Raw genomic sequence first — 121,896 nt, 5'->3', positions numbered from 1 at the left:
ATAGCCAAGATATTCCCCTTCTCACTGTTCAGTGTCCAGCCAGTCTGCTAAGTCACAGGGAGCATCCTCAGGATTTTGCCTAACAGCTGTGGAAGGGATTCAAATGCACGGTCTCTGATGAGACTACACAGATATTCGGGGAAAGGAATGAAGTTCTGGCATCACCGCAGAAGACTCACTTTCCCTGGGGCCCTGACAAACAAAACAAAGCCCAAACACAAGAATTCTTGAATTCTATGCTACTGTACTCTCATGAGTATCCTCTCATCCAGCCTCCTCCCTGGGCCCTCCCACTCTTCTCCAGCTCCCTAATCCAAATTCTGTTCCTGTTCCCCACCCCCCTCACATTTTCTTTGTTTGCATGGGTTGTCATCTTTGGTCTCTTTCTAGAATTGATTGACCCATTTCAGGTGGGCAACTCCCCTTCTCTTTTTCATCTCATTTTTCCACCTCTGTCCTGTGACAACCTCATCCATCTGTGCTCATGACTCCCATCTACATCCTGGTCTCTTTACAGCTGCCTCCCAGACTTTTCCACTGTACAGCCTGCAATATCTCAAACTCGGTAGCCCCCAACCACCAAACTCATCACCTGGTCTCCCCATAGTTTTCTTTACTTCTCAGAGGAGCACTGCCACCCTCTCATTCACTGGGTTCAGAGTCGTCTTTGACTCTCCCTTCTCTTCTGCACATTCGATCAGTAGTCTGGGCCTTCATTACTTCTTGCCTAGGCCATTATTAAATGCTTATCTGTAACATTCTATATCCATCAGGGTCCAGCCAGAAAAACAGAAACCACACTAGGTTTTTTGGGTTTGTTTTTGTTTTTTAACAGAGAGAAAATAATAGAGGGAATTGACTAAGCGGGTGCTAATATTTTTCAAAAAGTAAAGAGGAGCATACTGACTTGGCACAGAGGTGGTAAACGCAGGAAACGCCTGGGGCTGGAAAAACGAAGAGAAGAGATGGGAGCACCCTCATTTAGATGCCTCCAGGGCAAGGAGTCAGGCCTCAGAGCCGAGAGCCCTGCCTGCTTCCTGCTGGGGCTTCTAAGGGAGGGCAATGGAGGTGGTCTGGGGAATGTGGGAGGAAAGCTATGGACAGTGATTCCAGCTCCCAGCAACAGGGTGAAGGGCCACTGTGGGAACAACACGGAGAGGAAAGCTGGCAAGAGGAGTGTAGTTAAGTCTCTTCGCCCCTCCTCCTTGTCTACTGGCAGAATTTGATGGAAAATCAGCCAACAAGGAAAACTGTAGTTTTGAGAATCCTAGCCCCCAAACACAGAGTATGGAAGGGTGAATATGGCACACTGCCTTACCTCTAGTCAATTTTCCAAAGAGCTCTGAATTTACAGCATTTATTGAGCATTTATTATGTGCCTAGTATAATTCTAAGCACTTTATATATGATTAATACATTTAATCCTCATCACAACATTTAGAGGTATTACTAGTATTATCCACATGATACAAATGAGAAAACTGGGGCATTATAAAGGTTAAGTCACTTGTTCAGAGGTAAAAGGCACTTATGATAATCGGCAAATCCAGGATTCAGACCCAGGGTGCCTAGCTATAAAACACTTGCTCTCAGTATTTTTTTTTTTTTTTGAAACTTTCACACCAATGTGTACCTGAGGAAAAAGCCTCAGTAAAATGGTGGAAGTAAGAGTCTTTATGTAAATGATCCTTAAACTGTATCACGTAAATGTAAGAATCATTTGGGGAGATTCTGAGACTCACTCCGCAGAGAATGATCTGGAAGTTCTGAGAAGAGGAATTTGAATTTTAAACAAGTGGTCCCCAGACATCAGCCCCATCACCACCCCACGTCAGTTATTCTGATGTAAATGGTCAACGGACCCCAGTTTGAGAATAATTACTTGGCAGGGGTTGATGAGAGCAGAGGATAGAACTTGAAAAAGTCTTTCTGTTGCTCAGTTGAGAATCAGTCCTCAAACACAATTCTGATCACATCATGCCCTGCCTCAAATCCCTTCAGTTCATTCAACAAGCTCATGCAACAGATTAATTTAGATATTTACTGAACACATAGTATGTGCTAGGCAATATTCTGGGTTCTTGGGATACATCAGTGAACAAATCAGCGATGCCTCAGGGACCTTATATCCTATGGGTTGGGGAGGGAGACGGTATGCAGCAGACGAGCTAAATTATATAGTATGTTAAAAAGCAGCTAAGTGCTAGGGGAAAATGCAGGGTAGCAAAGAGGAGGAATAGTGCAAGGGAAGGATAACTTTCCAGAAGTTGGTGAGCACAGGCTGCATTTGAGAAGTTAGCATTTGGGGAAAAAAAAAAACTCAGGGGAAAGGCACTTCACCCTGTGGGTATCTGGTGGAAGAGCATTCCAGGCAGAGAGGAGCAGGGAGAGGCTTGAGACAGAAGCACGCCTAGCGTGGAGGCATTCCTGAGAGGTAAAGCAGAAGTGGTCAGATCCTGTAGGGCCTTGCAGGCCACTATCGGGGCTTTGGTTCTTCCTCTGGTGAACTGAAGAGCCACTCGAGGGTTCTAAGCAGAACAACAACATGATCCAATTTGTCTAAGGATCACTCTGGGTGTTTGTAGCAGGGTGATGGTGGAAGCAGGGAGACCAAACAAGAAGGCTTTAGTAATCCAGGCAAGAGGCAGTAACTCAGAACTACAGGGGCCATGGTGGCCAGAAGCATTCAATTCTGGATGTATCTTCAAGATAGAGCCATGGGATTTCTCAAAGAAATCTGAATCTGGTGTGTGAGGAGAGAAAGTCATCATGAAAAGATTCTAAATGAGTATGAGGAAGACTGATGGTAGGGAATAGGGTTGTTTACTTTTTATTTATCTTTAAATTTATTACATGTTTTACTTAATTCATAATTGAGGGTAAGGTGGAAATCTGAAGTTAAGTTTCAATCTTGGACATGTTAAGTTTAAGATGTCTGTTAGACAGTTAAGTGGATAGGTCAGGAACACAGTCTGCAGAGTCTGAGATGGAAGTCTGAACTGGAGTTAAAAATCTGGGGTGTTTTGGCATATAGACCTTATATCCAATCACACAATTGGAGGAGATTATCAAGGAAGAGAAAGGAAGTTTAGATAAAGAACAAGAAGGCTAAGCACTAGACACTGGGACATCCCCACATTAAATGGTAGGAGAGGAAAAAGAGCAAAGGAGACTTCTCATGAGCAACCTGTGGGATTAAAAGGAAACTCAGGGGTGCTGTCTCTTGGAGGCAGAGTGAGGACAGTGTATTTGGGAAGAGGGAGTGGCCACTGTCAAATGCTGCTGAGCAGTTTCCCTGGAGTGCAGGGCTGAAAACCTGACTGTGGTGGACGTAAAGATGGGAGGAGAGGAATTGGAGATAGTGACTATACATAATGTCTTCAAGGACTTTTTACTGACAAGTGAGTAAAGAAATCGCGCCTCACTGCTCACTTAAATACAGCTCAAATACTTAGCTTAACATTCAAGGCCCCTGGAGATCTAGTCCCAATCAACAAGTCTAATTTACGAACCAAGCTCCCCACTTTAAACGCCCTATAGACTCATGGTTCCAACTATACTTCAGACTTCCCCATTGTCTTCCTTGTAGAGTCATTGACTTCCAATTCTGTATTTCCAAACTCAATATTGAGAGACCCTTTTAATGCCTTATTGTCCATAAATACTTACTTGATCACATCTACTGAGGCCCTCTCCATCCTCTAACAATATTTTATTTGTACTGCTTTTATGGCTTTTAATATTCTCTACATTATGCTGTACGTTCATTTATCTTAGCTTTCCCTCTAGACTGCAAGCTCGGTGATTAGTATGCCCAATTAAATGTTTTATGGCCTAAAAGACCTATCATGGTGCTCAATAAATACCTGTGGAATAATTTAAATTAATGAAACGTGCTTTTTCTTGTCACATATCAGTTAGAAGTACTGGAATGTAATAGTTTGGAAGGTGTGAAGTGAGGTATTTGAATTTTAAACAAGTGAGCCCCTGCCACATCCCTGTAATTCTGATTAAATGGTGTACGGACCACAATTTGAGAATATATACTTCGCAGGGTTTGAAGAGAGAGAAAGGGAAAGGATATAGCTTGAGAAAGTCCTTCTGTCATCCAATTGAGAAATCAGTCTTTAAACGATTATGATCGCATCACATCCTGCTTAAAAACCATTCATTCATTCATTCAACAAATTTAAGTGTTTATTGAACACACAATGTATCAGGCTGTATCCAAGGTAACTTGGCATTCTAGAATGGCTACCCCATTTAGTATCTAAGTGACTTTGGAAAAGAAGATATGAACTTCTTTAGGCTTTAGTCTCCTTATTTGCAAAGGCTCTGTAAAGGAAAGGACAGATCCTTGAAAAACTGAAAGGTCAGTGTGGTTAGAGTACAAAGCGTGGTCCAGAATGAGACTGGTAAACAAAATAAGGATATAGTATTCAAGGCCTTGGAGGTCATGATGAGGATTGTAGCCTTTACCTAAGAGCAATGGAACCTTAAGGAAGGGTTTTCAGCAGGAAGGTACCATGCCCAGGGGTATTTAAATACAATATCACGAGTTAAAGCTGAATTAGTTTTTCCTCCAGAATAAGGGAAATTAGTAATTACCATCGCATCAGCCCAATATTTTGAGAGTACTAAGTAAAAACAGTAATCTTTAAGACTTCCTCTGTTTAATTTCCTGAGTAAGATGGAAAACTAAATTAAATCTTGCTTACTGGTGTTAACAGTGAGCTCAACTCATTCCTGGAATCGTGAGTCAGTTTCTTTACGACCTATATACACCTTTTCTCAATTTAAGATTCTAAAAGTGTTAGTGTCAGAAATGAAATCTCAACTACAAAAAAAAATTTATTAAGTGTGAAAGCAAAACAGGTACATCTATTTAAATATTTTTTTACATATTTATAGATAAAACAAACACAAATAACTTATCAAAAATTACAAGTTTAAAGAATAGTACTATTTTGAAACAACCAATAAAAGTATTTGAAAATACCACATTTTATCCATAATTAGTTAATATTATCTCCAAAAAAATGTAACTTGTATTTTCTTGTGAAAAATATATGTTTTTTTTAGATGTCTGGCAAGATTGTTCAGGAACAGTCCATCTTGCTAAATCTAAAAGTGTAATGCCTTTATTGAGAACTTCTGCTTTTACCAAATGGCTTTAAAAACCACTTGCGTTTTCCTTTGGGCTTAGGTGAACTCTGAATCTTCACTTCACTTGCAGACCACAGGGCATCAACATAAACACAGTCAAGTCAGAGTGAGAGTTTGGGGTTGCTTTTCTTCATACTGATCGAAGGACCTTCTCCTTTGCCGGGTGGAAGACCATGGTGTATTGTGATGTCCAATCTACTGCACAGGGCTTCACCAAGCCAAAGCAGCCACACTGAAAGAAATCTGCGAGGTTCTGTGTGAACCCAAGGCTGCCAAGGAAGGAAGAGAACACATCTTACTACATTTCCTGTTTACCTTTTGACAAACATTCATTCAAACCAGAAACATTCACTGAGAGTTTAGAATATACAACGTCCTTTGAAGATCCTGTAGCCAGGAATCCATAGATGAATCAGAGAGTTCCCCAGCTTACAGGCCATTAAAACTGAAGCCCAGTTTCATTTCTGGACCTGAATCCCTATTTTGAGATTCCCTGGCTTCTGCCCAGCAACTTAATTTCCTTCTGAGTCCCCCACTCACTGCAACAGTGGCTGGCATCAATAAGTGTCCTTCTTTCCATTCCCACTGCCCTGATTCAGATTTTGATAATCTCAAAGGCCAGATAGGCCAGAAACATTATAGTCAACAAAATGGGTTTTTTCCTAAACTTTTTTTTAAAGATTTTATTTATTTATTCATGAGGCAGAGAGAGAGAAAGAGAGAGATAGAGGCAGAAACAGAAGCAGGCTCCATGCAGGGAGCCTGATGTGGGACTCGATCCCGGGTCTCCAGGATCATGCCCTGAAGGCGGTGCTAAACTGCTGAGCCACCCGGGCTGCCCTTTCCTAAACTTCCTAAGTAAAACATGGCTGTGTCTTAATTCCTTCCAATTATTATTATTTTTTAATAATACAGGTCTTTTGTCTTTTTTTCAGACCCATCATACCATGAATTCAGAGGGAATGGGTTCCAGCAGCTCAGGGTCCTTTCTATTGGCTCTCACAAAGTGCAGCACTTCTCTGGGTGGAGCAGGCTGGCGCTTCAGTTGAAGCCGAGTACCTTTCCCCTTGGCTTCCTTCTTTTTCTGATCATTTTCCTTCACATGCTTCAGGAAGCTATCTCAGCTCCTAGAGTGCTTGATATGCTCACTAAGTACGTTAGTTTTCTTGGCAGGAATCTTGTCCTTGTGTGTTTACAACAATGCCAACAGCATGCTGGGTGACACCGTAGACTCTCATGGTTCTGCCCTGGTAACATTCATGGGGCGCTGCATTCTGAACAGCGCCCCTTCCCTTGATGTCTATGTTATCACCTTTCTTGTAGATTCACATGTATGTGGCCAAAGAAACAACTCCATGTTTTCTGAAAGGCCTAGAGAACATATGGTGGGTGCCTCTCTTCTTTTCTGCGGTGCTGGCGAATTACTGGAAGATGGTGATTCCAGCCAAAAGGAAGGAGCTCCTTCCAATTAATCTTACCTATAGGACACTGTCTGGTCCTCTAAAACCCAAACCCAACCCCTTATCAAAACCCACCCCCGCTGTACACATTAAAACATAACTGTGCACGAGGATGATTATGCCATGGCTGCTGCTGTGAGAGTCATCAGGAAAGTATCATCACCACTCCTAGAAGAGCGGCTCCAGAGCTACTGTATGAGTAAGAGTAACTTAGGGTAAGAGAGACAAGACAAATCTTCAACTTGGGTAGGTTTTTGGAAGCTAGATGCGAAGAAGCTCTAAAGCTTTCCCATTTGCTCCCCGAGCTTGCGCTGCCATTACTCAGTAATCCCCAGCTCTCTCATCTCAGGCTCTTAGTTCCAACATGCCCAGCTCTCTCATCTCAGGCTCTTAGTTCCCTCTTTAGGGCCTGAAATACCCTCCAGTCCCTCTCCATCAAGCCCGACCCCACATCTTTCAGGGCTCAGCTGAAAATTCCAACTCAGTAACAAAGGCTTTCATCCTTTAATGGAGTAAATATTTATCCCTCTGGTTAAACTAGGGAAAAAGGGACTTTATTATCATTGCCAATCTGAAACAATCGTCACAAGCTTAGCACCACTGGTCACCCTCCATCACCTTAGTCATCTCTTCCCATTTAAGTCAATTCCTCTCCTCTCTAAACACAGATCACAGTCATATCCCAGGCTCTGATTTCCTCGTCTAACAGCCTAACAGTTTCATCTTGTACCACCGGTGTGCTTTAAAATAGACTGCTCGTGAGATATGCAAGTGAGCGTTAAATCCCCGGAGGGCTCAGGGTCACCTCTGCAGCACTCCCAGCCTCCAAGACCCCGATATACATGACAGGGAGATAAGCTTCAAAGCCCGATCATTCATATCGTAAGATGACAGCCTTCCTACAAACATTCTCATTTTCAACGGAGGACAGGTTTTATACAACCAGTACTCTGGAGAAAACACACCCCAAACCTGAAACACTAGCTTCTCCCTGACACAGGTGGGCACATTAAGCACAGGGCTGAAAGAATTATGGCGATAGAAAGGCAGGTTGAAAATCTTGGCAGAGCTCACAATCTAATGCTTTCTGCAGAGGGCCCTGTGGCTGGAATTCTCAGCCACGTGCTTGATTATCTCACACTGACTTTGTGCCAGCAACATGCAATCTTGTGACCATGTGGCTGGACTTGAGAGATTCCCCATCTTGGCAAAACTTCAAAGTCATTTAACTATTTGTGCTGAGCCCAGGAGACTAAGTCTTAAATTCCCACCACCTCGGGGCTCATGACCTTGCCTCTCACCTCCTGTCACCGAGGCTTCCAAGACTCCACCAGACAGCAGGTCAGAGAGCAACACTGCCTGGGTGCTGGCAGGAGGCTGGGAAACCAATGGCTAGGCTAGCATCCTCCATAGGACACAGTGGCCAAAATACCTCTGACTTACTTGTATGGGGTCCTCCTGAGGGACAATGTCTGTTTCATATGTCGGCTCTGCTTCAGCAGGCTGGTTCTCTCGTGGGAGGTCAGGCCCAGAAAAGCAATCTGCAAAACAAGGTTGGAAGGTACATGAAAAATCCCATTCTGCTGAGGGTCTGTCACAATTAGTGCATCACAGGACAGCAGTAAAATACAGTATGACCTAGCCTTCTAGCCCAGGACCACAGTGAGGACAATGACTCAGCAACTCCAAATGAGACTAAGTAAATCTAGTAGTTGAGCATTTTTTTTAAAAAGTTCATTTATTTTTCAGTAATCTCTACACCCAACATGGGGCTGGAACTCACAACCCCAAGATTAAGAGTCCCACGCTCTTCCAACTGAGCCAGCCAGGTGCCCCGAGCACTTATTTTTTTGATTGTCTGTTTTTAATTATCCTTCAACAAAGCAGTCCTGAAATAATTGCTTTGGCAATTCAAGCCATGGCTGACAAGCCTATTTAGATTCTCAACACATTCAGCATGTAAGTTTTAGATGAATACAACTATATAAGGTCAGTATTACTGCAATTATCTCAACTTGTACATGCTGCTTCTCATCTCTTTGGAAAGGGCCAAATGAAAAGGTTAATCTGAAGTGAAGGACGTTTAAATCCTCTGGGGAAGGGTAAAAGTTAAGGTAACTTAAAAACTCCCAAATCATTAAAACCTTACTATTCACTGCGTTACTCCATTTAATCCTCAAAACAACTCAAACATCAAGTTCCTTATTCATAAAACAGAGATTACGACACCATCCTCCTTCATCAGATTGTTGAGGGATCTGACATAATATATTTAAAATACCCAGTGGAGAGGCTTCTAGAGGTGAAGTAACTGGTCCAAGGTCACATAGCTTTGAAAGTAGCAGAACTGAGATGGACACCTCAGTCAGTGTGAGAATCAAGTTCATGGTCCTTACCACAGTCTTTGCTCAGTTTGACTTGCTGTACATAGTCAAACCCATGACTCACTAGAACAGTCAGCAAATGAAAGGCTTCAAACTGAACTGTTTTACTAAGAAAGCAACTTTACTCTGAATTCCTGTATCTGAAAACTATCCAAAACTCTGAGTTCATTTTCCTACCTTAGAAAGTATAAAAAACACTAAGCTTTCTTTAAAAAATTGAGCTATAGTCTCACATACATCTGTACTTGTTCTAAGAGTCCAGAAGAGTAGAAAGAGAATTAGACCTGATGTCTCAAATCTTCAGCTCTACTTCTAATTTCACCTCTCACCCACCCTATGGCCAAAACAAGGCACTCAACCTCTCACAGATTTAGTTTTCTCATCTACAAAATGGAGATGCTGCTTTGGCACAGTCTGTACCTCAAATGTTTGTCAGCAAAGTGCTTTGGAGTAGGTAACGCATATGTAACTATTAGGCATTATAAGATATTAATAACCATCAGTGGTGCTAATACTTATTCTTCCTGCCTGAATTCATAGATACCAGAGGGGCAATAGTTGAAGATGAACATTCGGAAGCCTCAATGCGTTAGTATTACCAGCTTCATTCCTTTCTTTAGAATTTTTTTCCTTTGTCCATCTTTATTTACTATTATTATTATTATTGTAGAATTGGTTACTTCCCTATAAAAGTGGAATGCATTTTGCTTTCAATGAGTAACATTCTAATTATCTGAGGTCATGGTGATTGGCTCAGACTGATCACACCTCTCTAGACCATGAGGGCAGGCTATGGCAACACCTAGAATTGGGTTATGCTCACAGGGAAAGGAAGGCAACAGGGAAAGGACAGCAGCTTCATGGGAAGCTGAACGTGGTTACTGCCCTGGAGCATGAACCTTCTAATGGCCATGACCCTCTCTGGAAATATAATTACCATGTCCACTAATTGGTGATGGATTTTGCGTTCTCCCTCCCCTTCTACCCACTTAAGCACTCATAATAAACAGGATAACACACAGGGTTGGAAAAAAAGAGGGAAGATAATCACCTCACAAACGTTTTTAAAAGCATCTCACAATGCTTTTTATATTTTATATCACGTTTTCACACACCATATAAGTATATGATGAAAAAAGCCTTGGAAAAAAGCCTTCCAGTTCTGATTTCACTACTCACTGAGTGACCATGAGCAATCCAATTCACCTCTCTGCAACTCTATCCGTAAAATAAAAAGGTGAGATTAGATCGTTCCTAGGGACATGCTAACAACTTATGCTAACCTTTAAACTATTCTGTGAGTAGCATTATCAACTCCATTTTACAGACAAGGAAACTGAAATTCAAGGGTCAAATGACATGCCTACACCCAAAAGAGTAAGTGACAGAGGTGGAACTAAGACCCAAAAGCCTTCCGACTTAAAATTCAAGTCTATTACAGGCTACTGAAAATTTTACTCAAAGGCATTATAGGAAGACAAATAAATACCTGAAAGAGTTGATTTAATAATAAAAATGTTGACCATGAGAAGTGGAAAGCTGCTAGCATGAAGATATATAAAACCCAAGGGGAACAGGCCACAATCTGATTGAGGTAGGTCCATAGTCCATCTTCTCTGAATGTTGTGGTACAATGATTTGACCAATCTGTGAATTCAAAAAAAAAAAAAAAAAAAAAGGAACTCATTATTTAAAAAGGCAGCAAACTCATGATCATTCTTCAAGAAGATAAAATCACTGCATTTCTATTCAGGGAGAAAATAAGACATGACAACACATACTAGAACCCAAATTTTAAGAATTTATCTTCCAAATGCCAGCTTAACCAACAAAGTAAACAAACAGTACCTCACTGCTCATAAGGGCTATGACAGCACTGCACTGGTGGGGTGGGCAATAAAGGAATAAAAGCAAAAATGGTCCATAAGACCACCACTAAAACCATCATAATCAGCATAAAATAAACTCTCCAAAGTTAACTCTTCAAGGACTTGATAACAGAGAATAGCTATATTTAATAAATATCTTAGAAAATTCATCATCTTATCCAGGATACACAGCAAGACAGGAGTCTGTTATAGCACTGAATAAACTCTTAAGGGTTCCTATTAACAGGCCATTGCTGTAGGCACAAGAAATCCTCTAAGCACCCAGATATCATCAGAACACAACCTGACGGCATAAGGTTACTGAGTACATTTCTGCGTTGGCACCATGATTTACACTGTAGAGAGAAAAAGTCCAGGTAAGGGAATCATGAGACATCCTAGGAAAAGAATAAAGACCAAGATGCATATGGTCAGTTTCTCCCTAGAAAACCCATATGTCAATTCAAACAGAGGACTTCCCTATGGCCTTCATGACCCCTAAGTCAATCTTCAAGGTTTTGTAAAGCCAATGACTTTTGTGGGCACCATGACCATTTACAAAGGGTGAATTATTTTTGAAATAAGAATTCTGTAAATTTGCACCTTGAGGTTTCATATATGCCTCTGACAATTTGATAAGTAATTTCAGACATTTTCCCAAAGCAGCACTTTAAGAGCTCCTAGGACAGAAAGAAAATGAGTCCCTGACTTTTACTATCACCTGTCTGTCCATTTTAGTCTTAAAAATCTATGCTTTCCCCTTGAGTCTCATTTGGTTCCTAACCATCTTTCATGACTGTATGTCAGAAACATACTAAGGGCAATCATCACGAGTAACAATCAAGGCAACAAGTTAAGGCAAATTATGCTTTCTTTAGAGCTTCTCATTAGGAGAGCAGACAAAGATGCATCCCATGCACCTGATGTGACAAAAAAAAAAAGAATATAATTCCCAACAGCAGGCAGAGGAAACAGCTGCTGCATGGTAAAGAATACCTATTTGCTCCCAGCTTATATTTCTACTGCTCTCTTCTGGGAATCTTTGTGATAATACAGCATGACCTCAAAGTGAAATTTTCATAGGAGTGATTTCAGATTTAATGTCAAGATTTGGCTACAAATGGCCACGTATGTTAATCTTATGCAATGTAAAACTGTAATATGTAAAAATAACACGTTCTGGTCTGGTGGTCATTGGCTAATGATAGGGGACTCGTACTATTCCAAGCTGACCGTTCTCATCTTCAGATAGATCTGACAGTTACGATGTGATCTTTCTAAACACTGATCTAAAATCTTTCTCCCTGTACCTTGTAGGATGCTGACACTTTCTGGGTGTCCACACCCTGAAAGTAGACCTCACAAATGATGAAATGGATGGAGGCTGCCCAGAGCTGGAAGTAGCTGCAGCTGGCTCACATGAGGGAAGAGTGTGCACATCAAGGCTTTGGCAACAGCAATGTGAGTGGTAAACAAAGAGGGTGGGATGGCAGTGAGACCTCCTTAGAAAAATGAAGCACAAGTTCATTTTTTTTCCAACTGTGAAATAATGATAAATGACACAATGTACTCATTGAGTGTAAAGAAATATTGTCAGGAGACAAATGGGATAAAGGTAACAAAACATGTTCAGCCAGTCTACATGGTTGCACGCGAATATAAAGTGGGGCCATTTCCTAAGAAACAAAATATAAAATTGGATCAGAGCCAGAGAATAGAGAGAAAGAAGAGGGAAGAACCGATGCATGTAATAAGAAAGCAACTTGGAAAGAATGAAAGTGATGGAAAATTCCTTTTATCCTTTTCAATAATACAGTCTTACACTGGACACAGCCATCAAACAAAGGTGACTATTTTTAGTGAAGAGAGAAGCGGGAGAGACAAGAGTGTAAAATCTGGCTCCTCTCCTTGAGGATCAAGTCCAAGGGACAAGCTGGTCCATGGGCCAGCTTAAAAAGGTTTTCCAGGAATACCTTTTATTGTGAGGCCTTAAAAGGGCAGCTCTTTCATCAGAAAGATGCACCATCAAGAAATCTTTTATTCCTTACCCCACAGGATGTAATTTAAGAGGTTTCTGAATTCCAGAGCTCAGGATTACAGATGGCCTTTGACGAGAAAAGAGATCAGGATCAGTTAGATCTCTGACAACCAGATCCATTTGAGATGGTGATGGTAACACTGAGCTACAAAAGCATTCCCTACTGATCACAGACGCCCAAAGTGCCAGACAGGGAAAGGAGCTAGCAAGGTAACTGAAGCCCTCTCCATGCCTGTGGCAGGGCAAAAAGAAACCATTTCACATAGATATTAAGAATCTCTAAATATGAAACCCCGAACAAAACAAAACTTGTTAATACTGGAGGTTTCTGGGGAAGGGAACTGGGAGGCTTACGGGCAGAGTAGGAGGATTTATTTTTCAAACACTAAACAGAAGTTCAAACAAAGAAATGGGGAAGGTAAGAAGCGGTGGTACTTAGGATGCTAAGGGAAAGAGAAAATAAAGTAGAGAGAACATTTCTAACATCTTCCTGAATCATCCCAGGTTTAGTTCAGGAACTAAAACAGTATTCTACTGGCAAAACCTAAGACCAGAACATCAATGTAACATGGATTATAAGAAGTGGTCAGCAGATTCATAGTGAGGCCAAATTCTCCCAAAGCCTTCAAAATAAATAAATAAATAAATGATCAACAGCTAAGGCCAAAATAAACTACCAGCACCATAGGTTTTCCCAGATAGGTAACCCACTTCAAGATTTGCAAAGCATAGCCATGTAATTGCTCAGAGCTAAGCTAAAACCCTTCTTGCTTCAATTTAAACCTTGCTCTTCTGGGTTAATCACCTTGGGATAGTCGGATGTCACTCCCTACATGAGCCCCCTACATGCCTGTTCACGCTGCTACTGAGAAGTTATTTTCCCTTCTTAGGGATGCAGAATAAATAAATGGTCTACGGTTTTCTTCCAAGTCATTATTTCCAAACTTCCAGTGACTATTAGTTGGCCCATAAGCTCTAAGCTGTGATTGGACATTTACCAAATGGCACAGACATTTAGGGTTTTGTTCCTTCTCTCCATGACCACTTCCTCCCAACTTCAACCTCTCCACTGCCAATCTGTTCTTTTTCCTATTTTATTTACTTATCACTTCCCTTGCTCTGTTCCTGAACAGCTAATTTTTCCTCACTTCACTAGGTGATAAATCTATACTTTGCCTCAAATGAATTTGTATTGCTGACCACTTCTCAATTTATCACTTTAGGTGAGGTACAATCTTTTCCCAAGGGCTGACAACTAACCTCTTTCAAGCATTTCTTGCAGCTTCCCATTGCTGAGTCTCAGAGGCAGCCATCTTACTTTTATCAGGAGTATGTTTTATAGTCACCCAGTCAGAATGTGAATATACAAAAATTTACCAAGAAAAATTCGTGTGGGTACGTGTTTATGAGTTTGCTATATGAAAATATTATACTTACAGATGAAAGACTCGTACATAATCCAATCACAAACGATGGAAAGAAAAAATAAGAAGAATATGTAATAGCGATGATTGCCAAAACCTATATCAAAAAGAAAAAACACATTTAATACTTTCTTACAATGATTTTCCAGATCAAGCCTTTTTAATCACTTTCCTGTCAAAAGCCTTCACCAAATTAAAAGTAAATAAGCTTATGCTTTGCTTTTAAATAATATTAAACCAAAACCAAATAGCTCTGTTACATCATGGTCAACTGTCCATGATAACTGAACTAATATTTATTTGTTGTTTACCGAAAAGACATCTTTCTTGAACAGAACAAGATTTACTAAACACGTGTAGTTCTAGGATGGTCTATACTGCATTGGAGGAAGGGGAGAAGGAAGGACTTTGGGCAAATCATACCCTATCTCTTCCTTCCTTCCATGTAACAAGTTTAAGAAGTATAATTTCTGTAAATCAAGGATCCACTTGATAAGGGTAATAGAAAAAATGAATGTAAGAGCAGCAAAAAGATATGCTGCAGAAGACTAAACACAGGAAAAACGGGTCAACCTGCAGGCTAAGGTGTACAGAAGTGAAGTACGGGCGAGGGTGCCAAGCAACCAAGTCTCACTGTTGTGTATGTGGCTCTCTAGACGCTGGAGTTGAGAGCACTTCGATGCTAATGACACAGAAGTACCACCATGTCCCCACTTTCTATGGCAGCAATGCCTAGCAGAAGGAACAATGCCCACTGCAATGGGAAGACCTAGGTTCAAAGAGGAGTAGTTGTGTTAAGTATTTAAGTTAATGCCTTAACTTCTCTGATCCAGTGTTCTTGTTTTTAATCTGGGGATAAGATCTCTTCTGCCTGCTTCATAGGCCTATGGCAACCAAATAAGAGGATGCATGTGAGACCACTAAGTTAAACGTAGCGTAATAAAAATACATGGGCTCAACACTGTTGCTTTTTCCATGTCCATTCCAAGCTGCTATAATGCTAACCATCCCATCTTTACGGTGGGATGAGGTCCACGAAGCTTGGAGCTCTAGAATAGAGCATCAAATGCACCAAAGAAACCTGAGTAAAGCCACCTTTTGTTCAAGATTATAAAAGAATATCCTCTGTTGAAGACAATGACCACAGTTCCTCTGAAGTTCCTCATAATAAACCCCTGGTTTTTACAGTGACCACTCAGAGGAAACTTGGGGCTACAGACCACGACAAGGAATACTCCCTATTATCTCTGGTTCTGGCTCCTACCTGAGCTTTGAAGGAGACAAGTGGAGAAGTAAATGAGAGAGACAAGTCACAAGACATGGTAAGAACCTGGTAATTTGGTATAGAAGACTGACATTACTAAAATAACCTCAAGCAAATAATTTACCTTTTCTATTTTTTCACCTCTAAAATGCAGATAGTAATACCAACCACACAGGTTGTGCCCTGATGATCAAATAGGATACTATATTCAAAAGTGCTTTATAAATTCTAAAATACTATACAAATGACATTATTATTATCAACATTGACAGCTTTCTAAAAGTGTTATACCATGAAGATTCTCTGACAAGGAAGAGCTACAAAATGCACCCCCCTTAGATGCCCTTCCATTTTTTTCTATGAATCATAGACATAGCTAAATATACACTTAACTTCATAGTGTTAACTGAAAAAATTCAATCTCTCACCTATGCACCGTCCAGTCCACAGACAATGCTGATCATATCGAGCGACACAGGAGTTACACACGTGGCAATGAAGTGACCTTAATGGCTTCCTTATCTAAGTGGGCAATTAAGACAGGTCCAAGCAAAAATCAGTGTCTTAAAGTGGTGACAAATCACAAGCAAAATCTTACTCCTAAGTCATAAAGACATGGGCACAAATAATCCTAAATAGATCATCAGTTCACGCAGAGGCTCTGGCATGCCTTATTAATATTTACACTTCCATGTATCTGATTTTGATTAGGCCATCATTAGAAGGGATTGGACTTCCAGAACCTATTCACACTGATGAAGGGGAAGTGAGGCAGTACCAGGCAGCAGAATGAGCACTGGATTAAGAAAAAGGAAAAAGGACACCCAGTTACAATTCCAGCTCTGCCAATAATCTGGGGGAAGTTAATTCCTCCCTCTAGGCCTTGATTCATCAATTGCAAAATGACAGGTTTCAGTATGTGGTTTCTAGGGTCATTGTGAGCCTCTGACTTGAAGTTAGTTTTAATATATGCTTTATGGCAGGAAAAAGCAATCAAAACACACTACGGATCATTCACAGATTTAACCATAGGCAACTTTAAAAAACTATGAACATCATTCCCTCAATATGCTTAAGGCAGAAAACTATCCTGATAGTAATACAAAATTAGAAGCTGGTAGAAACAAAGGTGTACAAATATACCATGAAGATTTAACAAAGGCTTACATGACAAATGCTACCAAGAATTTGCTTTCTTACTATAGGAAAAAATTATTTAAAAAAAGACTCACAAGACATGATGTACAAAATGTTCTGAAGTCCAGACAGCCAGTCTCTGCAAGGGTGATGATATTCTGAAAGGCATGAAATTTGACCTTATGATTTCGTTTGCTAAGAAATACATAATGCATGGTTATATACCATTCTCACAGCTCTCTCTCCAAACTGAAGCAGCCAGAAAAGCAATTTGGAATACTTGCCACCAAATCATTCTGTACCTGAAAATAATGTGACTTTTCAAGGCTGCATTTTCAACCATAGCCAATAAATTAGAATGCACAAAAATTATACCTCCCCTTCTCTCCATGAATGGCAAGCACTTTCCAGTTATAATCTGCTAGGGAAAAATAAACACACACATATATACCCATAAAAAAGAAACAAAACCCATCAGTATACATCAGAACTGATGGTTATAAGCACCATGGACTCCTTTCAGGAACACTGGCTAGAGGAACACAGACAACAATGCTCTCCCCAATTTCTAAACCTTTGCAAGCAAAGGATAATAGTCAACTGATACCTTCACATCTGAGGAAGAGGAAGGTCAATGAGGTGCCCTCTTGCCCCTGCTTGGTTACTCTCCATGTATTTTGCTGAGGAACTGAAATGATCATTATCTAAGTGTGTTACTAAAAAGAAATTTAGATCAGGTTCACTAACAAATTACATTTGAAGAAGTCTTGGTGGGTATGACTTTAAGAGAAAATAAAAATGTCTTAAAACTTTCACATAAATAAATGAAAGCGTAACTAACAGTGGACACATCTCAACTTTGTTGATATATGTTGCATCTATTACATGCTGGGCACTAGAGAGGCAGCCATGGCAAACATGAACGTTACTAATTAAAAAAAAAAGTAACATTACAAAGAAAGCTCACCGTTTTCCTTTCTTCTTCTGAAGCTTTGGTGAAGCCTGGATCAGTTGCCCAAGTCTTGTAGAAAAAGTAGAGGAAGCCTATTATGCTGAGAAGGAAAGCAAAATAGAAAGGAGTGCCTGCTAGATGTGAAAGCCTCGTTAAGGAATATATCAGCTTCCATTAAGAACAGTATAATTATGACATAAGCAAATTTCATCACTGGTGCCTAAGAATCTCTCTGCATTCTATCCTCACTTTCCATTATCTATACACATCCCTGCCCCCAAACCTGGCCCCATCCTATGTTCTAAACCTCCAGGAATTTGCTCATAGTTGCTAATAATTAATCCCTCCTGATTAGCTGAAACTCATGAAATATTGATAGGGATAGTTGCAATCTATGAGGTACATCCTGAGGGCTTAAAACCATTCTAGATCCAAATAAAGTAATCTCTGACGGTGTAACTATGACTCTCCTGTAAGCATCTAAAAGAATATTTTATCATTTTAACAAAATAATTCGAAGAAACAAACCACTTGATTCAGATTCCAACTAAAAATATTTCTTTACACATTAGATTAATGCTTGCAAAAATTTCCTAATAGAAAGTTTAATAATGAATCCCTGTCATCTTTTAGGCTGCATTAATTTAGAAATACACACAAAAAATTGCTTTTTGCAAAGTAATTACAAATCAAATTCTGTTTGGGGAAAAGAATACATTACGGGCACATTAAGATAAAAAGTATTTCAAGGATAAATATTACCCATTTTGAAATGGTACAAATTCGTTGTATAAAATGTAAAATTTTGCTCCAGGGAAAGAATGAAGGTGCACTGAGCAATAAGCCAATGCACCAGTAGTAAACCAATTCTCCTTGCCCAATTTAAATCATTATCAACACAGTAACTATCTGCCTTCCAAGGACTTATCAAGCTGTCTTTAAAAAAAAAAAAAAAAAGAGGGGATCTCTGGGTGGCTCAGCGGTTTCGCGCCTGCCTTTGGCCCAGGGCACGATCCTGGAGACCCGGGATCGAGTCCCACGTCGGGCTCCCTGCATGGAGCCTGCTTCTCCCTCTGCCTGTATCTCTGCCTCTCTCTCTGTGTCTATCATAAATAAATAAAAATAAATCTTTAAAAAAAATATTTTATTTATTTATTTGGAGGAAGAAAGAGAGAGCTCGAGCATGAGCACAAGCAGGGAGGGGGTGGAGGGCAGAGGGAGAGGGAGAAGCAGGCTTCCCGGTGAGCAGGTGAGCAGGAAGCCTGATGAGGGACTTGATCCCAGGACCCTGAGATCATGACCTGAACTGAAGGTAGGCACTCAACCAACTGAGCCACCCAGGTGCCTGTAGAATGGTCTTAAGCCAAACTCTGGACTGGAACAGGTGGCCATGAAATAGACTCTAAACCCCTGCTATTCAAAGTATGGTCCATGGAACCACAGCAATGGCTTTACCTGGTAGCTTATGAGAAAGGCAGAACTTCAGACCTCACTCCAGATCTGTAGAACCAAACTCTAGATCCTTAGGGGATCCGTGCACATAATACAGTTCGAGAAGCACTGATCTGACCCCAGAAAAACCAGCCAACAACCACATCTGGCTCAGGTAGGTTAAATGCTGGTTAAATGTATCAGTTGGCCTGCAGAAAGGTCTGGCTTTAAGATAGGATCTAGAAGAGTTGTGTGGCATTCAATTCCAACAAATAAAGCTTACTTAGAATGGATTAAGAATACTGTTACAGAGTACATAAGTCAAGACCTTTAAAGAAACACATCCTTTCTTCCGTAGAAATCTTGAAGATTTCCAGAATCTTGATCAACACACATGACACATCCTCAAAAATATATTCAGTTGAATCATGATTCCACATACTGAACTGAACAGAACTGTGAGCTTCTGTTCTGAATAACTTTCCAAAGAAATCCCAGGAGGTTCCCTGGAGCTTCTCTGAGTAAAATGAATGCATTCTATGCCCTCACATAAAAGTCAAACATTCCTTGCTTCCATGCCCTTGCTTAGTGTCGGTAACTCAAATGCTCCCCACTGCCCCCATCTACACTTTGAGGATGTCCAAGCCCTAACTACCTTTTAAGACCTAACTTGGGAAGCCTGGGTGGCTTAGCGGTTTAGCACCTGCCTTCAGCCCAGGGCCTGATCCCGGAGACCTGGGATCGAGTCCCACGTCAGGCTCCCTACATGGAGCCTGCTTCTCCCTCTGCCTGTGCCTCTCTGTGTGTGTGTCATGAATGAATATTTTTTTTAAATTTACTTATTCATGAGACACAGAAGAGAAAGAGAGAGGCAGAGACACAGGCAGAGGGAGAAGCAGGCTCCATGTAGGTTGCCCGACGTAGGACACCATCCAGGGACTCCAGGATCACGCCCTGGGCTGAAGACGGTGCTAAACCGCTGAGCCACCCGGGCTGTCCAAGACCTAACTTATATTCTCCTTCCCCTTGAAGTCTCTTTTCTTTCCTCTTTTTCTTTCTTTCTTTCTTTTCTCATCTGAGAGAGAGAGAGAGAGAGAGCGCGCAAGCATGAGTTGAAGGTGGAGGACAAAGGGGCAGAGGGAGAAGCAGACTCCCCACTGAGCAGGGAGGCTGATGTGGGGCTTGATCCCAGGACCTCATGACCTGAGCCAAAGGCAGATGGTTAACTGAGCTACCCAGGTGCCCCAAAGATCTTTCCTGACTCCCTATAGAGAATTCTTTCCCTTCCCTGAATCTAAAAATGCCTGTTCTGTGGTACTTGGACCTTATACACACCTCAGCCTCCCCAGTTAACTGTGACTCTCTGCAGTTCAAGTCTCTCAATATGGAGCTGAAGTTTGCCTTTCTGTAACCTGGACTGTTTTTCATCCTCTAGGTGGTTTTGGCTCTACACTGAAAATCTACACTACAGCTGTCCTTAGATCTACCTTACAGAATCCTATTTCTCATCTGTTCAATAGTTTTATTGAAGGTCCATTCCGTACAGTACACTGACTTCCAAATGATAGACTTCCAAACCCTTGACATTGGAAGGCAGTGCTCACACCTCCAGGATAAGCAGCAACTTTGTTCCTTATACAGCACAGTTCCTTTATGCTCCTGTTTGGTCAATGCCTCTCTCAAAAGAACAGAATTCAAAACACAGCAAGCATACCACAGGGTGGTCCTGACCAGTGCCAGAGACAGTGTGACTGCTGCTGTCCCTCACATGGACATTCAAATCCTTGTATCCCTTGTGGGGAGTACAGTGGCTTCCTTGGCAGCTGTGTCACTCCCTCCCTGAGGCTATTGGCCAAAGAGCTTACTCTTGAACTTGATCTGAAACTGTGTTACTCCCTCTGCAGCAGGCCAGAACCACAGACATAATTTCTGTGCTTCACCATTTCTGAGTTTTAATCTTCCCTCCAGACACATCAGGAAGGTCATACCTTTTCTATTTGATCCTGCTTCATAAAAGCCAAATATATTAATTGCCTAACATATAAAAGACACCAAAAAGAAGTGATCTTCTGAGGAACCAATCTAGAGCTTCCCTTAAAATTAATTTCAACATGCAGCCTTTCACACAGATTTTATCCATAAGAGTAACTAACAATGAAATAGCTATTATTTATAAAATGCCAATTAGGCAATGGGGTCAGCATTTTACAGACATCATAACATAATAATCCTTGCAGCCATCCTGTGAACTTGTATGGTTATCCCTCAGGTTTGGGGGTTTTTTTAATAGCAAAACTGAGACTCAGTGAAATTAAATAACGTACCCAATGGTACCTGACGAGTAAGAAAAAGAGCCAAACTCAAACTCATTTTGTCTGATTTCGAAGATGGTAGTCTTTCCACAGTGCCCCAGACACTCATCTCTTAACAGACTGTGAGAGGGGAAGCTCCCACACGATCCAGGATTGGCAACCTGAGACAAGATTAGTCTAAATAGGGATCCCTGGGTGGCGCAGCGGTTTGGTGCCTGCCTTTGGCCCAGGGCACGATCCTGAAGACCCGGGATCGAATCCCACATCGGGCTCCCAGTGCATGGAGCCTGCTTCTCCCTCTGCCTGTGTCTCTGCCTCTCTCTCTCTGTGTGACTATCATAAATAAATAAAAATTTATAAAAAAAAAATTTTAAGATTAGTCTAAATACTCAGGATGGGTCTTTACAGGGTAGCACATCCCAGGGCCATTCTAACAGCATTTAACATTCAGGCTCCAAAAACACTGATCTGAAGGCAAAGTGTGCCACCTACTGACTGACATGCGCTTGCCAGTAGCAGGTTCATATGGGTGCCCAGATCAAAGGGTTTTCTGCTGTACCTGCAAGTAAAATACCCCATCCTGTCCACTCTGACATCGTAAGAATCTGTCTAGCTTTGGAAATCAATTCTTCTGATGTAATGGCATCTTCACAAATGGGTGACCTGCCTGCGATGAAACTCACTTGAACGCTAAGTTCTGTAGCTGAGGCTCTCAGACTACAGTGGAGCTACATTCCTGTTGATACTGCTTCTGCAATGTTGAAATAATGCAATATAAAAAGTATCTCACTTTTTGTGCAAAAAGCGAAATAATGTGAATTTCTCAAAATTTAAAAGTTCATCAAGGAACAATTTTAAAACTGTGTTTACTCCACTACCACATGGGTTGGTAAACAAAAATATGAGCCATCCCTTAGAATCATGTCAGTTATCCTAGAATTTACCAGCCTTGAGATTTCTGCGAGTGGTTTGTGTTGTATATTGTGCTGTTGTTTTATACAGTCGTGGTTACTTATAAAGTATTTTTATATCACATATCATCCAAACCTTCATTAAGTAGTGGTTGTAAGACTAGTGCTTAAAAAGCTGCTCCCAAATCAGTAATCATAAGACAAAGGCTATACATAATAACATCTGTGAAAGAAGTCAAATGAACTCCATGATATGCTGCACCATTCATTTACACTACAGGAAACTGAAAAATATTAGAAATAATGCTCAGAAACAAAAAGCATCATTGAAGTATAAACATGCTATAACGAAATGTATGCACTCTGAGAATTCATATGCCCCTCTCACTTTACACTGATTCCCACGAAAAAAATATTTCTGCATTAAGTGTATGCATCTCTCCTACAAACACTACTTTCTTTTCAAAATTGCCATTACCAAAAAGGGACACAACACAGAAGTTAAAGGAATTGTTGCAGGTCCATTTCTCTCCATCACATTCCTTCTACCCTGTAAAGAAAATAAGGTTATAATGGCTTTCTAGAATCTCCAGAAAGGAACCTGAAAAGAGGTAGGAAGATAAAAAGGCCTCCCTCCTAATGGGAGCTATAAATAGCTATAAAACCAAGAAGTATCCCCTATCCCCACTTCTGGTGATGAGGTTTGGTCAACCCTAAGAGCACAACACACCCTTACACTGGCCTTGGCCTAAGCCCGGCTCCTCAAGTGATAAACCTATTTCTTAGAGGAGTTTTTTTTTGTTTAAAACTATGGGCTGCCATCCATTAGTAAGCCATATAAGAATTAAGTGGGCTGTGACTAGCATTTTTTAAAAAGGAAAAGAGAATAGGATAGAGTAACACAATTTCAGAATAAAGCATACAGCAGGAGTACTGTCTTGTTTCACGTGTTTTGGGTGGCAGTGTAAATGTTTTTTTACTGTGGATTGAGACTCACTGCTGTGGACGGCAGCACTGCGCTGACCACTGCTGAGGAGGACATATTTCCCCCAATATCCCTCCCATACAGGCCATCTTGGTACCCAGAAGATTTATTAATCAACTGTAACTGCCAACCAAGTTAAAAGAACCATCTGACCTTGAAGAGAGTATCTCAAGGCAATACAACAAATTTTTATGGATCCAAGTAAACAATAATTCATTCTACTGTTTCTTTCCTGTGAGTAATACTAGACACTACCACTTCCATGGTGTGCTCTGAGATTATTTTCAGAATTGAAAAGATTTCCAACACTAAACATCGGCAACCAGAATAATTAAAATGAATACAAATATGAGTTGTATTCCTTGGATCTCTCCTAATATCTAAATTTCTAATACTGGCACTACTACTGTTTAAAGGCAAAATGAGATACGTGTTTAAATTTCAGCTTGAAGGATATGAGGAAAGAATAAGATGAACCAAGTCACAAATATCCAAAAAATGGAACTCAGCAGGAAGACTGTTGGTAAGTATATAAGGCTCTTATACCCGACCAAGAACCTAGAAGGAAAAAGGATAAACATATGGTTTTAGCGAAAACAAGTATGGTCCATATTAACTTTAGTTCTAAACACCCTTAAATAATAACATTAATAATAACACTCCCACCCACCCCCAAGTAACAACAATGGTTTTCGGTACTGAGTGCTTCCTATGTGCCTCTTTCCAAGTGGTATAATCAAGAGTTCGCCACCGCCTTGCCCCATTTGACATATGAGAAAAGTAAAGCACTCAGAGATGCATGTTCTAGTTCTTGTAACTAACTTCTACATTATTTCATTCTCCATAACTTTCTATTTGCAATGAATCTTTATTTCTATTGAGATGTATCACATTTGTATTTCTCTTTTTGGCATATCATGTTTCAAATATTCTAAAATGCAAAAATTTTAAATACATGGGAGATTGACCTCCACGTCTAACAAACTTCCTTCCAGGGACTAGCAGCGTATTTCTAAAACAAAACAGATGTACACAACCTTAAGTAGTTTCATCCCACAATCAGCCTGAGAAGCTGACACGTGATATAAAAAGATATATAAGGCCTAAAAGTGGTAAAGTCGTCAGAACTCTAACCCTCTTGCTTGGGTAACAAGCAATATGGAAGTCCATATACAATTTACTCAAATGTTAATACTGTAGTTTCAAAAAGGAAAAAAAAAATTTCTTTCATGTTAAATAATCAATATAGAAAATCTGTGCATGAATAGAGTTTACCTGGATCTATTTTAAAATGTATGCCAGGAAAAAAACAATGGTTGATGAGAGGTAGGAAAAGGATTTTTTAAAAAGCTATCAACTCACTGATAAGCTTTTATAATTATGCATATGATAAAATATTTCAGAAAAACTAAAGATCCCAAACTTCAGGCATATAAAATGCTGCCAGAGCAGGCCAAATGGAGCCCATGTAACCTCCACAGCATGACTTGTTTTGAGATTTTGCAGCACCAATGTGTTTGGCCTAATTAAGTAGTTTGCAGTGAACTACCTAATTTGTAAGTGCCTGCTACCATGACCTGTCTACTTCTAACAGGCATCAGACAACAGCCTGGATCAATAAGCAACTGCCTCTGGAGCCTAAATAACAGTGGAAGTTTGCAGCTGCCTCGCTCCATGAAACCGAGTTTCTACAGAAAGTTATGAGAGAAATAAAAGCAGTATGGATAAAGCTGCCATATGCATTTGTCTCCCATTTGAATTGTGTCCATATGCCAAGCCTAGCAAACAAAGCCCGCAACTCACTGTCAGCAAAAACAAAAGTTTCATGTAACTTTTTTATAATGTGGGTTCCTACTAAAATAAACAAAATCTCAAATGCTCCTATCCTAGGTGGGTAGATATTGCCAGCCCTTGCTTTCCTTCTGAAAACACAAAAGCAAAAGCCAAAACCCCAAAGTGATGATTGAGATTCCTGGTGATTTGGCTTAAAATTTCTTTGGCAACAGAGTCAATCAAATTAATGGAAAATGAGTAAAAATCTCTAAGTTACAAGTTTTCTGAATAGCAGACAATTTTAGGCATTTTGCTATTTTTCAAAAATATAAGTTTTTACTTTACATTTATATTCTAATTCATTTCCAACCGTCCTGCTCTTGAATGACCAAGAGATAAGACTCCTCTAATACTTTGTTTTTTCTTATGACTCAAGCAGCTTAAGCAGTCATGTTTACTTATTCCAGAAAATGCTGGCAAGCAAAAAAAAAGGGGGGGGGGTGTGCATAGGAATACTCAACATCACACCCTGAAGAGAGCGATACTATATTTCCTTATAGATCTTTTCCTATGGATCATCATCATTACATTTTTCTTTCATTCAGTAAATGAAAATAATGAACAGGAGAAACAAGTTTCCTGCTTGTATGGGCCCTAACACTCCAGGAAATGGTAATTAAATGCTATGAAGAAAAACGAATAGGTGACACAGAGAGTGGGTCAGGGACGGTCTAAGGAGGTGACACTGGACCCGAGGACTGATTGGTTATGTCTCCTGCTATACAACGATATGGTATTGGAACACTTCTGACAAAGACAGAAGCAAGAGCCAAGGCCCTGGGGGGTGTGGGGAATGAGCTCGATGTGTTCTAGAAACAGAAGGTAGGAGAGCAGAGAAGGGAAGAGAGGAAAGAGATGAAATCAAAGAGGAGATCGAATCACATAATACCTCACAGGCAAGGAGTTTGGATTTTATTTTGAAGACACAGAAAAGGCACTGGAGGGCTTTAAGTAGGGAGAAAAGACAGAAACTGATTTATTTGCCTCTTTAAAAGACCATACTAATTGCTAAGCAGGGCTGAACTATGAAGAGAGAAAAGCTGAAGAGCTGAAGTCAGGAGAGCAGTTAGGAACCCTGGTCTAGGGCACTGGCCATGGAGATGGAGAGAGCGGATTAGACAAAAAGCAGGAAGGATTTGATGATGAGCTGGATGTAGGAAGGAAAGAATCGAGGATGATAGTAACCCAACGATGATACTCATAACTCACACAGGGAACTGGATGCCATTTTACTGAAAAAGGGAAGCGAGAAGAGATTGTGGTGTAACATGCTTATTGAGTACTGTGTGTTGTCCATGATTCTGACCATTGTATATGTATTAACCATGAAGCAGACACTGTCACAATTATTATCATCATTTTACAGATAAACAAAGTGAGGCCCAGAGAGCTAAAGCAATCTGTTCAAGGTCAGACTGCCATGTGGTAAAGCCTGACTAGAACCCACCAACCTGACTCTCAACCATGACTATATATAATCATGTGTAATATTTTCCTAAACATAAAACTGTACCTCAGCCACTATTTTATAATTTCCTATAATTTAATTAGATTGTTTCAACTAAAAAGCATTAGGAGCAAATATAATGAGCCTAAAATGAGATTAAGGAAAAAATAAAATTTCTGAAAAATGGGCAAAAATGCCTTAAGAAACAAAACAGTTACAAAAATCTTCTCATTATTTACAAAATCAACAACTCAGACAGTGAGCTAGAAACTTTATTTTCCACCAATTATCAATTCAAATTACTGGGTTGACCAATTTGCTTTTAGCTAAATCATATGCTACCAAAGCTGTTCCCTCCCACTACCCCTGAAGAGGTTTTTATGTGGTAAGTAACATTCATAGCTCAATAAAAAAATCTATGATTCCAGCTAATCAACAATAGAAATAGGCAATCAAATGGAAATGCGGTAACTAGCCTTGCAAAGACTAATATACACACCTTGGAAGCAAAGATGTCAGAAAAAACAATGTTAATAGAAGACATCCTTTTAAAAGCCAAGAATCTGAATTGAAGTCCAGTATGTATCCAACAGCCCACATGGTAATCACAGAAAGCATCAGCAGCAGGAAGAGCTATTAAGAGATTGAGAATTTTAGAACCTTATGGATTTTACATCCTATGTTTCTAACAATGATTAGTACAACAAAAGAACTATTTCCTAAATTTGTAACAATTAACACAACAGCAGAATACAGTTTTTCTTAGAAATTAACGATCAATAAATTTGAAGTTTGAGAAATCACAATCTTGGAAACAATATTTTTAAAGCTTTAGATTTTAAAAAATATTGCTTACACATGTTTCGGGGTCTTTTTGTTGTTGTTGTTTTTGGTTTTGCTTTCTTCCCCTCCAAGAAATGGTGGTCTTTTAGAAAAGTGCTAATGAGAGCTGATGTTTTTAAAAATACTTTCTTTCAAACAGTAACTATAGGTCAGAAAGTATAAAGCAAAACAAAAGAACCACAGAAAAATCAATGCACTCAAGACTCAATGAGGAGAGTACAGGAGTTCCAGTCTGGACACCAGATGGTGCCATCCCCTAATAAAGAAGGTCAGAGAGAACAAGTTTACAGAAAAGATGACAGTTTAGGGCATGTGAAATTTCAGATACCTATGGGTATCTAGGAGATACCCAAGAGGCAATCAGAAAAGCAGGTCTACCACTCAGAAAACTTTGTATTCATCAGTATATAGGCTGGAAAGCCATGAATGAACAATATCTCAAGGACTATGTATGTAGAAAGGGGAAGAATCTTGGCCAACACAAACATTTAAGGGGAAAAAAGCTAAGTTATCAAGGGTAACTAAGAAAGAATGATCAGTGTAAGCAGAAAGGCAGGATGAGAACCAAGAGAAAGAAAGGTCCCAGTGGAGCCAGAAAAGTGTTTCAAAAAAGGAGTAGTTCTCAGTTGTCAAATATCACCCAGAGGCCAATGACTGAAATAAATCCTCAGGATGCTAATAATTCAGGTTTATTCTGGCAAAGTAAGAATGAAGTGTCTAGGGGTGCCTGAGTGACTTGGTCAGTTAAACGTCTGCCTTCAGCTCAGGTCATGATCCTGGGGTCCTGGGATTGAGCCCCACATTGGGCCGCCTGCTCAGCGGGGAGTCTGCTTCTCCCTTACTCTCTGCCCCTCCCCCTGCTTTTGCGCGCGCTCTCTCAAACAAAATCTTAAAAAAAACAAAAACAAAACCAAAAAAAAAAACATAGAAGTACATAAAATCACCAAGGGTTAAAAAAGAGGTCAAGAGGGACGCCCGGGTGGCTCAGCAGTTGAGCATCTGCCTTTGGCTCAGGGTATGATCCTGGGTCTGGGGAATCGAGTCCCACATCGGGCTCCCTATAAGGAGCCTGCTTCTCCCTCTGTATGAGTCTCTGCCTTTCTGTCTCTCATGAATAAATAAAATCTTAAAAAAAAAAAAAAAAAAGGAGGAGATCAAGAACAAAATCCTGGGGCGCCCTACCAATAAGGGGTAGAGGAGAAGCAGAGGAGCTGGCAAAGAATATTGAGGAGTAACAGCCCATTCGTGCAAAATAGGTGCAATATTTGTGATGACCCTCTGCATAGAAATCTGGTGTCTGTGAATCTAGAGTCATGCTGAGGATATAATTACTAAGTTTGATTAGACAAGATGATGCCATCTGTCATATGTGAAAACATTAAAAATAGTAGAATCAACTCAATACCTCATTTTAACAACCTGAAATCATATTCACTAGTACGACTTTGATTTTTTTGGCCTTCAGCTGAACTTCCTACCTTTATCTACTAATTCACTTTTAAGTTCAGAGAACATCACTCAGAAGAACTGTCAGGTTAAAGAATAAACTTGGGGTACATCTCTTGAAATTCTAGTTTTCATTTTGTGGAGAGCCATCACATGCTGAAAGTCTGCAACATTGTTATTTTTAAAGTCTAACTCCTCCATGTTGAATGTTACCATTTTCCTCTTGAAAAAAATTTCAATAAAAATAAGTTCTTAAAGAAAACCAAATTTCCTTGCAACAATGTGTTTTCCCTTTTGCTTCTTTATGAATCTAAACCAACCGTTTTCAATTCATTCATTCATTAAGTGTGGAGGTATGCTAGGAGATTCACAAGATAACATGTAGCTTTAGAGCCATCTAGCTGAGGACCAATTGTAAATTGCTAATGAACGCGCCAAATTTCCAACTCTGGGCTATGGGTTGTGCGAGGAAAGATGTGATTAGCAGATGTAATGCAGCACTACGCCAACTTCCTGGTTTTGCCCTGGCTTCCTCCCCGATTTGCCTTAAAAAACAAACACAAACGAATAAAACAATTCTTAGAGCCTGCAGAACAGGACCCATATGAAAATACCTCGCATTTCTGCAGCCACCTCCAAAGTCTGAACTTTTCGTTGGCTCTCATTTTGGCTTCTGTTTTTAGCATGTGAATAATGAGCCGATTTTTATTTTGTAGAGCCATATCAAGAGGTGTTTCACCCTTAAAAAAAGGAGAGAGAAAGAGAAAGTTCAATTATATTTCCCATAGAGTATGGGAAAATGCTAAACATTTTATAAGAAATCAGCAGGGGGATCCCTGGGTGGCTCAGTGGTTTGGCGCCTGCCTTCAGCCCAAGAGTCCTGGGATCGAGTCCCACATCGGGCTCCCTGCATGGAGCCTGCTTCTCCCTCTGCCTGTATCTCTGCCCCTCTCTCTGCATCTCTCATGAATAAATAATACAAAATCTTAAAAAAAAAAAAGAAAGAAATCAGCAGAATCATAGACTCAATGTATTCATCCTGAGAGCAGCCAGCTATTGTGGATGGTTATTTCTCATCGTAATTGAAAATGTATATATAGCTTATGTTTATATTGATGTTCTAGTTTTCTAACTGAAGACATAATAAACTAAGGGAGATAAATACCTGGTCATACCTTAACATTTCGGATATCCAGTCTAGAACCAGCTTCCAGAAGTTTATCGACTGCATTAACATTTCCGGCTGCAACTGCCCAGTGGAGTGGAGTGTTTTGGTGTGTTTTATCAACCACATTGAGAGATGGATTAAACTTTAAAAGAAATCCAGTTGGTTCTGGCCTGTCTCAAAACAATAAAGTACCATGGAGTATTAGAGAGATGAATGATTTCAAGGGTAAATGCAAAATAATGAATCTCTTAAGCAAATGTATAAATTGACCAATCAGTTAAGCAAACTGAAAACCGAGAAATCTTTGTGCAGAGTTCTAGTCCAGGGGTAACAGGAGAGATGCACCCCCAAAAAAGACATCTATTAATTGACAGGCTGTTACACAGATAATATAATTTCAACGTCAATAGAGTGGAAAAACTGCCTTTTGTTTTTCAAACTTTTACTTCCACGTTGTTGTTCTATCGGTTAATATATATTTTTTAAATTATGAATTTAACTTTGGTCAATGCTATGTTATTTACCTAATTAAACACTAAATGAACATTATATTTGAGGAGATAAACCAAAGCTGACTTTCCATGTTCCCTTTAACCAATTATTAAATAAAGCAGGTATAAATAATGTCCTAAAGTATTTATTTATCTTAGAAACCTATGGACTAGAAGGCAGAATTCAATTATTTTTACTTTACCGTCAATACCTTCCCTTCCTTCGTGACTTTCAAAGACTCTTTTAATAAAGCAGTATTCTACTTTACTTATTCTATCAACATCTTTAAACGCTATTATCTGACTTCAGAGTTGTCAACAAAAAAGATGAAATGCTTTTTAACAAATTCAGCCCCCAGCCCCAGCACTCCATAAACAAAAAGGAAATGGCATCACAACTAACTTAGTTCCTAGCAGAGAGGTCCTAAGTAAAAGCAGAGTCAGAAATTAAGTACAACATTGGAAACAAATCCATAAAGGTATCTGAGAAGAAAGAATACCAGAAATTGGGACTATATGCTGGTCATTAATCACGTTTGTTTATACAATACACAGGAAAACTTAAAGAAAAACTTGATATAAACATATAAAGAGACTATATTCATAAATATAATTAATATTTTCAGGGCAGTCAACATTGTCAGAGAACATCAAAATGTACTGTTTTCTGAAAAGATTCTATCATCTAGATTTCAAATTATGAAAACAGTTACACTTGGAGCCATTTTTTTTAAAATGCAAACTGAGAAATATAAGTCACATTAACAAGTATATGCTACGGAGTCTCTACTTGTTCTGTAAGGAAAATTCTTTCTTATTAGTAGCTTTCAAACTTTTTTCCCCAAAGTTATCAGGAAAGAGAAAATTTATTTCAGTGGTGCCTTTCTAACCACAACTACATTAAAAGTCCCTATCAATCACAGGGTGGAAAATCTTCCTTTCTTCTTCAGAACATAGTATCATTTCAACATAGACTAAGATACTTAAAATAATGCACACAAAAATTAGAACTAAGAATCAAAATGAGGCAATTCAGTTAAACAGACTTACCCAAGTACTTTGTGAGCTGATAACATAAGAGGCGTCTGTCCATTTAAATCTGTCATATTGACACTCTGTTCAAAAAGAAGAGTCAACTAGACTTACTGTAAACATAATCAAAATTCTCTCTTCTCTCCATAGAAGTAACTCTCTAATACATTCAACATTACCATTGTGTTTACGAGAAGGGTTCAAATATCATTTGAACAAAAGAATGTTCTACTTCACGTCCACAGGGTAAAAATCTATTGATTTCCACAAAATATTCTTTTTTCTACAAAATATTCTTGAAGGGAAAATCTGAATATATGGTTTAAAATGTATGATGTGAATGGAAGAGCGCTAAGGGAAAGGGAAAAACACTGATAATGTCCATCAAATATAAGAGACTCCAGAGACCCTAGGAATCATCCAGTTTACACCTTAAATGACACAGTAATTCAAACTATCTTGTCTTACACAAAGGCACCCAATCTTTACATAAACACTTCAAGTGACAGTGAAATGTCTATCTTTTCTGAGGCAACTCACTGGATTTTTGGATTTATACCTCAAAGAGTGAAAAATGAAAAATTCTTTTCTATTTTCTAGAATATAGGGAGAAAAAAGGAAACTGTATCTCCACAAGGATACACTCCTTTTTTAAAATGGGCCCAGGTTAGAGGCACACAATAATGGTTCCATCCAAGTCAAAGAAAGAGTTTCAGTTACTGAGGAAGTCTTTTGGACTTGGAGGAATATAACTTGGGAAAAGACCCCAAAGAGAGGCAGACAAGGCTCCTCCTCAAATGTCTTCCCAAAATGAGACCCAAGAGGTTATAATTATTCTACTTCAGTTGGCTAAGTGAGAGAAAGTGCTTATTTAAAAAGAACACAATCATTCTGAGAGCATTTGTGCAAACATGTTTCCACGCCTGGAGAGTCTGCTGATATATAAACTACTTTGTTACCAGAAAGCAAATCCCAGACAAGTACAGCTGACAGTGAAACTCCCACCCCCAACACCCTATAATTTAACCTGTGCCATAAATGGATGTCTCTTAAGGCAAGTCATTTTTCATGGAATTACTTTAGAGAATAAGAAGCACACATTCAAATTGGTCTCCCATTTGGACTCAAATAATGAAACCAAATGATGGGTTAATTTAGTGATCTGACTACCATTTCTACATTCAACCAGAAGAAAAATACAGGCTTTTGAAGTCATGTTTTTGAAAAACTCTGCAAATTACTAGGATCATAAGGAAAACTATTACAGGCTTACAAATTTCAAAAATATTATATGTTACTGTACTAAATGACCTGTCCTTTTTGCTCCAATGAAGCTAGAAAAGCAGCATTCAATAGCTAGACTTACTGAGGCTAATATTTGAATATTTTGGCATCTGTAACTTCTATGTTAAAAATGAGGACATACTATTACTCATCATCCTCCCATCTCTGATTCATAATAGCTGAGTCTAAAATAGGTTTCAAAACATACCTGTCCTTTTGAGATGAGATATGCTATGATGGGCATGTGTTGAAATAATACTGCCAGGTGGATGCTGCTGAAGCCTTCCCCATCAATGAGAGTGGGGTCTGCTCCATACTGTAGTAATAATATGACCATAGGCAAATGCCCTTGTCTGTAAATAGAGGATAAAAAATTATACTGTTTTTTGTAGCATGCAGAAAAAGAAAACCTTCAGGGAGAAACTGATATCCTTAAGACATGAGAGATTTTGGTTCAATATAAAGAGTATTTCCTAATAGACTTTCAAAACACTGGAGATTCTCTCAACATATTTCACTTTGATGCTCCAAACTTAGAGCTATCTGGAAAGTCCTTCTTGAGTGCTGGTAATACACTTAATAACCTCTCAATCTACTATAAACCCGATGTTGCTACCATGTATAAATAATAATTTTACATAACTAATGCCCAAAATGAAAACTTTAAAACCACTTAGACTTCACTCTTGCTCTTTTAAAAACAAGAAATAATCATGAGCCAGATACACTAAAGTACAACATTCACAGACTACAGGTATGCCGTGGTATTATTATTCTTAGGAACTGCACACTTTTACACTTGAATATGGCTCATTTTCCATGTAAAGCATTTACCTTGCTAGCTTAAAAGGGATGAGTTAACCTTAGATTCTTCAAAATTCTTGGCTATGGAAAAGTTTCCACTCCTTTTTTTTAAATGAACCATTATTCATTTTAGTTTTGGGTTCATGCCAACCCCACCAACCAGAGACTGGGGTTAAAATGACATATGAAGAAACAGTTAAGTATCAGGACAGACAGGTTATTAACTTCAGCTTCAAATGGCCAATATATACCAGAGAAAAGAACTCACTGAGATGGGTATTAAGGAAGGCACTTGTTATAATGTGCACTGGGTGTTATATATAAGTAAAGAATTACTGAATTATACTCCTGAAACCAATATTGTACTGTATGTTAGCTAACTAGAATTTAAACAAAAATGTGAAAAAAAAAGAACTGAGTTTACAGTTCATTGAACTATTGCTTCATCCATGTGATCAGATATAAAAAATACTTATTGTGATTATAAGAAGGCGTAATACACATATTTGAATTTTAACATCATAATGGAACCCTAACTTAAAAAAAAAAAAAAAAAAACACTGTCTCTGGAAACTCCAACTCCTTACTACATATGTAGACAGTATATGTATGTATGTATGTATAGTTTATACCAGATGTATAAATATATATATTTTTTAAATGAAGGGGAAAAAAGGAAAAAGAAGTCTTTCAAATGGTCTAAAACAGCAATTTCCAATATGGTAGTTACTAGCCACATGTGGCTATTTAAATTCAAATTAGTTAAAATTAAATAAAATTAAAATTTCATTTCCTTAGTTGCATTAGCCACATTTCACATGTGGCTACTGGCCACCACATTGGAGAACAGAAAACAGAACATATGCATCATTACAAAAAAATTCTTTAAGAAAATGCTAGTCTACGAGATTCAGAAAATGAACCTAAGTCACTCTGATTCTGAATAGCAATTTCAATGTTCAAAGATATCTTTACCTGATGGCCCAGTGAAGAGGAGTCGAATTTAAATCTCCACCCAACTGATCTACTACAGCACCTTTTGAAATATAATACCTATTAAAAGCAGACATAAATGAAAATAAGATTTAAAACTTAAAATTTATATTGAGAAAGAAAACATTAATTTTTCTTAGTAATAAATACATGAAAACAGAAATTATAATAATTAACTCTCCCTAAAAGCACTCAGACTTACAGAAGTCTGAGATTCACACCATAGCATCAAGCAGATCCCCGATGAAATATTCTCAGCATATCAGTAATTACTCTTGCTGTCAGGAGCATTCCATTACAACCAACATACGAAATGCACGATAACTATTCTTCACATATTCTAATCACCCAGCACTCTTAAAATGGTTTATATTCAAAACATTTAGGATCACACAGATAATCTACTTAACTTGCAAGAAGAAAGGCAGATTTATGTCAATTTTAACAGTTCAGAATTAGAGTTACTGAGTGGGATTGAATTCTAAAGTAAGTAGTAAAAAATTAAATCAAAATCCTTTCCCTTTCAGAAAGTTAAACATTTTGCATATTTGGCTTTCTATTTCAGGGTCACAGGTGTGATATACTGCATCAAATAAAATTATTTTCTTCTGTGGTTTATATGAAATTAGTCTCGTTATTTTAAAGTCGTGCTTCATATATCATTATCTAAATAATATTCTAGTTTATTTCCACAGAAAAGGAGTTTGCCTGTGAGGATGAGTGTTTTTATTAGTATTATTTTAAATGCTAGTACATACTTTCTTAAACTCCAAGGTTTTTAAATATTATATGATACAAAATATATACACATACACACACACACATTTATTTTACATGCCAAGGGATAAAATAAGCAAAAAAACCCTGGGTAGGACAGGAGTGCTTTATGAAGGAGAAATACTTTATACAATCTAACTCATGTGTACTTAAAAATATATTCCATATGTAGTTAAAAATATGGTTAAATCATTCCCCTATTTGTCCATTACTACTGGGATTATTACAAAGTAAAATATTTCAATGTTTCTTCCTGTTCTATCCTGAGACAGTTTATGCTATGCTTTTCCTTTTCAAAAAATGTTCAGCATGGGTGCCTGGGTGGCATAGTTGGCTGAGCGTCTGACTATTGGTTTCGCTCAGGTTGTGACCTCAGGGTTATGAGATTAAGCCCCGAGTTGGGCTCTGAGCTCAGTGTGGAGTCTGCTTGAGACTCTCTCTCTCCCTCTGCTCCTCCTCCTCCCTCTAAAATAAATAAACCTTAAAAAAAAAAAAAAAAAGGTTCAGGATGCCTGATTGCCTCAGTCAATAGAGCATGCAACTCCTGATCTTTAGCTTATGAGTTCAAGCCCCACATCAGGCCTAGAGCTTACTTAGAAAAGAAAAACAAACAAACAAAAATGTTCCATTTCACTGCCTGAACTCTATCTTTACAATGGGCTCCCATGGCTTTATCTTTAATTTTTCTTTTTGGGCCAGTAAGAGTCCTGGACTAATGATAACTAAGGTTCTTTTCAACACTATGATAACCGATGTGTGTGGCACCACGTTTCAGGTATTCGTTCATAATATGAAATGACAGATGGTACAACATTCATTCTTGTACTTGAAGAAAAAGACAAACGAGGAGAGGCCTAGAATAACAAACACACAACTAATACACATCTTACTTTACAAGATCCAGCCTGTTGTTTATAGCAGCCCAATGAAGAAGCGACACATTTTCTTTGTCTGGTTGCCGGACATCGTATCCTGCTTCTACCAACTCTTTGCAACGTTCAAAAATCCCGTATCTCAGATAAGGGGGAAAAAAAAAGGAGCAAAATTGATACCATTAAAATAATTCCAAATACCAAAATTTCTTCCTTTGACCATGTCTTTATCCAATCTTTCAGCTGACATAGAAATACAGTAATTAACAAAGATATACACCGAGGGCATACTGTTAAGCCAAACAACAAAAGTAAACCTTATTTACTAACTGATCAGATCAATCCACTTGGAGTTGAACTTGATTTTCTTAACTAAACTTCAACATTCACATTTGTGGTCCCTTTAATAAATTTCATTTTATCCTCTGCTATATGCTAGGAAGGCATACTGCTGGCCCGACCACAATCCTATCCCTTAATAAGGGAGAGAGACTAATAGAAAACTTGGAACGGGATAAATTCAATGATACAATGTGGACGTGGTATAGCTATAGCAAAGAAAAGCAAGATTAGACCTTCTTGAAGATGAAGCATGATATGTATGAGCCGTTTTATAGGTTAAAGGAAGGCATTTGAGGCTGAGGAAATAGCACAGACAAAAATTAGAGATGTGAAACTGCATGATGTTCAGAGAAATATAAGCAAGTTAGCACAGCAGAAGCATAAAGCCTAAAGAAAGGGCATGGCAAGAGACAAGGCTAGAAGAGGGAGGCAAAGACTACATGAGCCTTCTATGCCATGTTATGCAGTTTAGACTTCATGGCTCAAAGGGAAGCCACTGAAGGTTTTAAAGAGGAAAGCACACACACTTTGAGTTTTAAGAAAGATCACATTAGTGGTGGTATGGAAGCTAATTAGTAGAGGGACTCTTGTATGGAAATACAGGTAAGAGGCAATGAGAACCTAAACTAAGAGATGGAAAAAGGGAATGAACTTGAGGAATATTTAAAAGGTTATTTAATTAACTATCAGAATGAGAAATGTCTCTTTTTAATACTATAGTAATTTTAAAATCATTCATTAGATTTCTTTCTTACAGCAACTACTAAGTCCCCAACAGACCATTTAGCACTTTCTTTGAGACTTATTTCTATTCAGAGGGACCTCAATGTTTCAATAGGTCCTTAAGGGTCAAAATCACATTGTTAGATTAAATAATTTCTGCCTCACCAAAATGTGTGCCCTTATCAGTCTGTCTTTATGGCACTTTTTATAAGATGGCAATAACTTATTTGACAATGTTATGTGAAAATAATAAGACAGTGAACTGTAGATAATGATACATATTTATATTCCCCATGTTTTAAACGTCAACTTTAACATTTTACTGAAAAAGACATACTCCTTTTGTGTGAGAAATATAAGAATACACACTAATTAGGATTTTGGTAATTTAGAGAATGAATATGTCTTAAGCTCTCTTTTGCCCTTTCCAAATACTACCTAATGATAGACCCACAACCACTTAAGAAGGTCCAGGACCTGGAGGAAATTTTACGAAAGATATAAAATGTGAATTTTTACTGTTATTCCCTGTGAATGTAGCCTAATTTCCTACAACTATCATAACAGATGATGTTTACTGGCAACAGAGAAACATTTAAATGCTTTTATGCTAATTAAAGCAAATATTTACCTTAAGAATACTGTCGTCATATAATAAGAATATAAATAATATAAAAAAATATTCAGCTAAAGTAGCAGTGCCAAGGGCCTCTAGAGTTCATATAAATTAGTAATTAGAATACTCAAATAACTGTGGATTATTTTTTGACATAAATAATACATCTTCTTTGTTAAGGCCTAAAAGGCTAATTAATCACCAAATATCTTTGCTTTTGACAGAAATTATACCAAGTTAGTGTGATAACATTAGTTCCTTAACATGCTGATTAGAAGCTCTGATGGCAGATTTATATGATTACTAAGAAAATGTAGTGGTCAATTAATGTAGCATGGTAGACAAAATATTTCAAAATATGTTCAATGCAAGAGGTGAGGTAGATGTTAATGGACACTGAGATCCTTGAGAGTGAAAATGTTATAAACAATTTAACACAAATACACACATATGAAGATCTTAAGGGAAAACCTTCAAAACATACTTTCATTTTCAGCGGAAGCAAATAACCTACCCTTTTGTTTCAAGTGGTCAGAAAACCTATTTTACTTTACTGACAGTCTTCCAGTGTACCCAGCACAATAGGTACATAGAAAGTACTCAATAAATAATTGTTTAAAATATCCACAAATGTGTAAGTTGATATTTTTCCATCTCATCAACCTATTTAGGTTGTAGTACATTTTTAAAAACTCAGATTTGTGTTTCATACTCCTAGTCTAGTTTTAGTATCATTTATAATCATTCATTCACTCAACAAACATTTATTCAGCACCTGATACAAGACAAGAATTATGCAAAAGCACTGGGTGACAAGGATGAAAATGACATGCTTTTGCTAAGAAGCTGCTCATGATATAATGAGAGAGACTGGTAATAAACAGCTAATGAGGTGCACTGTATTAAGTGCTCTGACGTTGGCAGGACAAACACACTAGCGCTAGAGTATGAACTAAGGAAGGTATATACTGGGGTGCCATGAACTGCACAAACATTATAATTCAACAGAACACAGGATAAAATGAAACACTGGGGAGACTTACTGAGTAGCTTTTACGATGTCACAGTTACTAGAGTCCTCTATAAGAGGAAGAGCTTCTCTCGCCTTGGCAAGTTCTTTGCTTTCATATGCACAGATTCCATGTCGACCAAATCCTGGAGGGTGGGGGCCATGGCTGTGATTCCTGCACTGAAGAATAAGAGTAATTTGACAAAGCATAGTAGGAGAATTAATGTCACACTCAATTACATATGAAGCATCTGCTCTTGTCAATAGTACCCATATTATTGAATTAGAATTTCTTTCAGTCTTAAAAGGTATATCCTACGGAAGAAAATCTTCCGTATTAAGATTTTCATAAGATATTAAGATTTTCATCTTAATTCTATTCACTAAGATGAGATGCTTATTATGAGAAAATTTCAAATTATATATTTTGTCATAAAACTAACGTCATCTGCAAAGGCACAAATGGACCTTATTATCTATAGTAGGTGGAAGGTTATGGCTACTGCCACAGTAGAAAGGTTGCCAAGCCTCTGCTTTGGGGAGTTGTGGCAGACATAGCCTATGGATACCCCCTAACCTCCCAATACATCAAGTTCTTGAATATGTGTAGCTGGAGTCTCACGAGAAAGGAGGAGGAAATATTTTTAAATATTTGACTGGTGTGCCTGGGTGGCTCAGTTAGTTAAGCATCCAACTCTTGATTTGGGCTCAGGTCATGATCTCAGGGTCGTGAAATAGAGCCTCACACTGGACTCTGTGCTGAGCATGGAGCCTGCTTAAGATTCTCTCTCTCCCTTTCCCTCTCCCATACCCGGCTTGCATGCACAAGCTTTCTCTCTCTCTCTCTAAAAAAAAAAAAATATATATATATATATTTAATATATATATTTAATACATAATACATACATACATACATATATATATATATATATATATATATATAAAATACATAAAAATATTTATTTGAGGGATGCCTGGGTGGCTCAGTGGTTGTCTGCCTTTGGCTAAGGTTGTGATCCTGGGGTCCTGGGACTGAGTCTCGCAATGGGCTTCCTGCAGGGAGACTGCTTCTCCCTCTGCCTGTGTTTCCGCTTCTCTGTGTCTCTCATGAATAAATAAATCAAATCTAAAAAATATATATATTTGACTAAATAGCAAAAATCTTTCAAATTTGATGAAAATTATAAACTCACAGCTCCTAAAAGCTCAACAAACCCAAGCAGGATAAACTTCAAAACTGTACATGAAGACATATTATAATCAAATCACTAAAAACCACCGTTGAAGAGATACTCTTAAGAGCAGCCTAAGGAAAAAGACACATTATGTTCAAAAAAACAAAGATAAGAATGAATTCAGGCTTCTTATCATAAGTGCAAGCCAGAAAACAAAACACAGTAGTTTTAAAGAGATTAATGAACTGCAAACTGGAAACACCATAGCAAAACTATTCTTCAAAAATGAGATGAAATATACACTTTTCCAGACAAACAAAAGATGAGAAAATTGCCAAATAAACTCATACTCAAAGAAATGATAAAAGTCCTCCAGGCTTAAATGAAAATAATACAAGATGGCAATCTGAAATGATACAAAGGAACAGAGTGCCAGACCACATGGGTAAATATGTATAATTATGTAGGTAAACATAACAGACTTTTTCTCATTTTTTAATTTCTTGATGATAGTAGAGAAATAGAAGTATACTTGTAAGTAGTGGCTATGTTAATATAAGACAAAGTAGACACTAAAACAAGAAATATTACCAGACATGTGTAATTTCACAACATTAAAGAAGCCAATTCATGGGGCACTTGGGTAGCTCAGTGCTTGAGCATTTGCCTTTGGCTCAGGTTGTGATCCTAGGGTCCTGGAATCGAGTCCCACACTTCTCCCTCTGCCTATGTCTCTGCCCCTCTTTCTCTGTCTCTCATGAATAAATAAAAAAAATTTAAAAATTTTAAAAGCCAATTCATCAAGAAGACAGAACAATCTTCAATGTGTATGCACGCATAAAGAACTTTAAAATTTGTGAAGCAAATGCTGATGGAACTAAAAAAAATAGAAATTTTCACAATTACATTTGGATATTTCAAAACTTCTAGTAACTTGAAGGAGTAAACAGAAAATCATAGTAGATAGAGAAAAGGATAGAGAAGACCTTCAAAGCTATTCACCAGCTTGATCCAATACATTTTCATAAAGCTCCACCCAATGGAGTATGTTCTCTCACTACAATGAAATTAAATCAGAAATCAATAACCAAAGGGGATGCAGAAAAGTCTCAAAGATTTGGAAACTACACAACACATTTCTAAATAACCTATAGGTCATAGAAAAAAACAAAAAATTAGAAAATATTTTGAATTGAATGAAAATATATTGAAATGTGTAGGATGCAGCCTAAGCAGCATTCAGAGTGAATTTTTTATTTTAAATGGCCAACGGGCAAAAAGAAAAATCTAAAATAAATAATCTAAGCTTTCATTTTAAGAATCTAGAGAAAGAGGGGCACTTGGGTGGCTCAGTTAAACATCCGACTCTTTGATTTCGGCTCAGGTCATGCATGATTCAGGGTCCTGGAATGGAGCTCCACCTTGGGCTCCGCACTCAGTTCAGTCTGCTAGAGATGCTCTTCCTCTCCCTCTTACTCTGCCTCTCCCCCCTCTTGTGTGCACGTTTGTTCTACCTCTGAAAATAAATAAATCTTAAAAAAAAAAAAAACTAGAGAAAGAAAATTAAACTCAACACAGAATGAAGAAAACAGTAAATAAAGATAGTAGAAATCCATGAAATACAAGAAGAAAAACAATGCAGAATATCACTGAAACCAAAAACTTGTTCTTTGGAAAGAATAAATCAATAAAATTGATAAACCTCTAGTCAAACTGATCAAGAAAAAAGTCAATAAGTAGCAGGCTTAAAAAGGGGACATCGTTAAGGGAGTCTATGAACATTAAAAGGGTAATAAGGCAATAATTCCAAGAACATCTTTATGTCAATAAATTCAACTTAGATGGAACGCAAAAATATCTCAAAAGACACAGGTTATCAAAATGGGCTTAAAAAGACATGAGTCATGCTCTAGTTATTAAAAAGATTTAATTCATAATTTTAAAACTTCCCGTTAAAGAAACAAAATAACCACAGGCCCATATACCTTTTAACTGGTGAACTCTACCAAAATAATTAAGAAAGAAATGATATTAACTCATTCAGAAATTACAGGAAATGTTTCTCAGCTCGCTTTAGAAGGCAGTATTATCCTGATACTTAAATCAACAGGTATTACATAAAAAAGTAACTCTAGATTCAATATCCTTCATAAACACAGATACAAAGATCCTTAAACAAAATATTGGGTACACTTTGTACCCAGTAACACGTAAAAAGAATAATATATATTATGACCAAGCTTAAATATTCTAAAACAAATCATATTAGCAGAATAAAGGAAAAAAATCATATACTGATTTCAGTGGAATAAAGGAGTCGACAAAATTCAACACTCACGCATAATAAAAACTCTTGGATAAAAATTCTTGGCCTAGGGAAAGAAGAGAACTTCTTCAAAGTGATAAAGGAGTAAACTGTAAGAAATCTAGCTACCACACAATCTGTGGTAAAAGACTGCATACTGCAACTCTAAAGACTGAAAACAGAGCAAGGATGCTATCAATTTTTTTTTTTTTTAACGTAAGCTCTACACCCAACATGGGGCTCAAACTCACAACCCCAAGATCAAGAGTCCCATGCTCCACTGACCAAGCCAGCCAGGAGCCCCACTTCTAATCAACATTGTACTGAAGTCCTAGACAGAATAATAGGGAATGGAAAAGAAGTAAAATGCATAGGATTTAGAAAAGAACCAAGTCCATCTTTATTTGCAGATAACATGATCACATAAAAGAAACCTAAGAAAACTTTGATAAAATTTATAATAGCATCAAAAATATAAAATATAAAATACAGGGGGGGTACCTGGGTATCTCAGTCTGTTAAGTGTCCTAACTCTAGATTTTGGCTCAGGTCAGTATCTCAGGGTCCTGAGATCAAGTCCTGCATATGGCTCCAAGCTCAGTGGGGAATCTGCTTAGGATTCTCTCCCCCCCCCACCAGCGACTCATGCACACATGCATGCTCTCAAAATCTTTTTAATAAAAAATAAAAATAATAAAATACCATATCTAGCATTTATTTTTAGTTACATTCAAGGGGGGAAGTTCAGATCAAATATCTAGCAAACCACTCCTAGAAATTGAGCTAATTATTTCATCATTCCCTCTTGTTCTTTACCATGAAGCTGTTACCCAGCCTTCACCCACCTTGTTCATCAGACCTGTCTGTCTGAAAACAATTTTTCACTGTTTACAATCAGATAAAACAAAAACACCATCCTCAAAGGATATACATTCGGAATAGAAAAGTTGAAAATATGTGAAATAATGTGCCTAAGTCAGTTCCCCAGGAATTCCAAAAATGGTTTAAGAAATGATAGTTTCACTGAAGGAAGTCTATAACCCCTCAATGGATTTGGTGAAGGGGCAAATGCTTTTTCTAAGATTAACTTACAATAAAATTAACTTTTTGGTAGGTAGTTCTATGAGTTGTAACACATTATGTATAGAGTTGTGTAACGACCACCAATATCAGGATACAGGACAGTTCCAAAAGTTCAAAAAACTCCCCTGGGATATTGCTTTGTAGTCACACTCTCCCCCTACCTCAACTCCTGGCAATCTCTGATATGTTCATCACTAGTTTCATCTTTCTCAGAATGTCACATATGGAATTATACAGCATATAATATTCTAAGATTGGCTTAACATAATGCCTCTGAGACTCACTCAAGTGGTTTTTGTGTTATTAATAGTTCTTTCTCTGTTGTATAGTATTCCATTATATGAATGTATCAGTTTTTCTGTTCCAACAACCTATGTAAGTTGTTTCCAGCTTTGGCAATTTTAAGTAGAGCTACTATAAGCATTCCTGTACAAAGCTTTTGGATGAACATATGTTTTTGCTTCTAAGAGTGAGATTGCTTGGCCATCTGGTGAGTATATGTAGAATTTATAAGAAATCTCTAAACTATTCTCCAGAGCAGCTGTACCACTTTGCATTGCCACTAGCAACGTATGAGAGTTCAAACCACTCTACATGCTCACTGGCCCCTGCTACGGTCAGTATAATAGATACGTAGCAATATATCATCATAGTCTGAATTTGCATATCCCTAGTAGCTGAAGTTGAGTATCTTCTCCTGTGCTTATTTGTCATCTATGTATCTTCTTCGGTGAATTATCTTTTACCCATTTTTAAATTGGGCTATTAGTTTTCTTACCATTAAGTTTTGAGCATTCTTTACATTATACATTCCAGACACAAGTCCTTCGTGTCTAGATTTGCAAATGTTTTCTCCCAGTCTGTAACTTATCTTCCCATTCTTTAAAAGTCTCTTCCACATACAAAAATTTTTAATGTTGATGAAGTCCGGTTTATTTTTCACTTTTATATATATCATGCTTTTGGTGTCCCTTCTAAGAACAGCTGTCTTGGCACCACAACTCCTCTGTTCAAAGAGGAAGTTCTCCTCTCAGAGTTTCAGGCACCTGAGCTGCCAGGAGACTTCCTTCTTGCTCCTGAAACCTTACCTAGAAAGCTGCTCCTGGAGAGCCCTGTCTGCACTGATGCTCACCTCATGGTTCAAGTTCAGGCATAGCAGTGAACAGTGGAGGGGGCCCAGTGGGGAAAAAAATCCCCACGTAAATTAGCTCCTGGTTCAGTGGTTTCTTGAATTCTGGTCTTCCCCGCCCCAATAACTTACTTTTCAAAATCCTTAAATAGCTGCTACTTACATTCGGCCCAGTGCCTTCAGTGGGACAGGCAGGGTGGTAGTGTGCTTACTACATTTTACTCAGAACCAGAACCACAAATGCTCTTTGAATAGATAAGTTCTGCTTATCTGGTGAATTCAACCTCACTTCTTGATACTCTTTACATACGAGCATACTCCCACACAGCTAAAAATAAACATACAGGTAGGTAGACGAAAACATAAATAAGAACATTACTATAGGATTCTTTTCATCATATCACAGCAATTATAATTATATCCAACTGGAAGAAGATGAACTGTTGAGGAAGAGTTGAATTATACTTGGAATTACTATAATATACAGTCATCCCCCCCACCCCTTGTGACAATTCAACTTTTTCAACTTTTTTTTTTTTAATTCTTAAATTTCTACCTTGAGGATCAAGGACAACCTATTTTTTTAATAAATGTCTGGGTAAAAAAAAAAATGTCTGGGTAGTTCTGAACTTAAATCAGTTACAGTGTCAGTAAATAGCAGATGATGTAGTTAAAATTGACAGACCAGTCTACTTTTTTACATCAACATTTTTTTTTTTAATTTTTATTTATTTATGATAGTCACAGAGAGAGAGAGAGGCAGAGACACAGGCAGAGGGAGAAGCAGGCTCCATGCACTGAGAGCCCGATGTGGGATTCGATCCCGGGTCTCCAAGATCGCGCCCTGGGCCAAAGGCAGGCGCCAAACCGCTGCGCCACCCAGGGATCCCCAACATTAATTTTTTTAATTATAAAATGATTCATATCCATTTTAAAGATCTAGCAATATAAAAGTGAGCAAAGGGTAAACAAATCTGGACTATTTTCCTTTCAATCTTGCTGAACCAGAAATACCATTATGAGCAGTTTGGAGTATCCAATCTCGCTGTGTCTGTAGTTGACCCTTAAAAACAACACAGGATTGAACTAAACAGGCCCACATACACACAGATGTTTGTCGATAAATACAGTATAATACTGAAATGTATTTTCTCTTCCTTATGATTTTAACACTTTCTTTTCTCTAGCTTACTTTAAGATACAGAACATGATATCTAACATACAAAATACATATTAATCAACTGTTCAGTTAGCAGCAAGGCTTCTGGTCAAAAGCAGGCTATTAGTGGTTGAGTTTTTAGGGAGTCAAAAGCTACACATGGATTCTTTTATTGCATGGGGGGGGGGGGTCAGTGCCCCAAACTGGTGCTGTTCAATGATGCAGGCTGATTCAGCCTTCACCTCTATAAAGAGCCCTACAACCAACACCCTGTCCATTCTACAGCATTGACTCCCCAAAGTAGGATTGCTGGGTCAGAAAATATATGCACTTAAACATAAAGAGATACTGAGCAACTACTTTCCCCATTTCACACACCAAACACCGAGTATGTAAATGCTCTTCTTTCCCTACAAGCCTCCCCGTAACTGAACATTCTCAATCATTTTAAAATCTTGTTAATTCAATGGCTAATAAATGGCATCATGGCATTTTTCATTTGCATGCCCCTAGTTGCTAACGAATCTGAGTGTTTGTTATGTTTACTGGCTCTCATATATTTCTTTTGTGGGCTCCCTTTTCAGTCTACTGTTTTTCTAATTGGATTGTATATCTTTTCTCATTTGTATGTTAGGAAGATTAACCCTTATTTTTATACAGATTTTTTACCACAGGAAATTGATGCATTCCACAGATACCAATTTGTTGCTTCTTATAATGCCTTAAGGCATTAAGGACATCAGCTTCAGTTTTCATGTAGAAAGATGAGGAGGATTACATCTTTTGATGTAAAGAATATAAGAGCATTTTTCAGCAATTAATTACTGTGTATTTACAATGTACAAAGTATTATGCTAGGGGCACAGAAGACAGGTGTCTATCCTCCAGGAGTTTATAATAGAGTCTAATAGAGATGAACAGACTAAAGTGACAATGGAAGGCAACATGTGATTAAGTGGCAAAAACGGGTGGTAAAGACTAAAGGACAGGAGGTACCCTTTATTCACATCATCATTTTTTGCCAAAATCCAAATCAGAGTAGAACCTAAAAAAATGATTATATAAACTCAAAGCTTGTTTTGGAAGTCAGTGGTTTCCAAAGTTAGGCAAGGCCACTCGAGGCCACATATGCAGTGACCCACTGGGTAACAGGAGAATATGTTCAAGCTTCTGTTACTATGACTTTTATCCTTTTTTTTTTTTTTAAAAAAAGGGAACATCACAAAAATTTACAGATACAGTTCTTTAAGCTTTATTAATTTTAGCACTGCCAGCTTCTGTGATTTGTATGTCAAGCACGTCACTCTTTTATAGTCTGTTTATAAGGTGACCTGGGGACAGAGTCAAAGTTCTACTACCCCCAGGGCTTGACGGTGGGACCTTCAGCAGACTGCCGTATACATCAGGTTAAGTTTATTTTCAAGTTACATTATCTAATTTTAACTGTTACCCCTCTCAAAATAAGCAAGCCGCTTAAACGGATTCCTACAGAGAAGCATAAAATGGGACAATAATAATAGCATAACTACAAGCAAACAAGATGACAAAGTTGACACCTCTATGTATAGTATCTTCAGTATCACCTGAAGTAAAAACAATCCAATGTGATCTAACAAAGCCAGCCTCCCTCTAAAAAAAATTAAAAAAAAAAAAAATCAAGGTACACCTGGGTGGCTCAGCAGTTGAGCATCTTGCCTTTGCTTCAGAGCCTGATTCTGGATTCCCAGGATGGAATCTGGCATCGGGCTCCCTGCATGGAGCCTGCTTCTCCTCCCTCTGCCTGTGTCTCTGCTTCTCTTTCTGTGTCTCTCATGAATAAATAAATAAAATCTTTAAAACAAATAAAATTTTAAAAATAAAAATCAGAATTATCAAAAAGGCTAATTTCAAACAGGTTTATATTAGCTTTAATTCAAAACCTCACCACTGGGTATGTATGTGTATATATATACACATATATATACCGTATGTTTATATTTAAAATTTTTTTTAAAAAAGAAATATATATATACACAACACATATATATATTTCTTTTTTAAAAAATTTTTATGTATTCATTCATGAGAGACAGAGAGAGAGAGAGAGAGAGAGAGAGAGAGAGAGAGAGAGGCAGAGACGCAGGCAGAGGGAGAAGCAGGCTCCATGCACCGGGAGCCCGATGTGGGACTAGATCCCGGGTCTCCAGGATCACACCCTGGGCCAAAAGCAGGCGCTAGACCGCTGAGCCACCTGGGCATCCCAACCACTGAGTATATATTGAGCTATCAATCAAGGAATATAATTTAGAAACATTGCCATACTTCATAACAACATGCCCTGTGACAATACAAATTTGGCAGTTGGCTCCTGTCCCCAGCCCCCGTGTACATCAAACAGATGGAAGCTAAACTTTTTTAAGTCCCAGCTGACCACATTGACACAAAAACCATCCCATCAATGTATAAGTTAGAGTGACCAATTGCCAACAAGTGATGACAAACTGCAGTCAGTGCCTGGATGACTTGGACTATGCATCTGCAGCCAAGCTCCCGGCCAGCATGCACTGCAGGCTTCATTTATTCCTCCGTTAATCTCATAATACATGATGTTTTACAAAAATGAAAATTTAGGATCCTACTTTTCACATTATAGTAGGGTTTTACTCTAAGAGTATAAGCTCAAAAGTGTTTTACTGATAGAACTGCATGATCAAAACAGCTTCAAGACCACAGCTCTAAGTTATCTCAATTTGCTCTAGATATCACACCCTCCCAAAACTTTACAAGAGCTACAGGTGAGAAAAGGAATGACCTGCTTTTGGAGAGGTCAACTTTGAAGAGAGACACATAAAGATGTGTAAGGAAAACAACTATACATTCCCATCACCAAGACCGAAGCAAAGCTATGTCAAGATACTAAATCCTTCTTAGAAATTAGTCTCTGGTTACAAAAAAAAAAAAAAAAAAAAGTGTTTTTCTTTTTCTTTTCTTTTCTTTTTTTTTTTTTAAGTATTCTCTAGTTGTTTCATTTTTACCATGTTGAAATGCAAATCCCTTGAGAACAAGGCCAAAGTCTCAGATTTCATGCTGGCTGAATGATGGTGATTAATCATCTCTATTTTTGGCTTCGGTTTTTACATTTGTAAAATGGAAGGAGCAGGTCAATATAGCTATAATGTTCCTTCCACATTCCTTCCATGACTGTACGGGTCTAAGAGGAGCTGATACGACAGGCATTATTAAAATGTGCACTGACAGGGATCCCTGGGTGGCTCAGCAGTTTAGCGCCTGCCTTTGGCTCAGGGAGTGATCCTGGAGTCCCAGGATGGACTCCCACGTTGGGCTCCCAGCATGGGACCTGCTTCTTCTCTGCCTGTGTCTCTGCCTCTCTCTCTTTCTGTGTCTATCATGAATAAATAAATAAATAAATCTTAAAAAAAATTTTTTTTAAATGTGCACTGACAAAGATTTCATATAAACCCTCTATGGTGGTAGAAGTTCAACCGCTACATGGTTACCTGCAATGTTAAGGTAACAGGTGAGAGGGGCGCCTGGGTGGCTCAAGTCAGTTAATCATCTGACTTCAGCTCAGGTCATTATCTCAGGGCACTGGGATTGAGCCCCATGTTGCTTCCCTTGTCCCTCTCCGTCTCTCCATGTTTGTCCTCTCTGTGTCTCTCTCTCTCTAAAATAAATAAATCTTTTTTTAAAAAAGTAACAGAAGAGACCAAGCAAATTCTCAAATTCTCACGACACTAGCAAACTCATAAGAGTTTTCATTAATCATTCGTTCAGAAAAAATGTAAAAAAACACCTGCTATATACCAATCACAACATGATCCCCAACTTACAATAGTTCAACTTAGGATTTTTCAACTTTATGATGGTGTGAAAATAATATGCATTCAGTAAAAGCTGTACTTCACATTTTGATTTTTTTCCAGGCCTAGTGATATGTTGTATGGCACTTGCAGTGCTTGTCAGAAGTGAGCTCCCACTCAGCCACACACTCACAAGAGTGAATAGCCAATACACTTGCAAGCACTGTGTACCCAGCGCAACCACTCTTTCACTTTCAAGACTGCATTCAGTAAATTACATGAGATATTCAACACTTTGTTATAAAATAGGCTTTGTGTTGGATAATTTTGCCCAGCTACAGGCTCAGGTTAGTGTTCTGAACACATTTAAGGTGAGCTAGGCTATGTTCAGTAGGTTAGGTGTATTAAATGTATTTTCAACTTAGGATGGGTTTATTGGATATAACCCCCTTGTAACTTGGCAAAGATCTGTAGGAGATGATTAGGGAATAAGACGCAATTCCTGCTGCAATCCGTTCATCCATTCATTCCTCAGATATTACTGAATGCCCTCTCTGCCAGGCGCTGCTCTAGACACAAGGATATGGCAGTGAACACAATAGGCAAGATTTCAAGAAAGAAACTTGTAGCTAGATGAATACCCTCCCTTACAAGGGGAGAAAAAGATATTATGAAAATTATGTAAAAGAGATATGGATACATCTGTGGTGGTTCTTACAACAGAGTCCCTAAATTCTTTGATACTCTTCCATTGGGAAGAGAGGGTCTGTGTCCCTTGCTCTCAAATCTAAGCTCTGTGACTGTCTCACTAGTAAAATACGGCAAAAGTAAGGTGCCACCAGTTTGCAGGCCCAGCCTTAGAACCTGGCAGCTTCTTCCTCTGTCTCTTGAGATGTTCACTCTTAGAACCCAGCCACCAAGACATGCAGAGGCCCAGGCCACGTGTAGGTGTCCCTGCTCAAAATCAACATCAACTGCCAGAAATGTGAGTGAAGACGTCACCTGATGACACCAATCCCAGCTATGAAGTATCTCAACTTATGAGTCTTTCTAGAAAAAGGTCCAGACACAGTGGAGCAGAAACAAACCATCCCTGCTATACCCTGTCCAAATTCCTGACCCACACAGTCCATGAACGTGACAATGGCTGTTTCACACCACCATGTTTTGGGGTGGTTTTTTACATAGCAATAGAAAACTAGAACAATCTTTAAAAAAAAAAAAAAAAGAAAGAAAGAAAAGAAAACTAGAACAATTTTAAGATATAAGGGATCATATATTTTTTCACATGGAGATATCATGAATCATATTATTTCTCTAAATATTAAATAAGGACTGTTAAAGTGGGCATTAATTGAAGACAAGCCCAAGATCTAAAAAAATCATATGCAAACTCTGATGAAGGTCACTGTCACGCCAGATCATCATGTAAAACAGAGATCCAACAGATAACTATTAAAATTTGTTGTGACATCAACAGAAGTACCAGAGCTCAGTTTCCAAGTTCATTCATTGGACAATTGTTTACAGAGTACCCACCAGTGCCAGGGATCGTTGTAGATGCTAGGCACACACAGCAGTCAACATAACTGATAAACATGACTGCCCTCATAGAACTCACATGCGGTGGAAGCAAAGACACAACAAATGAAATCAAGAAGTATGTTAAATGGTATTAAATGCTGAGGAGAAATATAAAACAAGAACGGAGACTAGGGAATGTTGCCAGTAGTGGCAACGATGAGGAGGGGTTGCGGCACTGAGGGGACATCTGCATCAAAGCCCTAAAGTGGTAGGGGAATAAGCCATGCGGGTATTTGAGGAAAAAGTACTCCAGACAGAATAGAAGGGTAGGTACAGAGTCTTGAGGCCAGTGTGGCTGGGGTTGATTAAGCAAGCAAGATAGTAGTTTAAAAACAAAAAAAACAACGAGGTCAGAGAGGAAACTGGGGGCCAGATGGCATAAGCAAATTCTAGCAATATCTAACACTGAAATCGGGAGAATCAAATCCAACCAGAGCAAGAATGTTTCTCTAACACCTGTAACAACACCTTGCAGAATGAATGAAATCTTGGCTCTATCACTCAGCAGCTGTTTGACTTTTAACAAAAGATTGATTTTTTGAGCCTCAGTTCCAATCTTTAAAACTAGAGTAACAGGGCAGCCCCGGTGGCTCTGGGGTTTAGCACCGCCTTCAGCCCAGGTCGTGATCCCAAAGTCCTGGGTTCGAGTCCTACATTGGGCTCCCTGCGTGGAGCCTACTTCTCCCTCTGCCTGTGTCTCTGCCTCTCTGTGTCTCTCATGAATAAATAAATAAAATCTTAAAAATTTTTTTAAAAACCAGAGTAACAATCTCTCCCCACCTCACAGTGATCAAGAAGAGGGAAATATTTTGCAAACTGTAGAGCACCATATACAGGTGAAATCTTTACTACTGGAAAACAATTATTATTATGATATTATTATTAACAATTATTATTAACAATGACTACTCTACATTGCCCCATTAATTTCAACCTCTGAATCATTCTCTTTCCTCCCTCCGTCATGAAACTGGGGCAGGGCTATCTTCCCTTCAGCACGAGGGAGTGGACCTTAAGTACTTGAAGGCTTTTGCAAACGAGTGGCAGTAATTAAGATACGCTAGTTATCAACTTTTCCTTGAGATTCTTTGAGGGGAAAAAAAATGCGACAGAGTTTTCACGCGAAGATTCTACACCCTTTTGTAAAATCCAGTCAGCTTGCAAAGCTTTTTTTTTTTTCCCCTGTCAAAATGCAAGAATACCTAATATAAGAATGACTTAACAGATTCTCCGCTACTTTATTCTTTCTCTTGAACCTACATCAAATTGTTGAAAGGAGGACAGGAATGGGGGGAGCATGAGAAACACCCTAAGGATGGGAAAGACTTTTTTTTTTTTTTTTTTTTTTAAGAGGCCGACTCATCCAATCATCTCAAACTGCTTGGATCCCACTAGAGACAGAGCATCTACCACCTAACGCAGTCCAACTGGAGACAGCTTCGGTTTCCCCATCAGTGAAAAGGAGATAATATCACCTTTTTTTTTTTTTTTTAAGGATTATATTTATTTATTCATGAGAGACACAGAGAGAGAGGCAGAGACACAGGCGGTGGGAGAAGCAGGCTCCTTGCAGGGAGCCCGACGTGGGAACTGATCCTGGGTCTCCAGGGTCACGCCCTGGGCCGGAGGCAGGTGCTAACCCGCTGAGCCACCCAGGGATCCCCTAATACCATCTTCTTAAGGATGCTGCAGTCCCTCAATAAAATAATGCATGTAAAAGCATCTGGCATAAACTAAGCACTCACTGGATATTCTTCATTCATTCGACACATACGGAGTGAACAGCTACAACCACTCTGGGACCTGGAAAAGGGCCATAAGCCAAGAGGACCGCAACCTTTTCCCCTTGGAACGTCCTGTTACCTCCCTGGCCTCCTCCCCAGAAGGGCGTCCTGCGGGGGCTCCGCCGGCGGCCGGCACGCACCTGCCCCCGCCCCCCCGCGCCAGCAGCCTCGGCTCGGCTCTCCGAAGGAGCACGCCCGGGGATGCGGGAACCCCGACAGGCCTGGGCGGGGCGGAGCCGGGTGTCCAGGCAACTCCATCGAGGGGGAAAAAAAATATATAAAAAAATAAAGCAAGCAAGCAAGCCAGGGAACCGCACGGGTTCCAGGCCAAGGTCAATCAAGACGGGCTGGTCCAACTCAGGTGCGTCACGTGACGCGTCTCCCGGGAACGGCCGCGCCGCCCTCCCGAGCCCCGGGCGAGCGGTCCCCGCCGGGCCCGGGTGCCGGCCTCCGAGGAGGTGGAGGGCCCGCGGGGCACCCACCCAGGGGCCCTCGCCCCGTCCTTCCGGCCGCCGCGGGGAGAACTCCCGCATCATTCCCGGAGGCCCCCGGCCTCCTCCTCCCCCGCCCAGGCCCCTCCGCCCCCGAGGCTCCCCCACCCCGGCCCCGGCCCCCTCTCCCCGCGGCCGCCGCCCCCCGCCGCCCAGCGCCCGGCCGCACTCACCTGCGAGCCCAGCCCCGGCCCCTCCATCTCGGCACCGGCGGCCGCCACCCGGGAAAGCGGAGGCAGCAGCCCGCCCGCCCGCCGGCCCGCGCCCGCCGCCGCCTCCACTACCGCTTCCTGCTCGCGGCCCCGCCCCCGCCGCGGTCGCGCCCCGGGCCCTCGGGAGAGCCAATCCCTGCCCTCCTCGAGGCTGGGGGCGGGGCTTGGCCGCCGAGGCTGCTGGGGGCCCGCGAGGCCGAGGCCCCGCCCCCAGGCCCGCCCCCAGGCCCGCCCCCAGCGGCGCCCGCGCGGCTGGGCGTGCACCTGTGCTCCGCGCCCCCGGCCCCAGCGCGGGTCCCTATCAGGCTGCGCTTCCACCGCCACCACCGCCTCCTGAGAGCAGATGCAGGCTTGGCTGCTCAACGGCTGGGTAGCCCGCGGAAGCCTCTTCTTCCTTTCCTCGTCTGTGAAACGGGGCAAAATAAGGATAAGTACTTCGCGGATTGTCAGGATTAAATGAGAGAAAAGCGTGTAAAGCTCCTCAGCCAATGTTTGAATTGCAATAATGAGTCAGTAAATGTGAACTGTTAAAACAGGTGGGAGCACGTGGGTGGCTCAGTGGTTGAGCACCTGCCTTCGGCTCAGGGCATGATCCTGGGGTCCGGGGATCGAGTCCCGCATCGGGCTCCCTGCAGGGAGCCTGCTTCTCCCTCTGCCTGTGTCTCTGCCTCTCTCTATGTCTTTCATAAATAAATAAATAAAATCTTAAAAAGAGAAAGAGTCCGCAGACCTGGCCTCTCATCCTAACTTTGCCATCACGTACTATATGCATCAGAATAAATAAATAAATAAAATATTTTTAAAAAATTGTCACTCTCCACTTTTGTGATCTTGAGTGAACCGTTTCACCATCTGGGCCTCTGTTTTTTTTCATACAGAAGAGAAAATAACTGAATTTCATTGCTCAGGCTGGTGGAAGATTGGGCAAGAGCCCCCTACCTGCATTCCCCAGCACCTTTGTGGACTGCACTGAAGGAGCTGGCATCTACCGTCCAGCTCCCTGCGCTTGGGTAGCTCCAGTGGGGCCATGGGGCTCTCCTACCTCACACCCCAGAAAACACTGGAGTTTTCTAGCCAAGTGCTTAACACGGCCTTTATAATTATTCCTTAATGTATCTGTTGCCAAACCGAACCAGATGAAGACCTTTAGGGGTTAAGCTGGAAAGGAACAGAAAACATTATGACTCCCTTATTCTATAAAAATACTTTTAATCACAAAATAAGTGTCTAGAAATCCAACAAAGTGCTAGGTTTTCCCACAATAAATACCATAATACAATATAATTATTAAAAAATTTTATCTTTATTACTCTTATAATTATAGTATCCCCTGCCTGTTGGGCCCGGCAGCCCTGAGTTACCCCCAAAGCTCAACCTCTTTGAGTTCATAGGCAAAAAGGACAAAAACCTTGATCTCTTGGAACACCCTCCTGCTATCTCCTGTAATATGCCCCACTGGCCCGTTTTGTTCTCTGGAACTACACCTGGCTTCTGGTGTGTATCTGCTCCACAGAGTAGTGTCCTTTGGGGTTCTGCAGAGAGCTATCACATATTTATCTTTCCACCCACCTTTCCCCCAGCCTAAACTAACAGCCTCAGTTCTTTGAAGGAGTAGGCAAGGATGTGGGAACAAGAGCTAAACCAGGGCCAGTTGGGGCAAAAGGGGGCACCCAGGCATCCATGTCTGAACTCTCAGGGCCCAGCACTGAGATTGGACAATGGTTAGTATAATTTTGTTGGGATTGGACAATGGGGTTGGACAATGGTTAGTATAATTTTGTTGATGGACGGACGGATGGTAAGTGTGTCATCAACTGCTATGACGTAAGGAAGGACAAATAGAAGTGTAAACAACTTCCTGTGAGAGCCAGAGCAGTGAGCAATTAATTTGGACCAGATAGGTTGGAGACATTAGGCAAGGCTTCAAAGAGGAGAAAGCCTTTGGGTACGGTCATTTTGCTTAACTAATTAAGAGCTGTGTTTATTGATCACCATGTATTGGTGCCTAGGACAGTGTTTTTGCATATATTGTGTCTAATATATGAAAGAAGTGTTCGTTTTCCCATCTCCCAGAAGAAAAAACTGACGTTCCCATTCAATATATCAACCTCAAGTCATGCAGCTGTAAGTGGTCGAGAGAGGATTCAAACCTCGGTCTCTCACAACGAAGTGCTTTCACTGAAGTGGTTTGGTTTCACTTTCAAAGAGTGAATTAGAAGGTGTTTTGGAACTTGTGGGGCTCTTGAAGTCCGCTATTTCAGTGCTTCTGCATCGATATCCTAACACATGGGAAGATTCCTGGAACAAATAAATGCTAACACTCTTTAGTAAGGCTCCTGCTCCCCTCTGCCCACTTGGTTCATACCTCCCCTGAACCACTTCAGATTGGGATTAGTGTAGCCACAACTGATGGCTATTTGAAAGCAAACCCAGGGGGATCCCTGGGTGGCTCAGCAGTTTAGCGCCTGCCTTCAGCCCAGGGCGTGATTCTGGAGTCGAGTCCCACGTCGGGCTCCCTACATGGAGCCTGCTTCTCCCTCTGCCTGTGTCTCAAATAAATAAATAAATAAATAAATAAATAAATAAATAAATAAACTAAAATCTTAAAAAAAAAAAAAAATGAAAGCAAACCCAGGGGCACCTGGGTGGCTCAGTGGTTGAGTGTCTGCCTTCGGCCCAGGTCATGATCCCGGGGTCCTGGGATCAAGTCCCACACCAGGCTCCTCACAGGGGACCTGCTTCTCCCTTTGCCTATGTCTCTGCCTCTCTCTGTGTCTCTCATAAATAAATAAATAAAATCTTTAAAAGAGAGGTAGAGAGAGATTCAGCAGACTTGGCCTCTCATCCTAACTTTGCCATCATGTACTATGTATCAGGTCTCTTAGGGCTGCCATAGCAAAGTACCACACATGACGGGGGAAGGGGCTAAACAACAGAAGTTTATTTTTTCCCAATTCTAGAAGGCAAAAGTCCAGGATCACAGTGTTACACTAACAGGACTGTTTCTCCTGAGGCCTCTCTCCTTGGCTGGTAGATAGCCATCTTCTCTCTGTGTCTTCTTCACAAGGTCTTCCCTCTGTATGTACCTGTGTCCTAATCCCGTCTTCTTATAAGGACAGGAGTCATATAGATTAAGACCCACACATATGACTGCTTTTTAATTTACTTGCCTCTTTAAAGACCCCCGTTTCAAATACTGTCACATTCTCAGCTACTGAGTGTTAAGACTCCAACATAGGAATGGGACAGGAGGACAAAATTCAGCCCCTAACTCTGTGTGACCCTGAGCAAATCACTTTCTTTCTCTCTCTGTGACAGTTTCCTCATTTGTAAAATGAGGCTGAGCCTGGCTGCAGGAAACACTAACCTCAATGGTCCCTCTTAGTTTTGATCATGTAATTTCCCCCACTGAGACTAAGCACCACCTCTCCATTCCCCATAGCACCTTTTGGATCTCTTTTAGATGATACTAATACTCATTCTGCAACTGTAGATGGAGTTCTTACTATGGACCACACATCATTCAATATTGAGCAAGACTGAAAAGAAAAAAAAATGAGTCTCTGGTTTCCTGGGGCTTACTGTTCAGTAGCATTCACAGATTTTAATCAAATGGGCTCACAGATACTGATCAGCTCTGCAGCTCTTGGATAGATGTCCTTCCCTCTACTGGCCCCTGGATTCCTGGCGCACAGCCATCCTTATGCCCTCACCAGGCTCCTCAAGGCCTGGCACACTGAAAAGCTTGAAAAGAAGTGCTGTCCAAACAAATGAACAAATGAATGAACACAGCTAAAGTAACGGTTTACAAAAGGCAATCAAAGGTTCCACTTCATAAATCACTGTTAGAAGTGCTGGTTTCACAATGTTTAACAATTCTTGGCGATGAAGAAAAATTCCACATTAGGGTTTGCTAATCCCCACTGTCACACTATGGGTGGCAACTAACTTCATTCTGACTGAACTTCTGACTCTGGCCTCATTTCTTCTGTGACCTTAGAAGGGACAAAAGTATTTTTGGGGGGATCCCTGGGTGGCGCAGCGGTTTAGGCGCCTGCCTTTGGCCCAGGGCGCGATCCTGGAGACCCGGGATCGAGTCCCCGTCAGGCTCCCTGTGCATGGAGCCTGTTTCTCCCTCTGCCTGTGTCTCTGCCCCTCTCTCTCTCTGTGTGTGTGTGTGTGACTATCATAAAAAAAAGTGTTTTTTGGAACAGGGGCTTATGTTTGTAATTATTTCAAAGGCACTGTAGTGATCCTTTGGAATGTCACAAACCTCCACACATCTGTCAGCACAGAGCTTTTCACAGACACCAGTTAGAAAACCCTGGTGCTCACTGGTATCAAGCCAGCAGAGCTGGGCTGGGGATGAGTGCTCCCTGAGAACATTCGGGCAACAAATGTTTATTGACCTCCTACTATGTGCTAGGTACAGGCTAAAACACATGAGTACAGTGGCAAACAGCGGAGTCTCTGCTCTCCTGAAGGTCAAGTCTTTGGGGGAGGGCAAATACTGATAGAGCTAGATAAATCTTTTTTTAAAAAGATTTTATTTATTTATTCATGAGAGACAGAAAGAGAGAGAGAGAGAGAGAGGCAGAGAGGCAGAAGGAGAAGCAGGCTCTATGCAGGGGCCTGACCTGACGTGGGACTTGATCCCGGGTCTCCAGGATCAGGCCCTGGGCTGAAGGCAGCACTAAACCGCTGAGCCACTCAGGCTGCCCCCCCCCCACCTTTTTTTAAGAGAAAAAGTAGAGACAAAAATCAGTGCTAACCAGGAAATAAAACGCAGGGACCCACCTTAGTCTGGGGAGATAGGGTTCTCCCTCTCTTTCCATAAATTCATAAAACTAGTTCAAGAAGACTTCCCCAACTTCCTCTATTTATAGATGGGGAAACTGAGGCTGAGAGAGGGAAATGATTTCTCCAGGACCATTCTACAAGTTAGTGGAGAAGATAGGATTAGGGCGACTCTTCTGACCCCGCCTCAAGGCTATCTCACCAGCCCTCAAGGAGCCTCAGTTTCTAACTGTAACCAACCTCACAGATTTTCAGGGCTGGGGGTTGCAGGATGGGGCAGGGATTGCTTAGAAGTCTGGCCTGGTCTCTTCTATGCATGAAAAGTTTCACAGTTAAAAAGTGAAAGTGACTTTCCCCCTTTATATAAAATAAAGGGGAAAAAACACCAAGATTTGGTAATAAGGTACTCTAAGTCAATATGGTCTGGCTCAGGAGACCATGGTGCACATCTTATATTTTACTTGCCACATTAACCAGATTCATGTGTGTGTGTGTGAAAAAAGAGAGAGAGAGAAGAGGTAAAGCAGGAAGTATTCCTACTACTTTTTCTTGGTTGCTATTTTGAGTCTTGGTCGCCTACTTGCAGTCACATATTTAAATATTTATTCCTATGGAAATTTTTCTGAATGTTTCCAAAGTGTGACAGCAACATATGGGATTGGGTAATAAATCTACCTGACTTTAATATAGGTGTGGCAAGATTCGCCTCCGTACCTTCTCTATCCATCTATCATAGCTCTGTATTTATTGATTTATATACCCACTTCCTTCTTAGTCTCCGTGCTCATAGAGAACACTTAAATATCACTTCCTCGGGGAGTCCTGGACCCCTAGATCAGGTTAGCACTCCCTGGAAATGCCCCCATAGCACCTGCAGTTTTTCTAACAGCACCCATGGAACATTATTGAATTCACATTTTGAACATCTATCTTCTCTGCACACCAGGAGCAGTCCTGTGAGCCCTGGTTCAGACATAGATGCATTCCAGTGGGTAGCGTGGTACCTGGCCCATGGGAACTCAGCTCAATATTCAGTTGTGGAATAACTTCTTATACTAATTAATTTTTATTTATATCCCTGGCACCTAGCACATTTCCTGACCTAGGCTAAGGGCTCAAAAAAATGTTGACTTGAGTTGAAGAATCCTATCTATGGCTTCATACAGTTCGCAAAACACGTCTGCTTTTACTTAGTTTGAGACTCATAACATCCTTGTGAAGTGAGCAGAGTGGGGATTAGCACTCCACTTTAATAGACTATGATTCAGGAAGCTTCAGCAATTGCCCCAGGGTGTCAGGTTTGAGACTGTGGAAGAGCCCAGGCCAAGAGCTTCGGGTGACAGGGGCAGGGCTGTCTCTCATGTGACAAGGCTGTGACCTTGGCAATACAGACACTGACAAGAAATAAGTTTGGAGACTAGGAACCATCTACAGGTTCAGGAACTTTCAAATTTCACACTGGTATTTTTTTCAGAAATATCTTCAAACTCCCCACCTACTTGGAGGAATCAAGGTGGGACATGGGTTTTAGAGGCTCATTTTTCATGTGCTCTTAAGCAAGAGACCTTACCACTTCGAGCCTACATGCTCTCATCTGTAAAATGGGACTAGTAAGAGAACCTACTTCATAGGATAGTTGTCTGGATTAAATGAAAGAATGTATGTAATGTACATACAATAAGTGCTCTGTAAATGTTGGTCAGCATTGGATACTAAGACAACTAGAAAAGCTGAGATCTTAGGGAAAACTCAGCCTTACCAATGATTATGATCTAATTCTGAAATGTTCATGACTTCACAGGAAATATAATGACCACAGTTCCACTGGTCAACATTTATTCCTTGTTCCGACAAGGACATTGATTTATGACATTTTATAGGAGTAATTGTTCTTCCCTTTCCATCACCACCCTGCCCTACACACTAAACTATTGGCGTTGATGAGGAGAGCTGCATTCCCGTCAGCTGTGCCTTCACTAGAAGACAAGAAACCAGTTAAATCTGCTGTTAGCTGCTGTCCCAGCGGGCTCCAATTATAGTGGCAGTGGTGTCCATGGTAACGGGCCAAGCTGGCTTGCTGTGGTGCAAGTTGTTCGAGGATATAGAAGAGACCATGGGAGGCCTAATTGGTTAACTGTCATCACAGTTTCTAAATGAAAGAATTCCACCCTGGGCTTTGGATGGATGGTGAATCCAGACAAAATCTGGATTTCCCAAGCTGAAGGCACTGAGGTCATTCCCCATCTGAGTTCCAGATGAATAGTTTATCAGCAGAGTAGTAGGTGAGATGGCAGGAGAGGTAGATCACTGAATAAAATGATAACATGAAATTCCCCCCATTCCCTTGAACCTTCTGTGGCTCCCGATTGCCTGTGGCAAAGTCCTTTGCAAACTTGGAGTTGAGCAGTGAGGCACCCTTAAGAACCAAGGTAGGCAAAAAAAAAAAAAAAAAAAACAAAAAAGAACCAAAGTAGGCATGGTCACTAGTTTCTCTCTCTTGTCTCTATGCCTCTGGACATCTCTCCCTGTAGAGTGGGGTCCTCTGTGTACTCTGTACTCAGAACTCCTGCTTTCCCACCACTTCTGCTTATATGTGACATTGACTCCACCCCTGACTCTCTACAAGATCTTACAGGCCCGGCACTTGCTACCTGCTTGTCACCGACTGGAAGAGCTCTCAAGGCCGGAATATACCCAAGGTGTGGAGGGGAGGGTACAGATCAGAAAAGAGAATCAAGACTGGTGACTTGTATACAGGACCCTGCCATGCCCCCTGGCCACACTCGCATGCCGGAGAACCAGCGGCTAGAGACACTGAGCAATCTGCTCCAGAGCCAGAGCCAGTTGCTACGTGAGCTAGTGCTGCTGCCTGCTGGGGCCGACTCACTGAAGGCCCAGGGCCATCGTGCTGAGCTGGACCGGAAGCTGGCACAGGTAGAGGAAGCCATCGAGATCTTTTCTTGCCCCAAGGTTTTCATGAAGATGGACGCCTGAGCCCTTTTATGGGGATAGTTATGGGGGTCCTCATCAGGGATCGCCGCACAGTTGCAAAGGGCAGGATCAGGCCCCATTGTAGAATGGAGTCTGAAGACAGGAGCTGTGGGGTGGGCAGTATCCCCGGAGCACTCTTCCCAACCACTGGTTGTAGAAGGGTCAGCCCAGCCCCTTAACCCCTTTGTCAAAATTAAACCTTTTGTACACAGTGGAAAAAAAAAAAAAAAAAGCCCAGGCCTCCAGCTGTGATCAGAGCTGGGTCACAGACCCACAGAAATCCTGAGGCAAGAGCCTGGCCCTTCCCTTGCTCGGCTTCCTCCTCCATCAGCCATGCCCCTGAGCAGCTGGTGAAGGAGATGTGTGGGACAGTGCAAGGAGCCAGGCCAGCAGTCAGAAGGGCCAGCTTTCAAGCGGTCAGTTATCAGCTGAGGTCTCTGGCAAGACATCAATCCTCTATGGGTTTCCCGACCTGCAAATGAAACTTTGGCCACAGCACACCTGAGCAGTACTTAGAAGTATGTGCCATGGAAATATCTGCATAGTGTGTCATATGCCACAGACAAAAAAGGAGTCCTGAATTTCCAAGGCCAAGTTAGTTTTATTCCAGTTCCAAACATGGGACTGTGGACACTTAGGGGTGATTCTCTTCATGTGAAACAAGCCAGACTCCTGCCTTGGGAAGGAAGAAATAGTTCCCCATCATTCCTTTAGTGCAACACTGGAGTAATGGACCTAGGGGCACAGAAGGAAGCTCCCTGAGATGCCCCTCAGACAAGACACAGGCTCTGCGCTCAGTCCCATTGCATCCTTTTCTCAGGCAATTCACGTAGAGTCTGAGGCAGAGTATTAAAATTAGTAAAAAATTTTCAGACAAGCAGTCTAGTCTTAACTGGATAGGCATGGAGTACTTTTTAAATGACAAAATGAAATTAAAAAGTCTGGAGATGTCTCAGGCAGACTAAATTGCTTGAATTGCACGAAAGTTTGCAAAACGTCCCCATGGTGTGTCTATATTACCAATATACGGTTTTGTGGTTTGTTTGTTTGTTTGTTTGTTTGTTTGTTTGTTTTTAACAACCAATGTGTCATTTTGACACATTTGAATTACCTAATTTTTTTAATCAATTTGCCTTCTGGAGTTGACCCAGAATCTCGGGGGAGCCTCGTGAAAACTGTAACTTCAAGAAATGGGGTGAGCAGAAAGCAAGGAGGGGTTTCATGGCTGTAGGATCTTTAAAATCCCTCTGCCCAATCTGCTCCCTGAGTCAGGATTTTCTCGCTCTTCCACATCCCTCAAAAGCTGCCCCATCACTATCTCCTTGAACACTCACATCACCTTCTACCTTTGGGGTTATATTGAGCAGAGCTTCAGCTCACTGTAACTTACATAGTTGGTGCTGTTTCTGGCTCTTGGGGCCACAAAAATTCCAGTGAATTCTCTCTTCTACCTCATAGCCCATTGGATATTTAGATGAACAGTGACATCCCTGTGTGTGCTGTCCTACTGGTTAACATCTCTAGTTCTTTCAACCATCCCCCCACTAGTGTGAAGACAATACGGGGGAGATGCTGCTGTTGGGGGAGCCAAACCAAGGTAGCTTTGTATCCCGGCTTTCACAAGGTAGCTACATACCTAGGCCAAGTGACACAATCTTTCTGGGACACTACTGCTATTTTGTAAGGTTGTGAAGAAGAGTAAATGAGAGCATGTGTGTAAAACATCTGGTATGGTGTCATGGTGTCTGCCTCGCCGTGGGTGCTTTGTATGTGCCAAGGTTGTTATGGGACCAGGAAAAACTTGCTTGTGATCACCCCCCTTGAGGACGATTTTACATCAAAAAGGAATGGAGCTGAGATATTTAGAAGTGGAAAGAAAACAAAGGCTGATGTGACTTGGCTAAAGGGAGTTGGGCAGACAAGGCTTTGAGTCCAAAAGGAAAGAACATGCAGGTCACCAGGAGGCCAAAGAAGATTATAAGGTGAAGATGAAAATGCCTGCTTCACGGTGGCTGGCATCATGAGGAACAAATTACATGGTGTATGTGAATGTGTTTCGTAGAATAAATGCTCCCCTGTGCTCCTAGAACACTTGATACTTCACCTCATCACATGACAATAATTTGTCAAGATGTCTATTTCCCTCTGAAGATTGTAAAGGTATCATAGTGGGAAAATGTTGGGGTTTTTTTCTGCCCAGCTCCCTCTTTCACTGGGGGAGTGTATCTGCCTCACTCCGAGTGGTTCACATGGGACAGTCAATGTCAATACCCTGCCTGTGATGAGCTGTAGGGCTGAGTCCGTGATCAGTGTGCTCCAGTCCTTTGTCCAGAGAGATTGGTCCAAGGCACAGAGGGGCATGTGGCCCAGCCAGGGCCAACTAGAGACCTTCCATTTAATTTGATCATTGGATGCTGGAGAAGATGTTTCTTTCTTTTGAATTATGAGCTCTAAGAACATTAGCTTCACAATACAATTTATTCATTCAACAAGTATATATTGAGGACCAAAATATTGAATCAGAGTTGAGAGGATCCAGTCATAAGACATATACCTCTCTGGATATATTAAACAGAGTGAATTTAATATAGAAAAGTGACTCTATAATGTTGGAAGGGCCCAGGAGGTAAAAAAAAAAAAAAAAAAAAAAGGGACTTTGAGCTAATCCAGAGCTTAATGACACAGAAAGAAGCTACCACCCCTAAGAGTGGAACAACAGCAAGATAGATGTGGTGTGAGCGGAGTCCAGAACCTGGGAGGACGGGAGGCTGGGCTGGTGCTTTGAGCCATAAGATTTCCCAAAGGTGGCCAGATCACGATGGGGCTACACTGCAGGCTGGTGCCAGAACCATGTTCGGGCTCCGAGGAAGAAGCTTCACATGCAGGTGCTGGAAGTGCCAAAAATTCCCTATTGCACTCTGTGCCTGCTGGGGAGACACTGACGCAAGTCCAGAGCAGGAAAAGAGCCTCCCCGTCAACTCTTTCTGCCAAACTTCCACCGTTGCCTAATTGATAGAGACGATCTGAAAGCCTCTTGGCAAGAAAGTCTGGAAAATGCGGTTACAGCGTCCAAGCCTCCCTAAGATACATAGCAGAACAAAGCAGAGCGGACATGGAGTCTGAGAGCAACCAGGCAAAGCACCAGCGAAAGTACACTACAAAGTAGTGCTATGTGCTAGGTCTTGTTCTAGGGACTCGGGTTACAGCAGTAAGCACAACAGAAAACACCCCGCTCTCCAGGAACTTACTTCTAGAGGGGGAGGGTAGACAATACAAAAGCAAGCCAAAAGCAAACGAAGTAGTACAGCAGGACCCAAAGCATCAGTTGGTCTTAGCACAGTTCCTTAGAAGCAGAGTATGAGGTGAGGATTAATATAAAAGTGATTCAGTAAGGGCATGCTCTCAGGAACACCTGATAAGGTGAGAGGATGTGATGCTTAATTTTATGTGTCACCTTGGCTAGACTGTGGTAAGCAGTTGTTTGGTCAAACACTAGTCTAGATGTTGCTCTAAAGGTATATGTCTAGATGGGATTAACATTTATAATCAGTTGACTTTAAGTAAAGAAGATGATCCTATATAGTATGGGTGGGCCTCGTCCAATCAGTTGAAGGCCTTAAGAGCAAAGATGGAGTTTTCCTGAAGAAGGAACTCTGCCTCCAGACTTAAATATAGAAATTCTAACCCTCAGACACAAGACTGCAACCTCAACTCACCTAAATCTCCATCCTGCCAGCCCTAACAATTGTGAGCCACCTTAAGATATTTCTCTCCCTCCTTCTTTCTCTCTCTCTCTCTCTCTCTCTCTCTCTCAGTTTTGTTTCTCTGAGGAATTTTGACTAATGTGGCAAGGGAGAGGAGGAGAAACAGAACAAGGATGTGGTCTCAGCCGGATGTCATGGGGAGCTCTGGAGCGTACATTGCACCAGACTTTGCCGTGCCTGAGACAAAGGAGTTGGGCTTTGTACACATGCATCAGTCGGTTCCCAGGCAACCCTTCAGAGAAGGTTGTGGGTGCAAGTTATACACATACTTCAACGCTTGGGAATTTCTTTTATCTATTTGTTAAGGTCATGTTATTTTATTTCCAGAGGGTAACAGAGACTCCTGGGAGGAATAATTATTTCTCCATTGTCCATTGACAAACTAAAAGGGATTCCTTTAATTAGGAAACTATCTTTGTGTTTTGTGGGACATAGGACTTGGTTAAGGACTGAGATGATCTGGTTTCAGGTTCCAGCTTGGGTAACACACTGTGTGATTTTTTTTTTAATATTTTACTTATTCATGAGAGACACAGAGAGAGATGCAGAGACACAGGCAGAGGGAGAAGCAGGCTCCCTGCAGGGAGGCCGAGGCAGGACTCAGGATCATGACCTGAGCCAAAGGCAGACGCTCAACCACTGAGCCACCCAGGGGTCCCCTCACTGTGTGGTCTTAAAAAAAAAAGTGGGGCATCTGGGTGGCTCAGTCGGTTAAGCATCTGTCTGTGGCTCTGGTTGTGATTTCAGTGTCCTGAAATTGAGATAGAGCCCTACATAGGGCTCCCTGCTCAGCAGGGTATCTGCTTCTCCCTCTCCCTGTGCCCCTCCCCACCTAGTGCACGCTCACTCGCTCACTCACTCGCTCTCTCAGGTAAATAAATACAATCTTAAAGGAAAAAAAAAAAGGTGCTTGTCTTCTTTGAACTTTACCTCCTATAGATATATAGGATAGATATATATATATATGCCAGAGAGCTAGGCAAGACAGTTAAAAGCTCTACTCAACCCTGTTTCCCCACTTATACCCTCCCTATCTCTACTGTTTGCCACTACCAGGTAAATAGCACTTCTGGAAGCTTCCCTGATCTCTCCAGGAGGGCAGCCCAAGTGGGGTTCCTTTAGGGTTTCTGAATATAAAGACAGCTCTGGTTGGAGGTATGTTGGGCCAGAGAAGATTTGGCTTAACTAAAAGGCTACTGAAGCTGCTCGTTCCCAGGGCTTCTGGTGCCCTAACATAATTCCCCCAAGGTAACTGCAGGCCCCTAATGAACCAGATCAGCACACTCAAAACGGTATATTTTTTTTTCCCTACGCCTTCAAATATAAAGCGGCCAGTTTCTTCATCGTACCCAGCAAACGCCTGTACAGATTAACCCGATTCCGGAGGGGTGTGAGGAAGGCTGGAGCCGAGGCCCACCTTGGCTTTCACGGGACAAGCAGAGTGCGTGCCCTGGGCCGCCTGTGGTCACTAGGGAGGGGCATAGGCTTAGGAGCACAGTTTCTACCACACAGTAACTCACTGTAGCCCACTCAGCTTGGGCTCTCCAAGCCTCAGGCCCCTCATCTGTGAAATGGGGTACAAGGGGCTGGATTAAATACGTTCAGCGCAGGAGAGCACCCAGAACTACTGGCCGGCCACCAGGCCACCAGGATGTCCAGCCTGGTGGAAAATCTTCCCTGAGGCTCTTTTGACAACGATTTTCCCAAAGGCTCTTCTGTGTCTTCTGGCAGCAGGTGTTTTCTCCTGAGCGCAGCATGTGCAGAATATTTAATTAAAAAAAAAGAAGTGGCACAGTAACTCACATTTTAATATTTGCATTGCGATTATCTATGACAGCCGTCTTCTGAATCCTCAGATATTAACATTCCAAACCTCTCCCGAGTCCGATTTCATAACCTCCCCAACACACATCCATCATGAAGATGATTTCATTATTAAAAATTCCATTTCTCACAATGGATTTTTTTTTTTCTAATGTGGGCTCCACGGGCAAGGCGCTGAGATGACATGATTGACTGCTTCCACCTTGCCGGCCTTGGATACCAGCTCCGCCTGGTATGAATGTTGTGGCAGGTTGAACTTCTGCTTCTTGACCAGCTTCTTCCCACAGGAGGAAAAACTGCAGCACCTAATACCTTCAAAACAAACAAACCAAAGCACGCCCAGAAGGTCGAGGCACGCCTTGCCCTTAACACAGAGCTCACATTTGTTCTGGATGCTCTTCTACTGTCCATGGCCCCTTGAATAAAATCTCAGAAAAATAACTGCTCTGGTAGGAAATGGAGCGGACTGATTACTTTCTAATTAGCATCCTTGTAAACATCCTTGTGCCGGAAGCATCTACGTGGTCCTAATGGGCATTAGATTTTGCCTTGAACATATTTACTCGTAATGGAGGTCTTCCTTCCTGGCAATGAAATAAATATGGAAATACATGTTTTTCATTATATAATACATGTGCATGTGTACTTTCTAGAGCTCAGAAGGACTTTGAAGAGAGGGAAAATTAGTATCTACTCCGTATATTAGTTTCCTGGGGCTGCCATAACAAATCACCACAAACTTGGCAGCTTCAAACAACAGAAATGTATTCTCCACCAGTCCTAAAGGCCAGAGATTCGAAATCAGTGTCACTGGGTCAAAATCAAGGTGTTGGCAGGGCTGCATGCCCTCCAGAGCCTCTAGAGAAGAATCCATGCCTTGTTGCCTCCAACCCCTGGTGGCTGTCAGTGTTCCTTGACTTGTGGACACATCTCCAAATCTCTTGAAGTTCTTTCACATCACCTTCTCCTCTGTGTGCAAAATCTCTCTCTGCTTCCCTTTTAGAACAAGTGCACATGTGATTGCATTTGGGCCCACTTGGATGATCCAGAATAATCTCCCCACCTTGAAATCCTTAACATAATCACATCTGCAAAGACCATCCCCCCATTATTGTTCTGCCATATAAGGTAACATTCACAGATTCTACGGGATTAGGAGACATCTTTTGGCCATTTGCAGCCTACCAACTGAGCATTTACTCTGTGCTATTTTCTACCTGTGTCTCTATACCTGCATGCATCTCCTTCCACAAGGGGAACATGCAGCAGGGAAAGAATCTGGGACTGCAAGTCAGGAAATCTGAGTTTGTTAGGTGTTTGTTTGTTTGGGGTTTTTTTTGTTTTGTTCTTGTTTTTTAGATAGGGAGAGAAAAAGGGAGGGGGAGGGGCCGAGGGAGAGGGATAGAATCCCTGCGGCCTGGGGTTCAATCTCATGACCCTGAGATCATGACCTGAGCTGAAATCAAGAGTCAGACCCTTAACTGACAGAGCCACCATGTGCCCTGGGAAAACAGGTTCTTTAACACACCAGCACGAGTGCCATTACCTTCCTATTCGGTCCCCAGGGCAGACATTGCTAACTGATCACAGCACTGGTTTTTGCCAAACCCCTGAACTCAGAGCCCTCAATGCAATGTTGCAGAAAGTCAAAGTGAATTGAAAGCTATTTGTCACCCCTACCTTGAACCCTCAGTCTTCTCGTGTGTAAAATGGGAGTACCTTTCTGCACATCTACTTTCTAAGGGCAGCCTAAGGATCAAATGACATAATGGGTGGGAAAGCACTTATAAATGCTTAAAGTAAGTGACTAAAAGAGATATGTCCCCAACAGGAACTCATGGGGAGAGTGTCAAAGCAGCCTTGCCTAGAAAGGTAGAGGGCTCTCAGTGCAAGGAGATTATGATGGTCAGGTTCAAGAGTAGTGAGGATAGATGATCATTCTTCTTTTTCATCCAATAAAATAGCATAAGCAAACACAGCCTATGCATTCAGTAAGGATAGCTTTAAAATAACATCACCAAGCACATAAATCTTACACTAGTGTCTCCTTGGCTCACAATAGCCGTCTGGTATGTGTCAGCCTAAAGTCAGGGCTATATACTTACTAGGCATCCAGCACCACCAACTGTTTTCAAATTATATCAACCCTTCCAGGGTTGTACCCTTCCAGAAAGTTTTCCCTGATATATGGCAGAAGGGGGTCTCTCCCAACTCCACATACATTTTTGTCATTTTGCATATGCATTTTAAGGTCCCCTTAGATGGAGAAAGGGACAATTCATTCTTGTCTGCATAGATGTTTCATGGGCTCTTGCCAAAAAGCTTTTAAGTGAAGACCCTAAATCCCCAACCAGAACATCAAAGTGTCTCTTCTTCCTTTCCACTTTTGGAGTCAGAAAACTACCTCTAGGGATCCCTGGGTGGCGCAGCGGTTTGGCGCCTGCCTTTGGCCCGGGGCGCGATCCTAGGAGACCCAGGATCGAATCCCATGTCGGGCTCCCGGTGCATGGGGCCTGCTTCTCCCTCTGCCTGTGTCTCTGCCACTCTCTCTCTCTCTCTGTGTGTGACTATCATAAATAAATAAAAATTTAAAAGAAAAAAGAAAACTACCTCTAAACATTTTGGTCACCTCTTCAGATGCCAGGTCTAGCTGGCCTGCCTTCCCTGGGATCTGGCTGTAGGCTTTATTCTGCTTACAGCCCAGCCACGTGATCTTGACAAGGTCTGAGACTCAGTTTGCTCTTCTATAAAATGAGAAAGGTGTGGAACACTGCCCTCCCTGCCTCTCAGGGTTGACTAAGAAGACAGGCTTTGTTGCATACAGACTGGTTCAAATCCCAGCTCATTTATATTTACATCCCAGGTGGGAACTTGGGAAAGTTGCTAAACCTCGATGAGCCAGTTCTTTTCACCTGTGAAATGGGAATGCCTACCTTCTAGGACTATTAGTGAGAATAATACCTGTTTAATGCCTAGCGCAGTACTTGACATCTAATAAGTGTTCAACACATGTTAGCAAGGGTTGTTATTTTAAAGAAACTGCTTCAGTTGGAAGATAGGTGTTGTCAAAGTAGAGATACAGTTAGGCAGAAGAGAGGCATCTAGGGCTAGGCAGGAGCAGGCAGGTCTAGGAAGGGGGATCTTAAGTCTGAAGTTCAAGATCAGGCAGGTTGTGTTGAAGTAATTGTAATGGTAACAATCGACACCCATGATGGAATTGTCCTAGGCATTGGCAACTCTCTTCCCATTCCCCTTACCCTCCACTCAAGATTCCAGGTGTTTCTGGGACCCAGCCTGATAGGAATTGAGAATATGTGAAACATGGTTATCAAGTACACGGTGAAGATCTCAACTGGATCTTGTAAGCAAGGACTTGTTCTTAGGAGCTAAACAGGACCCTGTTTATACTCGTGGAAGTCCAGCACTAAGGCAGCAATCCCCTGGTGAAAGTGAGGCCACAGCATGTCTACCTGGATGTTTCCTAGAGGTAAGTGTTCTAACAGAAGACGGTGATATTTTACAGATGAAGAAATCAAGACTCAGAGATGTTAAATGACTTGCCTAAAGGTCACACAACCCTTAAGTGGCAGAGCCATCCATTGTCTCCAGGTCTTTTGAGGTCTCACCCTTGGCTTTCTCTGCTACATGATGCTATCCTGCGATTCCAGGAGAGAAATGGGTAGACCCGCTTCACTTTCTCCCCTTTCTGAGCATTTTCTGTCTCTACTGGATTTACTGCTTTGATATCACTGGTCAGTAGTATGTCTGCGGGAGAGCCTCATCTCACCCTGCAAATCTTTTCCTCCTGAGAGTCCTTACAGCTTACCTGGAACCTGAGAGAAGAGGGGAGCAGTTTGGGGGCTGATTGAAAAATTGAGAGTTACATTGCTGGAGATGTATAAATTGGTATGTGTTTTCTAGAGAGGTGGTAGCAATATGTACCAAAATCTTAACAATATGGATATGCTTTGATTCAGCAATTCCACTACTAGAAATTTATCCTGAGGAAATAATCCAACAAGTATATAAAAATACAAACAAATGCAAAAAAAAAAAAAAAAAAAGAAAGAAAGAAAAGAAAAGAAATAGAAAGCAAGGTCTAAAAGGTCCTAGTAAGGGATTAGGCAAAGGTAGCATATCTGTACAATGAAATACTATATAATCATTCAAAGGGATAATGTTGCATTATATTTATTGTTACGAAAATAAACAATATGACCAACCAAAAAATAAGCCATATGGGTAGTGTGATCTCATCTTTTGTAAATAAATTATATTCGTGTGTGTATATACATTGTGATCTCTCCTGATTGGCATTCAACCACTTAGCTGACTCCCCACTTGAGTCAGCCCTTCCCTTCCACCTGAAAAGCCCTAGGACTGATGCCCAGATTGACTGAAGGTTCTGGATGGAAGGCTGTGCCTTTTTATTCCCCACTTGTGCTCCCACTAGACAGCTCACATCATCAGCAAGTGCCAGTTTTATGGTTTTCTAGCCTCTTTATTTTAATGTCCTTGTTACTAGAATTTCATAGTTAAATATTATGTAAATTGAAAAAACTGAGTGAAAGCAGAAAAAAGATCCTTTAAAAACCTGAACGGAACGCTTTGAAGAATTCAACCACTCTTGTAGTAATGTAGTTACAACGGATTGGCAGGGTGGAGTAGGGGGGGTCAGAAAAATTCAAGATTCTGCTCTCAGAATGCTTTCTTCTTCAAAGAGGCCAAAACAGAAATTCGGAGACACCAACCATTGTGGTGTCTATAGAAGAAAGACAAAGGCGATAGTAACATAAAAGGCTATATTAAAACATTGATACATTTGAAGCTAAAATAAAAGATTTAAAGGATGTATATATCTTGGGGCTAATTATCATTCATTATTTCAACTAACTTTTTTGCTTAACCCACTAAGCAATGTCTCAACAATATCAGATAAAAAGACTTCTGGTACATAGGTCTAGAAAAAGGAAGGATATAATGATATATCTGGAAGATTATAGTGAGATTATGGTTATTTTTACTCCTGTGCTTTTCTACACTTTAAAATATAAAAGTACCTCTTGTTTAAAAATCAGAAAATACCATAAAGCCATCACTATCTGGAGAAAGGAAAACAAGGAAGAACTTCAGGATGAGGATGAGGGAATGATGTGCTGATGCTGACAGAGTGCCCTGGGGAGACCCCCCGTCTGTCTTCCTCTGATGACTGGAGCTGGTAGGATTATTTTGCTATAAATCATGATAGTGATCATGAGTGACTCCTTGGTTTCACCCTATCCCGAGGGTCAGGTTGACATCAGCACTTGGACATCCCAATACACTTAATTGCCATGGGAAGGGGGCGCAGGGACTACTCCAGCAGAGCAGGTCTGCGGAGGAGAGATGGGACATCCCCAGGTGACACAAGCCAGGTTGGGGGTGGGGGGAACATGAATAAGCCAGATCAGAATCACTATGCAAAACGGAGGGCAACAGTCCTGAGCACCTCAAGTTACTGTCATTCACAGAGGTTACAGCAAGTTGCTTAACATGCAGCCTTGCACAAAGATGAGCTCAACTTCCTTATATATGAAAAAGCCCAACAGCTTCATCTTTATTTTTTTTATAAATATTATGTTCTTTCCATAGAAACTTTTAACTAATTCTTCATTCTTGACTTATAGAAATATTTGTTGAAAATCAAACTCTGACTATGTTAATATTAAAAGGGAACCCACAGGACCCCAAATGGCATTACCTAGGCCAAGTTACCAAACCGGGGCTTAAGACTTAATTGCACTTTTAAGCTCTTCCAGAAATGTAGTCTTAACCAGTCAGTCAGGAATTTTCTGGCCAGCACCAACACGATAACCTGTCACATGGGCCCTCTCTATCCCCAAAATGAAGATGAGATAATCTCACCTATGAGGACACATTGGACCCCAGATGGAGATGATCTCATCTGAAATATTCCTTTTTCTGTTTACGACGTCCTTGTCCTGCTTTAGAAAACCTTCTCCTTTCGGTAGCCCTTTGGAGTTCCCCTCTACTTGCTGGATGGGGTGCTCTCTAGTTCATGAACTGTTTAGTAAAGCCAATTAGATCTTCAAGTTTACTGAGTTGAATTTTGTTTTGTTTTGTTTTATCAATAACTGATTTCAAAATTACAATAAAGTCTTTCAAAGTCTTGCATTAAAAATATTTTATTTATTTATGAGAGATACACAGAGAGAGAAGCAGAGTCACAGGCAGAGGGAGAAGCAGGCTCCCTGCAGGGAGCCTGACGTGGGACTCAATCTGGGGACCCTAGAATCACACCCCGAGTTGAATCCTTGAGCCACCCAGGCATCCCTAAAGTCTTGCATTTTAAAAGAACAGCCACCATCAAATGGGAACAAAAATGTGTTCTCTTTCCAACACCTCTGCATAATACACTCTGCTCCAGCGCTGGCAAGGCCCGGACCGTGGGACAGACAAAAAGAAACCCTGACAGGTTTGCCGTCCTGCCCTTGCCAATAGGATTCTTCATTGTGCAAGGAAATTCTGGGGGGGTGGAATTTAGCAGCTGCTCAAAGAGAAAAGATTCAGGGCTGTTCTTGGAATGGGTGCTCAAGGCAGGGGTCACACACAAGCACACTGAAGTCCTCCTTGCTCGCGGTCCAGCTGTGACTGGCGCAGGCCTGCCTGTGCCCAGAGGAGCGGGGCGGAGGTGGAGATCACCCGCCCTTCCAGCCTGCTCTTAGGAGTGCAGGCACTTCGCAGTCTGGGATGAGAGCTGCAATTGCAATCCCATTCCAGGCACTATTAGGTGAGTTAACTTCACTCTGATGCTGAGCAATGGGCTTTGGGGTGAGCCAGACTGAGATTCACATCCTGGCTCTACCACACATGAGTTCTTTAACACAGATTTTTAAAACCAATTCAAATAGAGGGGGTGTTGGAGGGCACTTGTGCTAAAATTCAGTTAATATGTCATTTTATGTAACTTAATGTCCCTGGAGTTGACACACAGAGCAAGTGCTGAGTCCAATGCATGAAGGGCACGCACCCTCTTTCTATCCTATGCACACACATAAAATCAATGTAACCCGTTAGACTCAAACAAAAGCATCACTTTTTAAATCTTTCTGAATCAACCTAACTCTTGCTCAGCTCCCACTGCCTGGTTGGCAGAGTCAGGAGGTAGAATCTTGGCCTTTTGGAAGGTTGTGCCCTGTTGCTTGTGACTGTGCATGCATTTTGAACTTGCACAGTCCAGGAATTCTGAGGAGGCAGCTTGATTCTCACACAGCCATGCAGACGTTGACGACCAAGCCAGTGTGTGTGTGGTGCATTTCAGGGCAGTGGCTTTACTAGTGGCACTGGTACCATCTCAGGCGCTCTTGGCCACTGGGCCTCATGTGGCTCTAAGGGCATAGTGTCCTATGATTAGTACTTGGGCAGCCCTGTAGCCCTCCTCACTGTTAAAAATCCTGCTACCTACAGGGAGGTGGGGAGAGGGGGTGTGAGGGCTTCCCAGCCTTCCAGTTATCCTGATCCTGTATTCCCAGCTCCCCCAGGCTGGGCCAACACTCCTCTTACTTTGGTTGCTCAAAGCCTCTACCCTCTCTGATGGACCCAGCTACCTGCCCCCTACATCTCAGAGCTGAAACAGAAAAGCCATCACCTCCCCAGAACCATCCAGGTCAGAGGAGCCCAGAACTGAGAACAGAATCCCCAAAGGTACTTACTGGGAGGAGAAAGGAAAGTTTAACTACCCCCCACACTTTTATTTCAAACTTCTTTCTTTCTCTCTGTTTCCTCTTAGCACAACTGAAAGGATGACATAAATTAATTTCTCTATAACTCAGTGTCTTTTTAATGAGAAAACCCTGTGGCAAATCCTCCAATAGAGTAAAAACATCCTCTAAAGATTTGGTTCATAGTCACCTCCCAATATAGTTGCTTTGCAGCTAGTTTTTTTGGTAAGTGGCAAAACCAATAAAGTAAACACGATGGTCACATGATACTTAAAAATTTTTGGAGGCAACATCGGCTTTGAAGTCAGTGGCCGTAGTTTTGATTCCAATTCCATCACTTACCAGTGTGTGATCTTGGGCAAGTCACTCCATCTTCCTGAGCTAGACGGCAAATATCGAAAAGGCAGTTACCACGTGCTTACCTTTGTATCGGTACATAGAATGTGTCGGATAAATGAGTAAGCTAAAACCACTTAGTACAAGCTAGATATTTAGTAAGTATGAGGTTCCTTTGCCTCTTCCTTCCCAGTCCGTTTTTCACCTTTTTATTTTGAAATAGTTACAGACTCACAAGAAGTTCCAAAAATAGTATAGAGAGGTCTCACGTACCCATCACCCAACTACCTGCTGTGGTGACATTTTACATGCCTGTAAAGCACTACCAAGCGACTGGCATGATAGCTTCACCAGTTTCTGCAATGCACCTTTCTTTTGGTCTGTCTTTGCATTTGTATAATTTGTAGAACAACCGCCAAAGCAAGACCCAGAACTGCCCATCGCCACAAAACAGCTGTTTAATGTTTCCCCTAATGGTCATATTCCTCTTCCCATCCCAAGCCCCTGGCACCCACTTATCTCTTCTCCACAATCTGAGAGTGTTTTATAAATGAAATTATACAATATCTAACCTTTTAAGATTGGCTCTTTCCACTCAGCATAACACCTTTAAGATATATCCAGGTGGTTGCATGTATCAATAACTCATTCCTTTTTATTTCTGGGGAGGGTTCCAGGGTGTGGAGGTGCCACAGGGTGTGGTGGTGCCACCACAAGGTGTTTAACCTTCACCCCCTTGAAGGCCACCTGGCTTGTTTCCAGTTTGTGGCTACTGCAGATAAAGCTGCTATGACCGTTTGTGGGTAAGACATTGTGTGTGAACACATTCTGTGAACATTTTATCTGAAACATGTTTGTCTGGAAAAAATGCACTATGATGAACATTTTGTGTGAATGTAAATTCTAATGGTTCTGAAATAAATGTCCAGGAATGGGAATCATAGGTCATATAGCAAGTGTATGTTAAACTTTTAAAGAAATTGCCTACTTCCTGAGTGGCTATACCATTTTTACATGCCCACCAAGGACATAGGCAAGATCTGGTTTCTCCACATCCTTGCCAGCATTTGTTTTATCAATATTCTTTATTTTAGCCATTCTAATGGGTATGTAGTAGAATCTTATTGTGGCTTTAATTTGCATTTCCTGGATAATCAGTGATGTTGAAGATCTTTTCATGTGTTTATTAGCCATCTATAGATCTTCTCTAGTGAAGGGTCCAAGTCCTTTGTTCATTTTCTAATTGGATTATTTTCTTACCATTGAGTTGAGAAAGATCTTCATTCTGAAAACTAGTCTTTTGTCAGATAAGTAATTTGCAGGTGTTTTCTCCCAGTAGATACTTATCATCTCATGTCTCAACCAAATCTTTCACAAAGCAAAGGGTTTGAATTCTAATAAAATCCAGTTACTTATTCTTTTCTTTCATGGGCTATGCATCTTGGACCTCTTCTCCTATCAGCTCATGAAGATTTTGCTCCTATGTTCTCTTCTAAGAGTGTTACGGTGTTACATTTTACACTTAGGTCTATGATCCACTCTGAGTTTATTTTGTACAAGGTGTGAGGTGTAGGTCAAGGTTCATTTTATCAGCTATTAATGTTCTATTTGTTTCTATCAAGTGAGATAACAGCACCAGATTCTGGAGTCATAGAAGTAAGATGATATCCAGGGAAATGGAATATCTGAACATAATCCCCTGCAGAAGATTAATTACCCCAATAAGCTTGATGCTATAGCAGCCAAACACTTCACCACTGAGTCTTCAGAAACCGTGTTGTGCAACTAAATGCCGTTCATACTGGATCCCTGAGGAGAGTCCTGCTGCCTCTTGCATCACAGCCTGGGCATGTTTCTGTTTGAAGCAGGAAGTAAGCATTCCTGTTTGCAAATTCCTGTTGCACATGATAACATATTATGTGTAAGGACAGGAAAGGGCGTGTCTTATAGAAACATGGTCCCAAAGGTGGAAAGGGCCCAAAGTAGGAAATCCCTTCTATAGTCTCTTGGAAAGGATGACCCTTCATTCAACAAATATATACGGACAGAGCAGCTACTATGTGTTAGGAACTAGACAAGAAAGATGCAGAGTGAAAAAAACAGATATGGTTCCCTCCCTCAGGTGGGGAAGAGGAGGGGAGTATAGGTGATTATACATACATACACAATTCTGTATGCCAAAAGCTAGTGGACGGATGCAGAGGTAATATGTGGCAGAGACATCTAATCTAGACCTGGGGAGGGTGGGGGGGTGGTAGGAATAAAGAAGAGTCTTCCAAGTGAGGAGGAGCAGCACATGCAAAGGCCCAGAGGTGGGAATGAGGGTGCTGGGGCATGGATCCAAAGCATCCAGTATTGCTAGTGTGTAAAGTGCAAGGGGGAAAGCACAAGGGATGAAGCTGCTATGTCAGACCACGAAGGGCTTTCCAAGTCATAGTAAGGGATCCAGTCATTTCATGAGGATACCAGGAATCCACTGGGAGGAGTATAACAGGGGAGTAATGGATGCACATCTGTAATTTAGAAGTCACACTCTGACAACATGAAGGCAGGTAGCTGACTGAGGCATTGGTTAGAAGACTGTTGGAAGAGGTGATGAGACCAGAATGGGGGCAGTGGAGAATGTTCCATGTGTTTACATCAGAGTAGGATCTGAGGCTTAAGGGCTGGAGATGAAGCTTTAAAGATTGCTCTGAGAAATGAGGGGAAAGAGTTGTATGGAGAAACAGAGGTAAGTGGCTGAGTTGAAGATCAGTTGGGGAGGAAACTTTATGTAGGCACTCCGAGCAGGGAGAGCGAACTTATTATTCCCTCCCCCTTAAGCCTCTTCCATGTTGAACAGTCCTGCTTCAGCAGGACTCTGCTTCCCTATAACTTTCCTGTCCTGGCCCTACTTCAGCCCTGAGGGGCCACACAGAAGGAGTCCATCTTCACTAGTCGATGTTAGCCTTTGACCATTTTAAAGATGTGGGTCACATTCTCTCAAGCTTTCTTTTCTTTCCTTTTTAAAAGATTTTATTTATTTATTTATTTATTTATTTGAGATAAAATGAGAGAGAAAGAGAGCACAAGCGGGGGTGGAAGGGTCGAGAGAGAGAGGGAGAAGCAGATTCCCTGCTGAGTAGGTTGCCTGACACAGGCCTTGATACCAGGCCCCTGGGACCATGACCTGAGCCAAAGCCAGACATTTGACCGACTGAGCCACCCAGGCACCCATCAAGATTTCTATTCTCCTAGAAGAAGAGAAATCGTGCCTAGTTCTTACAACCGCTTCCCATTTGGCAGCGGTTCTCAACCCTTCCTCTTCCTGGTAATCCTTCTACCTCCAGCCTTTTATCTAATAATGTGGTATCTACACTCTGGATAGAGTCTGGTCAGCCAGAAAAGAGTAAGCATTGCCTTCTGGAGCCTGGACACTACCCCTGGCATCCCCACATACTTCTGCCCTTGTAGGGAAAGTTGCCTCCCTTCCTTGGACATTTGAGCCGATATCCCCTGGTGAGATCTGTGGTCACCATGGGCATTGGGGCCAGCTCAGCTCAGAGCCTCAGCTGGGGAACAGGTTTAATGAGCTCCTCACTGGCTCACCTCCAACAGCAGGCAAACTGGGTCTGGGAGCACATGACCCAACCTTACCTGGAAATGGATTTTCTCCTCTCCTGAGAAAACAAGACACCAGCAACAATTCACTGACCACATTTAGATGTGTGGCTTAGTGAGGAAAACAGATGTGGGACACCAGCTCTGACTTCAGGAACCACACAGCTTTGTAGGGAAAGAGGGTACAGAATGGGCAGTCAGAGAAGACCTTTTACAGAGGAGATGGGGCCACAGCTAGGTCTTAATGGACAGAAGAAAAATCAACTGATGATAAAAATAAGGCAGTGCACTAGGATGGAAAGGAGAAACGCAGAGATCAAAGTATCTAAGATGGACCTGGGGGAAAAAACATACTGTGGTCTAAGTGCAGACTATGTATGTGAACATTGAGAGAAAATCCTGCAAAAGTAAGCTGGACCCATGTTGAGATGCCAGCTATAGAAGCTGGGCTTCCTCTAGGACGGTATCTGCCAAAGGCTCTTGAACCAGAGATGGAAATGTTTGAAGTGGCTGATGGTTTGGTTTCTGATCTGGCGAAGCTGGATAGATGAATGCATACTCTGTTGTGACCCAGGAGGACAAAGCTTCATGATATCTAGGGAAGATAAAACCCCTCCATGAAGTGATCCAGGGAATACAGAGAAGCACCTAGCTGGCCTAGAAGATTGCCTTCAGGTAATTTTTCCAATGGCCCTTCCTATGGGGATAAAGACAGAGAGAACAGTAAACTATACATATGAAGGAGACCCATATGTGGGACCCCTTTGCTTACAAATTATTAAGAATTTCAAGGTGGCAACACTAAACCAAACATGAGGCCCTTCTAAGCATAGAATCCTGTGCAACTTTACAGGTTGGATGCCCATGATGTTATCTCTGTCTGAAGACAAAGATGAGGGCAAGTTCTTACCCAAATGCATGCAATGGGTATGCAAGTGGTTCCCACATTCAGAAGGCCCACAGGCAGTCATTTCCCTCTCTTTCCTGGGCAGGTGATAACCCAGCATTCTAGCCCAGGCAGTCAACTTATAGCTGTTAGCTTCATGAAAAGAACAGTAGATGAGGACAGGATATCTGAGTTCTAATCCTGGTTTTGCTTCAAGATTGATGTGAGTCATTTTTATACCTTAGTTTTGTGACTTATATTAAGTGTTCAGTAAGTATTGCTTTTCTTTCCTTCCATATAGAAATCCCAATTGTAGGATCTCTACCATATGGCTTCTTGCCAGAGTATTTGAAAGAAGATACAGGTGCCAATGATCAGTCTGGGGTTGTAGGAAAATCTCAGTGAAATGCATTTGTATTTCAGAGCAAACTCCTAATACCACTCTGTATCCTAATACCTACAACTTCACTAGAAAAGTCACCTTTAGCCATTCTCTGACAAAGATATAATTAAGAGACTTCAGGCCTTTCCTTAGCTGTTCTGCAAGTTTTCTGTAGAACCACAAGCAACTGATTTCCTCTCCTTATGTCTCAGTTTCCCCTTCTGTAAAATGTGAGAATTGACAAGGTGATCTCCAAAATCCTGGTCCAGCAATTGTCATCACCTGGTGTTGAGATGAACTTATCTGTCTGCATCAATAGAAAGTAGCCTCACTGAGACCAAGAATGATTGCAATCCATCTCTGAATCTCCATTTCCTGGCACAGCACCTTGCACTCAATTATGTGTTGAGCTATCAATGGATGGACAAGATTGCCCAGAGAGAAACTTAAAACGAATGAGCCAAGGAAGTGAAAACAGAGATATAATCAGAAGAAGCAGAATAATGTGCAAAGGGAAGAAAGAGAATCAGGTCAACATTGTATTAAGGGAGATTGAGTACTGGGTGACCAACATTTCAAATAATGCAAAGGAAATATAAAATTTTAGGTTAAAAAAAAAAAACACCACGGACAACTGGGTTGCACAGTTGATTAGGTGTCTGACTCTTGATTTTGGCTCAGGTATGATCTCAGGTGGTGAGATCAAGCCCCGAGTCAGGTTCTGCACAAAGTCTGCTAAGGATTCTCTCTCCCTCTCCCTCTGCCCCTCCTGCTCATGCTCTCTCTCCCTCTCATAAATAAATAAATAAATAAATAAATAAATAAATAAATAAATAAACAAACAAACTCTTTTTAAGGTACCAAACTTCATAATTAAGATGTCATTGGTGTCTTCTGAAAGAATCAGGCAGCCAAAAGTTAAGAAGTGGGTGGATCATGAAGTGTGGACAGCAAGCATAAAGGAGTCAAGAAATTTAGTGGAAGCACAGAGAAAGGTAAGAAGGTCTCTATGCATGTGACATTGAAAGAAGACTTACTGCTTGTTTATTGGCTTCTTCATTTTAGAAAAAAGAGAAGGAGAGAGAGCCAAAATATTTGTTAACCAAGAGGAAGGAGTGAAGGAGAGAGACTAAAGATTTTAGAGAAGGGTAGAAGAGGCCATTGATGGATTGACATCTTGGAGTCGTCTTCTGACTCTCTTCTGAGAGGACTAAAAGCATAACCTCTTCAACTCCACCACCTACACATCTAGCAGATACATCACCAGGGGCTATAGAGGAAGTCCCAATATCAGGAGGGGGTTGGACAACCCAACTACTAAGAGCCCTTTCCACCAATTCTGTGACCACCGTGTCCATCCATCCTTATGTGCCATGTGACCCACAAGCAGATAATAAGAGACAATTATTGAAAAAAATCTTTGCAATATGGCCCAGTGCCTGAAGTATTTCTTGACCTACCAATGCCAGTAACTGATCAAAAAGGAAAAATGAGCCCCTGGAGACAAACTCTATCTGCTTTGGAATGTGCCCCAACAAGGGATAGTGGCATCACAGGAAAAGAACCAGACTGAGGGTCAGGAGTTTGGATCTAGTCTCTCCTTGTAATTCCCTATGTGCCCTTGTGTTTTTGACACACACTTTCTTCTCTGAGTTGGTTTTTCTTGGAAAACGGGAGGTCAAGATAGGAGATTGACGTATTTATATGTGTTCTGACTCTTGAAAGTTACAGAATCATCCTGAAAGAGTTGGCACTTGCCTCCATGGTTCTTGGGCAGCTCTGTATTCAATGTGGCTTCTGTGATACAAGGAACAAAAGTGAGGCTAGAGTTAGTAAGCCCTCTTTGGCAATTCACAATGACATCACCACAGAGCTCAGAGTATTTCCAACAGCTCCAACAGGAAAATCCACATGCTTGTCAATGACATTCTGGACTTTCTTGTTTGGGCTGTGCCACCAGCGTGACTGAATCCTGTTTAGCAAAAGAAGGGTCATGTCTGTCCATGTGCTGATGACACTAATGAAATTCAGCATTGCCTTGGGGGACTGAGTTCCAGACTGAATTCCAAGTTCTGAGTTCAAAACTTGGTTTGTACTTTGTTGACCAATCTCCACTAGGATTAAAGGGAAGGTGGATGTATCTTTGTCATCAAATATATCATGATAATTAGCCATCTGTTAATTCATCTAAAATACATGGTGCAACTGCTTTATTTATTAAATGTATGTGTATTGGATGGATTGATGGATGGATGGATCATGGATGGATGGATAGACTGATGATAGATGAATGGATGGATGGATGGACGGATGGATGGATGGGTTATGGGTGGATGATGGATAATGGATGGGTGATAGATTGATGGATGATGGTTGAGAAGACCCAGGATCTGGTTCACAATATTACTCACCAGATAGGCATATGAGCCAGAATTTTTTCAGTTACAAGTGACAGAAAACTCAATCTAAGTAGTTTAAGAGGAAATTTTTTAAAAGAAATGTGTTGACTTACATATCTGAGAAATTATCAAGAGTAGCAATGTCCCACTTGTCTTGCAGCTCTGGTTTCTTGTGTTTGAGCTTCAACTTTAAATGGTCTTTCCCCCACCTGGTAGCCAGTTTCACAACCAGCAGCTTCACGCTTATATTCTTCTAGCTTTACAATCCCAAAGGAAAGAGTGCCATTCCCCCAAGAGTTCTACAAGAAGTCCTTAAGAGGGTCCTCACTGGCCGATGTTGGGTCACCTAGTCATCCCTGAGCAAATTCTGTGGCCAGGAGGCTGCAGCTCTCTGATTCGCTGGGTCTGAGTCTAGAGGTGATGGCAGCTCCAATGAAACACACAGACTGAGAGAGAAAACAAGGTGGCATTCCCAGAAGAGAAGGGAATGGACACTGGGCAGGCAAAACCCAGGAATATGCCCTCTCACTAGATAACTATGCTCCCCTGATTGTCCTCACCGCACAGGCTTCATGTAATGGGAAAGCCCTTTGACAAGGTGGGCGGCTATTCTTTTCACTCATCATTTATGAGTAACCACCACGGCTCCTCCTCCCTCTTGAAGCCTTCCCCGGCATCTTGGCCTCCAGGTTCCTTCCTTTTCTGATCTAGGCCATGTAACCTTTCATGCCATCCAATGTAACAACTAATCATCAAGTGTATCTGGAGCAGTAAAAAGTACCTAGGATTTCATCAGGCCCAACACGAAATATGGCCATGAATAAGACTCTCTCTCTACGTGGGAAACTCCCAATCTAGTCAGTGATAAATCTCTTTGCATTGTTCTCTAATAGCTCTTGTGTATAAATCTAATCTCTACAACAAACTGCCGGCTCCTTGTGAGCAAGGCCATGCCTCCTCCTTCTCTCAGGTCATTCATATCCCTCCAGGTTGTATCATCCTGAGAGTACCTTCATGGACCCTTGAAGCTCCCATCAGTGAAAAATCTGAATCCTTCCCTGTAAGTCTCCACCTTCGTGCTAAAGGATTCCCATGCTCCCAGCAGCCAGGTCAGTCCTCCTCCTTGATGCCTCATACCACGTGCCTTGCTTCCCACACCATCTCGCTCTGGGGTCCTTGGCCACTGCATCACTGGCACCCTTATCCCCAGCTTAACAGTGTCTTCTGTCTTTGGCTTCTAAAGTCATTGGAGTCGCGTGGCACTGGCTGTCCTTTGGATCTAGCCATCCGCAAGCTGAGGAAGGAAAGCATCCTTCTCTAGCCTCTGTTGACCATCCTGCAAGGCTAGAAACAGGGTGGCAGCTTCATGATCTGCTGTGTTGGTCACCAAATATGTGCTGAGCATCCACTTCTCTGTGCCCAGAACATGTGCTGAGGAAACTGGTGAACAGGCAGGCAGGGTTCTGCCCTCCAGGATCTCACAGACCAGAAGGAAAGACTGTAGGCCCCTCACCCAACCCTGGGACAGTGAAGCTTCTTGTCATCCGCAGTGATCTCTTCTATCTATTCATTGGAATGGGGATGAAAGGAACTTGGGACAAGTACCACAGTGGCTTGGTTATGGTGCAGGGGACTGCGGAGGGAAGGAGAGGAGTGGCCCTCGTGGGAAACTGCTCAAAACAGTCCTTCTATGTCATTCATCAGTCAGGTCCCTGGACTTAGCATATGGACCCAGACTCATCCCCTCTCCTCCAACTGCCAGGGAGGTGTTGGGGCAGCAGCTGGCCACATGCTGGGGCATCTTAGCTTTGGCTTCAGCCATTCATTTAAGGCAGCCAATCAGGACTCTCCTGGGAGGTTCCTGGACCCCTTGCTTGCACCAGTGTGCCCAAACCTGCAATGGGTACAGTCTGAGACCTTGCTTCTTCCATCACTGAGCACAGGCCTGTGTGCTGGGGATCAGCCTAAAGGACACCTGATGAAAAAGTCTAAAGTGAAATGAAGCAGATCAAATTGAACCAAGCCAAATTGAATGGCCCTCTCTTAGGCACTCACAGACAGAAGGTGATCTTTTAAGAAGGAGGAACATTCCCTGATCCATCTGCTCTTCACTGAATAGCCCTTGAATTCCGTCTGAAAGTGAACATTTCTTTTGCATGTGTCTCTTCTCTCCTTTGAACTCAGAGGTGAAATTGCTCCCAGGATCTCAGTCCCTTTCTCTCTGCCCCCATCTCTTCTTTCTTTTCCTTCCTTCCTTCCTTCCTTCCTTCCTTCCTTCCTTCCTTCCTTCCTTCCTTCCTTCTTCTTTTCTTTTTTTTTTTTTTTAAAGATTTCATTTATCTATTTGGGAGAGAGAGAGAGAGAGAGAGAGAGAGGGAGGGAGCACAAGCAGGGGGAGGGCCAGAGGGAGAAGCAGACTCCCCGCTGAGCAGGGAGCCCCATTAAGGCCGGATCCCAGGCCCCTGGGATCATGACCTGAGCTGAAGTCATACACAACCAATTGAGCCACCCAGGCGCCCCTCACCTCTTCTTTCTGACATTAAAATCAGTCCCTGCCTTTCATATCCACATGGGAGGGGGTGGGGCTTCCACTAATGAATGTTTGAGAAGCCCTTTGAGATCTTGGATGAAAGGCACCTTATAAAATACAATTAAAAATAATAGGGGTAATTACTAGCTAGGTTAGTCCCTGTAGGTTAATTAGAGAGTTTTCTTCTGGCAGATTCTGAATCTGTGCAGAAACACATGGGTTCAAAAGGCAAAACAGATTTGAGATGTCAAGGGCCACTGTTATGCTTCTTCCATTCCAGGATCACGCACTGGCATCTTTTTTTTTGAAATTGGAGGAGCATTGCAGCAGTCCAGAGCTGGAAAAGATCTTTCAGATAATCTGTCCAACTTTCTTGGTTTGCTGATGAAGCTAGTGAGGCCCAGAGGGGTGATGTGACTGGCTCAAAGTTGCACAGCAAGTGTAACACAACCACAGCTCTGGAAGTCCAGTCCCTGCACACCCTAGTTGGGGTCGTGGAGGGGACCTCTGTCACCACTCCTAATCAATGATGTGCTTTATCCAACCTGTGCGTACTGGTGACCTTCTATTGCATAGTAGAGCATTGCAAAAGAGTCAGACAAAGCTGAGTTAAAATCCTAGCTCTGATACAGTGCCTAGCGAGTGAGCCTCAGTTTCCTCATGTGTAAAATGGGGTAATAATACCTGCCTCAGAGGGTTGCTGGGAAGAACCAATGAGCAATGCATCCCAAAGCACCTGGCATGGAGCATGTATTCAGTCAATGCTGCTTGAATGAGCACTGCAAGAATGAATCTTGGCATTGCTAGGGTTTGACCTGCAGTCCTTGCTTTACACACCTAAGTTCAGCCTATATTTAATGAGCCCCTATTACGTGCTGAACACTGGGCTAAGCTCTCCAGGACTTTATTTCATTTAATCACCATGATATCCCCATGAGGTTAGCTGTGTGCACCTGAGGATCAGAGAGGTTAGCTAAGTCATCCAAGGCCATGTAGCTGAAGAAGGGGCAGGAATTGAACCCATGCTGTCTGCCACAATGAAACTGCCTACCTTTGTGAAAAGAAGCATGACCATTGTCATGACCACAATGGAGCCCCCAAAGGATTTTCTGCTGTGATACTGGAGACAAGTGATGGAGGACATCAGGGAACAGGTATAACCTAAGATATCCATTGAAGCATTTTTGTTTTCAAGGTTACGAAAACTAAACTCTTCTCCTTATCTAATATTTATTTATTTTTAGCATCTGCACTGATGCAAGAAGTTAAATGACCTTCCTCAAGAAAAACAGTAGCTGTAACTGAATTTAAAATCAAGAAATCTAGATTCACCTCCTTAGAAAACATGTGCCTTTGGTCAAGCTTCTTAACTTCTCTATCTTCAGAGTCTCGTGGTCCTGGTCTGTAGCATGGGGATGAATCTATGAATCTTCAGAGGCTCAAGTGGCATGAACACAGATGTACTTTGTCGGTTGCAGCCCTTTACAAATGTAAATAGTTACTGTATTATTCACAATATAGAAGGTTTTCACAGAGATGAAGGAGGTAGTTGGAAGTCCCACGCCAGAGGACGTCAAGAAAACTGACTCAGTGCCTGTCTCCAAAAGACAGTTCAGAGCATTCATAGCACTAAGCTCAGATTATCTGGTCGAAAGAGAGCACTTTAGGGGACCAGTCCTTTGAGATTCAATTGTAAATCATAATAGGTTCCATTTATTTGAGAATGAAGTTTTTTCCCACCTGAATCCCAAAATCAAAACCTGTTGTCACATTTTCTACTTCTGTGTGTGAAGAAGAAACATGGCCCCTATGAAAGGCTGCTCGGTAAGGCCAGCAAAAGAGGAAAGAAGCTGACCTTGAGTCATTCTCCCCATGATTTCCTCATCAATCAAACCTTTTCCAAATATCTTCTCGAAACTAGAATAACCAGGACTATATTCTTCTGTACTATTCTTTCAGAACGGATGGCTCTGAGTCATCCTCTCTAGGATTTCTAGAGCTGACCAAGAGAATGATTTTTGGGCCTTCTGGAAAGACAGTCATCTAACACCCCCAGTGATGGGGCACACACTCCTTCACTTTGTCAGACACTTGCTAAATGTTCCCTATCTCTGGCCACCATCTACGTCCATGTAATTCTCACTGCTCAAGAGACTGCCCTCTGGAGTCACAGGAACAGATATTCCCCTCTCCGACACCACTAGTTACGTGTCATCCCTGAGACACCCCTTCCCAAGACTAGATTTCCCATGTTAGAGGGATGGGATGATGCAAACAAAAACACGTGGCTCTAAGCATCAGAAAGAAAGGCTTACGTTCAAATCCCAGTCCAATAACTCATTAGCTGCATGACTTTGGGAAATTTACTTCACCTCTCTGAACTATATTTTCTTACCTTTCAAACAGATAATTATCAATACCTCTCTGGACTTGTTATAAGGATTTGAACTGATGTATGGAAAGCGTTCACACATAGTAGGCATTCAACAAGCAGCAGTCTTTATATGGCAAGATCCATTCATATTTAAGACATTTATGAGGGCTTACTTTGTGCCAGGCACTTTGTTTGGGTACTTCCCAAAAGGGAGCAGAAAGAGAATGGTTTGTGGTGTCAAAGACCAGGGTTCTAATCCAAACTCTATCAGATTTATCAATCCTGTGATCTCAGACAATGGACTGAGTGAAGCTCATCGTCTCATCCCTGCACAGGTATTCCTGAGCCTTACCTGTCTCATTATCTGCAAAGGGATGTTGTGGGGATTAAATGAGATGATGCATATCAAACACTGAGCCCAGCACCTGGTTCGGTATGAGGACTCAGTAGGTGGCCTACATTATTGAAAGAGTCAAGGATACTGAATACATAATGAAGTTAATGCAAGGCCTTGGGCCTGCAAGCAGGACAGCACAGACCTCTGGATCCATCCTCTGGGCAGTCATGCCCAGCTTGGATCTGCCCAGGGCTTAGTCTGCCATTTCAGGGTCTCTGTGGGGCTGAGGAAGGCAGCAGCGGCTGACAGAGATGTCACCACAAATCCTAGTCTTTCTCTCCATTTGAGCCACCGGAGAAACATATGGAGGAGAAAGGAATAGGTTTGGTTTTGTCACTATCCTAGAACATCTGAGCAAAGTGTCCATCCTAGTCCTGTTCAGCTTGGTGACTACACTTAGTCATCCTGTAGGTGCATACTTGAAAGTTGCTAAGACAGAAGATCTTAAAATTCCTCATCGCACACACACAAATTTGAAACTATCTGTGGTGATGGATGCTAACTAGCTTTACTGTGGCGAATCACTTAAAAATATATACAAATATTGAATCATGGGATCCCTGGGTGGCTCAGCGGTTTGGCTCCTGCCTTTGGCCCAGGGCGTGATCCTGGAGACCCGGGATCGAATCCCACGTCGGGCTCCCGGTGCATGGAGCCTGCTTCTCCCTCTGCCTATGTCTCTGCCTCTCTCTCTCTCTCTGTGTGTGTGACTATCATAAATAAATAAAAATTTAAAAAAACAAATATTGAATCATTATGTTGTACACTTAAAACTATTATAATGTTATATGTCAATTATATCCCGATTTAAAAAAAAATGTTTCTAACGGAGTGACTATTCTACTCCTGTTTTAGGCAGTATGATAAAAGAAAGCCATGCTTCTCAACCCCTGTAAGTCACCCGGGGTCTGCCGAACATGCAGATTCTGATTCTGTGGATCTGGATGGAGCCCCAAATTCTGCATGTCTGAAAAGTTTCCAGGTGAGGCTGGAACTCTGAAACTCTCTATCTAGGAAACATATCAAAATTTTGGGGAAAAATAATTTTTTTTCTTTAAGATTTTCAAAATTTATTCATGAGAGACACAGAGAGAGGCAGAGACACAGACAGAGGGAACCAAGTAGATACATGTGAAAAGAAACGGTCATATCGTCTAGGAAATTTTGCACAGTTCTGTGGCCTAGACTCATTATGCATAGAACTTTGCTAGGAAGAGGAGGGTGACGCTTAGCACTAGTTCTTGTACCTGTACAGGGGGCAGGGGTCAAACTGGAGAGCCCTCCTCATAAAGCAGAACTCAGGAAAGTCTATACGCTGAGAAAAAAAAAAAAGGTGATCAGTATAAATAAAAACAAAAACAGAGAAGTGTCTGTCAGCCTTGATTTGGAGTAGTTGGGGGAAAAAAAGTCATTGAGATTTTAGAGCTACTGGATGACCCTTGCATGATGTGAGAGTCTGAAATGACACTGGTAGCATGGTCGTAAAACCCCCCAAATGATCATTTAAATCTAAAGCAAAAAATAATAAAATAAAATAAAATAAAATAAAATAGAATAAAGCGGGCCCTGGCCTGTTATCAGCATGTCCTGATGCCCCACTGAAACAATCACAAAATCCTCCCTGCAGGAATGCACCTCAAAACCAGGCCATATAGAATTCTCATAAGATTTTTTAAAAATAGGGGCTCACAATTGAAAGTTCAATGCATACAAGGCAACAGAGTGCCATGAATGGGAGGCAGCAGGAACAGCCAACCTTAGAGTCAGGCCCTCACAGACGTCAGATACTGGGATACAAAACATAAGACAATTATATTTAATGTGTTTGGAGAAATAAAAGAATAAAAAGTGAGTAAAGAGCACGAGACCACAGTAACCCCCCTTTATCCACAGTCTGGGTTTGCATAGTTATAGTTACCCAGGGCTCAGTCGAGGCCCAGAAGCAGACCCCCCGCCCACGTGACATCAGGTCAGTAGCAGCCTAACGGTACCTCACGATGCCCCCGTTCATTGTTCACCTCGCTTCCTCCCATCACATAGGCATTTTATCATCTCGCATCATCACAAGAAGAGGGGTGGGGGGTCTGGTCCAATAAAATATTTTGAGAGAGAGACCACACTTCACGTAACGTTTATCACTCTGCGGTGGCGTGATTGTTCCACTGTATTACTGTAGTTGTGACTCTTACCAGGCCCAATCTGTAACTGAACTTCATCGTAAACGGTGGATGTGTTGGAAAAAACACAGCATGTATAGGGTTCAGTACCATCTACAGCTTCAGGCATCCACTGGGGATCTTGGAACGTGTCCCCACAGATAAGGGGTGGGGGGAATCACGGTGTAAAAAATGAACAGGTAGTTTTGAAAAAAATGATCAAAATGCCTACTAATGATAAATCAGTATCCCTATCTGCCTATATTACAGCCAGAACACCTTCTACTAGAAAAACGTTGGGAACTTTGTCCGCCCCATCCCTGGCCACTAAGCAAGCTGCCCATGTCTGCCCTGTGTCGCAGCGGGGAATGCTATCAAAAATATTTTTCATCATCTTGTGCTACTTCTCCTCTCTGGGGTGCCCTGGCTCTCTCCTCCAGGTCCCAGCTTCTGGCCCTCCTCCTTGTTGAAGTGACGTGTCCAGACACTCCCCCTCCCAAATGCACACGAGTCCCTGTCTCAGGACGGCACCCGCAGTCTGAGTGGCAGGGGTCTCTAGCAGCGGCCCTAATCCCCCCCCATTCTGCCTTCACAACCCGCATACCCATTTACAGAGCGCCTTTCCTGTCCCCAAGAGCACTGTCGTCCTCACAGACGGAGGAGACGGGCTCAGGGTTACTGTCATTTGGCTAGAAATCTACAGAACCAGAATTCAAAACAGGCCTCGCCCCCATGCCTGTACTGTGGCCCGGGGCTGGTTCTTGTCCACAGCTCATCCACTCAGCAGTGATCGGTGACCAACCAGTACCCGTCTGTTCCTTCATTATGGTGAACCCTTGCCAGCCTTCCTCAAACTGAATTGACATCTTACTCTTACCCAGTTGATTGGGGAATCTCTGGGTCATTGTCAAAGGTGGACTTATGCTCAAGGATGTTAATTTACGTTCCATATTTCTGAAGATAAGCCATCTCTGGTTGTAGTCCATAGAGACATAAGTACAGGTTCTCTCCAACAAAGGCCTAAACCCAGGGAAGGAAGACAGGGTCCCCATGCGTCTCCCCTCCTCCCGTCCCCAGGTAATATCTTGAAGTCCCACAGATAAACATTTTTTAACTCTCAAAAATATAAAAAAAAAAAAAAAAAACACAAAACATGAGCACCTGGGTGGTTCAGTCAATCAGTTAAGCGTCGGGCTCTTGACTTCCACCTAGGCTGTGATCTCAGGGTCCTGGGATCAAGCCCTGTGTTGGGCTCTGTGCTGCACGTGGAGCCTGCTTGAGAGTCTCTCTGCCCCTGCCCCCACCATCTCCCTCTCTCTCTCTAAATAAATAAGTAAAAAAATCTTTAAAAAAAATTTTTTCTCTTTCTACCTCTCCTTCTGCCCCTCCCTGCCTGGCACATGCTCTCTCTCTCTCTCTCAAACAAAACAAAACAAAACCACACCTCACAAAACATGACTGTATGTGGTGGGCCCAGTAGGAGGATGAGCCAGCAGAGGCCTGGTTCGCAGGGCATCTGGGCATCCTTGGAAAGGTTCCTAGGTGTGTTGGAAATCTTGTATGCCCCACTTCACATATCCTAGGCTCACCTTTTAAATTTAGCCAATACTGTGGTAACCCAGCTGTACAACAGGTGCACAGAATAGAATACCTCTTGCTTTCTGACAGCTACTACTGTGCGATCCTGGGCAATTCCTCAACCTCTTTGTGTCCCAGTTTCATTATCTGGAAAAAAGGGTGGTAATGGCACTCACTTCATATGGTGGTAGTGAGGATTATATGAGTTAATAAATGTAGGGTATGTATAACAGGACCTGGCACAGCGTAGGAATCATAAAAAAGATAGACATTGCTATTATTATAATTGTCATTATTATTTCATTTTTCTTCTTATGCTATCTGGGGCTGCTTGCTAGAAGAGGAAGACTGGGCTTCCTAGCTCTGAGTCTGCTAAATTGGAGGCTAACTCGCCATGATTGGGAGTTGACTTCAGCCCTCAGGCCTCAGGAGTAGGAGGAGTGGGGTAGGAAGGACAAGAATCCCATTTACTGAAGGTGCAGGAGCTCAGGGAATTCTCACAACACCTCAGGGAGAAGGTGTTCTTACTACCTCCTTTTTAGATGTGAGGAAATCAAGGTTGAGAGAGGTTGGAAGACTTGCCTGAGGTCACGTGGCCAGGAGTGGCGACCAGATGTGACCCACGGAGCCTGGGCCTGCTACCTGGGGCTACCATGTGAGGCTGCAGAGGCGGTGAAGGGAAGGGCATGTTTCTATTGTTACCTGATTGATACTCTTTGGGAAGAAGAGGGAAGTCACAGGGAGGTGCCTCCCAGTCACCCGTACCTGCCCACAAATGCCACAGGGGATCACCTGTCAGGGCTCTAAGAGGAAGAGGGGCCCTGAGTACTCCTTCCTAAAGTACAACCTGGGCTTCAGGTGAGGTGGGCGGGAAGCAGAGGGTCTGTTGGAAAGGGCACTGGGCCAGGAATCAGGACCTGGATTTCAGGGCAGGCTCCCTGGGCAAATTCTGACACCCAAAACAGGGCCTGCCATGCAATGGGTGCTCCATGGTTATGATCAAATGAATGAATGAACCAATGAATGACTAACAGGGTCCCTGCTCTCAGAGGGTTTCCAACCTGGAGAACATGCTCATAAGTGTCCCTATAGAGCAGCCTGTGCTGTGTCAAACCTATAAGGCAGACCACAGGGGTTGTGGGTTCAGCCCCGGGAAATTGCCCCTGTGAACTGGGATCTATTCCAACAGGGGAACCTGACTGGGCCAAAAGGCTAAGGAGACTTCCGGGAGGCAGAGGAGGGGAAGAGCACAGACCATGCAGCCTGTACGCAGAGACACAGAGGCTGGGGCAGTTTAGTATTTGAAAGGCATGTGAGACGGTGCGATCCTTCTATCCTGCAGCATAGTCCGCTCTCGCCCCTTCCTTCCGTTCTCCTAAAGAGTAGCTCCCAACTGTGCAGCTATCTGGAAATCGGGCATGTGCCCAGCTCCCCAGCGCTGGTTTTCTGAAGTTTGGCCTCATACAAGGAGCTGGTTTAAAAAGAGATCTGGGGATGCCTGGGTGGCTCAGTGGTTGAGCGTCTGCCTTCAACTTAGGTCGTGATCCCGGAGTCCTGGGATCGAGTCCCGCATTAGTCTCCCTACAGGGAACCTGCTTCTCCCTCTGCCTGCGTCTCTGCCTCTCTCTGTGTCTCCCGTGAATGAATAAATAAAATCTTTTAAAAAATAAAATAAAACAGAGATCCGTCAACTCCCAGGCCCCAAGGTTCTTCTCCATCCAGCAACTGTAACAAGGCCTGGGACCAACCCAGCCCTCAGGGAGCTGCAGGTTTAAACCAAAGCCAGGTCTGGGCCTGGACCTCTGTCCTCCTTGGCTGCCCAACCCAACCCAACCCGGGTGTTTACACATACCCTCCCCACTCCCTGGCAGCAAGGCCCACTGCCTCTCCCTGTTCCCCCCTGGCAAAATGCCACTACCTCTCCCCACCCCGCCCTGGCCAAACACCAGCAGCCGAAGCTGGAGAAAACTAGACCAGCAGGCCCCACCAGGTGACAGCCAGGAAGAAGAGGGTGACATGGAGGTCACTGGGGTTCCCTGAAGCCAGAAAGACACAGAGAGGAGCTGGCGTCTGCTGCAAGCTAAAGAGCAGCGAGTCTTGCCCTGTTTTGCTCCCCAACAAACGTTCCTGTGAGAGTTAAGAGAGTTATTGTAGCCATAATGATCCTTTACATTTTTATAGGGCTTTATTAGTTCACAGCCCCTGCTTACATGAGGTATCTACTCTCATAGAGATGCCAGCGACAGGAGTGGAAATGGGGTTCACCCTCAGTCACACAAAGGCAGGTGGAAGGGCCTGGGCCAGTCCCCCAGAGCTCGCCTTGGCTGATGTGTGCTGAGTAGCTTCAGACCCTGAGGGTCTGGGGAACTGGGAGGTCAAGACCAAGCTTCAGAGGCCTTGTGGGATTCCGGGGAAGGAGCGTGAGGATCCTGATGACCACGATGAGCATTTCTTGACAGTCTCAGAGCTCCTCCCACATGCCAAGCCCTCACTCGTGTCTTTGAGTAAGCACCTCACAACAGCTCTGTGGGCAGACATCAATCACCATTTCACTGAGGTAACTGAGGGTTAGTGAGATGAAGCAATTTAACCGTTAGTAAGGTTCAGGTCGTTAGTAATCCTGTTGGAACTGGGATTTAAGACCAGGAATGACCATTCCAGAGCTTGGTCTCATAGACCCTCACTGCCCCCCTCCCCGTGAATAACCATCCAGAAATAACATGGCTCCCCTTCTCTCTTCCAATTTTAGGTTGGACCTCTTCCCCAGCTTCAGGGCCCGGGCCTCCTGCTGGCCAGCCAAGGGTTACAGGATCCCCACAGTAATCACTGACTACCACCTAGTGGCACCACGTGGAATGTCGCACTCCTATCCCTCCATCTGAGTTTCCTGACGTTCCAGGCCTTCTTACTCCCAGGGCCTACAACCGTGCTGGGCACAAAGTAGACACGCAATAGACTCTTGGTGAGTGCACGTAGCCATCCTTAGAGGAAAAAGAAATATCAACTAGGAAAACGAGAGCATTGGCCGTCCCAACTTTTTTAGTTCTAGAAACTTCCCCAGGCCCATATTTCCTGTTTCCTGACAGCAGATCTGAAGGAACGAAGAACCAGACAGAGAAAGAGGTTTGGCTTTCCTCAGTCAGACGAAAATGGCTGCGGGCTTCCCTGACCACACAGCTGCTAGAAGCCCCGGGACTCCTATCTCCATGATCCTCTGACCTTCTGAAGAACTAGCCCTTGTCTGAGCAAGAGCAGTTTGACCTCATGAGGCGCAGGAATGGAAAGAAAAGAATTCAAGAGCTTTTGCTTTCCGTGTCTCCTCTGCTCCAGTAGAAAGTGAGCTCAGAGCTGCCCGCAGGCAGGAAGTCCTTCCTGGAGCTCCTGACTCTAAAATGAACTTCCGGTCCTCTCGCTAGAGAGCCCTGTGGAAGTTGCTGCCTTATTTGGTGTCATCAAGGGCCTAAGAAGCCGGGTGATTCCTTATGCAAGGACTGTGAACACCCAGACGTGGAGGAGAGAAGCACTGCGCCCTCACCCCCTCACCGGGGAGCCCCTCCTTCCTGGCTCCTCTGCTCTCCCCGGATGGCTTCTCTTCCCTCTCTGAAGTCTTGGGGCTGTTCTGTCCTCCATCCAGCCAGTTCAGGTTGACCTTGACCCATTTCCTCCAGCAGGCACCCCACCCCTGAGCCACCATAAGGCCGCCATCCTTCTGACGCTGCAGTCACAGTCCTCCAGCCCTGGTGGAGACGAGGCAAGAGATTGGTGAGGCCCACCCTCAGTGGGGGTTTTATAAAAAGGATCCTGTAACCGGGTGACTGTCCTGTCCCCACTCCCAACTCCAGCTTATTCTGCTCCCACGTTCCTGGACTCCCCTGTGATTCTCTGTGTCACAGTGGCCTGCTCCCCATTCCTTCAGAACGCCACTTCCCAAATGGGACCCTCACAGAGAAGTGAATCTAAGTCAACCACAGATGAGTTCTGTTTCCCACAGGAACTGGGCTTCTTAAATGTTGTGTACGCTTTAAAGCGGACTGTACCCTGTCAAATATTTTTTTTTTATCTGCGTCTTGTTTTGTTCTTCTATGGGCGAGTGTTTAAAGCCCCAAAGTTGGGCTTTAAAATTCTCCGCCTCGAGTGACTGCAATCCTCACTTCTCCGAGTCATTTGTTCAGTCTCGAATTCACTCATCCTTGCAGATCCAAATGCATACACTTAAATTTTTTTTTTTTGCTGAGTGTTGAGTCAGATACTGTCCCCGGCACTGCGACTCGAACACATGTTCATTATTCTCAAGGCACTCACAGTGCAATAGGAGAGAAATATGTCCTCAGATGCTGAAAGTACTATGTGATCAATGCTTTAATATGGGCATATTTGTGGCTGTGTGAGCAAAAAACAGGACCAAATTAAATTATTTTTAGCAAAAATAGACATTATTGGTTCCAACTACTGAGAGGTGGCAAGACAACCTGGCTCCAGGCATAGTGGGACTCAGAGTTCAGATGATACCATCAAGATGTGCCCCCGCCCCACCATCCCTCCCCACAACACCCCCCACCTTGGTTTCATTGCATGTGCTTGGCTTTCAGCTCTGGTGCTACCTGCGTGGGATGGAATGAGAAGAGGCTCTGATACAGGGATGAGCCACACCCTCCCAAAATATAACTGCAAGTTCACATAGTGAAATCAGCTACACATACGTACTCACACTCTTCCACACACACCACACACACAGACACAATAGACAACAAAACCGTTCTTTACAGGGACTTTCTAAATGACATTGCCCTGCATGCTCAACTCTACTGAAAAGAGTTCATAACACAAAATTTTGGGGTGTGGAGGATGCCTAGACTGATGAGTGTAACACTCAGAGATGAAGAGGGGAGCCTCTGGGAACCATTAAGGACCTAATAGATGAGAGTCACTTTGGGATCAGATTTGGCCTTGGGAGAGAGCCCTGTTTGAGGTCTCCATTCTCCTTGGCACAGAACAGATCCAAGGGGGGTGGAGGAGGGCACATGAGGAGAGAGGCCTCCACAGGCCCCAGGGATTTCTTAGCTGTAGATTCATCACAGCTGGAAGGCATCTCATTTTACAGATGAGGACCCGAGATCAAAGAGATTCCATAATTAATAATTATTAAATTGGAAATATACTACACATTACAAAGCAGAAACAGTTGTATATTTTGTGTGCATACACCGAAGTGTTTGTGCAGTTGTTTCTATTGTAGAAGTATGAGCGGAGATTTATATTTTCATTTATAGCCTATATATTCTCCTCTTGGCAGCCTGAGAGACTTTCCCGAAGCACAGAGCTGATAAAGTTACTTCCTTTAATGGAATGCCCTCTGCTCTCAGAAGGAGATTCATATTTCCTATTATGGCTTCTAGAAGATGGAGTTTTAAGACAAGGCAAAGGTCAGAAATCTAAGAGAAGTGCCCCCAAGAAAAGTTGGGACCTCCAAAGACTAAACCTTTAGTGTATTCCTCATTAGTGAGAAATAAACCACCAAGAAATTGCTTGATCAAGCTTGACTTTTATCTTTTGTGAGGGCACTCGATATTCCCTGCTGCTGTTATTGACAAGCCAAGAGCAGAGGTGTAGTTTTATTATACAAAGCTATGGTATTAGCGTGTACAAGAACTAAGAAGGGAAACTAGAAACACTGGTTGCTAATGGGGAATGAGATTGGGAAAGACTTCACATTTCACTTTCTACACCCCAGCGTCATTTGAAATAAAATGAATGTGCATACAGTGCTTCCGTGATTAAATTTAAAAAGATCAAGTGAGCCAGGCCATGCAGGGCCTTGAATGCCAAGCAAACAATTCTGAAGCTATGGGAGGAAGCTCATGCTGCTTGGTGGCTGGTTTACTGCCTAGACACAGAGGGCAGCAAAGGCTCCAGGACAGCCGTTCCTCACAAGGACAGGGGCCGGCTGGGGTAGACCGTAGGAGGCCGAGATAAGGGGCTGGAGTCACAGCAAATGAGAAACATCTCGTGAAGTTTCTTGTCTGTCACGTCTCCAGGATCTCATGTGCCAGTGCATTTTGGGGACAGGAAATCACAGGGGTTGGCCAGCATCTTGATAAGCCTCGGGCGGTCACCAGATTACACGCTTGCTGCTGCAGACCCCTTGCCTTCCAGAGGGTAGAGAAGCATCCTCTGCTGTTCCTCAGTTCTCAGGAAAGCTTTTCCTTCTCTATCCTCTACCTCCAGCAAGAAGAATGGTGCTCAGGTAAGAGTTTCTTTCAAAGGCAGTTTTGATTCCTTCCTCTTAGTCCACACACTTGTGAATTCATCTTAAGGTAGGGCATGCAAGGAAGCCAGGGCCACCCCACCGCAAATCAAGAGGCACGAAGCTCCCTCATGGGAGCCTTTGGGTGCTGGGAACTTAGGCTGTGGGAGAGCCAAACAGGGTCCACCAGGCTCTCTTGGCTTCTTTCCTGTCTCCATATACTCTCTCTTTCTCTCCAAACTTCAATCTGCAACTATGGAGAGATGTATGTTGCTAATTCTAATTTAGAGAGCAAGATGGCATCTTGACAAGATATTCCAAAGCTAAATTGTTTTAATAATATCAGGATCCACAAATTTGCTTGCTATCCAAAGGTGGTTTTTTTCCCCTTTGTATCCTTGTATGTAACATTGTCCAAGCAGAATCTATAGGGCACAGTCTAATGGGATAATTGAGGAGAGTAATGAAAGGACTGGTTACACAGGTATGGGCAGAGCTAAGGGGAATCTGTAGAGGGTACTGACTGAAGACCCCAGGGACACAGCCTGAAGGGTGAAGGGGAAGAAGTTACCAGAACTCGGGAGGGCTGTGGCTATAGGTGTAGTTGGAGCTGTGGCTGTAGGAAAGGCCATTAGACCGGGGTGAAGCCCTTAGGCAGAGTAACACCTCCACTGCTAACTCACAGCCTGGCAGAGAGAAAAAGCTAGAAAGCCACAAACCCCCAGCCGCCCTCCTCCTGCCCTCCAGCTCTGGTCTGTGTCTTCCTTTGGCTGAAAGCAACACTGAGCCAGAGGGAGAGGGAGCCCCTGGATGAGGACTGTGAGGATGCAGAGGAGGGTAAGAAGATGGAAATGAGATTTGATGGAGAAATGGACAAAATCCATTTCTCTCTTTTTAAGATTTTATTTATTTATTTGAGAGAGAGAGAAAGAGAGAGAGAGAGGAGTCGAGAGAAACAGACTCCCTGCTGAGCAGAGAGCCCTACTCGGGGTTCCAACCGAGAACCCTAAGATCACAGCCTGAGCCAAAGGCAGACACTTAATCGACTGAGCTACCTAGGTATCCCAAAATCTCTCTCTTCTTATGCCCTCCTCATAGTTGGGATTTTCTGGGATTTTCTCTGTGTATTTGGATCAATTTCTCATGGTACTCCTCAGGAAGTTCATTTGACCCTCTGCACGGATCTGGTGTCACTTCAGAATGATCTCTCATTATCATCATAAATGCCTTGAGAATGGGGGCGCCCGGGTGGCTCAGTTAGTAAGTGTCTGCCTCTGCTCAGGTCATGATCTCAGGGTCCTGGGATAGAGCCCTGCTTCAGGCTCCCTGCTTAGTAGGGAGTCTGCTTCTCCCTCTGCCTCTCCCCTCTGCTGGTGCTCGCTCTCTCTCTCTCTCTCTCTCTCTCATAAATAAATAAATAAATAAATAAATAAATAAATAAATAAATGCCTTGAGAATGGAACATAGTTTTGTGAAGGGTTTTTTGTTTGTTTTTTTAAAGGTCGGGTACACAAATATTTTATAAGTATTTTAAATTTATGATTTTTGACTGCTCTAGGAAGAAATCCATTGTAAGAGTGACTTAGAGTGTCTCCCCTGCAACAGAGCAGGGCACTGGGGACACACTAATGGACAGGAGGAAAGTATTTCCTGTCCTCATAAAGCTGACTTGCTGGGCCATTTCTGGCCAAGACGGTTAGCCATACTCATACCTGTCATTGCAAAAGGTCACATTCTCTTCATAACCCTAACTCATGATCGCTTTTCTAGTGGATGGACCACCTTCAGTCACTGAGATTGTCCATAGGTCTTGGCCTGGGTCTTCCAACTTCCTGGCCCCTAAAAGGAAAATCTCAGTCCCAGGCAGAAGGAATGCAGAGCTCAGAGTCCCGTCGTCACCACACATAACCTGTCCAGACTTTTCTCCTCCTGCCTCCTGCAGATCTGACATGGTCTGGGAGGTTAAGAAGTGTTTGAACCCTAGAATATCCCCATGTCAGTAGAAGGTCTGACTCCAGGTTCCAGAACTGCAAAGCAGTGTGGTGTTCGGCAAGTATCTTAGTCTCTGCAAGCCTCCTTTTCCCTCCTCTGTAACGTGGACACGGTAATCCCCCACGTAGCAGGGTGGCCCTGAGAATCAGTGAGCACACAGCCGGTGCTCAAGTCTCTTTTGTGTTCCCAGGAATACCAGTGGGGGGTTTCTGAGCATCGATCCCACGGGCCCAGCCTGGGAAAGCACCTTCACGCCAAAGAATGCAAGTGACCAGCCCTTTCTGCAAACCCCCAACGTGCAGACCGTGATCACGGCCTCGCTGAGCCTCACATTTGCCCTAGGTGGGCTGGCAGGAAACGTGATCGTGCTCTGGTTCCTGGGCTTCCGCATGCGGAGGAACGCCTTCTCCGTCTACATCCTCAACCTGGCAGGAGCCGACTTCCTCTACCTCTCCTTCCAGACCGTATATTCCCTGGAGCAACTCGTCAACTTCCACTCCACGCCCCTCGCGATCCCCAGCTTCTTCACCACCGTGTGGACCTTCGCCTACATCGCGAGCCTGAGCATTCTCAGTGCCATTAGCCTGGAGCGCTGCCTGTCGGCCCTGTGTCCCATCTGGTACCGCTGCCACCGCCCAAAACACACGTCAGCTGTGATGTGCGCCCTGCTCTGGGCCCTGTCTCTGCTGCTCAGCATCCTGGAGGGGCAGTACTGTGGCTTCCTGTTTCTGGATTTGGACTATGGTTGGTGTCGGGCATTTGACTTCATCACCGCCACCTGGCTCATCTTCTTATTTGTGCTTCTCTCTGGCTCCAGCCTGGCCCTGCTGACCAGACTGCTGTGCAGCTCCCAGCGGGTGCCGCTGACCAGGCTGTACGTGACCGTGGTCCTTACGGTACTGGCCTTCCTCCTCTGCGGCCTGCCCTTTGGCATTCACTGGTTCCTCTTATTTTGGATTCAGACGAGGTCTCATGTCATCCTCTGGCATCTTTATCTGGTTGCGCTTGTCCTGTCCTGTGTCAACAGCTGTGCCAACCCCGTCATTTACTTCTTCGTTGGCTCCTTTAGACAGCGGTGGCCACGGCGACAGAAGACCCTCAAGATGGTCCTCCAGCGGGCTCTGCAGGACGTAACCGGAGGGGATGACAGTGAAGTCAGCAGCCCTCAGGAACATCTGGAGATGTCGGGAAACAGTCTGGTATTCTGACTCAGAGCCTCCTCCGTCGGATAAATGGTGGCTTTGAGAGCCAACTTTCTCCCCATCAGTTTGGAGGGTTTTCTGGACTTCTCTCAGCCTCTGGGCACTCCGATCTTAAGACCTTAAGGTTTTCAGATATAGCTTAAGTTTGAGATAACGATCCTCCGCATGAGGACTGGGACAGCACCCGTCAAGCAGGCACTGAGTGCAGCGGCTCAAGGACCGCCTGGACCAGGGCCTTCACACCATCCCAAGCTTTGTCAACTCTGGGGTCCCCTTCTGAAGAATCCCACCTTCAGCGGAGGCTGAAAGCAGTGCAGGAAAGGTCTAGATTTATTTGGTCACTGCACTCAGGACGGACTAGGAGAACATTCCATCACAAGTGTCTGTGGTCACCCTCCTGTCATCTGTCTCCATAAAATTAAAAGAATTAAAGTGCAGTCTGGCCCCAAAGAGTAATCTTCTTTGATTTGGCAAGGCCCTAGAATATCTCCCTAGTTTAATGAATGCTTACTGAATAAATGACTTAATGCATGAATAAATGATGGATTTTTAAACCGAGCCTGTGCTAAACATCCATTTACCAGATGTGAGTCACCGTCTGTTTCTTCCTTGCACCATTTCCAGTTTGTGCAAGCACAAAGCCGGACAAATCGATGTCAAAGCGCACTTAAGGTTTGAAGTAGGTTGTCTTGCTGTGACTTCTTGTCCCACGCCCTCCAGGGGTACCCCATGTGCATGCTTTCTCATTCCTGCCCCCTGAGCCTTTGCCCCGGCTCTCCCTCTCTGGAGCTCTCTGACCCATCATGGCACATTTCCAATGGGCCTTCCTAGACTGTGTTCCCCGAGGACAGGATCTCCGTCAGATTTACCTCTTACTCCACAGAGCTTGCAATATTTATTTTGTGAATTTGATTATGGAAAAATCTTTCTAAAGTGACATGTTCTGTAAAAAGAATGTGTAAAGTTTAAGTGTTGCCTCGTCTAATAATTTTTTAGTCCTTTAACTGAGGGACAGTGAGGAGAGAGTGATGGCACAGATCGGAAGTGTACAGTGCAGCGAGTTCTGGCAATGAATTGAATTTGAATGAAATGAATTTGAGTCACCCATGTGACTCAAACCCCAAGCAAAACACAGCACAGTTTTTATCACCTCTGAAAGTTTTCTCATATCCCTCTCAGACATTCCTTCTGTCCGAGGGGCAATTAAAATTCCTACTTCTATCCCCAAAGATTAGTTTTTCCTGACCTTTGATTTCATATACTTAGGGTCGCTCAATGTACTCTTGTGTTCCTACCTTGTGTCACTCAGCATAATATTTTTAGGACTCACCCAGGCCACGGCATTGCATACTATCAGGAGTTTGTCCTTTTGATGAAGCTGAGTACTGTTTCCACTGTACGGGTGGACCACTCTTTACTTTCTTTTTTTTTTTTTTTTTTTTTTTTTCACTCTTTACTTTCATATTGACAGATGTCTGTGTAGTATTTCGTTACTGGTTATTTTGAATAAAGATACTGCGACCATTCTTATTCAAATCTTTTTCTGGATACATGTTTTTATTTCTCTCGGATAAATAACCTGAAGTGGTATTGCCGGGTCATAGAAAGATGTGTGCTTGACTCTGAGAAATTCTTAAGCTCTTTTCTAAAGTGACTGTGCTATTGCACATCCCCCCAGCCATGTCTGAAAGTACCAGTTGCTCCAAATCCTTCCTAACAAACATTGCCAGTCCTTTGAATTTTAGTCATTCTAATGAGTATAAAGTGGTAGCTCATTGTGTTTTAATTTGCATTTCCAAAGTGACTTATGAAATTGGCATCTTTCCATGTGCTTGTTGGCTACTTGTATTTTTTTTTGAAGTGTCTAAATTTTGCCCACTTTTATTAAGTGTTTCCTTTTTTTTTAAGTGTTTCCCTTTTTTGTTATTGATTTGTAGGAGTTTTTATTTGTGCCGAATGAGTCTTTCCTTAATTATGTGTGTTATAAATATTCACCCGGTTGGTGGCTTGCCTATTCATTTTTAATGAATCTTGTATTTTAGAGCACTTTCAGATTTATGGAAAAATTTCACAGAAAGTACAGGGGGTTCCCATATACTCCCTCTTCCCATACCCCCCCACCTACCCCCCCACACACAGTTTCTCCTATCACTAGAACCTTCCATTAATTTGGCACACTTATTAAAATTGACGCATCAATACAGATACATTATTATAAACTGAAGTCCATAGTTGACTTGAGATTTCTTGTATAGCTCAATAGATTTGACAAATGCACAATATATAATATCATATAGAGTAGTTTCTCTGCCCCAGAAATGAATTGAATAAGGTTTTTTTAAAATTTATTATTATTTATTCTGGTTCAGGTTCTCTGAGCTTCCCGAATCTGTGATTTGGTGCCTGCAAATAATTTAAAAAGCTCTTGGCCACTATTATTTCAAATACATCTTCCATTCCTTTCTTTCTCCTCTTTCTGAGATCCCTATGCTATATATCCTATACCTTTTGTCATCATCCCATAGCTCTCAAACACTCCTTTCCGTGTTTTGTCTTTCCTTCTCTTTGCTTTTCAGTTTGGGAAGTTTCTAGTAAGTTATCTTGAGGCTCACTGATTCTTTGAAAAACTGTAGCTAGTCTACTGATGAGACCATCAAGGGCATTCTTCACTTATGTTTTTCATTCTTCACAATGTTTTTATTTTTAACATTTCCTTTTTCTTAGACTCTCCATCTTTCTGCTTATAGTGTTCGTCTGCTCTTGCATATTGCCCACTTTTTCCATTAGATTCCTTAGCATATTAATCACAGTTATTTTAAATTCTCAATCTTATAATTCCAGATTCTTGGCCATGTCCTAAATTCTTTACATCTTATATGAGGAATAAGTTGATCCTGTTGTTAATACTGATAAGTTAAAACACAGAAATACTAGTTTACTAATCAAATCTATAATTAATAAAAGATGTGGAAGAAATGTAGAAGAAAAACCTAAATAAATCATTGCTTCTGGAGAATAGGATTCAGGAAGTCTTTTGTGGTTTATTTGGCACACTTTTATGTCAACTGGAAAGAAAATGTAAATCCACATGTGTCACTAACTATGACAATGAAAAAGTATGGAATGGGCCATGGAGGGCCTTGAATGACAAGTGAGGAGAGTGTGCTTTATTCTTAGTTGTGAAACCTCCTCACACAGGCTCATATTGCTTGCCATTGCTACCCAGGCACACAGTTGGCAGCAAATGCCACAAAACAACACTCCCTTGTAGGCATGGGCACCGGATGGGCTGGGATGGGCAGAAGTTGAGAGATAGGAGTAGAGTCAGATCAAATGTTGAGAAACATCTCATGAGCGATCATGACTCGGAGAACCCCACACTCTCACTTGCCAGCAGATCTCTGGACAGGAAATCACGAGGGCTGTTTAGCACCTCGATAAGCCTTACTACAGCTCCAGGCTTCACCCCTGCTCCTGTTGGCACCTCTCCACGGCAGAGAAGTGTCCCGTAGTGGCAGTCAGTCGCAGCACACTTTCTCTTCGGCACAGATCAGCTTGTCACCTCCTGCAAAAAGAATGGAGGAAAGGCACCTCGATCAAGTATTTATTTCCAAAACCACCGTTAGGCTTTTCCTCCTAGTTCACACCCATGTAACTTGATCTGGGATTGAAGTATTCAGAGGCTCCAACAGGAAAAGACCTTCTGCCACTTTGTGTCCGGGCAGCCTCAACTGTGGAAATCGGAATTAGTACATCTACCTTGTTTCCCCCCTTAGACCCTTGTTCCTTTTGCTCCTCCATCCCAACAATTCAAATTGTGCTGTCATGGTGAGAAATCTGTTGCTTTCCTTAATTTAGGGAGCAAGATTGGGAACACGCACGCATCCCAAAGCTAAAGTGCTGTGAATAACCTAGTCATCTGTTTTACTTGCTTTTTGAAATTTACGTTCCTTTCAGTATCTCTCAGGATGCCAGCAGAAAACAGATGGCTTAAAATGGGATAATTCAGAAGAGTTTAATTAAGGTACAATCTACCAATATGGACAGATTTAGAGAAGATTACATGAGATGGTGACCACCACCCCCTAAGGAAAGTAATAGGAGGAGCCTTAAAATCACTAGGCTTGAAAGACAAGGGGATCAGAACTCAGACAAGTTACCAGAACTCGGGAGGGCTGTGGCTGTAGGTGTAGTTGGAGCTGTGGCTGTAGGAAAGGCCATTAGACCAGGGTGAAGCCCTTAGGCAGGGTAACACCTCCACTGTTAACTCACAGCCTGGCAGAGAGAAAAAGCTAGAAAGCCACAAACCCCCAATCCGCCCTCCTCCTGCCCTCCAGCTCCAGTCTGTGTCTCCCTTTGGCTGAAAGCAACACAGAGAGAGAGGGAACCCATGGATGAGGACTCTGAGGACACAGAGGAGGGTAAGAAGATGGAAATGAGATTTGATGGCAAATGAAGAAAATCCATCTCTTCTAATAGCCTCCTCACAGTTGGCATTTCCTGGGACTTTCTCTCTGTGTGTGATTGGATCAATTCCTCATGGTACTCCTCAGAATTTGATTGTTTAATGTCACTTCTTGGGAATAATCTCTCTTGGGAATTATCAACATAGATGCTTTGAGAATGGAATGTATTGGCTTTTCTTTTTTTTAAGAAGATGGGGGTACATAGGTATTTATAAGAGCTTTGACCTTATGATTTTTGTTGCTTTAGAAAGCTACCCATTATAATAGTGACTTAAGCAAGAGAGGTTACCAGGACTGAACTGGTGACTCCACGGCATCAGACACAGAGTGTTTCACACTTAATGCTACGCATCCCTGGAGGTGGCTCTACATGGCTCTTGGACATTTTAGTTTTCCACCCAGAGGTGAGAAAAAGGAAAGACACAACCCAGGAATTGGTGACATTGCTTCTGCTCACTTCCCATTGGCCAACACCAAGTTCCATGGCGCCATCCAGCATTAAGGTGGGCTGGGATTAGGATCCTTTTTCTAGTCTAAAACTCACAGAATTAAAAAAAAAAAAAAAAAAAAACCTCACAGAATTCTTATGTGAAAGAGGAGGGAAATGGATATTTGGATCAACTAGCAGTTTCTATACCCCTGAATCTGTCTCACATTCTGAGCTCACATGGGGTATCTTGGGAGGAGCTTCTCTCATAATGACTGATGTGGCAGAGAATGATGGGAAAGCCTCAGGCAGGACTCCGGGAAACCAAGGCTGATATCAGCCCTGCTATTCACAATGTGATCTCAGAAAAATCCCTTTGACTTTTTAAGCCTCAACTTTTTCCCGTGTTAAATGAGGATATTAGAAGAGATGGTCTCTAAGGGACATGCACTGGATGCTGGGGACATCGTAGTGAACAACATCAACCTTGTTTGATGAAACTAGGAAACCTAAGCAGGTCTAGGCATTACAACCTTTGAGTTTAAGGGAGATGAAGAAAATAAAAAGACAAACAAATTAGAGCTTCAAGTTGTGTCCAGTTCCGTAAGTAAAAATGCCATGGTGCCCTGATGGAGGACAGCAGAGCTTGTGGTTTTCCTCCATCTCCTCAGGCCAACTAGGGCTGCAGGAACTAAGAGTGATGGGTAACACAGTCCACGATGCTAACTCTGTGGCCCAGTGGGGCCCACCTGCTTCCATGCTGTTACTCCTGCCCTGTGTAGCCCTGGCCAGTCAGGACTGATGGGGACTTTTTAGAGGCAAAAAGGGCCTACTGGGTGTTGTGGTTGGTTCTCAGCTGTCCTCTACCCACTCTTCTTTTTTTCCATATCGGAGGGCTTCACTTCCTTGCTGTTTACGCAGTTTGCCTATTCTAGTTAATAAAACACACAAGTAGTTGCCATTCTAGATTTGTCCCTGAGAGTTACTTGCTTCTTCCCTGCGCTACCTTCCATATGCAGTGGACATATCACCCTGGTCGTGGGGCTGCAGGGCTTAGGAAGGGTAAGGACTTGACACAGACCTCTACGTGGATTTGTTACCAAAATCCAAGTTCAGCAGCTTGCCACTAGAAAGCCAGTACTCAAGAGGTAAGTGTTGGTTGAAAAGGAAAGGTTGCTCTATTCAGGAGGCCAGCACCCTGGGGAGATCAAGAACTGACGTTCAAATCATCCCTGAGATTCTGGGCTAAGGATTAAGCAGGTTTGTTTGTTTGTTTGTTTGTTTGTTTGTTTATTGAGAGAGAGAGCACTCATGCACACTTGAGTAGTGGGGAGAGAGAGAACCCCAAGCAGACTCCCTGCCCAGTACAAAGACCCACAGGGGGTCCAATCCCGCACCCCGAGACCACTACCCCATGACCAAGATCTGAGCCAAAATCAAGAGTCTAATGCTCAACTGACTATGCCAGCTAGGATCCCCTTAAGTGAGGTTTTTAAAGAGGAAATTCAGGGTAGGAGATTACATGCATATTGATGAAAAGGGTTGAGAAATGTATGACTATTCATGAGGAGAGGTGGAGCATGCACATTGAGCAAACAATGTAACACATCTGTGTTCACTTTGGGGTGAAAACAACATCTGAAAGAAGCAAAATTCAGCCGCTCACTCAGGAAGTTATCTTAGGACAAGGGGAAGGGGCTATGGGCAAGCTCAGAGAGACAGTATAAACTGGACGGGGTCCTAGGCTCCTTATCTCAGGTAAGGAATGCAAGGCCTTGCTTGTTCCTAGGCTGGAACCATGTCAGTTGAATTTGAGTTAAGGCTTCTACAGAGTATGACCTAAAGCATGATTTCCTCTCTCCTTGATGGGTGGTTCTCTTTCAGTCCCTGAGATTATCCCTTGTTCATGCCTAAGCCTTCTGACTTCCTGGCCCTGAGCAGAAGCCATTGTCCCAGAGCAGAAGTAATGCTGGGCCCAGATTCCTGTTGTCATCCCACACAGCCTGTCCAGATATATCTCCTCCTGCCTCCAGGGGACATGTCATGGCCTAGGGCAGTCAGTGGGGATATTTGGATCACAGAACATTTCCATGTCAGTAGAAGGTCTGTGTTGCAGTAGAGAGCCCAGGCTTTAAAGTTGGAGAGAACTGCGTTTGGGTTCAGGTTCCAAGACTCCAAAGCTGTGTAGCCTTCAATATGTATCTTAATCTCTGTGAACCTTCATTCCCTCCTCTGTAACATGAAGGCAGTAATTTCCATGTCTTCGGGTGGCCCTGAGAATCCATGAGCATACAGCAGGTCCTCAAGTTTTGTTTGTTTTCCCAGGGATATCAGTGGAGGATGCCCCTGGGAGTACATTCAGGTCAGTGATGAAGAGTCTCAGAAACGACTTTGAGAGTCAACACTGCCCTGTCAGACTTGGCAATCACCCACTCTTCTCTCAACCTCGTGCCTCCAGAATGCCTCAGTGATTCCTCAAAGTCTTCAAATTGATGGTTTTTAATATGGCTTTTCCAGTTTTTCTCAGAGAAAGTATTAATCTTCTGAATCTTCCCTATCAAATGCTTTTTCTTTCTTTTTCTTTTCTTTTTGGCAAATTTTCCCTGCATTGGAAGAGATCGCTGTCCAAAAATCATAAAACCCTTGTTCATAATTGTTTGCTGATAGTATAGGAAAAGAAGAACCCTTATTTTTCCCTCAGACTATGTTCCCCTAAGATTCACATTTGGTCCCATGGCTGAGGACACTCTGCAGGTAGAAAGTTTGAATAAGTGAGTTCTGCTATTTTTAACCTCATTGGATTCTCTGGGTTTGGGGTAAATGATGTCCTTTGAAGCATACTCTCACCTGCATAAGAATAGTCCAGGTAGTTCAGTTTATGAGAAGTCATCTGGTGGCATTTGTCCATGGCATGGTGACAGCTAGCCTTAGGTTCTAATAAAGAAAACCATGGCTTTTGCCCTTGAGAATTGGTAAATGGTTATTCAGCTCTGGCTTCAACCAGTGTAGAGTCAATGGCCAATTTGGCCATTGCAACCTGTATTGATTTCAAAATAGAAATTATCTTGGGAACCACTTAGTATTAGCTTACAGATATTAAGTTTGGGAACACTCTGTAAACCTCAAGGTTTTGAACCAGTTGTTCTGGCTATGGCTTTTTAGTCAGTTTCATGGCCAGTCCCCATAAGGAGCAGGATTGAAAACATCTGATCCTTCCATAGTCACGTCAGTCGTATTGATAAAAAATTAGATTCAGTACAGAATTCTGGACTATTCTCTGCTAGTGGTTACTCACTCCTCATAGAACTCAGCAGACAGGGAGGGGCCACCGTGAGATGGTGGGGAGAGGAGATGTCTCCTCACAGCGAGACTGCCTTCAGATTTACCTTCAGAGAGAGGAGCTAACAAATGAACACTGAGTACTCAGGAGACAGCACAAGGTAGCTATGAAAATGATGCCAACCACAGTTTTCTATTTTTCCAACCAAGTACATCAATCATTACTGAAATGCAGTTCAGTACTCAGGACTCTGGCTCCTGACTCCAGATCCAATGCTCTTCTCTGTCCAGCACCCAGCTGATTGTGCATCCGTGTGCATTTCTTGATTTCCAAACATGGTAGTAGGGCTTGGTCATAGGTTTGGCTCAGCTAGAGTGCAGGGTAGCAGGAGGAGGTAGGAAGAGATGGCTGTAGCCTATGCACCAGACAGGTGCTACTATGATGCCACTGACTTATACTGAGGGTTCCTATGACGGTCAGTCCTGGGAGTCTTGTGATATCATCAATTGCACAGCTTTGGCTAAATCCATCCATCACGAGGAGGTCTATAGAGAAGTTTCATCCAGTGTGTGAATCAAAGACTGTTGGCCTTCACCTAGGCAACTGGTTCTTTTGCTGTCAGTGGCATTCCTCTTCATATTGGCTGCAAGGAAACAGAGTTCCTGGATGCTTAAGCCTAGCCACTGCAGCCCACACTGAACTTGCTTGACCCTGACATCTCTCTATTATAGCACTTACAACATTGTGCCGCGATGATTCATTTGTCTGTCTCCCCCTCCACCACACTGCGAAATCTTTTAAGAATGGATAGCGTGTCTTTGAATCCCTAGCGCATGGGGTTTGTCCTGCAATTGTGAAGATGCTTAGCAATTATTTTTCTCAAGTAACTCCTCCCTGAAAATCATGGTGTTGTCCAGCTTCTTGAAAAGACTGTCACCAGGCACCACTGCAGTGGGAGATGCTCAGGAGAACAGAAAGTGTCCTCTGGAGGCGGTCAGTCTGAGAAGGGCTCTTCCCTTTCATTGCAGGTCTGTTTGCTGCCTCTGGGAAGCAAAGAATGAGGGAAGGAAAGTGTGTCTGCTCATGAGCCCCTTCTCCCCAAAGCTGATGATGATTTTTCTTGTAGTTTCACCTTGGAGTGGGTCATGCAGGACATCCAGGAGTTCCCTTCAGGGAGAGAGAAAAGTCTCTCATGTCACCTTTGGGAGCTGACATCCACAACTGTTTATGCACAAATTCAACAAACATGATTTAAACCTACTTTATCCAGCACTGTGCTATTTCTGTGTAAACATCTTTAAATAAGCCTCTGCTTAACAGACTCTAGCTTTTTAACCAGTCCTATTCATTCTACCTCAAACATGTCCAGTAAACGCTGAGCCCTCGGTGCCATTCACTAATTCTCTAGTACACCTGGACACAGGAGCACTGATTTACCTGCTTCATGAGAACCAACTGGGTCTGTTTCCAATCCTTCTTATGCCAGCTGGACTTGTTCATGTAATTACCTAACTTAACAAAATACAATGTAAATCAATGTAATAAGAGAATGAAAGGAGAAATATGATTTCAATGAAAATTACTATGAATGTTTGAAAGGGCAATAAAAGCTAGTCTCAAAATTATTGTTATTAAATTAGCCTGACAACTATACTAGATTGAAAATAAATCTAGCAATATTGGAAAATATCTTTGGGCGGAATGCTATACATAAGATGTTATGCTCTCCACTTTAGTAAATCCAACTGCAAATCACAGACAATGCTTAATGGATGTGCTTTCTGCAAGATAGACAGTAGAACTCTATTTGCTAATCCACATTCGAAGGGAAGTCCTTCTTTCTCCTTCATTTTCGGTGAATGAACTTCTAGGTAAAAATAAAATATTTATACAAATGCATCCTTTTTTATCATTGCCATTTAACAGATCTTTGCAATTAACCTATCCACTTGTAGGCTTGAATATATCGTTAAGTGGGCTTTTCATAGCAGTCACTCAGTCATTCTTCTGTTGATTCTATAAATAATAACTGAACATCTTCTATGTTCTAGCCCCTGTGCCAGGCACTGGAGATCCAAAGGCAACATACTCATCTTCAAGGAGCTCACAGTCTGTGGAAGGAAGGAGCCCACTGCAAGACAGATTGCTGCACAATGTCGGGGGGAGGGGGGTGGGAGGGGACATAGTTCAGCCCATAACAAGATCCTTATCAAATATGTGCTTGAATATATCCATTGAAGAATTTTTCTGAATATCTGAAATAGTTTCTAATTCGAATGACATATTTTTTAAAAAAAGATATGTAGCTTAATTTGACTTGTAGCATGAGGCACACAAAAAAGAAGTATATGGGATGTAAGACTTAAGTTTTTTAATATCTGCACCAAATAAAACTAAATATAAAACATTTCATGGAGGGCAGCCTGGGTGGCTCAGCGGTTTAGCACCTGCCTTTGGCCCAGGGTGTGATTCTGGAGCCGGGATCGAGTCCCACATCGGACTCCTTGCATGGAGCCTGCTTCTCCCTCTGCCCATGTCTCTGCCTCTCTCTCTCTTTCTCTCGTGAATAAATAAATAAAATCTTTTAAAAAAAACATTTCATGGAGTGTAGGAAGAAGAATATGTTATGTGTGCTGAACTCTTTACATTTTTTATAAGAGAAGTCACTTGATCCACTTGATGCTAATAAACTAAAAATAGAAATATAGCTATTCTGGGAAGCACCTGAATGGTTCAGTGGTTAAGCATCTGCCTTTGGCTCAGGTGGTGATCCCGGGGTCCTGGGATAGAGTCCTGCATCAGGGTCCTCACAGGGAGCCTTAATCTCACTCTGATAGTGTTTCTGCCTCTCTCTCTCTCTCTCTCTCTGTGTCTCTCATGAATAAATAAATTAAAAATCTTATAAAAAAAAGAAGAAGAAGAAAAAAGAAATATAGCTATTCTGAGCTAATAAGAGTAAAACAAACAAGAATGGAAACTGTCATAAGTGGTGGCCTCTGGAGAAGGGGACTCGGATACTGTCACTGTATACATTTCTCTATCATTTGGAATGAAATCATACACATGAATGCATTACTACTATGATTTTAAAAACTCAAAAAAGAAATGGGGTCAGGCCATGGTGAACTTTCAATCACTCTATAATACACTTTATTCTTTAGTCATAAAGCCTCACAAGGCAAGCACACACTGCCTCATGTTGCTACCCAGTTTATGAGACCTGGTTTGAATACTCCAAGGCCTTCAGACACCAGCACTCCTTCCGACTTGCTGCTCCTGTCTCCGCTAGAGGCCTTAGGGTCCTACATGGCTCCTGGCCACATCAGCATTTAGCCCCATTCAGCCCCAGAGCAGGGACTAGGGGTGGGGGGAAGCCATGCTCCTTCTGTAAAAACCCTAACCCAGGAGTTAGTTACATCACCTCTGCTCAAGTCTCATTGGCCAGCGCCTAGTCACATGGTGCCATCTGCTTCAAGGGAGTTGGGAGATGAGGTCCTTTCTCTGGAAAACTCTCAGCATTCTTACCTGACAAAGGAGGAAAATAGATATTGGGGACAGTGTCTGCACCCCTTGATCATCTCTAACGTTCTGTAATTCTGTTGAATCCATTAATTTATTTTGAAATAATTAACATCTTAGAATAAAGAGTCTTTAAATTCATACACATGGTATGACTTGCTATTTACTTAGTTCTTTCTTAATTTTTCTCAGCAACTCTTATATAGTTCCCACTACACAAGTCTTGCACACCTTTTGTCAAATTAGTATTTTGTGTGTTCTAATGCTGTTGTACATGATATTTTTTACTTCATTTTCTGATTGCTCATTGCTAGAGTATAGAAATACAATGAAGAGTGAGATGGCTGGATAGGAGGCTCCTGACTCGCCCTCCTCCCACGGAGGATCAATTCCCCTCTGAGAGAAATCCAGAAAGGAGTTGACTGACTCCTACACATCAGGCAACTGAGAAAATATGAAGAGTTTATTTTTGCTTATGAGAAAGAAGGAAAGAAAAAGAGAAGAAAGAGGAAGAGGGGAACTAGAAACATGGCAGATGGCTGGCTGAGTATCCCATAGGACAAAAGGGCCAGTGAGAAATCCCTAGTGAGGGAAAATAGAAATGTGTAATAGTTATACAGAGATCATTTGTTTGCTTGACATATGACCTCTCCTCGTGACCCTCAAATCTTCAATGAAGTCTACATCGCAGTTACAAATAACGTGGGTAGGTTGGTGAGGGAGGAGGGAGTTGTGTGCGGGGGTGTGTGCAAATCAAGTTAGACAAGCTTTCTTCCGGAAAGATGTATCAGAGAAAAAAGAGGTCAAGTATAAAACAGATCCTGGAGACAGAGGTGATGGAAGAAGGCAAGGCTCCCGATGACATCCGGGTTACCCGTGACAGTATGAATTAAACATGGGGCAAAAAATAAAAGAAAGACACTCAGGGTTGGAGACAAAGTGATGCCAGGAATGAGACTGAAGTGCCTATCACGCAAACCCCTTAGGGCTCCGAGTTTTCCAGCAGGCCTGAAGACCGAAGTCCTGTCAGTCACACATTCATTTTATATATATATATATATATATATATATATATATATATATATATTATTTATATTATATATTTTTATATATTATATATATAAATATAATTTATATTATATATTTAATATACGTTATTTTATATATTTATATTTTATATATTATTTATATATAATATAATATTATATATTTTTATATTATATATTTATATATAAATATATATTTATATATTTTATTTATATATTTATATATATATATATATATATATATATATATATATATATATATATGAATAGGCCAACTTCCCAGGAGAACTGCTATTTTACTTTGTCTCAAGATCAGAATGGACTCTGCCCCCGGGACACTCTCACATAACTCAACATTCTCAAGTACACCCTGACAGAAGACGCAAACGTGAGCCTCTGTGATGACCTCTGACACCGACCATCTGGAGTCGGGCCAAGCTGCGCAGGTGAAGGGCACAGTCCTCACGAGACTGCCTTCACCTCAGACACCAGCCGCAAGGGTGGGGGACCTCTGGCCAACCTCACTTCTAAGCAGCCGGCTATTAATTCAGTACTTTGCACTATCCCCTCAGGTTTAATAATTTAATAATTCTCCGGAATGACTCACAAAACTCAGAAAAGCACTGTACTTATGATTACAGTTTTATTATAGCAAAAGGATACAAATCAGAACCAGACCAAAAAAAAAAAAAAAAAGAGGCATATTGTGCAAGGTCTGGGACGTGAAGTTTCCATCATCCTCAGGAATGTGTCACCCTCCTCCTGGCACACCAGTATGTGGTGATATGCAGAGTATCATCAACTAGAGAAAATTCCTTTGAGCTTCAGAATCCAGAGGTGTTTGGTTTTTTTTTTTTAAGATTTTATTTATTTATTTATGAGAGACACAGAGACACAGGCAAAGGGAGAAGCAGGCTCCACGCCAGGGAGCCTGATGTGGGACTCGATTCGGGGTCTCCAGAATCACGACCTGAGCCAAAGGCAGACGCTTCAACCGCTGAGCCACCCAGGTATCCCAAATAAAGAGTTTTTATTGGAGCTACATTATACAGGCATGATCAATTGACTCACTGGCCAACTGATGGACCTGACCCTCCCCAGGACTCAAAGCCCCAAGCCTCTAACCACATGGTTGGTCTTTCTAGCATGGTTAGCTTCCATTCTGAATCATCTAATTAGCATTAGTTGTCTAGGGCCTACCACAAGTCACCCCATTACCATAAACTATCAGGTGTGGTCTGAAAGGCTCACTATGAATAACAAATATACTCCTATCCCTCAGGAGATTCTCAAGGGTTTAGATGCTACCTCCCAAGAACCAGGGACAAAGGGCAGCCAAATTCTTTATTACACAGCTTCTCATTGGTTGCTCCTAACAACAGCCCTCAAACTAGAAATGGTAACATCAGATCAAAACACAAACCAGAAAAAAAAAAAAAAAGAAAAATTATTCTTAACTGAGAGCTATAGCTGGCTGCTTATAGTGGAACGAATGAAGCCCTCTCTTTCAAAATTCTGGGGAGGGGCCTTTTCTCAGCCTCAGGACAGCATCTCGAAAGGGAAGTAGGATTTAAAGGATTTAACAGGATTTAAAGTTAACTTGGTGCAAAGTGCACTAAGATCAAGTATTGACCCCTCATCCATCAACTCCTTGGGTAAACTTGGGCTCACCCCTCTTCTGTCTGCCTTCAGCATCCCCGTCCATAGAAGGAGGGGTTGGGATGACATGGCCTCCACACACCTTCCATTCAGGGATTAATGGCTTTTTACTTTCAGGGCTGGCAGACAGCAGGATCTTAGACTACCCGGGTAGCTTAGACCTTCTGTCCCTTTGCCTGATCTCCAAGAATCAGATTTCCTCTCACTTGTTCTCCCACTTAATTCTAAGGCAATGCCCTCCTAACACACACACTCATGCTTCTGGTTGCTGAGAGTAATTTTCTTTTTGGGTGGTTCCTCCTGGTTCAAGCTTTTACCCACAAGGTGTATCAAGCTGGATTGCTGTTAGGCATCAAGCTCAGAATGCCACTGGAAGGCTCCGTGGTTGGGTCTCCCCAGCTTCCAGTCACCTATCCATACCCCAGCCCACTCAGCTATGACCTGAAATATCTAATCCTCTTCTCTCACCTCTACCTCAAAAGAAATTTAATCTGCCTTCATCTTTTACTCAAGTACAGGAGTCAACAAATATTTTCTGCAAACAGCCAGATAATACTAACGGTTGCCACTTACTCAAGTGTATCATGAGATGCCGTACCTCTTTGAACCCTCACAACAACTCTAAGAAATGAGTGACAGCAACTAGAAAAGGCATTGAGCCCTATTACCAGGTTGGTATGAGGGAAAATCACGGGTGCAGGTAGATCCAGGAGCCAGAGGGCAAGGCCACAGCTAACAATGATGGAACACCCCACATGTGCCAGGCACTGGGTACATTTTTCTCATTCAATGTTCAAAACAACCCTGAGAGGGGAGGGCTAACATTATTGTCTCTTTTCAGACAGGACTGGAGTCACAAAGCATTAACGGAGGCACAAGGTCACGAAGTCTTAGGTTCGGAGCCCAGATTTATTCCCAGACAGCCTATCTGCAGAACCCCCAACCACAGGCACTGTGCTCTCCAGCTTCTCCAGCTGTGCTTCCACTGGGCTACACATAAAGAAAAACAGGTGGGGCACCTGGGTGGTTCAGTCAGTGAAGTGTACGCCTTTGGCACAGGTCATGATCTCAGGGTCCTGGGATCAAGTCCTGAATCCGGCTCTCTGCTCAGTTGGGGAATCTGCTTCTCCTCTCCCTCTGCCTGCTGCTCCCCCTTCTTGTGTGCTTATGCTCTCTCTCTGTCAAATAAATAAATAAAATTTTCAAAAAAGAAAAATTTATCATTTCCAGTCCACAATAACACAAAATAGCCAACTGGAAATTACATGAGTGTGTCTGTACTCATGTGAGTGAATGTTTATGCAAGCGTCTGTGCGTGAGCGTGTGTGAGTATGTGGGGGAGGGAGGATGTTGAAGTTACCAGGAGGCAAATTGCAGAAGCAGGAGAATGGTCAATAAAATCTTGAGCTAGAAATAGGTGGGTGAAAGCCATTGCTGAAAGGAAAAGCATCCTGGAGTCTTCTCTCCCCCAGAAAAGCAGTCTCCAAGGCGATGGGCAAGAGATTATCATAGGAAGGAAGTCTGGGGTGGAAAGAACACCATGGAGTCTGAGAAGCAAACGTTGGCAGGAGCACCGAAGGGCACAGGATGAGATCTCTTGCCGAGGCAGTCATTCCTCAGAGGATTGGCCTGCTCACCCACATTCTGCAGTGTCAAGTTAGTCATCCAGTTTGAGAGGGCTGTACACATGCTCGGAAATATTCTGATGTCCCTGTGAGCACAAATAATGGTTAGTCATCTGCTGGAGGAAATACTGTCCATTGTTGCTCCCATTTCACAGATTTGAACGTTTGGAGGGAACAAAGCAATAGAGAAAAGTGGACCAGAAGAGAGAAAAATTCTGGTTACACTAGTCAGATCTCCCACTGCCAAGTTCGCCAGCACCCAAAGCTGTCAGGTGGTTGTTTCCTGCCTCCTGCCTCTTCCTGGGGGAGCCCCACACGTACTACCCCAAGGTGCAGTCAAAGATGTGAACTAATTGGAAAAACTATCACTGGCTTTGAAAGTAAGTTAAATCCTTAAGCAAATCCCTACCTTTCCTCCTCCGTTCGTTTCACTGGACCATGCAGAAAAGGAGTTTAACTTGTCAGAAGGTGACTGTAGGAGCTCCAGTGGAAGCTGGTACCTAAGGAAGGCTTATCAAGATGCCAGACAGCTCCTGTGACTTCCTTCCCAGGAGCCTGCTGGCTGCCGGAGGCCCAGATTCTTTGGACGCACAAAACCTCACAAGATGTTAATCAGCCTCAGCCTCTGCCTACCACTACCCATCCAGTGCCTTCTTGCACAGAATTGCTTTTCCAGAGCCTTCACAGCCAATGGCGAGCCTGGGCGTCACTGCCAAGCAACATGAGCCCAGACCAGGAGGCTTTATAATTAAAGAATAAAGTGCACTCACCTTTGTTTGATATTCAAGGCCTCCATGGCTTGGCCCACCCTATTCTTTGTTCTGTTAGACCATTTTCTTTTAATCATAGGAGTAAGATACAGAAGGATTTGAAGTATTTTCTTCAAATGATACAGGCTGGCATAAAATAAAAGATAAAAGCCCTTGTATTCCATTCCCTTGCAGGAGGTGGGGGCGGGGAATCAACTATTTAGAGCTTCCATTCTTATTTTTTAGTAGTTATCTTTATAACTTTTTTTAAAGATTTTATTTATTTATTCATGAGAGACACACGGAGAGGCAGAGACACAGGCAGAGGGAGAAGCAGGCTTCATGCAGGGAGCCCGACGCGGGACTCGATCCCGGGTCCCCAGGATCACGCCCTGGGCCAAAGGCAGGTGCTTAACCACCGAGCCCCCCAGGCGTCCCTATCTTTATAACTTTAAATGACAAATTTACAAGTTAAGCTCACAGCTCTCTATATCAGGCACAATCTACTGACTTCTCCTAAAAGATAAGGGAGGGATTTAGCACATACTTCTTCCAACTCATGACTCTTGTCAGCGATACGTTTTCAGTTTGTCAAATGCCAGGAAACATTTTCAGTTTTATGTCCCATGTCTTCGTTTTAACAGCTTCATGTTGCAGCCAAATCGAGCGACTTTCATCTTTTTAAAAATTATTTAATAATTAAATATATCAAACTTCAAGAAGATTTCATTCAAGTTTGACAAGATAGACTCTATCCAGACTCATGATATTTAAAGTCCCAATCAATTTAAAAGGACTAAAAGCATACGGTGTATTTTCTCTGAACAGAAAATAATTAAATTAAATATCAATAACTAAAAGATATTTGGGGGCAGCCCGGGTGGCTCAGCGGTTTAGTGGTGCCTTTAGCCCAGGGCCTGATCCTGGGATCCTGGGATCGAGTTCTGCATTGGGCTCTCTGCGTGGAGTCTGCTTCTCCCTCTGCCTGTGTCTCTGCCCCTCTCTCTCTCTCTGGGTGTCTCTCATGAATAAATACATAAAATTTTTCTAAAAAAAAGATATTTGGGAAATATTCAATATTTGGGAATTAAGTAATGTGGCTCTAAATAACTCATGTTTGAAGGAGGAGAAGAAAGAGGAAGAGGAGGAGAGAAAACTAGGGAAGTTAGAGAATATTCCAAATTGAATGGAAACATGAAGGGTTAGAAAGAAATGAGAGGAAGTGGAACATTTACATGTTGTTGGTGGGGGTGTAATATGGTACAATTACTTTGGAAAAAGAGGTTGGCATGTTTTTATAAACATATACTTCTGCACATGGTCCTACAACCCCACTCCACGGTATTTGTCTAAGAGATGTAAAAATATATATGTTCAAAGCAGCTTATTCACAACATCTAAAGACTTGAAATGGTCCAAATATTCAACAACAAGTGAATGGATAAATAAATTTTGGTAAATTTATGCAATGGAGTATACTCAGCAACAAAAAGAAAGAAGTCATGGATACATGAAGGAAAGAAACAGGACAGGGGTGCCTGGGTGGTACAGTTGGTTAAGTGATGACTCTCAGTTTCAGCTCAGGTCAAGATCTCTGGATTGTGAGATCGAGCCCCATGCCAGGCTCCACATCCAGCATTAAAGTGGAGTCTGCTTGAGATTTTCTCTCTCCCTCTCCCTGCCCCTCTGCCCCTCCTGCTCATGCTCTCTCCTACTCTCTCTAAAATAAATACATAATTTTTTTTTAAAAAAGAGAGAGAGAGAAAGAAACAGGACACAAATGGTGAGATAATGTAATAGTCCATTCTAAATCAGAAAAAAATCACTCCTTAGTAACAAAATACAGACAAGTGGTTGTCTGAGATAGTGGGTGGGGTTGGGAGACTGATCACAACAAAACATGAAGAAGCTTTTTTGGGTAATAGAAAAGTTCTGTATCTTGACCGATGGTTGTGGTTATAAAGATGTATATATTTGCCAAAACTCACTTTGATTATACATCATGTACACAAAATGGTAAATTTATTATATGTAAATTTCAGTTCAATAAAGTTGATTAGAAAAATATGGAGAGGACATGGGGCACCTGGGTGACTCAGTTATTTGAGCATCTGATTCTTAGTTTCGGCTCAGGTCACGATCTCAGGGTCATGAGATCTGACTCCACAATCAATGGGGAGTCTGCTTCAAGTGTCTCTCCCTCTGCCCGCCCCCCCTTCTCTCTCTTTCTCTCTCTCAAATAAATAAATCTTTAAAAAAGAGAAAAATAGGGCAGCCCCGGTGCCTCAGCGGTTTAACGCCGTCTTCAGACCCGGGATCGAGTCCCATGTCGGGCTCCCTGCATGGAGCCCGCTTCTCCCTCTGCCTGTGTCTCTGCCTCTCTCTCTCTCTCTCTCTCTCTCTCTCTCTCTGTGTGTGTGTGTGTCTCTAATAAATAAAAAAAATCTTTAAAAAAAAAAAGAAAAATATGGAGAGGACAAACTCAAAGTATAAAAAATAGCCTTTAGATCCAACTTTATTGAATAACAAAAGATAATAATGGCACAGACTTTTAACCCATGTTTATACTAGCTCAGAAGGTTGTTCAGGAATCAAATGTGTTTATATATAAGGTGATTAGACTGTTAGTGATACATAAATGTTAGTAATTATTATTATCAAATTACATCCTAGTTTCTGCTATTTGATAAACAATGGGACCAATTCCCACAGACACCAAAACCTAATTAAAGTTTATTACACTAGTCAAGATTATGTACGAACTTTTAACACGTGAGCTGGTGTGAAAACCACATTAAAAAAAAGAGCTGAAAGCAAGGGCTCGGGGACAGAAGTGGCCATGAGAACAAAAGTCCACTGTGACTCAGCAACTAAAAGTGCAATAGGAAAGAGGCATCGGGGTGGCTCAGTCAGTTAGGTGTCCAACTCTTGGAACTTGGCGTCGTGAGTTCAAGCCCCACATTGGGCTCCACACTCAGTATAGAGGCTGCTTTTTTTTTTTTTTTAAAGTGCAACAAGAGACAGAAAGAGAAGAACAAAGGTGGGGTCCATGGTAAGCCAGGTATAGTCTTTAAATTAATACCAAGATTCCTGCCCCTCTGTGGGACTGTTTCACATTTTCCTTTGAAGTATGCACATAGCCCATGCGAACATAGAAGTCTTGTTGGTGAATCCCATTCACCATAACACTTTTTAAAGTCCCTCAAACCCTTGTAGCGGATGGGAATAACTCATGACCTTGATCTCTGGGTATAAACTATCCTCCCCTGATCTCTAAAGGCTCCATATGAAAGGGAAATTTCCTTGTCACCTCCAGTTAGGAAAACATTAACAACGATAACAACCCCAAAAAACCCAAACAACAACAACAAACCCTCAGGGGATAATGTTCATTGGTCCAGCACTAGGTCACATGACCACCTGGAGCAATTGCTAGAGACAGGCTATGGGGCATTCTGAAGGCTCCTGTTTACTCACAAACCATCATCCCTTTTCAGGAACGCAGGATCTGTCACCAGCTAAAGGGAAAGGTTGTAGAACAAAACATGGGCACTAAAGGATTTGTGAGCCAGCCAGCCACACAAATCAGTGTCAAATGCAGGCTGTTCCTTCTCCAGACCTATGCTGCACTGCCCTCTGGTATTCAAAGCCGGCTTGGAATCTGGATTGATGCCACGTTGCCCATCCTGCCAGTTGGACAGCCATTTCCATCCACTCATCAGTTGATTCATAAGTAAATATCAGGTATCAACACCGGCAAAGCACTCTGGCCCTGTGGGAGGTGTAGAAACGGACAAGACATTGCACTACAGTGTGCTCTCAGGATGGCCAGGGATGTTGACTACCAGTAACTACCATCTCCGGGCTCGCTGAGCACAGAGGGTGAGGTCACAAACATGGGGCGGCTTCAGGGAAGGGCCTCTATACAACTATCTTTTTGATCTTTTGACACTCACCCAGTCCTAGAAGGTGTATGAGACAAGACAATTTTTGATAGGAAGAGATGGTGACAGGGAAAGCAGGCAGACATGAGGTAATTTCAGGAAAGACACAAAAATTTCTCATGGAGCTTTGAACAATGTGCAGGTTTCCTCCTCAGGTTAGCGCTGGTTGATTGGTAGAGTCTGTTGAGTGCTATCTTCAGGGGAGTTCTCCTATTCCAGCCACATTTAGTGTGATGAGGTTCTGGGTTCCATTAATTGTATCTTTTATGGACAG

The 121,896-nt window shown here is 42.3% G+C and overlaps 2 protein-coding genes and 2 long non-coding RNA genes across 5 annotated transcripts; 2 read left to right on the top strand and 2 right to left on the bottom strand.

Moving 5' to 3' along the window:
• Nucleotides 1-4,833: 4,833 nt before the first annotated feature.
• Nucleotides 4,834-53,807, bottom strand: ZDHHC13 (zinc finger DHHC-type palmitoyltransferase 13). Of its 2 annotated transcripts, none has more exons than XM_038569239.1 (17): nucleotides 53,696-53,807; nucleotides 39,047-39,192; nucleotides 36,341-36,463; nucleotides 34,656-34,733; nucleotides 33,085-33,229; nucleotides 31,611-31,696; nucleotides 30,077-30,239; nucleotides 29,516-29,641; nucleotides 27,112-27,245; nucleotides 23,790-23,890; nucleotides 17,709-17,833; nucleotides 16,837-16,899; nucleotides 16,033-16,126; nucleotides 14,354-14,437; nucleotides 10,500-10,657; nucleotides 8,070-8,167; nucleotides 4,834-5,435 (listed from the first exon to the last, which is right to left on the bottom strand). In XM_038569239.1, exons 1-17 carry the CDS (start codon nucleotides 53,720-53,722, stop codon nucleotides 5,297-5,299), a joined length of 1,890 nt encoding a protein of 629 aa, XP_038425167.1. In that variant the 5' UTR covers nucleotides 53,723-53,807; the 3' UTR covers nucleotides 4,834-5,296. The 2 variants fall into 2 exon arrangements, with proteins under 2 accessions (XP_038425167.1, XP_038425168.1); XM_038569240.1 differs by having other exon boundaries at nucleotides 31,611-31,675.
• On the top strand, nucleotides 12,045-23,788 carry LOC119865030. Its single transcript, XR_005375824.1, has 3 exons — nucleotides 12,045-12,339; nucleotides 15,529-15,662; nucleotides 23,417-23,788. It is a non-coding gene; the product is annotated as an uncharacterized LOC119865030 (long non-coding RNA).
• A 6,664-nt stretch (nucleotides 53,808-60,471) lies between the features above and the next one.
• MRGPRX2 (MAS related GPR family member X2) lies at nucleotides 60,472-100,992 on the top strand. Its single transcript, XM_038568191.1, is given in 4 exon segments — nucleotides 60,472-60,549; nucleotides 60,551-60,587; nucleotides 95,141-95,231; nucleotides 99,866-100,992. Coding segments are annotated over 4 exon segments (1,254 nt in total). The 3' UTR covers nucleotides 100,914-100,992.
• Nucleotides 100,993-116,503: 15,511 nt separating this feature from the next.
• LOC119877347 lies at nucleotides 116,504-117,509 on the bottom strand. The gene is made up of 2 exons (XR_005375377.1): nucleotides 117,339-117,509; nucleotides 116,504-117,015 (listed from the first exon to the last, which is right to left on the bottom strand). It is a non-coding gene; the product is annotated as an uncharacterized LOC119877347 (long non-coding RNA).
• Nucleotides 117,510-121,896: the final 4,387 nt, after the last annotated feature.

Source organism: Canis lupus, chromosome 21 (assembly GCF_011100685.1).
Source record: "Canis lupus familiaris isolate Mischka breed German Shepherd chromosome 21, alternate assembly UU_Cfam_GSD_1.0, whole genome shotgun sequence".
NCBI classification, from domain to species: Eukaryota; Metazoa; Chordata; class Mammalia; order Carnivora; family Canidae; genus Canis; species Canis lupus.
Note: the sequence above shows the minus strand (reverse complement) of the source record. Positions and strands in the feature narration are given on the sequence as shown.

Bases quoted from the DNA above. Each gene is read 5' to 3' on its own strand.
- ZDHHC13 (XM_038569239.1), bottom strand. From the start codon at position 53,722: ATGGAGGGGCCGGGGCTGGGCTCGCAG. The intron at 33,230-34,655 runs GTAAAGATATCT...CTCTATTTACAG, and splicing joins CCTCTTCACTGGGCCATCAG to ACAAGGGCATTTGCCTATGG. The intron at 16,127-16,836 runs GTGAGTCTTTTT...TTGCCCACTTAG, and splicing joins CATTTTGTACATCATGTCTT to ATAAGGAAGCCATTAAGGTC.